General features: G+C 47.3%; 1 protein-coding gene across 8 annotated transcripts; it reads right to left on the bottom strand.

The window, feature by feature from the left end:
* Nucleotides 1-10,426: 10,426 nt before the first annotated feature.
* Nucleotides 10,427-88,946, bottom strand: SERTAD2 (SERTA domain containing 2). Of its 8 annotated transcripts, none has more exons than XM_040059205.2 (3): nucleotides 88,720-88,946; nucleotides 32,666-32,803; nucleotides 10,427-15,907 (listed from the first exon to the last, which is right to left on the bottom strand). In XM_040059205.2, exon 3 carries the CDS (start codon nucleotides 15,901-15,903, stop codon nucleotides 14,959-14,961), a length of 945 nt encoding a protein of 314 aa, XP_039915139.1. In that variant the 5' UTR covers nucleotides 15,904-15,907; nucleotides 32,666-32,803; nucleotides 88,720-88,946; the 3' UTR covers nucleotides 10,427-14,958. The 8 variants fall into 8 exon arrangements, 6 of the variants coding, with proteins under 6 accessions (XP_039915139.1, XP_039915140.1, XP_039915141.1 ...); XM_040059206.2 differs by lacking the exon at nucleotides 88,720-88,946 and adding an exon at nucleotides 39,198-39,222; XR_005699999.2 differs by lacking the exons at nucleotides 10,427-15,907; nucleotides 32,666-32,803; nucleotides 88,720-88,946 and adding exons at nucleotides 21,711-24,798; nucleotides 24,950-25,189; nucleotides 31,859-32,232.
* Between the last annotated feature and the right edge of the window lie 13,563 nt (nucleotides 88,947-102,509).

Below are 102,509 nucleotides of genomic sequence, written 5' to 3' on the forward strand. Positions count from 1 at the left end.
TGCTCCTACAGGAAGATTTTCTCCCTTTTTCCATTTCGAAGGGGTGTCCTCTCCCTTTCCCTCTATCCTTGGCCACCTAGATGAAGTCTCTTCTGGCAACTTTCCCCCTCCTTTGGCTGGGGAGGAGGAAGCAGCCGTCCTTTAGGTTTCCCATCAATGCAGCTCCTCAAGCAGGGCTGGCAGTGTGGGCTCAGTCCTTAGGAAAGCTGTTCTTTCAGTCAGGAGACGGCCTGATTCTGGTGCTTGAGAGGTTTCCCTTTTTGATGGGTACAGAAAATGCTGTCTGCAGCTGGGATTCCAAAGGTAGATGTGCCTGTCATAAGGCATCAGGCCTCATTTAGCCGCAGAAAGGTTGATCGGCGCAAAAAGTACTTTTCTCTGGTGCCCTCTGGTTTTCCTCATGAATTTGGGTGTCTGAATATCTGTCACCTGAGTCACACTGCTGAGTCCCCAAAATCAGCAATGGTCCTCAAATCTGACAGCTTGCAGGGGCAGAACACTGCCACTAGCAGCAGATAAAAAAAATGAAAAAAAATTCAGTAATGCAACGAATGGTGTGCTGTACTGCCCCAAATTAAATGTTTCCATCTTCAAAAGCAGAGCCCTGCTCTCCAAATTTTAAAGAAACCTTGCAAAATGCAGCTGAGCTGCAGGCAAGGGACAGATTTGCAGGAAGGGGAGCTGCACAGTTGTGGCATTGCTTCAACTTGGATGTGGGCATGGGATTTTCTGGCCTCGCAGGCCTCCTGGTCCTCTACCCTTGCAAAAGGTCAGCAGCTCTCCACAAACTATTGAAAAAGAGAAAAGAGAAAGGGGTGGGTGGGGGAAGCCTGTGTTTTTTTTTTTCCCTGTAAGGGCTGAGTTGGTTCTGCAGTGATGACTGTGACAGAATCCAGCAAAGGTGCACTGAGGGTGTCTCTCAGTGGAGCAGGAGCATTTGGGCAAAGCTAAAGTATCAAGAGGTGGGGAAAGGCTTTGATTTGTGCTTTAGCAGGGTCTCGTCAATCCTTGCTTTGCCTCCTTTTCCTGTTTTCCGTCTGCATTGCTTGTTTTTTGCCTCCCTGCGTGCTTCTCCCAGGACTTCTCAGCTCGTTCACGTTTAATCTCCGTGATTCGTCTACAGCCCCGCTGGCTCTAATCTCTGCAGGTCACCGTGCAGGTTCTCTTCGGCTGTTTGCTGCCATCAGCACATCTGATCGGGGCTGAACTGACATCAAAGGAGCACCTGACAAAGCAGCCGGCCTGATAATGGGCTCTGGTTTCTTCCCAGCAACCCAAACAGGTGGAGGCACGCTGGCAGGACCACAAGGGAGATCCGTGCTCCACTTTCCACAGGGCTTGCTTTTCTCTCCTGCCTGACAGAGCACTGCAGACCCCACTGCTGCTGTAAGCTCCCCAAAAACAGAAAGAGGAAAAGCCAGACCAGAGGTAGGCCCCAGAGTTAGAGGTGTCTTTGTCCTGCAGAGGGTCGGGAAGGATTCTGGAGTCACAGTGTGGTTGTTTACTGCCTGTTTGGAGCTGGTCACAGGAGGGGCTGAGGAACTCAAGGTTGCACTCTCTAGCCAAACACTTCAACTTAAATGTCAAATAATAGGGATTTGCATTTGCTTTTTTTGGTGTCATTTATGCTGCCCAGACCATTTTCCCTGCTCGTCCTGAGTGCTGCAGGGTGCCCGGGGTGTTTACAGAACCCCAGCTCCTTGTTCTCTGCTGGAAGGAGAACCAGTGGCACCACGTCCCGTCTCCTGTAGGTTTCACCTGGTGGTATTGGGTCCCTGGTAACTCTGAGAGCCAGGAACTCTTGGAAAACTCCAAGGAGTAAGTGAGTCTGTGGGCTCTGATTTATCCCTATCCATTTATCCTGCTGTGCTCACCTTGGGCTGGAGAGCTCTGACAAGGGAAAAGCTCTGCTCCCAAAAGGCTGTGAGGGGACGTTTGGAGCAGATCTGGTTCATGCCTCTGTTCATCTAGGGCACCACAGGAGATGTGAAACCCAGGAGTAAGTGCAAGGGACAGGAACGTGTGTGCTGGGAGCTCCCTCCCAGCTTGTCTCTTCCAGAGGTGCTGGGTGCAGGAACTCCGGCTCTCCATGCTCTTCTGCACAGAACCAAGCTTATTCTTTAAGTCAGGCTGGGGAGCCCCTCTGCAAAGCACCCCATGTTCTGGGGGGTGCTCTAACCTGAGGGGGCAGGGAGGAGAAGCTGCTGCCTTTGGCTGAAGGACACAAGCAGTGACTGGAGCTCCCTGGGCTCCTACTCCCAGTGTGCAGGGCTAAAAGCCACATCCACCTGGGAGGGTTTTCAGCTCCTATTCGCTCTGAGCACGGTTGGAGACGTCTGGTTCCTCCCAAGTGCTGTTCCCTGGGAGAGCTGAGGCTGGAAAAGCAGGACAGCCCTTCACAGCTCACCTGCTGGAAGCCCCGAGGGGGCAGAGGTGCTGTGCTGCCCAGCTGCTCTCCCCCAGCCCTGCTGTGCCGCTAGCCAGCTGTGTGGGGGTTACAGGAGCTGTGCAAACAGAGCACTGATAATAATATCACTGCAGGCACGTTGGATTCAGTGTGTGGGGACTCTGCTATTCAAATGAGCTCATGATAAATGGAAGTATTGGCTCATTAAATACTGCTTTGGAGTTTGCCCTCGGGAAGGCTACGGTTTCATAGCGTAGCGGAGATTTGAGATGGTCCAAATTTTTCTTTGGGTTTTGTTGTGTTTTTTTACCTTCTGAGGATTTCTGTGAGTTTAAAGCCACTTTCAGTTGAGATCTGTTGAAACAATTTCCAGCAAACTGTCGCTGCTTGTCTTTGTCTCTTTATGACAAATAAAAAACAGGGGTTTTTTTGGTTTGGGGTTTTTTTGGTTTGGGGTTTTTTTGGTTTTTTTTTTTCCCCCTACTGTTTAAAACCCAGGCTTGGGTGAGACGTTTGGAATATCTGCTCTTTGCCTTCTTTCCACTGAGGAGTGTGGTGGGATGTCTGGAAGCTGTGAATTACGAAGGCACACTGTGCTACAGCCTGGCTTAATTTAAAAGTACAGCAGTTACAAAAGCAAGGTGCCTCGCTCCCACTTCTTCCGTGGCGTGTGAAGCACTTGAGTTCTGAATGAAAGGATGAATAAATCCGGATAAATCCCATCTCTGCCTCTGGTCCCATAGTGCAGGGCAGTGTTCCTGTCCCAGCCTCTGTCCCCCAAGGCATCAGAGCCATCCAGCAGCCAGCAAACTCCAATATTAAACTCCCAACAAAAAAGGCAAAACCAGGAGAGCAGGGGTGACGCCGTCCCACCGGTGCTCTCTGGAAGTCCAAATGGATTTGAGTGCCTTTTCTCCCCTATCCCAAGGGCTCAACTCCTGATCTGCCTGGCTCTTAAAACATCTACAGCCAGGGGGTAAGATGCACCTACAGAGCACAGGCAAGCAGAGGCTTGGAATGAACCAAGGCAGGGAGTGAAGTGAGAATCTCACCGTGGCGTGGCGTTAAATCCCAGATTTGCATTAGGCTGAGTGGGGAGTTGGGGACCTGCATCCCGAGATTAAAAACACGGCGGAGCGCCGCCGGGTGCGGGTTTACAGGAGAAAGGCAGAAACACGCTGGAAAGTTGGCTCACGGTGCCACTTGCTGCATCCTAATCTCCTGGTTCCTTTCTTGCCTTGTTAATAATAAGTAAGACTAATTTAATTTTCACAACATCCCAAATCTGTGGCTCTATGATTCAGAGACTTAATAAGATTCTCTGGCCGAGCCAAGAAAAGCTTAGTGGTTTTGAGCTTACTTTCTGTTGGGTTTCAGTTTCAGGACATTTGTGCAGTGTTGTTGTTTGGTTTGTTTTGTTGTTTTTTAAACAAAACAAACTTGTGTTCCATCAGGATTACTAGTGTCTCTTTAAATTAGTGTATGTGTAAATTGGTTGTGCTGGTGCCGGGCAAAACCTTGAGCAAAAAAGGCAAATTTTGGCAAAATGAAAATGAGTTGTTTTGATTTGTCACACTTTTTTTTTTTTTTTTCTTTTCTCCTAGCTAGAAAAGAAACAAACCTATTTTGTTTCAGCCTTTTCTGAATAAAAGGCTTCGAGATTTTCCTCTCTGGAGCAACTTTTCATTTGGAATGATCTTCGGAGCAACTTTTGTTAAAGGGGCTGAAAAGTCAAAGCGAAACATTTGTTTCAGTCGACCCCAAATGAATTTTTTTTTTTTTTTTTTTTTTTCTTTTGAAACTGTTTTCAGGGCTGCCAGTGAACCGAAAAATCAGTTATTCACCCAGCTTTATATCCCATATCCTGACAGAAACTTCAGAGCCCCACCGTGACTGTTTATGTGGTGCAGCTGCCCCTAAGCCCTCCGTTCATACGTTGGTAAATTATTCTGCTGCTCGGGGCGGTGTGAGACACTAAACCAGGAGTGAGTGCCTGGGTTTTCTCCCAAGGGTTTTACAAAGTGTTTTTAACTCTTCTCCTCCGTGGCAGGTGATGCCTTTGCTGGCCCAGGTACTGTTGCAGGACCTGTTTCTGCTAAAGGCTGAGTGAGGAGCTGGGTTTAAAGCAGCAGGGTTGAGCTCGGCTTTAGGGGTAGCTGTGCTTCAAAAACAAGGAGTGCAGTAATCAAGAAAAGGAAAGTCCCTAATTTCAGGGTTAACCACAGTCAAACCCCACATTTGAAATGTGCTTTTCTTATGGTTACTCTGGGTGATAAATTATATATTACACGAAGCTATTGGGTTGTTTAACTCTTTTTGTCAGGGCACATTCTCTCTGTGTAGAGAATTATCTGCAGGTGGCACAGGGCGCTCTGGAACAACAGAGCCAAATTTGCCTGTTTCACTGAAGCTGGTGGAAAAAAGTTTGGATCAGTTGCTTTAGGGACAGACACCCTAACCAGAAATGGTTGGGCCCTGCTCGCCTGGTACGGATTGCAAGTCTGCTGGAGAGGAAGGAGCTGGGCCAAATGGGTTTGTTCCTGCTGTTTTATCTTAAATCTTAATTCAGGCTTAAATCTTGATGCCTCTCCCTCGAAGCATTGAGGCATTTAGAGCAGCACAGGAGAACAGGCTCAGTGTGTGTGTGTGTGTGTGTTCCTGAGGCTGCAGCTTTCCCTTGGTGCCACTGTCCCAAGGAGCCCTTCCCAGCCAGCTGGGCACGTTCTGGCACCCAGAGCTGCTGCCAAAGCCGGTTTTGCTGGGCAGGCTGGAGCCACCGTGCCTGCTCTGAGCCTGGCGAGCACCAGCCAGGCTGGGATGTCCTGGAGAGCACTGCCCTTTGTTTTTTAAATCACATCTTCTTCATCCTCAGCTTCGGAGAGGACTTACCCTGCCCCAGGTCCAGGTGGGAAATGAAGTTAGTCAGAGCCACGTGGATTTGCTGTCCCCCAGGAACAGCCCAGGGAAGGTTGGTTTTCCTCCATCCCTTCTAAGGGATGCTTCTGTTTGGCAAGTCCCAAGCCCTTGGAGCCCTTTTCCTTCCCCAGTCTCCTTCACGTCATCCCCTGCACCTCTGCTCCCCACAGGAACGTGCCTGGGAGCAGCTGTGAGGCGGCTGAGCTGGGGGAAGGTCACATCAGGAGCACAGGGCGTGGGAGGAGAGGCAGGAATGGGAGTTTCTGGCAGGAGGGAGCAAGCTGGGACTTGCCACCTTTCCAAGCTCATCCCCAGGGCCACATCGAAGAGTCGTCCCTCCTGCCCAGCACGTTTCTCTCCCTTTTCCCCCCACTCCTTTGCCTGGGATGACACAGTCCTGGCTTGTCCTTGCTTTCTGTGGGACTCCAGACTGGTTGAACCAATTCCTCGTGGGTGATTCACTGGGCACGTTTCTGGTGCAGTGTCTGGTTTTGGGGCCGTGCTGTGGCTGCCATTCTGCATCTCTGCCGTCCCCAGAGCCCTGACACACCACAGGTGTCCAAACCATCGTTGTGCTCCTCTCTGCAAGTAATTCTGGGTGTGCTGGTGATCCCTAACCCACTAAGTCGAGGCTTTTTGATAACCCAAACTGAGTGGCAGAGGTGATGAGGTGATTTAATTTTTCTTTTGGTTGCATCGGAGCTCTTCGCTCGGGCTGAACAAAGGAAACCATCCAGAATTCAGTTTGTAGTAAGTAATAAGCTGTGAGACCAGTGAGGCCACACCATGTCTGGGGAGCCTGAGAGGGATGGAGGGGAACTCTGCTTAGAAATTCTGCTCTGTTTGTTGCTGTTCTCTGTGTGTCTTCGGGCTGTCACCCAAATGGGGGTGGCCTTGCTGCCACCATCACCTCTGCCAGAGCTGCATCTGAGAGGGCAAAGAGAGCAAACTGTGAGCTCAGCTCTTCCCCAGCTCCCTTCCCCTACTGTTTCCCTGAATCCTTCTCCTTTCCAAGGTGGGAGCAGCCCAGAGCTCCCTCCCTGGTGAGTCTCAGTGCTCCGAGGAATGTGACAGTGACGCCGCTGGAGCGGAGCCAGCTCAGGGCTGTGCCCGTGCTGTCCCTGTGTCACAGTTTCCAAGGGCTGGAGACAGAGCAGCTGCTGCCTGCAGAGACCACGTGGATCCACAGGTAACCCCGAAAGGCTTTTCCTGTCCTGGGGCTGAGCTGCTCCTCTCCTGACCCCCAAGCCCTTCCTTGGATGAAAGCTCCACAGCTGGGACCAAGTCTTGCTGCTGGAGCTGGGTTCCTCTGGGCTGCACTGGCCAGCCCCTGTGTGGGTTTTGAGCATCACTGCTGCTTCAAGTATTTCCTCCTGGGGAATATGATCTGGGTCCAGACCCTGCTCGTGCTTTCATCCTCTGAAGGCCAAATTCTGGCAGCTCAGCTCACCAGACCCTCCTCAAACCCTGGAGTAGCCTAAAGCTGTGTCCCCACAACCACCACTGTGCTTTAAAAATGGAATTACATTCAGGACAGATGTTCTCCAAACTGAGAATAGGTGCTCCTCATCCCTGGAACCGGAGCATTAACCTGAGGCTAGAGAAGACAGTGGCTGAGGTGACCCTCAGTCCCATTCAGGGTGGCAGAAGCAGCTTCTTTGTGCTTCTGGTTGGAGAAAGAGGTGCAGGAGCAGAGGGCTGGGCTTTAAACTGGCTGGAAACGGAGCCCCCCTTCCGTTCGTGTCCCGAGCCAGCTGCCAGGCCTCCCATGAAAATGCTGCTACTGAACCAGTCGGGACTCAAAGCCCCCCTCATCCACAGCCCCTGGCTTTGTGGCCCCTCTGGATTTTCCTAGTGGGATCTCCTCCCACTTTCCCCCTCACATCCCTTAATTAAGGCTGTATGAGGCAGATCTGCTTCACCAGGTCTTCCCTCCAAACAGAAGGCAGAAATGCAGACCCCTTCATGTGACAGTCCTGAAGGATTTAGGTGAAAACCTTTGGTTGGAGTAAGGCGCCACTTTGGCTGCCACGGTGTTAACCCCTGGCAGGCAGGAAAAGCGTGGTGATAGCTGCCTTTTTCTGCCACCAGGGCAGGGGGAAAGGGGTTTTATCCCTCTGTGCCTCCCACCCAGGAAGGAGCAGGCTGGCCAAATCAGCTCTGCCAAAGCGTTGCAAGCCAGGCAGCGTGCAAGGAAAGCAAGGGCCATGTTACCCTGCCTGAGTATTGTCTTCTAGCAGGCTTCCAGGGATTTGAGTTGGTGTTTTTTTTTCTCTTTTTTCCTCCCTCTCTCTAATAAACGCAGAGCTTGGCACAAGCACGGAATCCATGCCATCCCTGCTCACACCAGGGAAGGGGCGAGGGCTGAAGGCTGTAGGCCAAACTGTGTGGAGGAGAGAAAGCAAGGGGAGGAACAGGGTGAGGATGAGGAAGCCCAATGAACAGGGGGGAAAAGGAGAGGAAATAGTCCAGGGAGAGTAGCATAAGGTGGGGAAGGCAGGGCCAAAAGGATGGAAGGAGATCCTTGCAGAAATGGGCTCTATAAAAGCTGTTCCTTCTGTGCCTCCCCCAGCAGACGCTCTAGATCCGGAGATGTTTGGGGAGGAATCGGCTGATTTTTGGGGACGCGGTGGTTGAAAAAGGGAGAGGGACAAAGAACTAAAAGGAGAACCCTCCCTGCTCCTGACCCCAGAGCACCTGGCACAGCTGGAGTGCCCGAGGATGAGAGGTGGAAGTCAGGAGGTGCTCCCAGCCCACTGCTGCACGCAGAATCCCTGTGGCTGCTGCACACGAGGCTCCTTCCCCCTCCCTGGCCACCTTGTTCTTTGGAGAAGAAGGAAGGGTGGGAGGGAAAACCCATGATCTTGCTGGCCTGCTGCCAGTTGCTAAGGCAGTTTCTTCAAAAGGGAGGGGAGCTGTGGAAGGAGGCAGCTGCCTGGAGAGGAGGCAGATGATGTACGCAGGGACAAGGTGGAGAGAGGAGCCTGCAGCCACCAGCGATGGAGACAAATGGGACCCGGGGCTGAGTGGGAGCAGGGGGCAAGGAGCCCAGAGGAGAGGGGGGAGACAGAAAGGGGCAGGGAGAGCCAGGAGAAGCAGCTCCTTGCACAGCTCAGCCATGGAGCCAACATCCCAGCAGACTGCCTCAGCTGATGGGTTTGCTGTAGTTCACAGCAGCTCTATGAAGCACTGCCTGTGGCAGGAGGGGATTTCATTCTCCAACGATTTTTCCCTGCTGTGTTTCCTCCGGTGAGTACGAGATGAGTGTGGTCCAGGGAAGCTGGCTGTGCTGTGGGAACAGGGCTGGCTCCTAATGCCAGTGCTGGAGGAACACGTGGAAGTGTCCCACATGGATGTGCAGCTTGGAGGCAGGGAGCGTTACCCCTCCTGGGTGAGGCCAACACCAGCGTGGTGCACAAGGGAGCTTTTTGCCATCCCCCTCCCTGCCCCAGTGCCGTGTTTGGGTGTGATTCTGCCCACACGGCGTTTACTTGAGCGAGGTCCTTGTAAGCTGGTGGCTGCCTGGCCTCAGCTCCCTGATCTTCCAGTCACTGGGGCCCGGAGAGGAGCTTGGTGTGGCTCTTGACAGCCGTGGAGTGGCTGCTCTGACCGCTGGTACCGAGCATCAGCAGAGCAGGATGCAGACCTGCCGCTGGAAACGAGCCACTGCCCGGTGCCGTGGTGCCACTCCCGGGCCACGCTGGCACCACCCGAGGGAAGGAGGGAGGGAGGGAGGGACTGTCCTTCGGTCCCCAGGGTACCCCAGGGCCCTGCGCCTCCAGAAACGAGGTAAGTGCCTCACTGCTCCAGTGCGGTGCTGCTGTGAGACACCCGGGAGCTGAACCTCATCCAGCCTGTGCCGAACTCCAGCCTGCTTCCCCCTTCCTCCTCGCTGACAGCAAGGGCTGCCAGTGGACAAACGCCCGCAGCTGCCCTCCGGTCCGGGCAGACACCGCGGGGAGCTGCAGCTCAAAAGCCCAGAGCCGTGGTTTGCCCTCGCTGAGGTGGAAAGTTGGAGGGTTGGAGTGGGTGGAAGCCGCTCACGTCAGGAGGGGGAAGAAGGGCTCTAGAGTGCAGAGCCTCTGTTCTGCGCTGGAGGCAGCTCCCGCTGACAAGCGAGGAAATAAAGCTCTTAAAAGGTGGGTGGCAACAAAACCGGGGCAGCTTCGGGAGCGCAACAGCGGCGTCTCGGCCGGCCCTGCCTGGGAGCAGCAGCACCCGGCCGTGCCCGTGCGGAGCTGATCCCGCCGGGGCCGTGTGGGAGCCGAGCCCCCGGGAAGGGCAGCCCCGGCTGCGCTTCACCCCTGCTTGCTGAGCAGACAGAAATTCAATCCCGGGGCCGCCTTTAATTCTCGCACTTCTCCTTTCTTCGCGTTTGTCGCGCCCCGCGTCCCCGCAGCCATTTGTCCCCGGGCGGCAGCTGGTGCGGGGCCCTGCGGGCGCTGCGCCGTAACGCGAGCCGGCACCTCGGGACGGGGAGCAACCCCGCTGCTTTTCCCGCTGGCTCCGGGCTCTCTGGAAATCCAAAATGGAGCAGCTGGTGCTCCCGTGGGTGTGGGAGGCCGGGCGAGGCGTGCGCAGGGGGTGACTCATGAGCCGAGCGCCGCGGCCGGGGCCGGCCCGGGGCGCTCCGGGGCCGCGCAGGCCGCCAAAGGCCGGAGCCAAAGGCAGGGGCGAGATCTCCCTCCTGGCTGCGCCTGGAAGCGAACACCAGGCACCGCGAGGAGGGCGCTGATAAATGCAGCGGTGGATTAAGGTATCAGATGTTTCCTGCTGGGATTTAATAGCCTGAAGGACAGTGCGTTCCGTGGGCAGGTCCCGCTCCGGCTCCGCTCCCACCTCGGCGGAGCCGAGCATCCCTCGGCACAGGGGAAGGGCCACCACGGGCACCTCTCTGTGCCGGGGAGCACAGAAGCCTCAGGGCAGGAAGAGGCCTCTCACAAAGCGATGTTTCTCTTGTTCTGTCAGGTGGAGCGGGGTCACACCGGGCTGTCCCTCCCCTGCCCCTTGCCTCCTCCCACCCCTCCTCCTGCAGCCCTCACACCGGGGTCTCGTCTTCCCCCTGGCCGCCCTCTTTCGTGGAGGGAAAGAACGAAGCCAGAATTTATTTTAATTGTTTATTGTATAATATAAAACTACAAAAGTAAGACTGCTCATTTCCATGTACATTTGTCCAATTGTATTTTTGATTACAGCCCATACCTACATGTGAATACAGTAATCTGGTTTCAGATGTCTGTAATATTGCATAGAAAAGGCACAGCTCTAAGGTCTGTGGGAGGGGAAGGGGAAATACAGCCTTTTTTTCTTTTTTTTTTCCATTTTTTTTCTTTTTTTTTCCTTTTTTTTTAATTTTTATTTATTTTTTTTTTTACAATAACAAGCCCTGTTCAAACAACCATGCACTGAACATGTCACACTATTTACACCTTTTCCAGAATCTTGGCCTTTGTAGGCAATAGTATGGAATACGCTCAGAACTAGATAGGAGTTGAGGTTGGGATTTTTTTTATCTGCAATTTGTGTTTTTAAAGAGGTTCCAGAACTTGCATTAGGCTTATTTTCAGAAAAAAGAAAAAAAAAAAGTGCTTAAAAAAAGAAGGAATTTATTTTAAAATGTTCAGTCTCATTAATTAATAGAATATTCAAAGCAACTTGCACAGAAGCAGGATACTGAAGCCTGACTGGGGGGGTTGAGGGGAGGAAAAAAAACCCAAAACAACAAAACCAAACCAAAAGAAACCCTGTAACAAGAACAAAAAGTTCAAAACACGCCAGAATGAATGAAACCATTTGTCAGACGAGGACCCATTGCGATTTACTCAATTTAACGGTCATAAAGTGTAAACTTCGGATTCAAAACCATCAGTTTAAAACGACCCAGGCTCTTACCACACACGCGGCGTCGAGGAAAAACCCAATTACCTTGCACAAGGTCCGAAATTTCTCCCGACAGTGATTGCTTCAGACGGCGGCGTTGCTCTCCCCAAGAGGGATCTTCCACTTCCTTGGCTCCCAGGTCCCGCCGGGCTCCGGAGAAGCTGCTCAGACACGGAGCCTGAGGGTCCCGCCCGCCTCCGAGCAAGGACGCGGCCCTGGGGCTGGAGGGAACATCCTGCCCCCTTCTGTGGGCGTCCAGGGGTTTCTGCTGGGCCTCGCATGCGCGGTTAAAAAAAATAAGTAAAAAAAAAAAAAAAAAGAAATCATCTTTTCTAAACCTTTCCCAGGCCTGCGCGATGGAGATGATTGCATTCGCTCCTGCCTTCAGTGGCAGATTCCAGTAGCGTGCCAAGGGAGGCCCCTCTCAAGAAGCCAGTGGGGGTAGGAGCCTGATTAGGACTAATTTTGAACGCAAACCTGTCCCTCCTCCATGCCTTTTTTTGCATATTTCAAACAACCAGACCCATGTTAGAAAAAGAGTGTAGGGAAGGAAAAAAATAATCCTGTGATCCATGCATATCGCGGCTGGAACTCAATTAATTCTCTCTGAATCTGGCTCCCATACCCTTTTTCATACAGATTTACATTCCTACAAGAGGATACATTCCTACCATACATTCTGTACATGTTACAATCCAGATGTTGTTAGCTTCACAATAAAATAAATATATTTACAGAAGAAGGAAAAAAAAAAAAAAGAATAAATAATTTAAGAAAAAAAAAAAATCACTTCAAATCCAAAGCTCTCTTATTCTGCTCCCATCTTGTCACTTCATTGCACGTTAATGTCAATCTCCATCCCTGGTGTAGGTCTCAGAGAAATTCCATGCGTGACTGCAGGGGGGAAAGCCACAGCTCAGCCCTTCCCACCCAGGCCCGCACCAGCCTTCCCAACCTTCTGCCGAGTCCCACAAATCAAGTAGGTTTTTGTCCTGTGGGATTCCTGTAGGGATTCAGCCACGGGACACGCGCTTCAGCACCGAGGAGCCACGGACACTGCCCAAAGTGGCAAAGTGGATTCAGAGCTCGGCTCCCGCTCTCCGGTACAAAAACCCCAGCTGACTCCCCTGAACAGCACGGGTCTCTGAGAGGGGCACCGATGGGAGCTTTTGCCTCGCAGGTGGTGCTCACGCAGGTGTAAACACTTAAAAAGCAGGCGGCTCCAGCGTCCTGCAAATCAATTTTTAACCCCGGTGAGGCAAGTGCCTACCAAGTTGCCGTGTGAGCCTGGTGCTGCTCCAGGTTTGTGCAGGATTGTGTTCCCTACTCGAGGCGTAGGGACAGAAAGGCTGTGGGTTCTCCTGCTGTGGAACAAGCTGGAGCTGCCCCCTTCCTCCCCACCCTCCCCTGGTCCCTAAAGCTACACTTGGTCAACGGTTCTCCCTTTGAAGCAGTAACTTCCTTTCTCTTTAGCCCGTGTAAATGACTGCAAATCCACCGGCGCCCCAGGGCTCCACGGAGTTCAGCTTGGGAAAAAGCCAGTGCCCCCCTCCTCTCCCAGCCCTGTCTCTCCCTGGAGGATGAAGTGGGAGCCAGAAGCGCCTTTCGCAGCTGTACGTGATGCATTTCATTCCCATTAGGAGTTCCTTCATTGCAAAAATGGATTTTGCTCTCATCCTGTGTCTGTGTGCATATCTGTGTTACTATCTATCTATATACTAATAAATATATATGGCCTGTTTTAAAGTGCCAATTTATAAAAAAAAAGCCGCCTCCTTCAAAGGCAGGCAAGACCCAATTTCGTCCATGACAAGAAGGGAGCAGAACTGACTGAATATTGCCAAATGACGTAAAACATAATTTAAAATTTCTTAAATAAATATAAAAGTTATTCCTAAAGAAGCCATAGGCATGTCGACAATACAGGTTGTAACCGGCACTCAACAACTAAAGTACCATTGGAAAACTAAAATGCCATAGCAACTTCAGCAATAGGCATGATACATTGCAAACAGTTTGTTGTTGTTGTTTTTTTTTTTCTTTTTTTTTTTTTTTCTTTTTAAATTAAATGTACACCACAACGAACTTAGGGAAAAAAAAAACAACAAAAAAAACAAAACCAAAAACGAAACCAGCTATTGGTGCAGTAAGAAGACTTCTCAGGTGTTCCGGGGGAAGGGACCATGCATAGAAAGCTGTGTCTGTATACTCCTTGTAAAACGGGTCTATAAAGTGTAAAGCAGGTAACACGGTTGATACAAGATCCCGACTCTGTACGAGATGCCAAGTGGTGTCGCACGACCGGCTCCAGTTTCGACGGCAACGGATATTGAAGCGAGTCCATCCAGTGCAGGTAGGAGATGAGCTTCACTGCGGGTAATACTGAAGCTGCCTTTTTTCAGCACTTAGCACAGTGAGGTGGGAGAGGGAAGGAGAAATGCTCCAAGAAAGGGCGAGCGGACGCTTCCAGCCCCGCTCTCTGCCCGCGCCCGTCGGTCGGGGCGACGCCGGGGGAGGCTCCGGGCGCCTCGCTGCCCCTGACGGCATTCCCGGGAGCTCCGGGTGAGGAGGTGCCGATCTCGGCCGGGTTAAGGCTCCGCGGGCGGGCGGGATGGGGGCCCGGCAAGGCTGGCGGGAGCTGCGGCCGGGGCAGCGCTCAGGGACCTCTCCGCCCGTCAAGTTCCACAACTGTTTCCTGCCAACTGCTTCACGTACGTGTTGGAAAAAAGGACATGGCTCTGAGTTTCGGGAATCACAGTAGTGCGCAGTGGGTACAGCAGGGAGCAAACACTTGTGAAACTCCGACAGAAGCAGCTCCCGGCCCTTTCTTAAAGCACTTTTTTTTGTTTGTTTGTTTGTTTGTTTGCATTCAGGGAAATCGACTGCAGGCTTATTTGATCCAATTTTCTCTTTGCACCATACACATATAAAACATTACAACTCTGTATAAAAGTACAAGTGGTTCTTGTACATCTGAATTATGCAGGAACTATGTGAGCAAATCCTATCAAAATAGCTATTTTTTTTTTTGTGTGTATAAACAGCATTTGTTTTTAGAAAAAACAATACCATAAACTGCAGAATCTGTACAAAAATATAAAATAAATTTGGGCAGCAGTTTCTAAACAGCCATGTAAATGCAACACTTAAAGAGGAGCAGGTTAATGCCTCCAAAAGGCTGAATTGCTAAAGTCAACCTATACAGGGCTAAAATGGTATTGAGATTACCTAAATAATAAAATTTTTTACCTCTTGCAATAAAACTTATAGAAAAAATAGACAAGTATGCACATGCAATTTACAGCTTTCCCCAACATAATCCTTGTGCTTAGCTTTTACCTTTTTTTTTTTCCTTTTTTTTTCTTTTTTTTTTTTTTTTTTTTTTCCTTTTTTTGTAATAACATAACATTGTCTACAATACATATTCTTTCCTATACCAGGATATTCGGTCTTCCTTGAGGAACCACTTTAAAAAAAATACATTAGAAGTGGTCATACATGGATGAAGGCACTCCAACTCTGCTCGAAGCAAAAACTAGTGTGATCCTTTTCTTTTCAAAAAAGGCAAGCAAGGATGCATGCACAGTGCTGTGAATCGGGGCTGGGAGGGACTATGGAAATACTACCAAGTGTATATACTGGTACTTAAAATTAAATTAAAAAAAAAAAAAAAAAAAAAACAAAAAAAAAAAACAAAAAACAAAACCAACCAACCAAAAAAAAAAAAAAAAAGTTGCTATATTTTCTTAATATTTTTAAGACCCAACAAGCACCTCCATGATGTGATCCAGTTCTGTGAGATCCATTTTGAAAGGCTGATTTGGAGTTACTGGTTGACTGCTGTACGGAGCGAGAGTTTTTAGGAGCTCGTCCGCCGAGACGGGAGCCATTTTTGAGGCGGCCCCCGTGGCGGACGTGCAGGGGTCAAAATCATACATGGACGTGTCAATGTCAGCGAACAGAATGTCATCCAGGGTCAAGTCTGTGAGGAAACCTGTGGAAGCCGTTATCTCAAAGTTGCCGGGCAGGGGGTCCATGAGTTTGGATTCGGCCGTTCTGCTCTCCGGGAGCCCCTCGGGCTTGTGAATGTCGGACTCGCTGGGCTGGGCTTTAGAGTCGTCGGCTGCCGACTCGGCTGCTACTGCCTCTGCGGAGGTAGGTGCTGGACAAAGCTCCTCGATTTCGTCCAAGGCTGAGGAGAAGCTGTCCTTTACTGGTTGGAGAGCAGGAGGTGGTGGCTTCGCGGGACCATCGTGCTGGACAGCCGGGGAAGTGCAAAAAGTGTCGTCCTCGAGCAAAGAGGCCGGGGTGAGGCAGGACTCCAGGGGCATAGTGCTTACCAGGTCGGCGGGGAGCAGGGGCGGCGAGGCCAGGTGGCTGAACGCCGGCTGCGCCTCGCGGAAGTTGTCGCTGAGAGGGTCGGCAGGCTGCGAAGCGGCCACAAACATGGGCCTCAAGCTGCCTTCTTGTTTGAGTTCTTCCTGGATTCGCCTCAACATGTTGTTAATTAAAACTGTCTTTTGCAAGCTTGGCTCGGTTAATGGCCTGTGGTTATAAAGTTTCATAAGGGAAATGTTGAAGATAGTCTGACGCTGTAAGGTGTAAGACACCTTAGAGGGACCGTCAGTGGGAGACACCACTTTGCCTTCCAACCCATCTTCATGCTCGTCAAACTTCCGCTTTCCTCCTTTCCCCAACATATATCTGCAAGGGAAGAGAGGAGACCGATGAAGGCAGCAAAGCAAGTGCACATCTGTCCCCATCAATAACTCGGCCTTGGCCCGCAGCAGCGTGACACCCTGACGCAGGGCTCTGGTCCATCCACGTTTAGGCATGGCCCTGCTGGTAAATCCCAAGGAGGAATTCAGACAGCACCTACAATACCCAAGATCTGGCATGCCTGGCAGCAAATTTCCCCTTCCTTACACTAAGCAAATACCTGTCCATGGGAGCACAAGCCACAGGCACCATACTGAACGTTCCCTTGCATTCCCTGACCCAGGCAGTGCTATGCCTGGGAATACAAATGTAAAGCACCGAGGTTCTCACAATGAATTTCCTCTTTTTATTCAAAAGTGTGTTCGCGGGGGAAGGGAAGTGAGGCTCAAGCAATTGTGTGTTTGAGAGAAACTTCCCCAGTGAAGTTGGGAGATGCAGCGCTCTGGTACACCAGGATATACACACATGGGTTTATTTAGCTGATCGCCTAAGGACTAAACTACCAGAGCAGGAAATGCAGTTATTATACTCAGAATTAGATAAATTACAGATGAAGAAGAAAATCTGTCAAGTCTTTTAGTCTAATCCCCAAGACCACTCTCTGCACTACGCTCTGCTGCCGGTCGGATGGCAGATTTTGAAGGAAATAAAGGGGATTTTACCAAAGTTGCCCCGCATTATAAATAATTCCTGAGCTAAGATTAAGTAGGGCAGTTTAGTCCCCAGTGCCACCTCTTCCAGGATGTTTCAGAGCACTTGGAAATGCTCCTCTACGCAGCACAGTCCCAACCTCATTTTGTCACCATTATTTTTGTGACACAAGGATTCCCCCCGCCCCAAACACAGAGGAACGAAGGAGTTGCTGTGCTGTGACAGCAGCACGACCTCATGTTATGCTCTCTCATTTTCCCAGGTAGAGTGGTGAGGTGCTGGAGCTCTAACCCACTCACTCTTTTAATATGCCCACAAGCAGCTCCCTCTTCATTCCTGCCTCCCTCCCTCTGTTTAACAAACTCTTCTGGCATGAAGAATTCTTCCTTGTTTAAAGAGAAAAGAAAAAGTGGAAGAGGCTTTCTAGCCACAGGTAACAGAAAGAAGTTACAACAGCCATGTAGATTTTTTCCCCAGACCTGACCCTTCTCACATTATGCAGCTATCATCTGGGAGGCAAAATTTCCCTTCCTTATTTGAGTACAATTCCCAATCCTCCCAGTGGGATTAGTGCCCGTAGAGCAACTGCAGAGTTTGATGGTCGCACACCGGTTCAGCAGACGGACAACGTCACCAAAAATGACTGACCAACATTTAGGAGCAAGGAGACCCTTGGGAAGCAGGAGAGGGGGCAAAAGAAGCCAGGATTTCAGCGCTACAAGAGCTTCAGAAAGCATTTGCTTGGGTGGCAAAACCGAAACCAGATCGGGTGAAGCGAGCCTCTTCTGTTTAAAAATAAATCCCAAATCCAGATAATTTTCTAGCATATTATGCAATTAAAAAAAAGAAAGGCGGGGCGAGGGAGAAGGCTGAGCAGAGCTGAGGAACAGGTAGGCTGCCATCCAAGCTCCTTGGCCAGCTACCAGCAATTCCTGCGCCTGGAATCTCGGGTGAACAAAAACCTCTGAAATTTAGCACTTCTGCCCAAGTCTGGTTTTTCTCTGCTCCCTAGTGTCGCTTCCATGGACTGCTCTGGAGCTGTGCACGTGGGTTTGGGGTGCGAGCGGGGGGCTTTGCTATTCCGGTGTTCACAGTAGACACATTTCCTTTCACTTCAGACAGACAAGAAAAGGGAGGATGGGGCTAGCAAGAATTAAAAACCCTGCCCAATTCCAGCACGTTTTTGAAGCAGCAAGGGGTCAGGAGGAGAGTTAGGAGTTTTTCATCCCTTCCTGCTATCTCCTCCCCCTGAAAAAAGACAGACTCTGTCCTAAAGACATACCAGTGCTCCTTCCACAATGCTCTATTTAAAGAAGACATTTTTAAATGGCTTGGGGACTAGAAGAGGTTGAAGTTTGTCAGCCTCTGCCAGGAATGTATAAAAACATTCACTGCACAAAGCAAACCTTTTCCCCCATGATAAAGAAAACAGCCCAGGCTCCGTTCCCTGTGCTCAGTTATCCATCATTGCCAGGTGACGCTGCCAAGCATTTCCAACAAACCCAACCGGAGCCCATTTCCACCCAAGACTGAGGCGCTGGTAGCAAGCACATTTTTAAAGCTGATCAGTGAGAACTATGGGATCATCACCGAGTAAATACTACGATAACCGCACTACGTCATTTTCCAGGAAGCTCGGAGACGATTCAAGATTTCCTGTACGTGTGACTGTCAAGCTTTCGCATCTCACTCGATCTTCTTCACGTAGCTTGATTCAGAGCTTGCCCTTTTAAAAGATAAAATAGATCTGGCAAGTCCGAATCTCACCTACTAGCTTTTCAGCACAACTTTCAGTTTTCTTTTTCCCCACTAATACTCTCTGAAGAGGGTTTAACCCCTAAAGTACCAAAGCAGGACGTCAGCCTAAGCGTGGGGGTTTTATTCCACCAAGGAGAGGGCTCAAACAAGCACTGCTAGACTCTTGGCTTTATAAAGTTTTATTTTATCCCCTTCTCCTGTGGCGTGCCAGTGGGGATTGTAAAGAATGTTTTCCTCCAGTTTCCATAAATCACTTCATTCATGCCAAGCGAAGCAAGGAGGTGGTATCTTTTTAGACCAACTGATAGAGTAGGTAAAACCAGACGTGCTTGGGGGCTTGCAAGCCTTCCTCTGGCTCTTCATAAAGGAATTTCATAGTTTCTGACCACCGAAGCTTAAGACAAGGTTGCCTGCTTGTTCTTTACAGTTCAAGCCACCTCTTCCCTCCTTCAACCAACCTGTCTCACGCCTGCATTAAAGGGATCTGTGCTGTATGTCTTAAGATACTGAATGACATAAAAAAATAATAAAAGGATGCTGTACAATACTGCTTACAATCTGAATCAGTTCTGTTCATCTCAAAAACTTTACTCCTAGCCTTCCCAGCCTTCCCCTCCTACTGGGAAAACAAAAACGCCAGACTTGAAAGATCAGCTTGACCAAAGATCGGTACAAGGTGAGACAAACCTGCACCATCCCGCGTGTCGAAAGAGAGTTGTCCAGCCAAGTCACACAGCTGTGACAAGGGCAGCCAGACAACCCCAACCCACCCAAATGCAGCAAAGGGTAACGTTCATGGAAGGTCTTTCACGCATCTATTTTGGCTGAGCAGCAGCCAGATGCATTTCTGCTGCATTTTCACCCGTTTGCTAAACATTATTTTGAGGCCGGGTGTTAAGAGTTGAGACTGGTCGTCACTTTGTTGTTGTTGTAATAAAGGATGTTGCAGGGTTTTGGTCTGCCAGTGAGTTTTCAATGTTTCTTGGGTACGTGGAACCAGAAAGCTGAAGAGAGAAAATGGAAAACCTGCCTCTTTCTGGGGAACGGGACGGGGGAAGTTACTTGGAGATCTTCCCCAATATTATCTACCAGTTGGCTCCAGCTCTGGAAGATCCAGAACCAAAAGCTAAACCATTGTTGCTGAGAAAGATTCTACTTGCTTTTTTGCCCATTTAGGGCGATTGCATGCGCCTCAGCGCCAGAGAAACCCTAGCATTTTTTGGGAGTTGTCTTTTCTTAATTGAAAAACAAAAGTAGTATATTTTTTTCCTCTCATTTGCGTGTCATTTAGCTTCCTTTTATTGGCTCTGCATGCTCTTCAGACAGAGCTGGAGAAAAAAAAAAAAAAATGCAGTTGGGGCTCAGTAGAAGAGATAATCAGCCTGGAGCGGATGGTTCTCTGGAGTCAACCCTCATCGATTAAACACAGAAGAGCTTGTGCAATGCCTGTGTCTCTGAGCCCACTTAGTGATGAATCCTTTGCTCTCTGGAGGACAGAGGTACGCGGAGATTGTGAGAGGAGCACTGTGGTGTTTATTGATTGTGCTTCGGACACTCCTTTTGGCATAGAAAAGCACCAGATACATAAAAAATGAGAGGAAAAGTGATTTTGCTCACCCAACAATAAAAATAACCTTTACTTTTAATTCCCAGAGACTTTGAACAATTAAGTTTAAAATACCTCTCAAGACTGAGGGCTCATCTTGGAAATCAATTCCACAGTCTACTAGGCCCTCCCTGCTCATCGAGACAGACAGGAAGAGGAAAAAAAGGAGGAACTGAACCCCAAGAGGAACAGCAGAAAAAGGTTTTTAAGAAGTCACATTTCCACGCACAGATTTACGCCACCCCCTCAGTCAGTCTAAAGGACTTATTAGCTTATTAGAGCTGGGGTTACTTTTAGAACAAACACCACGTTGCTCAAAAAGGCAAAAGCATCAAATCCCTGAGTCCACAGGCAACCATTTCCCTCCAGGCAGCCGAACACCGAAACACAGGTGTGAACCACAGGGGCTTGTGCAAGAAGAGGAGTTTAAAGCAGGACCAGCTCCCTTCTGAAATCTTAGGTAATTAAAACCACAGGGGGGGCAAAAAAGGAGACAGGAAGAAAACGGCAACTTGGGGGAATTCAAATAAAATGCTACTTCACACGTGTGCATGAAAAAACCCAACAAAACCCCACGACACAAAAGCTCCCCATGAGAGCCCCCCCCAAAGTGTAGTCAGAGAACTGAATTTGTACCCTTCATTCCCCTAAGTTTCACAAACCTCAGATGTGAGTGACCCCCACCGGGTTTTCTCGGAGAACCTATCCAGTGAATGACAGAAGCGTTCAGCATCACTTCTGGCACGTGAAATATAATTTTCCTCTCCTCCATCCTTCACTCTCCATCCTTGAGGGTTCCCTTGGTTGTGTCCTGGCCCAATGGTAGTCAATGGGTGTTTTGTTACTGACTTCAGCAGAATCAGGATTTGGCACAGATGGCCACAGGACCAAAATAAAAAGGCTTTTTATGCCAACTGCGTTCAACTGGCAATACAAGGGCCAGATCCTCTGGGCTAACAGAGGCGGGTTGAGGTGCTGAGAGCTATTTCAGTGCTGCTGGACCTGGCCTGAGGAACCACCTGAACTTGTAACCAAAGTATCTTTCCCCTAGAGCTAGGGAGGCAAACCAGTAAACCTCTCTCTCCCTGTCTCTGATCCCACATCCCCAAGGGCACAGCAGACAGAAAGAGTGGACACATCTATAGAAGACCCCTTGGGGCAGGACCATGGGCTCAGCCACTACAGAACAACACTCCTTGGCCTGCAGGATCCTGGCAAGGCACAGCAACCCTGCCCCAGCAGGTGGAAGCGCAGACATCTGGGAGCACTGGCACCCTCCTTCCATTCCAAGTTGCAAAGGAAAAGCAGAGGGGAAGGCCAGTATAAACCTGGCAGCCTCTCCCAGCCTCGCTCAAAACAAGGGGGAAAAGCTGAACAGCCCAGGTGTCCAGCTTTAACTCCAGGGCTGCAGCAAATAAGCAACACGGGCTTTCAGAGGCAACAGCCAGAGCTCGATGGAAATCACCCCTCCTTGGGGATTTCATCTGCTGACACCGGAGTGTTTAAAGCCTGGCACGGCAGCATCCCCGCGAGCGGGGACAGCCTGTTCCATGCAGAGCTGCACGGCCACGCTCCCTGTGCTGCAGCTGGCCTGCAGGGTGTGAACCGACCGGGATGGGAGGGGGGGTGTGGAGGGGAGGAGGGCTCTTTTTTTCCTTTTTTTTTTTTTTTTTTTTTTTTTTTTTTTTCCCCCACTAGGCAGCTTTCTCGGGATCTGATGCGCTTTTTACACGTTTACATGGTTTTTTTACATTACATGCTTTTTACAGTGTACTGCATTCATGTTGGCTGCCTGAAGAGGATTCCTGACAACGCTGCCTGGTAAGAATTGTGTCACATGTGACTTAGGAAACAAATCCCACAACCTTCGGAGAGAGGTGGAGGGAATGGAGCTGTGCAGGGGGTTTCTGTCCTCTCCAAAGCCAGCGCTCAAACATTCCGTATTTACAAGGTTTGTTTTCCCTGACACATTTTACATTAATTCTGGCTGCCTTTTTTTTTTTTTTTTTTTTTAAACTAAGTGAGTTTTAATAAGCACTTACAAAACTCTCCTTTAGAGTATATAAAAAAAATTGGCCTCCTGGGCAGCTCTCTGCTTCCAGAGAGTACAGGGGATTGTTTTAATGTTTGCAAGTCTTCACTGCAAGGCTGTCAGTGCCAGCAGTAAGTGGCAGGTATTTCTCACACGTATTTTACAGGGACCTGACTCTTCCCATCTCCTGTGGTGGATGGGCAAACCTCAGCTTTACAGCTGAAAACAGAGAAGCAAGTGAAGCTCCTCAGCACCCCGCTCCTGCATTTAGCAAGAAAGGCAGCTTCTCCTTCTCCAGAAACACAGCCTCAGCCCCTTGCTTTAGGCACTTCACACAGAGTGAAGACTGAGTGAAGAGCAGCTAGCAAGCTGACAGGGGCCTTTTCTCCCCTCCAGTTTAAATCAAAATAAGAAGGAAAACCATAGGGGGTGACTGTTAGAGGCTAATCTAAGCAGAATTTAGTTAGGGACTGTGCAAGGAAACCTCCGGCAAACGGGAGACAACAGAGGAAGCTCCGACTCTCATTTGAGAAGCACCTGAAGTTGTGCAGGTCTCACGGGGTTTGCCTTTGATACTCAGAGCCTGGAGTCCCCAGGTCCCCGAAGGAGTGTCCACGTTAATCAGAAAGTAAGGTGAAGCCTTCCCCAGCAAATAAGCAATGCAATTATAAAGCCAGTCAATAGCGTAACGCCAGCCAACGTGTTCCAGCGATATTTTGAAACTGTAATCTGATCCTACTGTTTCCATCCTCGTGCCTTGCCTGCTCTCCCTTGTTGCATACTGTACTATTTGAGGCCCAGAGGGCAAAGCAAGCTCTTGCTGTTTGTTCGTGATCAGAAACTGCATTTGGAGCGGGAGCTCTGCGCGCGCCGCCCACACCACTTTCTGGAGAGTTTCTTAAAACTTGCAGCCCGCCGAAGCCCTGCTAGAAGGATGTCTGCAAAACAGCCAAAAACACAAACTCCACTTCTGCCTTCGGTTCGCGGCTCCTTTCCACCGCGCTAAAAAAAGGCAAAGCGGCGGTCGAAGGCAATCTCTGACTCTGCAGTGTGTTGAGCCTTGCAGGAAACATATGCTTCTATTAAATTGGAAACAGTTTCTAATGCTGTCAGCTTGCTAAATGTTACATGTTCCCCTGGAAGAAGTGGAGCAGTTTTAATGTTTTTGACTAACTGCACGCATGCAAACGGGGTACGTCCGATAAAGCTGGAACGGGCTCCAATAAATACAGCTTAGAATAAATTACTGCCTCATTAAGTAATTGTTTGGAAAAAGGACAGCAGGTTTTCTAGATTATAGCCATGTTATTAAGGGTGTTTATAATATTAGGAATTCTATCAGGGTAGCAGAAGTTAATGCAAGTTTAAATCAGAGGAGCGCTTGTTAGCTTGTTAAAGCATTAAAGACTGCCCTGGCAGAACCAGAAGGTGGACAAGACCGCACAGGTTCTGAGCATGGAAAGCCAGCAAGGCACACTGCAAACCACTGTGAGGCTGAAGGCAAGAGCAAAAGCCCTGAGCAGCTCTGACAACTCCTCTTCAGTGCAAAGCAAGAGGGAGGGTATACCTGGGTAACACACCAGGGTGCAAAAACATTTAGTCAATATCCACGTACAGGGAGGCGGTTGTCTTTACTGTAGAAAAAAAAACAAAACAAACAAACAAAACCCAGAACAGGTTTGGATTGCTCAGAAGAACTAATTTGTGTTTCAAAGATCTCAAAGCCAAAATGTCAATCCTCACATGTTCTGCTTTGGACAGGACTTCCCATGTGCTTCCTTATAAAACAGTGCCCAGAAGATGCAAACAAGCCCCCAACCTGCCCTTTTTTGGTCTCGTCCTTAACTGGAAGCTTTAGGAATCACACTGCCTGTGATCGCCAACCCTGCCACAGCCCATCCCAGGCCTGGTGCAGACAGGGCTCTCTCTACTGACCACCAGCCACCTGCTTTGAGCCACATCAGGGTGGAGGAGTCCCACTAGCAGGAGATGCTTAGTTAGGGTTACCTTCGGAGGGGAGAGCGATTTTCCAGAAGATGGCAAAGCTGCCCTCGTTTCAGGTCACCTCTCTGCCAAATCTCCTTTACAGCCTTTCCCAGGATGGCTGCACACACAGTCTGCTCACAACAGTGCCCGAGCCACCACCAGGAGCCTCCTCCATGGGGTTCAGCTAGGCTGGGCTCTGTGCTTCAAAAAGCCACCCAAAAGAGCTGGGCTGAGGCTGTTCTGAAATTTGGGTTTCCATGTGGCAGTGTCGGGGAAGCAGCCAGGCCTGCCAAGTGTGAATTGAGTTCTGTCGTGCTGTGAACACATGGGCTCAGCACTCTGCTGAAGGACCAGGAGCTGCTTTGCACACCTGGGCATCAGCAGCAGGAAATCAGAGCTGCAGTAAAGCAAACCAGCCACAGCACCGAGCCAGATCCTCTGACTTTACTACGTGATTAGCTGATTATTCAGCACACTCTGCTCCTTGTCACCCAAAAAATACGCGAGGGCTCCTACACACAAGCCTCCCTGGGGATCAGCCAAGAAGCCCTTCCTGCTCCACACCGCTGTTTCTTCCCACAAGTGCAGCACTCGGGGCCCTCTTGCACAGAAGCAGGAGGTGCCGGTCCCACAGGCAGGACCACGACGCCACCAATTCCCGTGTCAGCTGGCAAGGAGCCACGCTGGAGCCGGAGCACGCAGCTCCACACCGGGAGAGCCAGAGCCATCTCCTCCAGAGGTGGAGAAGCAGCAATTAAGATGGCTGTGCACTGCTCCAGGGCCCAATTCAGCCAAGACTGCCTTCCATTCCTTCCCACTGCAGGCACCGGCGCGGCGCGAGCGCTGTCTGAAAAAAAAAGAGACACCTCGCTTGTAAAGGAAATTCAAAACAATCTGAAAGACCTAGAGCAGCTACCAGAAAGTGACACAGGCTGGGAAAAAACACACACACACACACACACACACACGCTCTCTTTTCACTGCTAAAAATTACATGCCTGTAATGACAAGATGCTACTGGTCAGGCTCCGAGGGAGAATGATGAAATAGCCAGGCCGGCTGCGCATCCCTCCTCCCCTGCACTGGCGCAGGGAACAATGGAATTACGGCAACGTCGTGTTGTATTGTACAAGACATCTCTGTTGGCACGCACGTGTCACGGGCTTGCCTGGTATTTTTAGTGTACGCAGGGACTCAGCGCTGCAGAGCCATCTCCGCCGGACCTGTGCAATTCCTGCAAAGGTTAATGAGAATGGTGCCTGCACCCACGAGAGACGAGACCCCTCCGTGGAGAGTAAGGGAGTTTTTCTCACCGATGCATAATTGGTTTTTTTTGTTCGAATCCTAGCGTAGCGTCTTTTCCCCAAAGATACCTTGTTTTTCCCCCTTGTCATGGACCTTTAATAAACACATGGGGGGGGAGGGAACCCCCACACTACTGAAAGAACTGAATGGTTTGCCAAAAAGTAGGTTATTGCTCTGAAAAGAGTGTTGAATAAATTATCACAGTCAAACCGAAAAGCAGGAGGGAAGAAGATGAGAAAGAGAAGAAAAAAAAAAACCAAACAACAAAATCCTCTGAAGAAATACATACTGCAAATGCACCATACGAATCCCAGCAATGACAAGTCAGTTTCTGGCCTGCAGATTTTATTTGCTAACCAGTTTCGCACGACTGAGAGTTAGGAGAAATGAAAGGTGTTTCCCTGGCATTTTTGAAAGTAGCTTAAACAGCACATGAGTTGTTTCTGACATTTGTGCTTAAATGAAATTAACGCAACCGTGCAAACAAATACATTCTATGGAAAAAAAAAAACCACTCACGCTGCAAGTTTCTCTCAAAGAGGTGAAAAAGTTGTTGGACATTTCTCTACCGCCAGTGAAAACAAAAATTTAAAAAAAAAAAAAAAAAGGTAGTTAAAATTTGACAGGAAAGTTTGCTCAGATGGTGTTAAAATGATGTTGGACAAGATGATAACTGCTGGCCTTTCAGTCCAGTGCACTGAAGCTCTTGCATTTGTTGGAATACAGCACATGTTTCCATGTCCTACAAAGGAGCCTTCTGAAAACTGATTAAAGGGAACTTTGGCCAGCCTTGAACTATTCTCAACCTGCAATAGTGATGAGTTAGAGACAAAAGAGATTCTATTTTTTGTGGAATTCTGCTTGATTTCACAAAAAAACATGCCACACCAAAGCAATGTTCTTCAAAACCCACGTCTCTTCTATGTGGAGTAATTTAAACATTTTCAGGTAAATCATTTAAACTTAGATGGAGACACCCTTTTAACAGCACATTTTGACAACATGCACATTAAGTCTGTATTTTGAAGCCTGTTTAGGACAAGTTAATTAATGCAGAACAAAGAAACTTAACCACAAATGAAGATTTTGGAAATCGGGAGCGGAAAACAGAGAAGGAGAACAACTCGGGAAACGGAACGTCCGAAACTTTATTTCATATTCAGTCGGGCACAACCCATTCACCTCACCCATGATGGTATGACACTGATTTTCCCCCCCAGTTCAAAGAAAAGTCCTCGTCCAAGCGTACACACATCACGTGTGTCCCCCTGCCAGCAAGGGGAAGCGGAGCAGCGACAGGAAGCTTGACACCGTGTGTCACACACGCAGAAAATATTCTCTCCCTTGTATTCATTCACGAGCTATTCGTGGAACGCTTTAGTTAGGGAAGGAAAGCGGAAGGGTTGTTTGGAAGAGTTTTACCCCGCTGTTCCCAAACAGATGGAAAAGGAAAGGGGGTGAGGCGGAGCAGGGTAACCCAAACAGGTTATTGGAGCCCAGCATGGAAGTACCCTGGACAAAATCCCCCGCAGGCTCCTAAAGCCTAAGGCAGTGCACCGACACAGGGCCAGGAGCAGGCACGAGACCCGACACACAGCAAATCGGGCCGTGCCAAAAGTGCTGCAATAAGAGCGGCTCGTCTCGCACGAGGCCCACAGAGCAGCGAGACAGCGAAACGCCACCGCCGCCGTCCAAAGCAAAGACGCTGTGGTTTGCGCACAAACGCTATGCTCTCCTATCTTGATGGAATGCACGCTTGAATTAAACATGCAAATGATATGCACGCACGTGGACGTGGACCTAGGGAAAGGCTTTTTGTTTTTTTTTCCAAGGGAGAAGGAGAGCCCGGCAAAAAAAGACGTGAAAAAGTAAAGTGTGCGGAGGCACCGGAAGATGACGATGATGTATTTCTGAATTAGGATTTAAAACTTCATTTTGCAGCTACCTGAAGTTAAGACAAAGCTGCCTTTAGGCATCTCAAACTAGTCAGACCTGCTGCAGCAGTTGCACAGTCTGCTTCAAATATGCCCTCCACGCTCCTTTCAACCTCCACCCCAACATATATCCGCATAGTTTGCCTCCAATCAAGGGTGGTTCTTGCTCTAGAGCAGTTCACTCAACCTTATTGCCTGCCTGGCATGACAGGAGGGGGTTTTTAAGACTAATGTCACAGGCTACTATAAGAAACTGTATGAAAACAGACAATATTTGTCACGTTTCCATTGAAGGGGGGTGTGTGTGCGTGTGGTCCGAACAGTACAAGGGTTTCTGGGGTGGGGTGGAAAATCTGGGATCAAGAAAACAGTTTTGATTGTTACATCTGAGGAAGTATTAGGGCAAGTTTAGCTCTTTCCACCAGTTCAGGGCTCCTTGAAAAAGGGAACTTCTTTTTTCTGCTACTTCTATATACTGCTTGGTTTTCAAAATAACATTAAAAGAAAACAGCCCACACTTGAACTCTTTCTGTATTCTACTACATTAAGAATTCCATTTTTATTCTAACTTCACTGGAAACAAACTGTCAGTTGAAATGCAACACACCTTACTGGTGTGAAAGCAGAGTAAACAGGTTCTGGCTCCTAATAATTACACAGACTGAGACTCATGTCATCCAATGCCACTTAAAACTCGATTCCAGAGTGATATTAAGGAGAAATTTGTCTTTAAAACCACTGGTACTCAAAACACTGATCACGTTATACAGGTTGGGAACTTCTGACGCTCTGTGGCAACACCTCTGATTTTCTGTACCAAGGCTGAGGAGGGTACCAAGCTTGGCCCCTCATTTGAAGAACAGTGGTCTGACCTCGCCTAATGCCCGGTTTTAATTTCCCTGCAGCAGCCTGAATCCGGTGTCACTCTGATGTGGCAGTGGCTGCTGTCTCACCTGAGCTAGATGAGCCTCCACCCTCAAAGAAGGGACACGTGAAAACCAAAAACTTGCTCTCTGGTGACTTGACAGTTTCTTCAGCCCTCTCAAGCCTTCCCAGCTCCTAGTCACAGCCTAAAGCCCTTTCTGAAGGGCAATGAGGCTGCACCCAATGCCCCTGGAGACTGCCCCAACTTTCCCTTGGAAATGCCCCTCGACTCGGGTCTTCCCCACCCCGAAAATCCCCTTTGTGCCGGAGGAATGTCCCAGGCAGCACTTCACAGCTCCTCCTGGCCGCTTGGCGATGACACCCAGCATCTGACACCATCACCAGGAGCCACGGCTGAGGCAAACACACAGCTCAATACCCGCACAGCCAGGAGACAGGGCAGGGACCCTGCTGGGACACACACCGGCCTGTTTCTCCCACTAAACCTCTGCTGTCCCCCCAGCCACACGTTTGCTTTGGAGCTCAGTTTGGGCTTCACTTCAGCACACCCAAGAGCAAGGTTAGCGCAGCATTTACGGGCCTTGCCTTCCCCACTCGTGCTGGACAGCCAAGCATTGTTATCTTGTTTTTGTTATAGTGTTTGCACTGGTAATGCTGAACAAACCTGAAGCCTCCACTACAGCAAACACAAAAATTGACTCTGTTTATGGAAGAATAGAAGAAGTAACGCGTGCTGAGAGTCTCTCTCAGTTTAGAGAAAAACAGGCACCTCTTCACGACAGCAGTTTCTCTGACTGATGAAAGTTCAGGAATCCAAAGAAGTGGCAGAAAACACGCAATTAGATACCCCTGAAGAAACCGAGCGCCGTGCTCAGATTGGCAAATTTCATCTTCCACAAACCATTAATTAGCAAAAGATTCATCAAGACTAAAGATCTGTGCTTAGTGCCAACCTGCTTACTCTGAAGCTGGACCTTGCTCTCTCCCTTGAAACACTCCTGATCTTTGGACTTGGTAACTGAAAGCTGCTATTTCTGGCACTGATTCGTGTGCGTGTTAAGGAACCACTGCAACTGGAGCCGTCTCCTTGTGAGCCACCAAAGAGCTGAGTTAAAAGAAGGTGTCTCTCTCTTGCTACCTGGCCCTTATAAGAAGTAGATCACCAGAAGACTACTCGCATTTTCAAAGTACTGCATCCTCCTTGTTTGACAGATTACACTTTAAGATGTTACATAAAAGCAAAACCAGTCACAAATGCTTTGGATCACCTGTCTAGTGTTAGCACTGCCAGAGATGAACTGTGCCAGGAGTGCTTTACATCAGTGTGAAAAAAGTCAAGAGTTCCTAAAAAAAAAGTTTTCCCAATGAAATGTTTATTGAAAAACTAAAAGCGGCTTGTGTGAATGATGGCAAAATCTTTCCAATTAGATGTTGCATAAAATCTGGTGTACTTCATGGAAACTAAAAAAAAAAATAAATTTCAAATATGAAGTTTGAGTGTTTCCTTGCTATTAGGACATATCTCAAAGTCCTTGATGCCTCTCAGGCAGACAGTTTGAGCGCTTGGTATATTTATGTTATTATTTCCCCTGCGAAACTCTTCATTTCATCTTTCCCATTAAAAAGAGCAGGTGTATAAAGGAACACAATTACAACTCTTAATAAATCAGCACCTACAGATGTATTCAATGTTCTTTAAGACTGCTTCATCTACAGACAAAACCCGAAGGACCTATGGCTATCAAGTTTCTTTTTGTTTGTTTTCAATCAGCTTCAGAGAAAAAGAAATCAGCTTGACATGAAAATCAAAGTGCTTTAATATGCACAAAGTCTAGCTTCGTTCCTCAGCAGTCCAATCCAGTTCCTGCAGAAAAGGAGTGGGTGGTTGCTGCTTCCAACTTAAATGGAAGCAGGATCGGTCACGAGAGGAGGAATATCTAGAGCTGTTACATTGGATGCTGCAATACTTGCCTGAACAATGGAAGTATTCCGAAGGACAAGCTCTTGGATACCTGTCCAGCAGCACAAACTCCTAATCCTCCTCCTATCTCTACCACCACCACTACTGGTTCAGTATGTTAAATCAGAGCCCAAAGATGCCATCCTATTACGTCAAAATGCCAGAAAGGGCTACTTTCAATTTCCCCTGCTCAATCACTCGGCTAATTTCTACAGCAATCATTTTAAAGAAAGCACAATTCATTTTTACCGTTTGTTTTACCATGTGAAAGCTTCCTGTGCCCTTAGATGCAAACTGAGGCGCCCCTCTCGATTTTGCACCCTGTGACAAGTCCGTAAGACACGGGAACCTTCACTTGTGCAGATGCACGCCTAAAATCAGCAGAATCAAAAGAGGTAGGAAACGTTGCTTGAACTGACACACACAGCAAGTCTTCACTCATTTGAGAGACACAAGCATAATAACAACACCGGTGTTGGGGCGGCCGAGCCCTCTCCCACCGTAGTCCGAGCAATAGTTGCGTTCTGGAGCGGCCAAATCCAGCACCCAGTGATGGCAGCGAGAGTCACCCCGATGACTGCACCAGATGAAAAAAAGCCTGGATTTCCCTGCTCCCGAGAGCCTCGGCTCTGTCTGAGCACACGCCGCCACACGCAACAGCTCTGGCGTGCTGCACTGAAGTTCGGGTAAAGAAGCTGACAGCCTCCCACCCCACCCCCCGGATGGAGATAAAATGGGCAGATTCGCTTTATTTTACACCCGCAGCTGCCCCGCAGCTGGAAACCAGCCACCGAGGGGCCCACTGGACAGCACACCAGCCCCTCCATAGAAGCCGAAGTGGCCCTGGGTTTTCCAGCTGTGCTTCGCAAAACGCGAGAAATGACAGCAGGTAACTGTACTCCTATTTTCACGCTTAGGAAGAACTTATTTTTTTTCCCAGCTCCTGATGTGAGCAAAGCAGCCAACGCTCTAAATCAAAGTGGCACCGCGAAAGCTTTTTTTTTTTTTTTTTCCTTCCCAAGCGCTCATCCACCCCGAAGAAAATCCTAATAAATCCACATTTTTTGCCGCCGCTTCCAAAAGATGAACCGCCTTACTCCCAAAATCCATCCCACCCCCCCCCCGCCTGGCGGTGCTCCCAAGGAAGACCCATGCGCGCTATTGCTCAGGGAAAAATCCTAATCCCCTGCCCTAACACCAACCCCTGAAAAGGGCCAGGCAGCGGGGCCAGCCGGGTCGTGCCCAGCCATATGTCAGCTTCGCTACAGCCCAGTGAAAGTCTCCCCCAGGCCCTTTTAGCTCTCCCGGCACTACGGCGCGCACTTTTCGGGGTTCCCTGAAGGCTCTCTGCCGGGAGAAGGGAGCCAGGCTGCAGCCGCCGGCTCCAGGGGCTCCCCGGAGCACACGCCAACTTACCCCGGTGGCGCGGCTCTCTCTCCTGGCGTCGGAGGGAGCCCGGCTCCGGAGAGCGCTACCGGCGCCGGCAAAGCCAAAAAAATAAAAGTATATCCCGGCTACCCGCAGCACCTGCTTCGGGCTCGGGATCCCCCCCGCATCGGCGGGGGAGGGGGCGTATTTTAAGGTCAACTCCGCCGCTCTCCCTCCTCTGCTCATCTCGGCACGAACCCCGCCCCCCCCCCCCGCCACCGCCGGAGGAGAGGGGGAGGATCCCCGCCTCGGGCTCCTCTGCCCGGGCACCAATTTAAAGGTAGAGATAAAACAAGATGACTCGCAAAGCCAGAGGGGGTGGGGGGCTGTCGCCGCCCTCTGTAGCCCCCCCGCCCCGTCCCGATGCCCGCGGCCCCCCAGCCCCACTCACCACATGCAGCTCCACCTGAGAACTAAAGCATGGAGAGGGGGAGGTCGGAAACTCTCGCCCTAGAGCAGCTCCATATGTCGCTCCTCGCCGCGCCGCTCCGGGGAGGGGCCGGGTGGGATGCGGAGGAGGAGGAAAGGAGGAGGAGGAGGAGGAAGAGAGGAGGAGGAGGAGGAGGCAGGAGCAGGCGGCGTGAGGATTTAAGCCTCCGCTCTGCCCCGGCGGCTGCGATCACGCAGCATTATACAATGGAGGAGGAGGAGAGGAAGGAGGAGAAGGAGGAGGCACCGCCAGCCCCGGCTCCCAGCACTTGCCGCCAGCACTGACGACAGGGGCGGCTCCGGCGAGCTCCTCACCCTCCGGCCCGCGTCAAAGCTCCGCCTCGGCCCCGGCCTTCCTCCCCCGCCCCCCCCAACCCCCGCGGCTGCTGCTGCCGCTCCTGCTCCTCCTCCTCTCCTCTCCTCCTCCTCCTCCTCTCCTCCTCCCCCGCTCCGGCTCCCCGCGCTGCCCACGCGTGCCCCGGCCCCCGCAGCCCCCGCGGCTTCCCCGGGGAAGCCGGGCCGGCACAAAGACGGGTGCCAGAGCGCCCCGACCGCAAATATGACAAGTATCCCTGCTATCCGCTGGCGGGGACCCGGCCGGGGCACGGGGCTCTGAGAGCCCTGCTCCCCGCGCGGATCGTCCCGGTACCACCCCCAAATCCCCGCACCTCCGCTCAGCCCCCGGGCCGGTGAAGCACAGAGGGGACGAGGGGGGTGATGTGGAGAGAGCCCGGAGCGCTGCCGGCCGCTCCCCGGCCCGGCACCTCACCTGGGAGCCGAGGGAGGCGGCGGCCCCCGTCCGTGGAATCCTCGCCGCTAATTCGGGCTGCGCGGGTACCACCGAAGCACAAGAAACGAGGCCAAAGCGGGATGTTCCTGGAGGGAAGCGCTGGGCACCAGGCGCTGTCTGGAAAGAAGATGATTCTTTTTTAAGTCACCTCAATGATTGTGTTTCGGAAGGGGCTGTAATCCCAGCCGGCGCTGTTTAAAGGCGATTCGAACGCCTTACAGTATTGGCCGCAGCCCCAGCAGGCATCTCGGATCGTTCCGGCCTTTCATGTTCCACTAAACCGGTTGTACTTCGGGACAATAAAGCTTTAAGACCCATTATAAAGGCGATTATTAGTCATTAATACCACGACTCGTTTAGGTATTATGCTCAGAACGGTCTGTAACGATTTGTGATCAATCAAGATGATGGTCTTGCTAGAAACTAAGTTTCATTTTCAGTTAGAAAAACCCAAAAGGAAAAGAAGGGTACTTTTAGAAGAAAGGTTTCCTTATCCTGAAAACTGTATCTGACAAAAATCCACAAAGGAAAAACAATTAAAATAGTGAATCTGCCGAAACAAAAGGAGACTGACCGCTGCTTTTACGGATTCTTAAAATTAGTTGAAAAGGTCCCATTTAATTGATGTTTAAACACCAGGACTGGCACTTGAGCACTCTGCTGAACTCACTAAAAAGGAAGGAAAGGGCATCAGATTTAAAAACTCTTTTATTTTGCCTGTTTGGAGGTCTCAGCACACCTTTCCCTTTCCATCCACGCTACCGTCCTCTCTCAGCCCGTATCTGTGGCACAGAGTTAGCCCTAAACCAATCTGCAAAGCAATTCACGAACCCTTTACTGGATTTTGACGAGTGATTTGCGAATTGCCCAGGAGCTGGCAAACATTAAAACCAGAATCTCCCTGGCTGGATCCTTTCCAGCAGCAAGGCGCTGAAATTTGGTCCCTCTGCCCTGGGGAAACACGTCTCTCCCTGAAATTACCAGCGCCACAATAAAATCCCTAAATAAAATGGAAAAGCTGCATTTTCTTTAAAGGCCTGAGCGATACCTGTTCAGCGGGCTTCTCCCTACTCAAAAAGCTGCACAGAACATCTGTAACACTTTGCACACTGTTGGCTGGGTTGTTTTATGTTTTTTGGTTGTTTGGGGTTTTTTTGGGGGGGGGGGGGGGTGGGGTTTTTTTGGGGGGGGGGCCGTGGTTTTTTGGTTTTTTTTTTTTTTTTGCATGCCAGATTCACTGAATTTCGGGGCCCCCATTCCTCCCTCCTTTACACCAGATTTGTAAGGCAGCGGGATCTGGCCTTGCGCAACCACGCCGTGGATGCGCCCGGCTGAGCAGAGCCTGCCTTCCGGAGCTCAAAGTCCGCAGCAGGTTTACAGTCCCCGTGCCTGGGTGCGTGCACGCTATCACCGGCACCAGAGGCAGAACCACAAACATTTGCTAAATAAGCAGCTGGGCTCCGGCCCGATACGCACAGCCCTGATCTTGCCTCGGCAGTAAAAAGCCCGAGCCCGTGTCACTCGGGTTTTTAAACGCTTCTGACTCCGCTCGGTTGCTCCAATTTTACACCAGCGCAAGAAAAGCTCGCCGCCCCTTCTGTTTCCTACTGTAACTCTCCCGAGTCTTTCTTGGCAGCAGTTTATAGTCACGCCGTAACTCGGATTGCGCCTCTGAGCACGGCCGGTACAACCTGCATCCACGCTCAGAAGCGCTCCCAGCTGAGCAGAGGTCACGATCCGAATCGATACGGACCGAGCTCCCTCCTGCGCGGCACCGGCTCCGGCGTGGCGGGACGAGGTTGGGCTACACCGGGAGAATAATCCCGCTGCTGGCTGCTCCTCACGTGGCCTCGCACCTGACTGAGCGAGACCTTTCCGGCCAAGAAACTCCGCTCTGGAGCAGAGGGACCAGAAGGTGTCCGCGAGACCCGAACGCGGTTTTCCCGAACGCGGCAGTCAGCGGGGAGAAGCGGCCTGCAACGGAGCCACAGAACGCTGTGCTAGGGAAGCGTGTCGGCAGAGCTTTCCAGAGCCTGCAGCGGCGCGAAGGGGGGGAAAAGTCTGAGCGTCTGCAGGGAGGAGCCGCCCAAAACGCATCCCGTTTCAGAACCGCGCACGCACGGGCTTCCCAAGGGAGCAGCGGCGCGGGTTTAGCTGTGCAGTCGTAGCCTTGACACGAGCTGCTCGCATGCGGAGATGACACAGTGAAAGAGAAGGAGCTGAGCTGCGTCTTTCTGCAGCAGCACCGACCTGACGTGGGCTACAGGCGTCGCCTGAGTGCAGCCCTGTCTTTGAGCAAGGATGGGCAAAGACACGAAAATCATCCCAAACCCCACCCCTGCGCTGAAGATAAATAAATGGACAAGGTAATAAGTGAGCAAACGGAACTCAAAGATTGGGACGAGGGAAACAGACGCTGGACTTCATGAATCAGTTCATTAGGAACACTACAGACTGCCAGGTAATCTGCCCATCAACACGTGAGCTAATTAGGAAAGAGCGGCAAAGTTTGGTGCGCTGGAACGTTGGCTTCCCTTGCATTTTTAAAAATGGAGGGAGTGAACTGCTTCCTATGCTTCTAATTGCATCCCTGGCCTTTTCCTTTCTGATTGCAGTACATATGAATACTAGGAGATTTCATCAGGTAATTGCTCGACACAACTTCATTTTCTGCCTGGATGTCTTCGCTTTGGTGCATGCAGGAGCTGGCAGGCAAACACCTAATACTGCCCCCCCAGAGCAGACAGCTTTTTGCAAATAAAGACCCCCCCAGCACTGGTAACTTGGGAAAAGCTAAACAAAGGGCCTGCCTACAGCCAGAGCTGCTCGTTCCACTCCAGCAGCGCTCCTCACCGAGCAGCAAGGCTCTCCTGGGTAAGGGGAAAGCACACTGCAAGCAAAGGCACGATTAAACACCGCTCACACCTCGTGCCGTCTCTGCTCAGGCTCAGCACTGACCTCCCAGAGTAGGGCCCTTCTCGTGTGAGGCTCAGCCACAAATAAAAACAAGTTCCTCAGTAAAAAAACCCGGGGTGCTGCATTGCTGCAGTCTGCACCTGTAAACGAGCAGGGAGGGAACTGCACCTGGGAGCTGGGCTGCTTTCCTTGGGATTTCAATGGCTTTTTCTTCTTTTTTTGCTCTCCCACTCTAACAAGGCTGTCCCACGTGTCCCAAAGCATAGGAGTCCGTAAAAACCAAAGGAAGGAATGCTCCACCCATTCTCACTCGTTTTAGCTCTTCCCCCCACCCCCCCCCCCTTAATTTTTCTGCTTTAGTTCATATTTTTCTCCTTTAATGTTTTTGTGGCAGTAGGAGAAACACCGTTCCCTAGAATGCATAATATGCTTAATTATCATTCTCGGTTAGTTCTCTAGGAAAAGGAAAAAAAAAAAAAAAAAGAACCCTACAGGAGAAATCAGTTTAATTAATGAGTATGACCAAACGCAGCCTTAGTTGTAATGCAGCATCATATATTATATGTCCAGTTGGGCAGTTGATCTTCTTTGGGTAAAATGAACAGCAACGCAAAAAACCGAGGGAGCTCATGAATCAATATTCTGAGTGCAACTAACCCCTTTTGTACAGTTAATTCTGAGCTTCCTACAGGTTTTGATGACAACGTCGCTTCCCAAATACTGCTTTTGGCTTTGGTAACGCAGGATCAGGCCTGTTCAGTCTAGCAATAGGAAGCTACCGCTTGGCAGTACCAAGGGTTGTGCCACATGGTAAATTTGTTAAGTAATTAAGGGCAAAAAAGCCAACCCTTAACTCCAGGATAGCTCTCAAATAGCCCTACCAAATAAAAATCCCCGGTGTGTGCCAATGACAGGGGTAGCAAGGTTTTTTCATCTAGATCGGTGATTTAGATGCTTTTCAGAAGGGCTGCTCTTCACATACTAAATTATTAAGGAAATATTATGGAACAGGATTATCAGGAAAGAAAAAAAAAAAAAAAGGGAAAAAAAAAGGCAGCGTGCATTAGCTGGCTTAGTCAGAGGAGGTTTTGCTGCATTCCTCATGCACGGAGATGACTCCCTCCCTCTGTAATTCCCTGTGCACTCCCAGTCCTCTGGAGACTGATGGTGTGCATCATCCTTGCTCCAGCTGAAAGGCTGTCCTCTGCCAGAGGTTTGTTGCTGTACACCTCCTCACATCTTTCTGCCTTTTTTATAAAAACCCGTGTTCCTTTCCAAACCCCATTCATCCCCTGCAAGATGTTCCTCATTGCTGGCCCAGGCCGGAGTGTTCACTCTGGCACTGCTTGTACGGCACACAGGCTCCTAAAACAGCCTCCCCTCTTCCAATCCTGCTTCTTGTGACACAGGGAATTGTGCTCTGCACTGAGCTGAGTTTTAGACAATTTCAGGCTGCTTTTCTTTCCCTTTCAACGCTCACTCTGCAGCATCTCTCAAAAGCACAAGTCATTCTTGTCTGGAATACTTGGTCACTTTTTTGAAGAGAGGCTACGCTGATGTCCTGATACTCCTCTCATACCAGGGCCAGTGGATCAAGAGGTGGGGGAAAAAAAAAAAAAAATTTGCAGAAAAAACCAAAGCCTCTGTTTTCGAGCTGAGGAGAGAATACTTCTAATCAAGAAAAAACCACAGAAACGGTGGGGGAAAATAGAGAGATGGCCATTCTTCAGGCCTAATTAACCACTGGTGTAAACAGATGTCGCTGCAATCAAGCCAGAAGACTTCGGGCCACCCACCGGCCTTGAGCACAAACCCAACACGAGCCTGAAAACCTTAACAACGTGGGGCTGTCAAACATGCAAGCCACACACGCTTCAGCACAGAGGTCACCAGTACGTCCCCTGTGCTGAGGGACCACCTGCTCCCTGCTCACCAGGGGAGAACAGCTCTGCTGCTCTGCCTGCACTGACCACAACCCTTCCCTGAAGCAAAGCTGCTCCTACAAAGCTGCCTTGGAGCCACACGTTTCTGGAGCACAGGTGCCCCCTCTCCTAAGCACTCTTGAAACCTGAAAGAAACCTGGGTGCATAGGCAGGTTGGAATATGCTCAGCTCTGCTCAACCCTGCTCAGATGCCAAAGGCTTGGTAGACCAAACGGGGCCACCAGTGGGGTGAGCAGAGGCTTCCAGAAGTGGGTGTTCCTGCTCAGATTTCTTGCATGAAAGCATTGTACAACAGTTACAAGGAGTCTGAGGCTGGGAGGGCGCAATCGAAGCGGTGGTGTGGCTGCAGTGCGGATGCAGGATGTTACACAGCGTTTCAATCTGTTATGCAGGACTTAAACCATGTCACTGGAGTTAAAGGTGTTTGTGCTCAGATGCACTGCCAGAAGAAAAAACAACAAAAAAACCCTGCCACCAAAAACCAAAACAACAACTAGCTATTTCAATCCTTATTTATATGAAAACATGAGTTAATACATGGATATCCAAATGGATACACTCACCTATAGCTGCTTCTCCTGGCTGGAATACAACCTGTAAAGCACATTAATGCTCCTGCACAGATTTGGGGGCTTGAGCCTATTGTTTAAAACTAGTTTCTGCAGCCTCTTAGAGCCTCTAGATCCAAAGAACACTTAGCAGTTTAGAGGCATTTTCAAAGTAATTCAAACTTGCAATGATAAATCCTTTCTCTGACTGTCCCAGGTGCAAAAATCTTTACAGGCTCCTTTCAGACAAAGGTTTCTGAGGGTCTAATTTTAAGTAAACAGTCAGTGACCTACACCACTTCTTTAAAAAAAAAAAAAAAAAAAAAAAAGGCAAAAAGCCAAACCCAACAAACCCCAATAAAACAGAAGTTGAATCTGTAGGGCCAAATTCAGAAGAGGAAGAAAAAAAAAAAAAAAAAAAAAAAGGGAGCTGGCAGAAAACCTAGCACAAGAACATCAAATGTAGCAGCATTAACTCCCACTGCCATTCTGTTCCTCTTCAAATAATTGAAGATCATATAGAACTGAACTCATTGAGTCAATGCAGTGAATGCACAAATCTTTCTGTTTTAACCCTTCACAAAACGTGTAACTCCTTAGATTATGTGCAAAGAGGTTAAAAAAAGAGAGAAAAAAAGACTGAATGAGTACATCAGATGCTTTTAGTGACTATGCCTGTGGTAATGATTCATTTTGTCTCTCTACATTCCCTAGTGCTAGCACGGCTAAGAGTCAGCAGAAGCTCTTACTGTATATGCAGGTAAGCAGATTGTGGGTGATGCCTGCATTTCTGAACTCTACCCAAAGCCACCCCATAACCGTCAGAAATGCATTTTACCTTTCTGAAGAAAAAGTGAACTGCACAAATTTATTTAGGTTCTCCTCTAACCTTTTTTTTTTAATGTTCTTCCACTTTAAAGGAAGCTGTTTATTTATAGTGACCATTAGCCAAAGGCTAAAAGAGGTTTACACCTAATTAGTATTCCCAAGCAAGGATGAAACACTAAATCACTGCAAACCCACCCAGCATTTAGGTCCTCCCAACAGGACAAAGGAAAAAGCTGAAAATCCACCATTTATCATCAGATTCCCCTTCTTTCACACCTCTTAAATGGTCTCTTTCTTCCTCCCACAGCGGCTCTGGGGTGCTAATGTCCTTGAAATGTGGCAAGGGTCTGGAAGAAGGGAGAGGCAGCTCTTCTCTCTGGTCACACCCATAGGACACAACACGTGTGGGCATTTGCAGGGCTGCAAAAGAAAATAGCAGGGGAAAAAGAAAAAAGAAAAGAGATGTCCTGAGCAGGGATGGGATGAAAGGTAGGGAATAAGGCGCTGCAGGTGGCATAGGGCTCCCTAAAGCCTGTGGTGGTTTTCTGTGACAGCCATAAGCGGGTTGCTCAAACAGTAATGATTGTCCCCTTTTATTTTTGCCTTTGGTGAGGGGGGCAAAACAGAGACATAATTGGAGTACAGAAGGGGACAAGTCAAGGGAAAGGAGCAGACCCAAGAAACGAGGAGGAAGAGCTGCATTCCTGTTGACAGTGCTGCTACCGAGTCCAGGGTCTTCCCTTGTCTGACCACTGGACAGCAGCAGGAGAAGGAAATAACACGAGGTGTATCACTGAGCCTTTCCCTGCTTCTTCTCCCAGCACACGTGGGACGGGCAGAAGGCTCCCAAACCCCTCTTTCTTTCACAGAGACCCACTTCCCTGCAGAGGTTCAACTCCACAAACCACTTTCTATGGGATTGCTTTGTAGGAGGGAAGGTGCCAACGACTGAGCCCTAACTCCTGCCTGCAGAGTGAGGAGTCTGCCCACCCAGAGCAGCCAGCCCCAGGTACTGCAGGGAGGCATCAGCGCTTTGGCAAGAGCTGGGCAGAAAGAGGCACCCACTGCAGCCAAGCCAGGGAGGGACGATTGTCCATCTGCTATCACTCGTGCCCCAGTGCATTTCCTAGTCATCCACACCCAGGGGACATTCACTGAGCAAAAAAGCCACAATAAACCCCAGCTACTCTGCTTGCTTACCTACCACCTACAGTAGAGTTAACCTGCATGTTAAATCTTTTCCTTTTTTCCCTTTTTCCCCGCAGAATCTGCTCTTCTGCTAACTTTACTGTACTCTTGCTGGATGTTCAGCCCCTGCCACAAGAGCGAAAGAAGTTAGGCAGATGTCGAAGTGCGGAGAATTTGACTCCATGCACGTGCCCAAGTGCTATTGCCAAGAAGGTCAGCATACAGAAACTTCTTTTTGCTGGCAGTGCTCTTCAAAGGAAACTTTTCCTTCTCTGAGCAGCTGGGAAGGTGCAAGTGCCTGCTCCTTACTCAAGTTGTGGGGTTCAAAGAAAGAGCCGCCCCCAAGAACATCAGTGCATAACTCCTTGCCAGCAAAAAGGGAAGCCTGGCATTCAATGGGTTTGTTTCTGTTTTAAAACCAGAACAACCTAAACCAAATCACCTCTGTTAGACAAACACTGTCTTCCATGAGATGTTCAGGTGAAAGACCTCAGCCTCCCAAGATCTTTTTGCCAGCTGCCACAGCTGATGTGGGCACAACAATGAGAAGGAAACGCATTTGTTGTTTTGAACTCCGCTTTCTCTCATTTAGCCAAGATTCCCCTTAAATAAATAGAAGTGGGGAGATCTTGGAATAAGCCTTAGCAAGTTTTAATCGCACTTTTTCTTCTTGCAAGCGAGCCGTCATTCAGTAGCTAGGTGGTTCTAAATAAAGAACTCTAGTCAACAACAGGAAATAACTCCCACAGAAAAAAAAAAAAAGGGCAGAATACAAACTCGCAGAGACTCTCGTACATAGCAGACAACGGCCTTTTGTTCCATGCACATTAAGTCCCAAATCTTTACTTTTCAGAACATGTTCTTACTCTCAGTAATTAAAACTTATTTTTTTATTTGTCGCAAGTGCAGGCCCCTTCCTTGCCTTCCTCCCAAAAAAGTCAGTCACGTTAAGAGTCAGAAAATCACAAGATATTCCCATTTTTACTCATTCATTTAGTATGTACGGACATTCTAGGAATGCCACACGATGACCAGGATTTTAAAAAGCTACTGATGTCGGGGGATTTTATCCTTTTTTCTTTTTTTTTTTTTTTTTTTTTTTTTTTTGGCAGAGTGATGTGCAGTGCCATCTTCTCAGCTGCAGTTTACATCCTTTACAATGTTCAGAAACCACTGCACGTTCAGAAAGTACAAAGCACCTGGTCTGTGGGAGGGGGACAGAGGAGAAACCACACATCTCTAGCCACTTATTCAAAACTCAGGCTAGTGTCTAGAATCATCAGCTTTTAAATTATACAGCACATCACACGTAACAGGCCAATGACTGAGCAGAGGCACTGAGCAACACGTTCAAAATGCACAATAAAGAAATCCCTTAAAGAATACACTGGGTGTTTCCATCTGGCTTTGAAAAAGTATGGTTTTAGTGTGCCAGGGGGGGAATTTTAAGATGGCTGCTGCTTGTTGGCTGCTCTGGATAGGTCTCTGCAGGAGATGGGAGAGCTTCTTCAGGGACATTGCTATCACCTGTGGCAAGTGTCCTCTGGAACACGAACACAGATACAGCAGATTTTAGTGGCCAGCTGATTCCAGCATCTCTCCATCAAGTCACCTGATGTGCCTCTGTCACACTGCAACTGAACTGCAAAACCAATTTTCATTCTAGAAATAGAATGTTTGAATTGTTATACGGCTGCAAGAAGCAGGGTTAGAGTTCCAGGCTGGATTTTCGTCTCCGGAATACGTGAACCGGCTCAGTGTGCACGCGTGTGTACCGTGTGCTCGTGTGCACATGCAACCATCAAAAGTTTACACAAAGAACAAATCACATTTGCTTCCTCATGCACAAAGAACACACAGGATGAAAGCAACTCCACATTCAATTCTAGCCCCGAACGGGTGGCTGTATTTTAAAGTCCTCAACAGTGGCTTCAAACCTGAGCTTGCAATTACAGCCTTTTCTTGTTTAGAAAATAGAAGTCGCTGCTGACAAATCCAGACTCCGGAATCTTCAGAAAGGAATAAAAATCAACGAGGTAAAGTATCCTGGAGCAGCTGTCCCACTGTTTCCCAGCTTTCACCCATGAGGTTACATACTACAGTGATTTCAGTGGGACCAGCACACTTTAAAAGATGTAGTCTCCCTGTCTTTTTCTCTCTCTCGCTGAATGATATTTCTGCCCACATGCACTGACACATACCGTGTCTAACAAGGCTGTGATTCATTTTCAGTTCTAGTCATGCTCACAAGTGATGCAGTGCACTAGCTGTGCCTTCAGGATCTGCGTAATTTAGCTTCATTTTCTCTGCCCCCACCCTGCATTAAGTGAAGTTCCAACAAAGCCAAGTCATCACCCACCAACTCCCCCTCCCACCTGCTTGGGGGATGTGTACAGCAGGAATCTGAATAATAATAATAATAATAATAATAAAAATAATAAAATTAAATTAGTTTTTTTAGAAAGAGAGAGGAGGGGATGAGAGCTTGAGAAATATCATGAATTGTTAGAAAGCTTTCTAACAGTGAATAATGTGAGTGAATAATGATAATGGGATGTATACTACCAGATCACTGAGGCAGCTGTATCAGCCCTGAATCATCTCCCCACACACGTTAAAAGCAGTGCCGTGTCTTGCATCGTGAATATCCTGCGAGTTCACGCTAAAAAGTGATTGACATTGAAGCCAAACCCCTGATTTATAGAGGCAAACACCTCCTCAGCCCCTCCCAGGGTAGCCTGGTGGCAACCACTCGCTGGTGCCCTGCCCCTTGCAGCGGCTTTGCCCAGGCGACAATGTCAGCGGGAGCCGTCAGCACGTCCCAACTGCAAACCTCCCGCACCCAGTGGCCACCATCCATCACGAACTGCACACGGTGGTTTTGTGATACAAATTACAAGCTGCTTCTGAGCTAAGCTCCGTGTATTTGAGGCATGAGGCCAAGCTCGAACAAAGTGAAAGACAGGCTTTTTATTTGATAAATCTCATTATCTCGCTGGCATTCAAAATTCATCTCAGACACAGAAATGCATCACAAAGTCGTTCTCTAGTTACTTGGAAGAGGCAAGATACTTTAACACGTAAGTTAAAAGGTGCTTACACACCCACCACACTAATATTTCTAGCTCTCCTCCACCCTCCACCTGGAACCATGTTTTGATGGAACAGAAAACTTGATTTTCTAAAGAAAAACAAGTAAATCACATTTCCTCAGCAAAGATCCCTAGACAAAAGCGAGTCACTGAAGACTCCTTCAAGCAGATCTTAGTGATCTGCATGATTTCCTTAATCCCTAACCAATGACACAGGAGAAAAGGAACTAGCACCAAAAGCTAGAAGGTGCTTCAACATCACAGGTGTAATACTGAGAGGGTCACTGTCACCACAGAGTTACAGTGAACTAAATGAACACACATCACATTTCTGCCTTTACATAAAACATCTACGTGGTGGGAGCTTTGCACAAGTCAGGCACAGCCTCCCAAGCTAAGCAGCCTCTCCTGTCGCTGACCCCCATTCATGACCAACGTGATCATGCCAGAGTAGGGATTAAATTCCCTACTTGCTGTAGAGGTCCATCTCCTTCCCTTCCTCACTCCCCAAGTGCTGACTCAGTTTGACTGTGCACTTGCTGGAACATCCCCACTTCAGGTCCTGTAGAAGAAGACTCCAAGAGGACACCAGAATTTTGGGCTACCCAAGGCTTGTCCAAGCCTAATGGTTGGGTGGAGTTTGTCTCTCCACCTTCCCATCAACATCCTCTTTTCTGCCAGGACAAGCCTGGGCTGATCAGGAGCCGAAGAAATACATTTCCTCGTGGTCATTTCTTCCATATCCATTCTCCCCCCCAGAAGCTCACAGCTGTATCAAAGGAACGAAGGAGTGACCACAGCCAGGGAAGGGCTGATCTGCATTTCTGATGTGTAACACACATGACTGTGAAGGGACCGGATCACCCCATGAGGCCGGGATCACGAAGGGCTCTGGGAGCTCTGAAACTTTTGGAGGAGGATAATTCCCAGGGCTGGATGCTCACTGGGAGTAACGGGTCAGGCAAGGAAAGCAGCGGACTGTCATTTTGGCAGATGGACTACTGCCTCATTTTGCAAATTGAAGAAATGAAGCACGGGGAAACTACGGGCTGGCTTATTGTGGAAATGAAAGTCAAGGCCGCGTGTTTTGATTTCCTGAGCTCTCCACACAAGTCCAGCCTTCTTCATCCACGAAGTCATGCTATAAACATCCTCAGAGCCTACACCTCTCATTTGCTTTATGACTGTGGCTTCCAACCTTCCACAGTTTGCAGGTCCCTTCACACCTTCCAATAGGGCTGTGCATTTAAACCTGCTGACGACGGCCTTGCTTTCCCTGGTTTTCCTGCACACCTTGCACGTAGCTCGTGGATCCTCATGTGTCTGCTGTCTGTGGCCCTCTGCAGATTCCTGGGTGCCCCTCTCTTCCTACCAATCCCTACACACCACAAGAGCCAGCAGCAGGCATTTTCAAAGTGGCCCTAACTCTGTCTAGCTGCCCTAATTCGAGACAAAAGCGCAGAGCTTCCCTGTCATTTCAGCATTTCCCATCTCAAGGTATGGGAGCTGTTGATCTCCCACATGAAAATGCATTATGCTGTCAGCCCAGCCTAAGGGCTGTTATTTAATTTACTTGAGGAGGTAAGTGAAAGCCCCTTCATGCAAATGCTTACAATGTGATCTGGAAAACAGCAGGCATAATTAGATAAAATGGCAGCAAAGCCCACCAGGGAAATAATGTTAATTCATGAGGATTTTCCTCTCCACCTCCCTCTCAGCAAGGTTTGAAGCCAAGGAGGGGAGGAAAAAAAATAAAAGAAAAAAACACAATGCACCTCAATGATCTATCAAGTAGAAAAACAGGACAGCAACCAGTGGGGTCATCTAGAAGATGCCTCTGCACGACACCCCTGGCAGGTCTTGCAGCTCATGCTCCTAAGTGATGCAGCACTGAAAGCAAAAATTGCTCTGTCACTGTCATAAGTTAATCTGAGTAGAGACATAATGAGCCATCACCCCTAAACTTCACATCATCTCCTGACCAAGGCCTAGCCAGGCCATGGAGATTTGTCACAAGGGAGCATCGCTACAGCCGCCTGCCCCCACTAACAATAACAACGCCAGAACTCGCTTTTGCAAGTCTTGAAAGGAGATCTGTCATTTCCAACCCACTCATGAATTCTTTCCCTCAAAAATATCCAGGAAAAAGGGTTCTGACCAAACTGCCACAGCACTGGTGGTAAAGGGGAGCACGAGGACACCCCGATGCCAGCAAATGTGGCAGCGATCCAACAGAGAGAAGCTCTCCTGGTGACCTCAGGAAACCACAGCTCTGTGTTTCTGGTGCTGCTGCCTTCTCCCTCCCACCTAGAAGCCAGCCAGGAAAGCCACCTCCTGATCGCTGACCTGCCACTACCAAAATGGATTCCAATTAGCCAACTCACTCACGGCTATTAGGAAAGAGAGACATTTTTTGTTGTTGAGTAATTACTCCTCATGAAATGGCTTACATCCCTAGTTGATTAGGTCACAACACACTGTGAACAAATTGATGTAACAGAGATATCTTTAACCTGATAAATTAAGGCATACTTTCTCAATATAGAAAGCTTAATTGAAGCCGTGCATGGGGTATTTACCAAAGGCATCTAGAAACAGAATTGTAACACGCACAAACAAACAACGGTTGAGATCCAAAGACAGCAGCCCATACACAACCAACACACATACTTATTGGAGGGCGAAAAAAAAAAAAAAAAGAGGCTAGTTTGTCTGCTTACTGTGAGGATAGCAAATGACTCAAAGTGAACGGAGTAGTTTGACATCAGCAGTTAAATATGTAAAGGCAAAATTCAGGTGGCACGTGTGAAAGAAAAGAGATTTTGTTTCTTTGCTCCCCTACATACTTTCCCCTGTCTATCAGAGGAGAAAAACCTTTTTTTTTTTTCTTTCCCTGGTCAGGGATTTACTTGCTGCAGCAATTAGAGACACACAAAATGTACAGAAAGCCTGAATAACTACACAGTAAAGGTGCCACAGCGAGGAGTCCCAAAATACAGCCCATGAAGTCCCCCTAGAAGAATCTTGAAGTCAGCCTGGGTTGTATTACAAATAAGTTTGATTACATTTTCTCTCCTTTCACCAGGTCCTAATCTTTAGCGCTTCCCCACAAACAAAACTTCATCTGCCTGGAGAACAGCGGCTCCTCCAGCCTTTCTATCAAGTCAGCCGTTGTAGCACACTGGTTTATTTAAAACCAAACCCAATTGACCAAGCCCGTAAATACTGACTGCTTCCTGATTTTGGGACTTGCCCATCTATTAAAAAGGAAGCCGTTCACTTTACAGACCGTGGGCCTGATCTTTCAAACAGTTTCGCCTGCGCTTAGCAGGAGCACGCGAGCACTTCGGTCCAATGTAAGCATTCGCTGAAGTGAGGCCAATGTTTCCTGCTGTAGTTAAAAGCACATTATACAGCGAGGATGGAAAAATATGTCTGCGACACAAAATCAACCCTTCTCTTCCCATTTCGGGATGAGGGGGCCTGGAAAGCACTCTCAGCGCTAAATGTATGTGACGAGGGCCCGGGTAGAGCGAGTGCCACGAACGGCCTTACACCGTGTTGGCTTTCTAAGTCGGGAAACCAACTGGGTGTCATTTAATCTCCCAGATTAAAATCACTTAGCGAATATTGTATTGTTTCAGCGCTCTCGCTGTCAGCGCCGCGCTGGGGGCCTCGCCGGCGCTCTGCTGCTCGCTAACTCACCACTAATGAAACCTCGCGCAGGAGCAGCTGCCGGAATCTGTGTCAAACTGCATCTGGCACCCATCTATCTTCCAGCCATCTAAATTCACCTCTGAAATCATACAAAAGCAGCCGCAGAGCTCCCTGCAGCCACTCCAACACACCAGGCTTTGTCTCATCAAGCCTGTTAAGCAATTTGAAGCAATTTATTTTTTTTAATTTGCCTTGTGTTTTACAGTGGCAGCTTTCACAAAAGCAGTGAAGAAGTTAAGAAAAAAATTGGAGGGGGGGGAAGTGCCCCTTTTTCTTTTTTTTTCTTTCTTTTTTTTTTTTTAAGGAGAAAAAAAAGCCTGTCAAGCTCTCAGTAGACTATCATTAAACCAGTTTTGGCTGAAACTGTATGTTTAGGGGTTTTCCAATGGAGACACTCTGGTGCCTGCAACACTCAGACAGGGAGGGGAGGCTTCTATACAATTGTTGAATTGTTGTCATGGCTATTAAATATGCTGCAGCACTAATACCCAACAGGGCTGAAGGTTTGTCGTGTACCGGCTCTGGAGAGGTATCGAAAATACTGGGATTAACTAGCAGATAACTGAGTTATACAAACACTGAATAAAAGATTCAATCAAAAGTTTTAAAAGGTTGATTAACTTCACTCCAAACCCTTCCCCCCCGCCTTCAAATTGAGGCTTAAAGTAGCCTGTAAATTAAAAATATTTTACATTTACCGTAGCGTTAATTTGACCGAGTCTCCTCTAACGTCTGGGGTAAAACTGTCTCTTTCTCTCTTTGCATTTTCTGCAGAGGACAGGAGTTTTGCTGCACCGTCTCGCTGGACTCACGAGTGGCAGTTTGAGAGAGCGGCGCAGCAAAGCCACGACTTGCTGACTAAAACAGGTCAATGAAAAACAGGCTAGTGACTGAAACTGAAACTTCTCATTTCTCTCAAGAAAAAGGGTGTATCGTCAAGACAGAGCCTAGCATGTCTATTAAGCAACTTTCAGAGCAGCGGCGCTCGGCACAGCAGCACGGCGAGCTCTCCCAAGCCAGGCCCCGCCGGGACAGACGCCGTCCTCCCCAGGCCGGAGCCCAGGCAGCTGCCGGGAAGGAGCATTAAAGAACACGCTGTGCAGAGGGCAGGGGATGTGATGTGCTGGGCTCCCCTCCCAGGATGAAGTCGTCCATCCAGCCAAACAGGTCGTGATCCAGGTGTCGGTGACATCCAGCCGTACGGCACGGAGGACTCGAGGTGAGTGTGCCGGGCCTTCCGTAAGGGCAGTGGTGGGCGAGTTTGGGAGGCGTTTCCTAGACTGAACGCTGCAAACTACGGAAGGAGCAGGAGAAACAGGATCTGTCAACCCATCTAATTAAGGAGCGTTCTCCCCACGCAGATTCATACGCATCTCTCCAGGCTATAGGGCCCTCATTTCTTGCCTCAGCCCAAAACAGACCGACTGTATTTTGTATTTCTATGACGATTTGTTCTCAGCACTTCTCAGGAAGAAGCCCAATGTACATGTCCTATGAAAATGATCACGTGCTCATAGATGCCTCTGTCTCTGCTGCTAATTCCATTGTGCCCATTCGCTGTGCAGCTAGCCTTTTACAGCAACTGAAATAATATGAAAAAAAAAATTTGCAGAAATGCGTGCTCCTTTCCTGTGAGCTTCCCAAAGTAACCACTGCAACAAGAAATCCCATTTTTGAGCAAAGGCCACCAGTTCAACTGCTGGCATTGATTTCTCCTCTATCCACTAACTAAAAAGGAGATTTAGATGTGCCCTGCATAGGGTCACTTTATACAGATGTCCAAAATGAAATCACCATTGCTAAAAGGCTGAGAGAGCATCCTGGGCAGTCCCCTCCAGCCCCTAGTTGAGCTCAACAGCAGGACTGACAACAGCCCCAGGACTGTGGCCACCAGGAAAAGCCACAGAGATCGACAATTCATTTTTTACAGGCCAATGGGCTGACCTCTGGGCAGCAGCGGAACAAGTCAGCATAAAGGCGACAAAGCTCCATATACACCGTTATAAATCATCCAAACCAACCAGCAGAAAATCCGCGCACTGATCGTGTCAGCTTATACCTCCTCTTTATTTTCTCCCTGTGCAAACAGCGTCCTCTCCCCCATCACCTCCCAAGGCCCATCTGGAGGAGTCACGAGGGGCGTTCTCATATCCTGAAGAAGCCGGTCCTGCTCGCCGAGCGCTCACCGACGTCACGCCAAGAGGTGACGCAAGCCGTGAGGTGACTGCTGTCCAGGTGGTGGGGTGTGACCTATTTCTGGGCTACAGGGGTTTGGTTTGGGAGGAACGTGCAGTGTCTAGTGATGGAGGTGGGAAGAGGAGAAAATTGTTGTAAGGAAGTCAGGAACTGATCGCGTTCTACGTATTGGCTCCGTGTTTCTAGAGGGGACTAAGAGGCCAAAACAAAAGCAGTGCCACAGCCTCAGGATCTCAACATCGATCTGGAGTGGAAGTAAGAAGGAGAAAGCATCCCCACTGTAGGAAGCAGAAACTTTTGCTGTTTACAGAACTAACCTGCCCCCAAAATCTGTTTTCCTTAACAGCATATGGCATCAAAAGGAGAAATACCTTAAAGACACAAAGGGATTTCACTCCTCCCTCCCTCCCCTGCCCTCCAACAAGCACGTTCATTCAAAAACAACCTGTCCAGCACCACTACCAGGTGTCTCAGGTTTTATGCATGAATAAGCTGTCCTCTAAGTGGCACAAATGTTCATTTACCAAGTGGAGTATTTCTCCAATCATTCAACTCTGACATGATATATGCAACCAAATAAGCTCTGTAGCAACAGGGTAAATTTTCCCAGCTAATTCTCCCTCTTGCAGGATTATCTTTGGCATTGGGCTGCAGCATGATTGGTTTGCTTGTCACTTGATGGTTTTGCCACATTTTAGAGCAGCTATGCTGACCCAAAAGGAGACCAGCACCGTCCTACACAAACAAACAGTATTTGAACATTTACAGCATTGCCCTCAAGTTGCAGCCCAGGGTGCAACCCACCGAGGTTGTGAAGAAAAGGGAAGCAAATGCACTTGATTCGCACAATGCATAGCACTCCTTTAATTAAAGGAGCCTCTCAGTTGATCTGTACCTACTTTCCTGAAATCTTTGGGGCTTTCCAACCCTCACAACACCTTCATCCATAGGGAATTCTCTGCATATTTCTGTGCTAGCATTTTGTCTGGTATATACAAGCCTGATAGGGCTGTGGTGGGTTTGTATTATGTGGCATGTGCACACTGCCTACCCAGAAAACAAATATAACCTCTCCAAAATACCCCATTCCCTCTATTGATTACAAAAAGCTCCTCAGTTCCAATTTCCAGGGACTCCTAGAAGAGCAGGCAGCCTTGGTGCCTACATCCCTTAAATATAATTTGAGGGGAATTATTGTTTCAATAATAAAGGGAAGCTTTTTTTTTTCATGAGGGAAACCAGAAAACCAAACAGAGCTTCTTTATATCAGGTGCTGTGTTCACATAATGAGTTTTTCTGTGGTGTAATAGTTTTCAAAACAGGGCAGCCAAGAATTGCCTTTTCCAGTTATCTATAAATCAGGGTTGGAGAGGATAGAAACAGTTCCAGAGTATGGTATGCATCAGTCTGAGCAATGACTCCAGAGAGTCATGCAGGTAAACAGCTACACAGCATCAATTAGCAATACAAAAAAAAAAAAAGAAAAAGAAAAAAAAAAAAAAAAAGCCATCAACAAAACAGAGTACAGGGAGAAAAAGCTTACAACTTTGCCAACCGGCCACTTATCTCCTTGAAGACAGGGGAAAGGGAGCTACCTCAGATTGTAGGGGTCACCAGAAGAAGGCACAGAGATCAGAGCATGGAGCAGTATGAGCAAGGAGGGAAGCCTCCTGAATAGAGAGGAAAATAAGAAATTGGGCAGGGGGCTTTGCAGGCAAACGTGAGATAAAACAGTTTATATATATACACACAGCTGCAAATTGGCACAGAAAGAGCTCCAGAGCAAGCAGATGGGGAGGGAAAGGCAATGGCAAGAGAGGGATCTAGACCTGATTACAGCAGAAAACAGTTTGGGCGCTTTTTTTTTTTTTTTAAATTTCCCCACATTCATCTGGATAAAAATAATAAGGACTGAAGTGTGCATCCAAGGGGTCAAGGATGGGAAGATTTACCACACCAGAAGCAAAAGATGACCCAGTTTGGACAAGAGGTTTAAGCAGAAGAAAAATCAAGAGGAGAGAAGGAAGCCTGGAAACTTGTGTGGAGAAGATAGCAGCAGGATTTAGCAACCAAAAGGAATGGGAAGGGGGATGGGTAAGGAGAGGGGAGTTAAAAACAACAGAGTTACAGCTATGTTTCATGGCACTAATTCAGCAAAGAAACAGCCTCAAATGGATGTAAACAATGGACTATTCATTAGGGGTTTCATTCCCTGCAACCCAGCAAACTATTGTCTGCAAGTTTTAAATACTCCCTTCAAACACACACAAACTAAATTACAGAAAACGTGAAACATCAGGTAATCTCAACAACGTGGTCTCAAAATCACTGCCTTCAAGCATGCACTATGCTCGGCAGACTCTTCTTCCAACCATCTGACAGCGCGTGGAGGAAAATAAATAATTAACACACATCTGGGGTCAGACTGTGAGCTACAGCACCCGGCCTGAAACTGAGTAAAGGAGAGGCAGTGACCAACAGAACATGTGGATTGAGCTCTGGGGAGCCTTTCCAAGCTGTCCCACCCCAAGCATCCTGTCCACCTTGCTATGGGAGCCTCCCACACTGGTAGATGATGATGTGTGCTCCTATCCCACACTACCCATCTGACACGGCAGCTGAAGAAGCAATTCAAAGTTTGGGGCAACATTTTCAGTTGCAGAAGGTTCAGAGTTCTCCTGATGCCACTATTACAGTAAAGGACAGCTTGACTAGGTAGAAAATACGTTTGACACCTGGTTTTGCTCACCTGAGCTTCATCTCTTAGAGCTCTCCAGCAATAGCCTTTCTTGAGCACCAAAGTACACAGCAGGACATGCAGGTGTGATCCAAATATCCTTGTCTTGTTCTCAAAGGTGACTTGGCTCTTTGGACTTCCCCAGAGCAAGCCTCCAATCCTTCCCTCCCCCAGAGGGAAGAGGTTTGTGCTTCCCAGGAAAGGGCTAGCAACCATGGGAGGCATTTGTAAGGGCAAGATGGAAGAAGAGGCAGATAACCTGGGCTTTCTTTTTCCTCATCTATTGAAGGCATCTGCATAAGGGACCTTCCACAGGGTGTCCTTCCTGTATTCACAGGAAAAGGCTCAAAGGACCCATCCAGTCTGCAGACCTGCAGAGCACAGGCTGTACATCCTCACCCAGCATCTCTCATGCCTGGTAGGATGTGACCCATCTTTCAGGAATCTGGAGGACTGCAGGGAGCAGCTCCTGACAAGAGGCTGTCTCACAGCTCTTCTTCCTCATGCCCAGGTCCAAAGGTACATTAGCACAGTGACTCTGCTCAGTGTTACATCACGTTGCTCCCACCAGGAATTACACAAACGTACGGAGACCTCGGACTCCCTTCAGGTTTTCACCCAACTTCTTCAAACTCCTGCTTGCACTGAAGGTCTGTGGAGATGAGGGACAGAATCACAGACTCTGCTGAGCTGGAAGGGACCCACAAGGATTGTCAAGTCCATCTCCTGGCCCTGCACAGAACCATCCCCAAGAGTTCCACCATGAGAAGGGACGAGTCTTTTCTTATCCTTATTTTTGGGCATATGGGCAACAACAAAGCACCTCGTTTTGTTTTGTCTGTTATCCAGAAGTGCCATGTGTTTCACTGAGCGGAAGCACGCAAACAACACACGGCCCCACACAGGGAAAAACCGGCCTGGAAAAGTGGCAGGAGGGGAAGAACTTGGCAGTTTTAATTCAGTTTGTGTCATTCACATTGCATGGACTCTCTTTATTCATGCTACACAGTGCACAAGCAGCACACACGACAAATCGCTGTCCACCAAACTGGGAGAAATGAAGACAGAGAAGCTGAAAACACACAGATTCATTTGTGGTTCCCCTCTGATCTCAGAATGCTTCACATTTAGGGTTCATGGAGTATCTCAATATAGCAAACACACACTGACAACTACTACAGTTTAGGGACACCTTCACAACTACCACATGGGCAGCAAGAAGCAAAATCCTTGTGTACAACACTGAAACTCCCCTTTCCAGCTCTCTGAAAGGCCCACAAGGCTGCCCCCAAAGGCAGCCTTTGAGGTTATAGGAGGCAAGTCCCAGAGCTTCTGCAGCTCTGTATGTGTTTTAATTTTAACCTAAACCTTCAGTGGGAAGGAAGACAATTTCTACTTCTTTTCAGTTCAAGGACAGCCAATAAAACGTGAACTGAAGGTTGGGCAGAAAAACTGAGGAAGCGCAGAGAGAGTGGGTGCTGTAAGTCACGTGTGGTCTCCAGCATATGGATAACAGTCATGCTTAAATAAGGAAATCAAATGTCACTCCGCTGCCACCCTGTCGAAAATTAATCTCTCTACTGGTTCCCGAGAATACGCAGCTTCAAAAGCTGAGTGCCTGGTTGCAGGAACAGGCAGACAGTAGAAAACACAGGGAAATAACTGGAGTTTGTTCTGCTCCTCTTTTAACCAAAGTCCTTTTTATCAAGTGCTTTTTCACTGAGCTGTACAAGAAAAGGAAGCAGCAGAGGAAGGCAGCAGAGGGAGGAGGGAAGGGAGAAAATACAGCATTTCCCATCAGCTCTACCAAGGGAAAGGCATGTTGGGGAAACAGAAGAGCTGGCTGCAGATCATTCCCAGACAGACAAGAGCAAATGAGCAACAAAAAGGACTAACACATGGAGATCAGCAAAAGGAGAACCAGCACACAGGGGAAAGACCAAGAGAATGCATAGGAGGGGAAAAGAGGATGTGAGAAGGCTCTTCTGGTGGGACAAACTCCTGAGGAAACAGCCAAACACACACCACCACTAAGAATCAAACAGAAGCGGCTGAACGTGTGAAGAAAGCATCCCAACACAGAGGAGAAGAGGTTCTGTCTGAGAAAAAAAAAACACATGGTCTTGAGAAACCCCAACAAGAAAATAAATGCTAGATAGGAGATGATAACAAGAATGTAAAACAAAAGCCAAAAAACAGCAACAGAAGCCAAAAAGGGGTTTGACTTTCTTTTACACACTTCAATCTTCACTCGAGTCTAACTTGGAGAGCACCAAATCTCAATTTCAGCAAAAAAAGATCCCAGTTTGAATTAGTCAGCCCATAAAGGATATTTAGTCATCACCTCTAATCAGCCTCCTATCATGACCAAGGACATGCCAAATATGTGAAGTAGACTAGGTTTAAAAGCTAAAGCAGTACCAGAAATAGTAACAATTCCTGGCTGAGTCACATTTGAAGCTACACACATTACCCATTCAAAGGATTTAATTTGAACATTGTTATTGTTGAAACTTGTTGGTTTGCCTTATTTTGGTAGCTCAGATGAGTAGGAACAACACTTCCTGTCCTACGGACGAGATGCTTTTTGATCGTTACAGGGTTTTTCCTTCCTCCTGTTCCCAGCCTTCAAACACCTCTACTGATGGGAACTTTCCTTGCAGACAGCATCCTTCCCAAGGACAGACCTAGAGAAAAGAGGACTTTTCCTTAGAGTTTTAACAGAGACATGGGGGCTGATGGAAATGTTCGCTTGGGTGTATGCACTGCGGGAGCCAATGAAGCTGCAACCAAATGTCTTCACTCTTTCTCCTGTAACTTGATACCTGGCTTTAGCGATCCCTCCAGCTCCTGAATTAGGAATGGAAAATATGAGAGCCCTGCTTCACAGCAAAGGTTTAGAGATGGGGGAGGAAGGAAAAAAAAAAAAAAAAATAGGACATATTAGGGCTCCTTGCAAATGGTATTTGCTTTACACAGGACTTAAACACCTGACAACACCACAACTAGGCTCTGTGTAGCTATGGACACCCATGCTACAAAGCCATGTCAGAGCTGGTGGTTTGAAGACTGACCCTGAATCAGGCCTAAAGCCTGATTTCTGAAGCAATTCCCTTTACTTTGTACCTCTATGCTCCAACAGCTCTGGGTGCAAATAATGGCATTTGAAAGCAAACAGCTACCGCTAGTGCTGAGGGAGCAAGATATTAAAAACTCCAGTAGCTGTTTTTGTGCATTACTGCAGTTTGTCGCGAGAGTAAAACAGGATGCTGGGCTGAAAGCTTTATGAAAATGGTGTCCCTAATCGTCACAGTCATTTCCAAGCCCTCTGAAAAATATTTTTAAAGCATCTGTCGAGCTATATCTCTTGTTACGTGCTCTCAGCCCCAAACTGGCAAATTTCAAATCCCGAAACGGAGCACAAGAACCTTTCCCCAAAAGGGGAACACGAGCTCTCTCTCAGCACTTTGTGGTATCCCTGGCCTTCCCAGACTGCTCTCGTGCACCAGGGAAGGCTACGGTGCGCTCGCAGGCTCACCAGGAAAAACCTTTTCCCTGAGCATTGTGGCTCAGCCATTTTCAGTGACACAATTACAGCACTTGCCAAGGAGCTTGCATCACGTAACACGCTGCGAGGCTTTTCACGGCAGCGCGGCTCGCTAGCTTCCCTTCGGGGGCCCAGCCCCGAACGCCCTGCTGCAAAATGCTGCAGCTCCCAGCCCCCTGCCAGCTTCTCCCACCTCCACAGGAGCTGCAGCAGGGATCCTGCACCCCTTTCGCTCCTTCAGCCCTGTGGAGCTCAGTTTAACTCTGCCTTAGAGAGTTCACAGGGAAGGATGACTGTCGCCTTTCAGAATATCACCAGTCGTCTTGGCAAAAAGATTTACATTTTTTGATGTAAATCAGATGGGGAAGCGACAGAGGATCGGCAAAAAACCACTTTGGCTGTGTTCTCAGGACTATGAATTTGTGGTACTGCTGCTTGTTTGACCGAGGTCAGTTTTTCCTAAGGCAGGATTAAATACTGTCCGTGGAACCATATGATGCTAATGGCAGGTAGTGCTGAAGATCCAAGTGGAGGCAAAGCTTAACTTTGCCTTCTTCTTCTGATTTACAGACTGGTGAGAAGATTTCTAAAACAACAGGCCACAGCCACGCCATGTATCCATAAAGCTGGAGCTTTGCTGGGATGGTGAGGAAGGAGCAGTGTGCACTGCAAACTAAGAGTACAAAAACCCAGCAAATTAAGCAGTTTGTTCCTGAGCTGAGGTTTGTTGAGATCTGATGAGCTGCAGGATATTGGCTCTCCATCTTGCTTCCAGCTGCTTCTACAGATGTCCAGGCTCCTCGGTGCCAAGAAGAGCTAGGAGGCTAGTGAAAGCAGCTGGAAGAGAAGGAGGTGGAGGAGGAGTCAGGCTTGCACCCTCTGGGGAGGGCACAAAGAGGAGGAGGAGGGAAGCAGGCACTGCCCACACACGCTCTACAACTCTGGCCGAAGGTGCTGACCACTGGGAAAAGGCGAAATGTCCACGGAGAAGGGAATGAGGAACTTCGGAGTATTCTTTTTTTAAAAAAATTCTTGTTTTCCCTTTTTTTTTTTTTTTTTTAAGGAAGCTAGGGAAGAAAATTAGGTCATTGAGTAGCATCTCTGCAAGAATGTGGGAGCAAGGAGGGCAGAGATTCAAGAAAGAGCCAACAAGGAAAGGGAGGGAGCCAGAGAATCAGAGAGAAATGAAAGTGATCAAATATTCGTGGTGTATGCAAGAGCAAGAGAATCACTGAGCAGATGGGAGGAGGGAAGAAGAAATGATTAATAGGGAGTGTGAGGCCCTTCCCCCTCCCTCAAGCAGGACTAATCACGTGGAAGACAGCTAAAATCTTACTTCCTAATATTGCTTTGCTGTGGTAGCTGCTACGTGATGGAGGAGAGCAAGCCAATCCCCAAGACAAAAATCTCCCTAAGAGATGGGAACAAACCCCTCAGAACGAAACGACCACGATGTTTTGGCTGCTGGCACTAAAGGGACATCTGTCAGGATGGATCTGTCATATCCTGAGAGCTGATACCTGGTGCTTCTGCAGGACCACCAAGTCCTGCAGCGAGTCTGAAGATGCATTCCTGCTTCCATCCCGGTCACCTCTCCTGCCTCCAGCCTTAGAGAGCAAAATCACCGGCCTTTCCATGCAAACCAAACACACGTGTTCAACTTCCCTACACCAGCAGCCAAAAAATCTCATTGCCTGACTTCAGAGCACACCTCTGACCAAGCATTCGTGGGGCTGCACCTGGATCCGAACGTGCTGCCTCCTCAGCACAAAAGCACGGGCTGAGCTTTGCCATCCCAGCATCGACCGGAGGTGCAGGTCAGCTCTGCAGCTGCCCTGCTCTCCTGCGCTCGCTGGGCCAGAGCCAGCTCTCCTGCAATGGGAAGCACAGGCTCCCTTCCCACCACGTGCTTCTCAGGCTTGGCCATCACAAAGCAGGAGAGAGGAAGGGCCATCGCCACAGAAACAGTTCCAGATAAAAACGTTCACTAAAAAGAGGCTCCTGTGGATTTCTGGTGACAGCCTGTCACCGGGACTGCTCTGCACAAAGCTCCCAGAGGACTCGAGCACACAGTCCTCTTCCTGAAATACATGCTGAACAGCTTATTCCTTCCCACATTTTACAGGTGCTAACATGTTCATCCGTCCCCTCACTCTTTTCTTTTCTCTTTCATGAACCCAGCAACCCCAATACCTACACTTTGTCTGTATGGGTCATGTCTGCTAAATCATCCATTCACGCTATTTTTCTCTTTCCTTTTTTTTTTTTTTTTTTTTGACCCACTTTTCAGTTGTTTTGCTGTCTTTAAAGGATGTGAGCAGAAAACTGGTTCAAGACTCCAGCTGAGAGCTCACCAAGCTGAGCTGACTGGAAGGATCACTGTACCCTTTTGGTTATAAACCTCAGCTTGGCCTTTTTCACAACTGTGCGAGGCTGGTGACTCACAGTCAGCCTGGAATCCACCATCAACTCCATCACCCCCTCTGCAGAGCTGCTGCTCAGCCAGCCATCTCCCATTCTGGGTCTGAGCAGCCCATTATTCCCACCTAAGTTAACAACTTTGTGCTTGTCCTTTTCTGAACAACCTCTTATTTTTCCTAAGGGATTTCTCCACTCAGTCAAGATTTTAAATCCTAACCCTGCTCTCAAGAAAACTCAGAGCTCCTCCCACGTCAGTATCATTTGCGAGTGTAATCAGCACCCACAGCAGAAAAATCCCCACTGCATGTGGGGAGGACACACAGGAATTGACCACTGAGGACACAAACTGGTCCTAAAAGGATTTGTGACATTGCACCCCACAACATCCAGTCCCAGGGAGTAACCTGAGAGTCAAGAGAAAGTATGGAAGACAAAGTTATTAAGGATGCTCTGCTCGTGATGGACCACTGTGCTCTGCCACAGGACATAATAAAAATAATTCAGATCAAGTGCCATGCTGCTATTTAACCCAGTGTAAGGGAGATGACCACAGCTGATATAAAAAAAAAAAAAAAAAAAAAAAAAAAAAAAAAAAAAAAGGTGCAAAAGCCTCAGCAAGACAAAAGTAAAAAAAGAGCATTTTCCTGATCATGACGGTGGAGCATCTAGCATCTGTGATGTTCCCTGCAAGAAACAGGCAGGTTCTCCTAAAAACTTTCACCAGCAAGCATCCCTCTTCCTACAGTATCCACCAAAGCTATTTCAGTCCACACCAGACATCATTTCCACCAGACATTGTTTCTCTCCAGGGCTTTGATGCTACACTCTGATGGCAAATATCTTTAGACTGATACAAAGTGAGCAAAAATTCAACTGTGGCTAAAGGCGAAGAGGCAGAGATAGGCAGAAGGGGTGGCTGTGTTTGCCTCTGACAACTGACCTGGAAAAAAGGACCTGAAGATATTTCACACCCAAGTTCTGGTCACCATATATAGCTTATGGGCAATATGGCAGAAGGACATTTTGATTCCAAGCAGCATTTTAGGGCAGCAAATTGCAGCTGTCCTACAGGACACCACTTATTAATCCTACAGCAAAATATACTGGGCTATAAATTCCATCAATTGCCCACTGTTTAAAGAAATTAGCTTTCTTTAGAAAAGGAGCATGCTGTTATAAACACACCTGACTCAAGCCCAGTTTATGAAGGTGGAAAGACTTTTGACTTCACACTGGGAAAGGCAATGCTCAAAATTTGACATGTCCTTTTACACCCAGAGCTGACACAAAAGACAGAAAAGTACAAAACCTAGTCTGTGTTTGCTGTTTAATTTGAATCAGTAGCAAATAGGACAAGCCCAAATGCCAAGAAGGTGAGGAAATCCTGGATCCTAGGGACCTCCATCAGAGAAGTATCTAGTCATAATGCCAGCGGGGGCTCCAACGCTTCCCTTATGAATAAAAAGCTTTCCTTAGTAGGGCTGCCAAGAGATTATTCATCATCACAGCACTGCAGACCTTTGCTTTGGACAGTTTTAGCCCCAGAATGACCAACTCCAACCTCTGAGACCGGATGGTGTAAGCACTGATAAACTAAACAGTACCCATGGTGTTCTGAAAGATAATGATGGCGATGGTCTAGGAAGGCACCCCAAAGAGACCACCGAAAGCAGTGAGAATGTATTTTATTTATTCCTTTATGCCAGATCATTTCAAAAGTGCTGCAGGAAACTGCAGTAGAGATAAATGTAAAGGTTTTTTTTGTTTGTTTGTTTCTATTTAGGGTACAGCAGACTCACCAAATGAAGGCAACACAGTATGGGGGGAGGAGAGAAAGGAGAAAAAAAAAAAAAAAAAATAAAAAATAATAAAAAAATAAAAAAAAAAAAAAAAAAAAGGAGTTCCCCACTCTCCCTCATTTTTTTGAGGATTTCTTTCCTAAGCTTGACAAAGCTTTGTAGCTTTTCATGCCCCACACACCGTCCGACTCTCCCGGCCAGAAGGATTTACTGCATTCGGAAGTCCAGGGTGGAGTGCTCCAGCAGAACTGGACCAGCGCTACAGCCGGATCTAAAGTGATGTCAGGAAATGGGTGGGGGCAGGGAAAGGGAGCACAGCGAATGACACAGCCCACAACCAGGAAACTCAGCTTGGCGAGACTTGTGGAAAACCGGAGGTATACAGGAGTAAAAGCCCCATCAAGCTGTGCTCCGGCTGCTCCCACCGCTCATCTGCTCCCGGTGTGGGAGCTCAAAGCAAAGAGGGCAGTCGCCAGCTCCGGAGAATCGGGAGCGGTGCCAGCTGATGACACGGGTCTGGGTGAGGTCTGCTATCATGTGATGAGGGAAATTTTAGCGAGGGAACGGGAGGAAAGCACCCACTCCACAGAACGCCCACATCTAGCTACCCAATAATGGTAAGAAGGATGCAGGAGGAAGGGAAAAAAAAAAAAAAAAAAAAAAAGGCATCCTGCAGTGGTGAGGCAGCTAGAGCAGACAACTGTCACAGAGGTAGCTCTCCCAGAGATGGCAGGGCCTGGAGAATTCCCAGCAGCACTCTGACAACACCAGCCCAAGCCAGAGGCAGCTGCAGCGCTACAGCACTTTCAGGGGAAAATGTGGCGAGACAGAGGTGAAGCAGAGAAGCCTTTAACACCTGCAGACAGGCCAGCAAATCCCCTAAACCTCACCAGAGAGGGAGAGACAGAGGAACCACCCCAGTGGGTCTGGTTCATGGAGTTTGGGGCTCTCAGGAACCAGCACTACTCCTCCTCAGATGGGTGTGTTTGGAACAGGGGATGAGGTGATCAGGGAGCCTCGGAGAAGGAGAGGGCTGGATGAGGCAGAATGCTGCGAGGATGTGCTGCAGCAGCTTGCAGAGGAGTGCCACTTTCTTGTTCCTGCACCAGGAGTTACCTAGAGACAAGCAGCCTCAAGTACTGGAGCTCCCAAGACGGGAATATAACCACTGCAGCTTCGGGATGGCAACGCTGTCGCTGCTGTCCTCCCCTTGAACCCAGAGATCCAGCTCTGCACACACATCCATGTCTGTGCACCCAGCCCTGTGCCAGGCATCTTACAAGCTGAACAGATATGTCAGAGGGATGGGAAAAGGAAATGACAGTCCTCAGGAATTAAACAGCAAAAGGAACAGCAAATGCAAGAGAGCAAAGGGAACGTTTTAAGGCTGGGCTCTCGACTCAGGCCTCCTGATTTGTCTTTCCCACCCTGCACACCCCCTGCTCTGCTCTCCTGCATTCCAGTCCACTGGAAGACACCTGTTTTAGGGGGATTTATAAACAATTATTCTGCAAAGCACCTATGCTATTGAGTAGGTTAAGGAGTAACCAAAAAGTTTTTCCCTTTGAAGAAACCAGTAAACCTAAAAGCAACACAAGGCAGCTTCAGAAGCCAAAAAACCCTAGTAGCATAGCATAATAATGACAAATTTGGAGCAGCTGAGATAAGATGGATGTTCATATAACATAGACAAGAATTAAAGCAAACACATCCAAAATCAAGCTAATTCAAAGGAATGAAAGCCTCAGAAGTTATAGATATTCTCACAACAGTTTGTGGACACAAAACATTAGATACCAAACAATCAAAATCAGGTCTTCTATTTAAGAGCACCTTGGCCTGGAAAGATACCTCTGTGGGCATCAGCTGGCTTTTGGTGAGCAAACAGGAGTGTGAGGTTCATAAACAGCTCTGCACTACACACAGAGGCTCAAAGGGATAAGTTAGTAGATCTAAGAGCTCAACAAGGTTAGAAGCAAGAGGATCACAAATGGGAATTTTACCTATAGCAGGTCTGACTTTTCACCAAGGTCCATATGTAAAGGAAACAAACAAAAAAAAAGCCTCAAAGACTACACATGCCTTGGAACATCCTACTCAGTATGCAAAAATGTTCTATTTCACATGCACAGCATCCCCAAAACCTGGATGTCTTTCGTTACTGCATTTCACTACCAAGTAGCTGTTCACTGAAAACACAGGGTTGAACCTCCTTATATTATTCAACTGAGCAAAATAAACTTTAAAAATAAAATAATAATTAAGAAGAAGCTTCCTTCCTCCATTATACACACACAGAGAATGGTAAGATTTCTTTCCATGGCTGGTTTTTCTCATACACTCACAGAGATATGCACATCTAAGAAGTGAAGGCCCAATTAACATGTAAGTGCTGATACTTTTTGACAGAGATTTCCCCTTCCAAAGCAGCCATCCAGGACAACCCAGTCCTGCACATTCCTGAGAGATATCACCGATGATTTGGCAATCTAATGTCAGGCAGGCAGATGATTTAAAACCACGTATCTGACTCTCCAAGAGACAGAAAATACTTGGATATGCTTAGTAAAAACACAACTAATGCTGAGATTGTATTCTTTTTTGAGACTGTTTAATTAGGCTATGAGTCACACATGCTACAACCACTCACAATGAAGTTTGGAGAGAACCGAGCTCTATTTACAACTGTGAGATGGTGGGGTATGGTCCCCTCAGCTTGGAGGGGGATCAAATGATCAAAAGAGGCCAAAATTAGAGGCACAAAGTCAATCAATTGTGGCTGTCTGAGTGGTATTTGGAAAGCTACTGCGGGCACTATAACCTAACACTCCCTGTGTACACTGCCTCTGCCATGCAAAACCAGTACAGTCACCACCCGAAACTAGAATCACCAGTTTGGTTTAATTCTGTACGTCTAGTTATTGGAAATTCTCTCCCTCTTTAGGTGTCTGTGCTCCTGCTTAATTACCCCAAGTCTCTGCCTCTGGGCAGCGGCAGCTCCTGCAGTCACACACCCATATCTTCTGTTATGGGAAGGGAAACATATTCTACTCCCTTTACACACCAAGCCTAAACTCTTTTTATTAAAAGGGTCAGCAGGTGACACTGACTCCACTACAGCCAGTAGCAGCTGACTTTCCAGGGCCCAGGTCTCATGCCAACTGTTCAGCTGACATCCCAAAAACATTACCATCTCCACGGAGTAATTAGCATGTTTTAGTAGCTGGTGGCTTCAAAAACTGCACAAACTTCAGCAGCATTAGAAGTACCAGACTCTCTTTTTGCCTTGCTTTGCAGTTTGATTTGTCTTCAAATCTGAAAGTAAATCGCAGTTTTTCCTAGTTTAGATTTGAAATCATGTGCAGATACTGAATTTTGTCACATTTGTGCCTAACTTCTATGTCAGGCTCATTTCAAATCACTGCTGAAATCTGTCCATCAAAAAAAAATTAAAAAGAAAACCTGAAATCAAATAGATCTTTGACCAGTTTCTGGAACAGAAAGAGGAAAACAGAAGAGAAAGTGGTTTTGGTAATATACAACCAACCAAACCCAAAGCTTTGAGAAGAGCATGTGCTTCTAGAAGGAACACATGTCACTAAAAATATTTCCGTGCTCATGTATACCTAAACACAAAGAGTTGCTTTATACCTGGACTTTTACCCCAAAATTATCCCTCCTATACCCATCAACACTGTCTGATCATAAGTAAGGAAAAAAAATTTGACCTGTTAGGTAAAATCAAATCCACTGAAAAAAAGCTGAAATGTGAATTCACTGTCAGAGAGTGGCAGCCCAAAGGACCAGACAAACTGCACACCAAAGCTCAAGCTGAAATAACAAAAATCCAAAGACAACTTCTTCTTCTTGGAACCTCCACGCACACAGCTCTCCTTCAAGTGAATTCATCAGTAATTTTTGCCACTGCAAACCTTTTGGTAGATCACCCACCAGAAGTCTTGCTAACAGTACAAAAATCACCAGCAACCATGGCAAAAAAAGAAATTATTTCAAGGCTTGAGCTCCTTGGATTCCCTCAGAATGAGATCATTTCAATCTACGGCTGAATGACCCAGTCAGAAACCCATAAGGGTATTTCTGCCCATATTTATGTCCACACAGATTAAGAAGAATGCCTTGTTAATGGTTTAGTTAAGGGGTTTGGGCCATTCCTTTTCATCACACAGTTAAAAAAAAAAAAAAAAAAAACCACAACCCGCCAAAAAACTATTAAACATGCTGTACTGATAACAGATGAAAAAAAAGAAATGCACGAATATTTTGGCTTCAGCATTCATGGAGAACACATAGAGCAGCACACAGCTTCCTGCTCATTGATACCATCAGTGCCAGACCTTCCACTTCCATGCCCCCTTTAGCTGTGATCTAGGCAGCTCCTGCAAGGCAAGCAGGGTCAGGTGGGGTTAATACGCAAAGGAGAGGCCCTGGGGGGAAGATCCAAGTGCTGCAGACACTGGCACTGGTAGTGATGTAGCAGCACAGCTCTGCTCTGCTCTCTCACGGATGCCTACCCCCAGGGAAGCTGCTGTGGATCTGCAGCACGGGATCTCAGCTCTGAGCAGATACTGAAGGACAGACGCAACGCCCTTATGCGACGCACGCAGCTCCATCACCCATATGGGAGGGGATAAAGCAGAGCACCTTGTAATTCATACCCCATGCCTTGCCTCATTATCTGCCCCCTAACCAACCCTGGAGTAAGGAAAGTTCAACCAAAGAACGAGCAAGTTTTTGTTACTCAGGAGAGAAAAAAAACAGCCAAGAACCAACAGCAGAGAAACAAAACTTCCCAGCCAGCCAACTGCTAAACCCTCATGTCTTTATCAGCTTCTAGTTTGGGTTAAGGTCTTCACCGTTTCTACAGGGCAGGGTGAAATTCTCCCACTTTTCATCCCATTCCCTTGTGTGCTGCCATGCTGACACAGCTGCCATGTCCCACTCCACACCAGGAACAGCTCCCCTCCACAAGGTGTGTTAGGGTCTCTGCCAGTAAGTCTATTGGAAGCATGCACTCTTGAGTTATTTTTGTTAATGTTATTAATGTCACATGGGGGGAAAGGTGCCTAGAAAGCACCGAAACTCTTCTTCAGCTCCATTTATTTGTGAACAAGCTCCAAAATCCTTTGGGAAAAGTTTATGGCAACGCTTAGTCTCGGTTGATAACGTGATTTGGTTTATACACCTAGTGTACACTGGGTAATTCCTGCCACCCCTGTCAATTTGACTTGACTGGAGATGATACAAACTCTGAGAGGGACATGTTTCACAGAAAACAACTTTGTAATCCTTGCAACAAAAGGGAACTCTAAGAGTAAGATGAGGAAAATCCCCAGAACTCTCAAATATCGCCCCCGCAGAGCCAAGGTGATTTCAGAGTCACGCAGCTTTAATAGTGGGACTTCCTTAGGGACACAGTATTAAACATTTAGAGAAAGCATTTGAAAAGAAACTGTATCACCAACCCGATTTCTAATCTTTTCACTTTCAGCTGCTTAGAAGTACTACAAAGTTACTTCTAAATGATGCCAGAGTGACGATGCTTGGTATTTTGCAGGGGGCTGAGGAGGAGACATACTCAGCTTCTCTCTCACTAGTATTTCCTTTAGATAAAGTTCAGATTTTAATTTTCATCTTTAATTTATCCATCCACTGGGTTGTTTTTAATATTGAGGAACAGCGCCTTTGATAGAACACTATATGAAAACCAAAAGAACAAACAAAACAAGCCCCAAAATCTCACAGTTTCACTTTCCCCTTGCATTGGGTAGTCCATTAGAAACTCAGCCTTCTCAAAAACTTATATGAAAATGGAGGGGACAGGAAGAGAAAGCAAAAGCAAACCACGGAAGTCCTTTTCTGTTGCAGCTGCCTGCAGGCTCCAGGATCATTGCCACACACACCCATTGTGTACTCAGAAGGAAGAAACAACCAGATTACTCTATAAGGTGGATTGGAGTGAAGTATAGGATAGTGTAATTCAGGCTGCCTTTTGATGTTGTTAGAAGAAAATCTCCAGATAAATCATTACAAGAGTCTTTCAAAATTCTCAGATACGGGAAATGGCACGTAAAATAGCCTCAGGAACTCCCCATCCATCCCCCCAAAAAAGAGATCTGAGGCACAGCATCACATTACTGCCAACCTAAGAGCAAGTAGCAAGATCACTACTTGTTAGGAGCTGACAAGTCTGAGGTAAATTTTACTCTTAGATGCACATAATTTTTCCCATTGACTTCACATGTGACATAAAATAGACCAAAATCTCCACATATTCCTTTTTTTTTTTTTTTTTTAATTTGATGAAAAATATTCAAAAGTATTCAATCAACCAGTTTTAGGAAGATAAACCCTTTGTCTTACTTTAAAAAAGAAAAACCAAAATACTTTTTGTCCATTTTATCCAAAGGTAAAGCGTCATGGGTTAGTACAGTTTAGTTTTTTAGTCATAGAGGAATGTGGAGTGAGATGGCAAATTGAGAAAGTTCTTGCTTTCCAACTAGTTGCTAGCCAACTCTGAAGCAAACAATTACAAAATAAAGCAGGGTCTGCATCTGTCTTTATAGATTCTATGACCCTGTGAAATTACATACATATATACTTTCCCTTCAGGTTGCTCTGGAAAACACTCCCATCATCAAGGAAATCTGACAGAATAAAGGGAAAAAAAACCCACTAAAAACCCCACCACTTAGTGAACCACAAAACATCGTGGAAGGACAGAAACAAGTTAAAGAATAAATCGTGAAAGAAAAGCGTTCTCCGTAATCCTAAGCCATAGTAACTTTCCAAATCAAAGCTCATAGAAAAACGTTTTCAGATTCACATGTTGATCCGCTTATCCCCCTTGGCTATTTTGCTTAAAATAACATTCACCATCCACAAGGAGAAGAAGCCAACGAGCCTTGTGAGAGCCGGAGCCCGAACAGACCCTGCCGGGCTATCGCAGGCACAGCTCCGCTGAATTCAGTCCTGGCTCGGCAAAGCCACGCTCCGTGCTTGGCACAGGGTCCTGGCTCCTCTGCACGGCCCTGCCAGAGCCCGGCACAGCAGGAGGAAGCGAGCTGGGGCCAGCAGATGTTGCTAACACTTACGCCTGTCACGAACAGAAAGGACAAGAAAAGTCTTGAAGAGGCAGCGACTTGTTTTCTTTGTCGGGAGTTGGGAGATGGGGCTGGAGGGAGGGAGCGGGCACCTCTCGGGATTGCTGCTCCTTCAAAAGCTGCCTTTGTGGGCACGCCGTCGCTCCGCTATTATTGCTACCGAAAAGGAAAATAAAATCAGGGTTATAATTAAAGCTGCTCAGCCATTTCAAATCAGCGCGTTGTTGTAGTAGTGAGGAAACTGAGTTTTTAGTGGTAGAAGCAAACGTTTCAGTTGCAAGAACTTTTTTAGTGTGTGTCAGGGTGCACTTTTTGTTCGGTTGTTTTGTTGTTGTTGTTGCTGAGTTTTTGTTTGTTTGCTTGTTTTCCCCCCAAGTTATACTATTTTATTATTAACTGGAGGGGGCTCAACAGGGAACAGGAGAACCATGGAGCTGAACAGAGAGATGTGCGTTTTACCTGACTGTCCAAATAGCACACAAATCCCTGCTCTGCTCACTGTAGATCCATAAAAGTCCAATTTCTCCCGCTCTTCACTCTACCCCATCCCTCTGCTCTGGTTTTCCTGATTTTTTTCCTCCATGATGGGCTTTCATGGCATTGCCAACAAGAAGAAATCAGCAAATTTCCTGTGCTTGACACCACCCTTAAAATGACCAAACAAGAAGGAGAACCTTTCCAGTCTGATGAAATGTCTATGGAGAACTTTGGGATCCCTCTGGGTGGGACTCGTCCCCTGTCCGATGAGACATGAGCAAGGGAGGATGCAAAGGCATCACATGCTCCACAGGACTCCCTGCTCACTGGGGAGAAATAATTAAAGAGAATAAAAAAAAGGAAGCAGCAAGCTATGGTGGCTATCTCTAAGCTATGAAACAGGATCACTGAGCCTTCCTCCTTTTATGCTCTTGCTGGTCTCTTCAGCTGGACACCCACGTTTTATACCAGCGAGGACCTGACCAAGGTAGGAAACTAAGCCTGGAAAATGTTCTTGGTTTTTTTGAGTTTAGATAAAGCCAATGCCAGTTGCAAAGTTATTTTGCTCCTTTGCTTCGTAGAAGTGTCTTAAACAAGAAAAACCCAAATCCCCAAAATCTACTGGGGACTGCCCTCTGCCTTGTGAAATTCACTGATTTGTGTGCTGTAGCAGACACAGAACAGGTCTGGGAGCAGCTCTTGCAAGGCTCCAGTGGCAGAGGCTGGTAAGAATCCTCCCTCCCTCAGTCTTGCCCAGAGCTATTTGTGCATTGCATCTCACATTGTGATCAAGCACGGGGAGAAGCCATCCTTATGATGATTCCTTACTATTCAGAAAAGCTGGAACATTTCAGGAGCACAGAAGGGGCAAGGGCAGGAGCATGCAACATTTTCAAGTACTGAAAGCCACTAAAAAAGAACTTCAGCTTTACTACTTTTATTTCATTTTTTTAGCCCTTTATGTTACACAAAAAACCTGAAAATGTCAACCTGCAAGGATCCAAAACCATCTAAGAGCAAAAAGATACCCTCAGCATAATTTCTTTAGAAGCCTTGCAACATTACTTTGAAGGGTCTGACCACAAGATGTTTCTGAATCTTTGGGGATGGATAATTCCTTTCAAGATGCATCACAAAACTGTTCTGAAATTACACCTTGATAGCAAACCAGCCTATTTGGAAGCCTTTTAATGGCTTTTTCCATAAAACCAAAAGCAAATTCAAGATAGTTTTCAATTGATTAAAAATCTGTATTATTGGGTACCTAGCCACTCTAAAGCCAAACATAAATTCTCTTGATACAGAGTGAACCATAACCTCAACAGCCATCCAGGAGACTTTGTAACATGCAGAGACAAGCTGGGCTGAGCAACCCAAAGGCCATTCTGCAGGTTTCCAGCACGAGGAAACATGCTACAACATGTCTCTGGCTTCTGGGTTAGGTCAAGGCTAGCGTGAGCAGCTCTGGCTAGCTCTTACCACCGGCAGCAAATGCAAATGTTACCCACTTGGGGGCAGAGAGAAGTGTACAGACCTTTCCCACCACCCCACCTCCCTATTTAGAGCAGTAGGAGGCTGGTTAAACAAGATGAGAGATAGTAAAGGATGGCAAGGGAAGAAAAAAAAAAACAAAACAAAACCAAAACAACATAAAGGACCTTTCCTACTGCACATCTCCTCCTATTTATGGCCTAACATCATCTTCAGGGAGGTTGCAGCCGAGAGATTAGCTACCCTTGCGAGCTGCTGGCTTGGTTTTTGGAGGGGGAAGTTCTGCTCAGGGTTGTGACAAGTCCTGAAATGACCTAGGATGAGACCTCTGCTCAGCTACAGCCACTGTAAAAATTTCACAGGGCTCCAAGTCCCAGTTTTCCCTCTGCAGGCACAAGCCCAGAAAAGGAGGCAGGCTGTAGGGAAGGCATTGTCTCAGAGCCTACCACCAGGCACAGAGGAGGAAAGAGGTCATAAATGGACCTAAGGTAACCTGTTCCAAAGTTTGTATGCAGGTCATGCTGCCCAACCTGTGTCACACCTGCCTAGGAAGGACAGTTCAAGAGAAGTCTAAGAGTTTTGCTCCAGCCAACTTCTGTTCAACAAATTCCTTACCTGAGCTGTCAACTATTCTGCTACTGCAAGCTCTCATGCACAAGCTTTCTGACAGCCTGGCTTTTGGTCTCTTCTAAAACTGGGCTTTTCTCATAAATCAAGTGCAGTCAGGCCCTGCCGCATGCCAGCTCCTCCGGGGAGCAGGATGTCAAGCAGCCACACGAGTCTCCAAGGACAGGCAGACTCACAGAAAGCCAGGACTTCCCTGTTTTTTAAAGACCTGTTGCTCACCCTTTCCTTCCCCTCAGCAAGATCAGCAATCCCAGCTGTATCATTACGAGATACACAGAACTATCCATGCTTGATGGCTATGATTTCACCAAGAAGTACAGGCTCAGACAGGTCCTCGCTTTCTTGCCCACTTTCACAGAAGCTGGCAACTTTCAAGACTTCATCGGATTTGATCAAAAGGCTCAAAACCTACTAATAGGACAGACACAGTCCCAGAAAGAGTCCAATTTTTCTTTCCCTCTCGCATTCTTGTCCCTCCCTGCTAAGACAGATTTTATGATTAACCTAGTCTGAATGTACCCTAAAAACAGATGTAAAAATGTGTACATTAGAAAATGTTAATATTGGCAGATATTCACATTCCTTTCCAGGGTTTCACAAAACTCTTAAATCCCTGGTGACAGGACCTAAATGGAACATGAACTTTTTGCTATCTTTGCAGCCATACAAGAAACAAAGCAGAAGTTGATGCGCTATTATTTATATCCTTGAAATCCATGCTTGGAAGTGTCTTTGATTGAGGAACAGCCCATCAGATAGTTATTCTAGTAGGTTTATCACCTTCTTTTACTTTACCATTCTGATCTTCTGTCACACAACATAATGGTTTTCATGTTTGTTTTTCCTGTTACCAGAGCAGAACATTCATTTTTAACTGTTGATTTTGGCATAGGAGGACTCTAAGTTCATAATGGAAATGTGTTTTCAGCGGTAGTACTGAACAATAGAAAAGTCTCTTTCAACTGTTGGGTTATGAGGAGAACCAGCTGTAATTAAATTTAAGTCATACTGGCTCTGTTTCAGAAATGCAACAGTCTTCACTAACTTTGCAGACAAGGAGTTTGTAGTATTTCAGGAAAACAGCTACTTCTCTGAAGGCCTTATCTGAAACCAGCCCCACAAAACAGTCCCTTTATTCTAGCTTAATTTGATAATCATGAAGAACCAAGCATCTTTCAATAAACCTTTTCTGGGTGTTGTGGCCACAATGTGGGGCCTCAATGACTTATATCCTACTAAGAGAAACGGAATATACAGAAACCAGCAAAAATCTTAGCATTGCCAGGCTCAGGTTCTTTGAACTACATCTACAACCGAATAAAGCAAACATCGGGAATTGAAATCATAATGGAAGTGCTTAATTCAACACATTAGAAAAGTCAAATTTCATCATCTGCTTGATTGACTGTTCTACAGCACTCTAATTGCTCTCCAACTTCCAACAGGGCACGGATGTGAATTACACAGAGCAGCCAGGATTTCAGAACCTGGAGAGAACGACTGCAGCTGATGAGCTGGGAATCAAAATACCCTTTGGTGTAAGACCTAAAAATCACCTCTCCACCCTGTATGAAGTTATCAGGAATTGCTCTATTATTTCTGTCGTTAACCAACCGTTCCTCCCCCCACCTTTGCACCGAATCCTCTCAAGTGCAGCCAGAGATTATCAAACGCAGCGATAGCCTTTCAACAGCTCGGCCGGTTGAAAAATCTCTCAAGTTCTGCTGCTATCGCCGCTGCCGTGAGCTGACGTCAGGCTGTTGTTTACTGGAGATGGGATGGTGCCAATTTCCACTGAGCTGAAGACAGCCACGTCCAGCCTCTTTTGGCTGTGCACAAGCAAGAATTCCTTGTGTGTGCTTGCGCGCATGCGGAGAGCGCGCACGCGTGTCCGCTTGCGGGCACACACAAATGTGGGGGGGAAAAAGCGATTGGCTTTTATTCTCCACCGAGATTCCAGAAATAAAAACAACGACAGAAAAAAAAAAAAAAAACCCAAAAAAACCCCACGGCGCTTCGTCTTCTCTGAGAAACAGAAAAGCACAGAGAGGGAAACAGAGCCAGTTTTCTTGTAAGGACTGTCACAGTACGCATGAAAACGTAATTAAAAGCTTAGGATACCCCTAAAATCCTTGCAAAGAAGTTTGCACAGTCAAATAATTTAAAAAACCCTAATGCCTGTCCATCCATAAAAGGATTCAGGTGAAAATTCAAATACTTGACAGAACAGAAGAAATAGAAGTTTTACAAGGGCTACATAAGTTTTCAGGGTAACTTCATTGCTCTTCCCTTGTAAGACTATGAAAGCCCTGGACAAGGTATAAGTACAATTACTTAACTGATTTTTTTTGTATCAAAATATTCTAAATCATTAATAGTCCAAAGGAAAAACAAACAAACCAAAACAAAGCAAAAAAAGAAATCCAACCACGCGTGACCATTTCGTAACTTTTGTTCATTTACATTATCCTCTGTAAAGGAACACATTAAACAATGGCATCAAATCCTGTTTTCAAGCACAACTTTTATATGGTGCAAATATAATTATCTCTACGGCTGTAAGGTTCCATTTCAAGTTTTAAGTATCACACTTATTTCTGCCTGGGAAAACACTCCAGCATACTTGAATTTGAGGAATACTAAAAGCAATTATTGGCACCTCAGGTGAAGTTTCCAGTATTTGCATTGAAGCGTGGCCTGCCCCTGTCATCTGAGTGAAAGAATTAACTGTACTGAAGATTTCTGGTTCCACTTAATGGCTTCTTCCCCTTAGCACCTAAATACACACTCCTCTGCCTTCTTACCTCCCATGACTCTACTATAGAACTACACACCAACTCATCCTCCTGATGATTTTAACTCCATCTAGTCCTCTCTTCCCATGGAACTTTTCTTTCGAGTTTAAATAATTTTTCAAAAGTTTCTATTGAGTCAATTATCCGAAGAGGTTTTACAGACCATTAATACTGCTCTGTAGGTTAACCACAAACAACATAAATAACTGTTTTCCTCTTCGTTTAGGGAAGTACTGAGTCTGAGATCCCCCCTCCCAATATCAGAAGTACAGTGCACGTAAAAAATGCACAAAAGCGGGGAAACTTAATTTGAACTATCAGAAACAGTGAACTTTACTCTGTGGGTCCAATGTTCTATATTTTACTTACATTTATCAAATTATCTATAAAAACACCAAGCTGAGAATCCAGCTAAAACATTAAAGAGACCAAAATATTTAACTTTTAACATAAAAATATATGAAGAAGGCACGCAAGTTAGTCAAGACCTTGCAGACAGCCTCCACAAGAACACTTTCCATCACTGCTGGCCAGTGGTATTAAATTGATACTCTCTCAGACAACAAAATGCATGCTGCCTTTTCTACACTGACAAATTTTGTGGGTTGGTGGCAATTTTCAATATAAAAGTTTAGGAGCTTTTACTCTGAAATGATACATAGCACCTCTTTACATGCCACTGACTGTTTCCTCTCAATTATTTCTCCTCAAAGATACCAGACAGGATATCACCACCTAAAACAAAACTGAGAACTGGCATTTTGAAGTCTAGACACAATTTCCTCTTTTGGAAGCCTCCTCATCTCTGTACCTTCCCCATGTAACCACACTCTCAAGGTGGCCTCCTCTAGACCTTCTGTATACAGACAACAGTTCAAAATAGCTTTTATTTCCATACACCAGAACCAAATGTGAATAACCTGGTTGATAACTACATTGAATTGTCAACCCTTACTTTTAACAGGCTTTCAAAAAGTATGAATGCATGTGTTATCTATGCATGATAATATTCCTTGGGCTGGTTACCTACATTTCATACTGCACTCTGTACATTTTGCATATAGGTTTAGCCTCTGTCTCCATTCAGATTGCAGTTTGACCTTTGTTTAGCTGTGCTCTTCAGCAATTTTACTGCTTTTTCATGAGGGAATATTTTTCACTCGCCTTATACATGCACGCTGCTCTTAGGGAAAAAAAAAAATAAAGCTGTTTCTCACTGTGACAGGCTTTCAGTTTTGTCTGCCTGTTATCAATGCTGGGAATTTTTTTGGTCTGGAGGACTATCACAGATGTGAGCAGCACTGCTTTGAAAAAAGGGAGCTGAACAGTTGTGATTCCATTCTCATGATACAGGATACACTCTGGGGGGACTGCAGCTCCCTTTCCCTCTCCCATGTTATATTCAGCAAAATGTGGATTCAAGAGGACTAAAATCAATTTGAATTCAGTGAATAGCCATAAAGATTGTAGCTTCCCTGAAACCAGAAAACTGTTTTCAATCATTCTTTCACCTAAAGGACTTCAGACAATGCAAAATACTGGGGTTTAGGACTAGCCAAAATCTTAATTTTTCATGTTAGCAAAAGAAAACACTTCATGTTTCAGGTCAAACCAATCCTCAGTTTTGATTCAGCCACAAGATCAAAAGCAACACAGTTAATCACGGCTCTAAGAACTTCTGTTGCTACTCCTCAACTTGCTAACTAGTCAAAAATAAAATTCCCATGAATTATTTTTACACTGCTACGTAAGGCTAGAGAAAATGGTCTCAGCTGACCTCTTGTTGTCTCTAAAGAACCAAGAATACCCCTTTCTCGGGTGGTATTCCTCACAGAGCATTCAAACAACTTTTTTTTAGAGTTTGCAAACTACTTCACTTCTCCCACTGGAGCCCACAGTAAATCTTGGGGTTTGGGATTCACAGGTTTCATTTCTTTTTGTCTGGCAAAACGTACTTGGGAATGGCTTCTAGCAACACATCAAGGGGAAAAAGGAAACACTTCCGGTAGCATTCCAACTGTACCCACTGATACACAGGCAGCACCCCAAAGCATGGAGTGTGAGAATTTGTAAAGAATTTTTATTGGTATTAAAGTAGACCTTAACCTTCCATGGGATCTGGTTGAATTCAGAGGTCTGCAGCTGAGGGCTGCCTTCTGGTCAGGCTCACTTCACCATCTATTTTTATATGGCTCTGCATGGGGCAGTAGTAGAGATTTTGATGTTCTGTATTCTCTCACACTGGAGTTACACAATCAAATTAAATGCTGTACTGAGTATCCAGTCTTCTCCTTACCATTCCCCCTCTCACACACAGTGGGAAAACCTTCTTTAATTGGTCCCAGAGATCCCTCAGTAACCCAGGTTTTGGTTTCCCACTAAAAAAACAAGGGCTTCTTCATGGTAGTCCCTTCTTCAGGGACAAGAGGCTCAAGGTCATTGCAGACCTGAAGGCCTCAAGCCAGAAAAATGGCACAATTTGTTTTCCCAGAGGCCAGCCTGCTTTGTAGAGTGTGGCTGTGCTGGAAGGAGGCACGGGCAGAGCAGATCTGAGCTGAGATGATGTTCAGCACAGATGTGACACTGGCCCCACGCATGGCTTCTGCTGCCTGTGCCTGTAAAGGTGCCAGGGCTGGACACAGTAAAATACCCGAGGGTGAGGGGAAAGCCCCAGGGATTTTCAAGCCACAGCTGCTACACCATTTGTACACTTGAGAAAGGTCTCAACAGGTAAAAGGATGCAGAAGGGGCTGGTGAAGGATTGAAAGTTTTTCCTCGCTGTCCTTTTCTAGGCAGTGCAGGTGATCTTGCTGTCTCAGGTGTCCTGAACAATAGCTATGGAGCCAGGCCCTATTTTGGTGGTAGAAAAGGAACTGGCTTTCTGGGGAGAGCCAGAGACAAGCCAAGCCAGTTTCAGACTGTCATTTTTCCTACTGGCTCATTCTGCTCAAATCACAAGCTAGAAAAACTGGAAAGGTAAGCAGTCCAAATTAATGGGAACACATCAAGTGAGCAGGTTTGTTTACACATTGGTTTAACTGGAATAAGGAGCACAACTCCAGCTTTGCAGACATTCCCTTAACTTACCTTTCTACCAGAAAAAGCCATATGCAGGCCTGAATTATTCCTGGTCTGTCCCCCAAAACACATCATAGTCTCTTGAAGCTTCATGCTTGCATGGCACCCAAGACCACAACTCTTATTATTGGATGGCAACATTCATATCCTACCAGCTCACTCTTCCAACTCCATGTAATTAGGGGGAAAAAAAAAAAAAAATCAGGAACAACACGGAGCAGGAACTTGCCTTTTTCCTCACACTGCTCTTCATGCATTATTGTTGCCACATCTTACCTGTAGTGTTGCATTTGCCCACCGAACGGATATTTTTCCTATGGAAGAAAGAGCAGTTCTTTGGAGCCCTACAGCTGGTAGGAAACAATCAATTTAAGACTAATGATTAAAAAATCCCCAGGTATATATTTATAGTTAATTTCCACCATAGAGCAGACTTCACCAGATGCTCGATTGCATTTTGTCCTTAAGTGCAAACAAGGGCTCCCGCAGATGAGACCTTTCCAGCAGAGCTGCTGCAGATGGGCAGATCGTGGTGTCCTGCTAACTACCCCTGAGACCACGGTGGTACACTGATTCTGCTTGCTAAAAGCAATAACTTAAAATAAGCACCACAAAGGGAAGAAAAGTGACGTGGATCTTGCACATCATTCCTCTTAAAAGATGTTGTTTTGTTGTTTTTTTTTGTTGTTGTTTTTTTTTTGTTTAAGATATTTTATAAACTGCAGGGTGGAGCCACATTCTGCAGACGGGGAAATTCGAGCGTAGTGGCTTTGCTGCAAAAACCCAGTGAAAGAGGGAGTGCCTGATATCCCTGTCCACACCAAGGGCTGGTCATCCTCACCATATTCCATATCATCAGCAATCCCAGAAAGCAGCTGCACAATATAGAAACCTGAACGGGAACACGAATGAGCCAAACTGCCTTGCACACTTTAAAACTACAGCATGACATAACTGCAAGTCATCGTCATTAAAAGTTTAGGGAAAATAAAATCCCCACCTGCCAAATACAGCTCTGTGGTCTACTGCTGAGTTTTAATGACAACTAGTGCACCTTGGGAAGCTGCTCAATAATAAGGTAGTACATTTTCCCTCCAGACCAGAAGCCAGGTACTGTCACTTACCTACACAAAAGGCATACACAGGAAAACACCCCATAGCCATGTGTCTCATGCAGCAATCAAAATCTTGGACACCCTCTGCACACATAAATTTGCTCTTATTACAATATATTTCAGTTGGTCAGCATGCTAAAAATCTCCACTCAAGACTTCTAGCTTTTCCAATTAAGCTTATAGACAAAAAGTCTTTTTTACTTTTAACGACACTGCCACTTATTGCAAAGCTATGATGAGTTCTTATCACATTGTGGTGCCCTGTGGTAACTCATTATTCACTGAACTTCACTTTTTGATGTATGATGAACAGCAACATATACTTAAATAGTTCTATTTAAACTGGCCCTGTAGTTGAAAAAAATCATTCCAAGAACAGCACTGCATTACACTCAGAAGTGCTCAAAAGCTTAGGATATGATATTCTTCAGTATTCACAGAGCTTAATATCTTCAAATAGAAATTACTCAAGCTGATGTGTCTCTCATTAAGTCAAAGTTCTTCCAAACAAGAAGAGGATGACTGATAGTCAGAGATTACCAGGGCCAACACCGTGGGAGATCACCCTCTTTGTGGCCACAAGCAAACCTGAGAGCATCCCTGTCCAAGAGCCCCAAATTCCCCTTTGTTCATCACCAGGTCTCTCTGGTGCTGATGGCTAACAGAGCATTGACTACTCCTTCTAGGCCACAGCTGCAACACAAGCCTTCAGATTTTGTGTAAGATGGAAAAACAAGAGAATGCACAGCAACAAAAGTCCCCAGAGGCACAAAACAACACATGTGTTAGCACAGCTCCAAGCCTCTCCCCACCCCTCTGGTTACTCTCCAGAGGGTGAAGTGAGATGTCAGGACCTTTCCAGTAATAAGCAGCGCTGCTTGGCTCAGATTCTTTGCTCTGCCTCACAGTGAAGGGATTGGCTTGAGAATTCAAATTGGTTAAAGGTGTAAAGTCTAGTTTGGTTTGTTTAGAAATACTTTGGAGAGTGAAATATAGTCACTGGCCTGGCCCGTTCCTAGCAGCTTCCTACATCACATGCTTCTGGCACACTGGTGTTTCAGGAGAAGAGGAGCCAGATTCACATGTCCTAAATTGCACCTAAGTCACTGTTATCTTTTATTTCCTTCCATCTGACTCCTGGCCTTCAACCACAGAGCCTTAGGCACAATTTAGGTCATGGGAACCTGGTCTTCAGCCTCCCAACAAGTGGAAATACCTACAGCTGTCTCGGACTAGGAAATACCCAACACTTCACAGGACAGACTACACCTGCTGAATGTACTCAAACACACACGGCAGAGCAATTCTCCTGCCTCAGGGGTCCCCAGACTGTAAACTCTGACTGTGACACAGAGAAAAGCAAGACTGAATTTATTCCCATGGAGCAGGTTCCAACTGGACACTGCCGGTGAAGTGTGCAATGTGAACGTCCTCCGCCTGCTGACCGTGCTCTGCAGGATCCAGAAGCCAGTTCTCAAGAGACTGAAGGTAACACCCCTCATCATCCCTCTTACCACTGTACTGAAGTCAAGCTACTGAAATGTTTCTGAAAGTATAGGGAGTGTTATTTCCTTTCCAAAGCTGTTACGTATCAGGAAAGATCATCACCAGATAATATCTCAGGCACAGGGAGGAAAGATGGCAGAGTTAACACACTCAATCTTTTACACATGCAAGCACACACCGCGAAATAAGCCAAAAATGCTAATTGTGTTTATTGCACTATAGTATAAACAGCAATTATGAAGCTAAAGAAAGTAAGAAAGCATCCCTGCCTGAAGGGTCTTCTCTGGGCTATCATGTATCAGAAAAAACCACAGAAGCTTGAGACACAGTCAAAGAAAAGCTCTCCCCAGATACAAAGTCCAACATTGTGCCTTAATACGCAAGAGTATTTCACTCTCCAGGGCAGACTGGCTTTCTAGGACAACATTTCACATCCCAGATGCAGAGCAGTCCCCCCAAAACACTTTGAGAGGCAGCATACATGCAGTGTTCAGCTTCAGTGGCACCAGAGGCTTTCACAGTCCCTGCCTGCAGTCACAACAGCCCCAAAGGAAAGGGGCACGGCTGTCCTCACCTCAGAAGAGGAGCCCCACTGCAGAAAGACAACATTTCACATCCCAGATGCAGAGCAGTCCCCCCAAAACACTTTGAGAGGCAGCATACATGCGGTGTTCAGCTTCAGTGGCAGCAGAGGCTTTCACAGTCCCTGCCTGCAGTCACAACAGCTCCAAAGGAAAGGGGCACGGCTGTCCTCACTTCAGAAGAGGAGCCCCATTGCAGAAAGCCTACAGACCCATCTCCCTCCACCCCAAACCCAAAGTATACCAAGGAACAGGACAGTACTTTGAACTCCTGAGGTCAGCATGTGTAGAGATGCCAACAAGAGGGCTGCACCTTGAACCCGCCCTTTGCAAAGAAGCACAAAGGAGGTTCCTCCATCCGTGCACCAAGACCTGTCCTTCAAAAAGCTGAAGTGCTTCATAAACAAGCCATTAAGCAGCCTGCATTCTCCATACTGCAGAGCAGGACTTGGCCCTCTCCAGTAAGCCAGGCTGGGGATTTCCTCCCTGCCATTCCCACTGCGATCCAAGTCAGCTGAGGTCTTGCAGGAGCGGTGCCCTAAACCTCCAGACTATCCAGTGTGAGGAGGAGAGATGACCCTCAGCTCCTGCAGCAGAAATGAGCCTGTCTTGCTGAACAGACCCTGGTTAAAAAGCAGAGCAGGAACGGGGGCAGAGAGGCTCTACCTGTCTGCAGAGGTATTCCCCAGGGAGGAAAGGCCACCGGTCCCAGCTCTGAGAACAACTGGTCCAAAACACAAGCTCATTACTGCACCAAAGACCCTCAGGGCAGGCAATGCATCCTGGACTCTACCTCATCTCCAACCACCCTTGAAAAGAAGGAAGCAGCAAAGACATGAGCATGCATTTGGTGAATTTCAAGAGTGCCCCAAGGAGCTTGGGCAGAAGAACATCCAGTTTCTACATTCAGGTTTGAGCTACATGCAGAGCTGGCCACCGCTTGCAAGACAAGCAGTCACGGTCAGCAAAAGAGAAAAGTAACAAGAGAGCTGTTAAAGCAGAGCACTGAGATTAAGGGGCCCTTCCTGCTACTGCCTATTCTGACACCACATTAAACACTCCTCTACCAAAAAAAAAGCACAATAAAACCATTTCTTGACATCACAGGAACACTTAAGACTAAGTTAACTGATTCAGGGCCTTGGCCTTCTTGCAAACTACACCCAAGACAGTTGACATGAACAACAGATGACATTTTTAAAAATCAGGCCTTATTCCTTGTGCTCTCAATACTACTGTATTTTTCCTTGCTCCGTGTAAAGCATACAAGGTTAGAGGCAAAACAAAGTCTTCTCCCACACTTGATGTCACACTGGCGGTGCCAGATGCCTTGCTGCCCATCTTCCCACCTTCCCACACCTGTGGATGTTCCATGAGTTCCCATCCACTTCTCGTCATGCTTAAATCAAGGAAAACAGTTTATAGGTGTTATTCCCTCTTCCCAGTTTTTGGGCTGCTGAGGAAGTGCCACAAACAAAAGCTAACAACATGCACCAGCTCCTCTTGCATGTCCCAAGGACTGGCTCTGCACACTGGTGCCTGAAGAACAAGCACATTGCAAAAGCATTATGTTTCCAGTGGCAAGATGGATGGGAAAAGTGCCAGCCACTTGCTATAACCCTTTTGTCATGCCAACTGCTGGCTGCTATGAGGATGTACTTTAGATACCTCCTTAGAAAAGAGCTCTGCATCTCATCCTTCCAGATGGAGGAGGAATGATTCATACACACATAAGCATGCTAGAATGATGGCTGAAGAGAAAACATTTTCTTTATGTTTTCTGTTTTGCATTACAGGCATACTCAGGGCCTTAATCACAGCAAAAAAAAAAAAAAAAAAAAAATTGAGCTGAAGTCGATGACACTTCGTGCCCCAAAGAATGATTGTGCAGAGCCCCAGTGCTACTTCTCCCTGGCCATGTCAAGCCTGATACTGCATGCACACACCTCATGTGCCTCATTCCCCTGCTCTACCGTTTTCACAGCCTTTCTCTGCACAGAACATGACAGAAAAAACCCTCCACTTACAAAGCCACCATATCACACAATCACAAAAACAGGGGAAAGGATCCAAGAGCTCTAAACTGACCACAGACTGACTCGCAATGCAGAAGAAAAGCAAAAGGATCTCCTTTCTTCCCAGACACACCAAGTGCCTGCGTCTTTCCTGGAAGGAAAGAAACTGCAGGCATCCTCCTCCGCATCTTACCTGCACTAAGCACCTGGAAAGTACCTGAAATATCCCTGAGTCCCACTGCAAATAAATAAACAAACAGCAGTGCACAGTATTTGTATTAAGCCAACCATATAACAGTCATCCCTGACATCAAAAATTAGGACTGCAGCTTCTTCTTTCTACGGACCAGGAATACCTTCAGATTTGCTTTCTCTGCTACTCACCTCCCTCCTTCCCCCACCATGTTATCCGTTTCTGGAATCCTTGCCTCACTTTTTATTATAAATTATTCTAATCAGGGTTTGTGGCATGGCAGAAATCCAGCATAACCTTCAGAAATATACATGCACACTGGCTATATAGCTTCTTTATATCATAGGAGCCTTTCAGAGAACCTGGTACAGAGTCTGGGAGGATTTGGCATCCTTTTTCAGCAGCATCCCTGTGGTGGTGACCCTTTCCTAAAGGGTGCTAGATGCATTCACCTACGCTATTTCCTCTCTTTGTTAAAAAACTCTCATTAAAGCCGGGAAAAAGTGTTCAAGCAGGAATTTTTCCTCTGCCGCTTTTCAGGTTGAAATAGTTTGACTTAGGGGTGGCAAAGGGGCTAGAGAGAATATCTGAAGTCCAATGCAGACCACCTTTCCCACTCCATCCTCTTCTGAATGTGAAGATGTAAGAGAGGCTGTGTAATTGCTCCAGCTCCTTCAGAATCAGGGTTCAAGTGGGAAAGAAAGGCAAAGGAAAAATAAAACAAAACCCACACAAAAGCCTCAGAAATTAGAAGGATTCCTAACTTTTTTTTGGGCAAGGAGCACAGGCTGCTTTAGTAGCTCTTGAAAAAAACCTACACTTTGTTCCCTCACGCTGCAATAGCTCCAGAAGGAATCTGGATCTGTGGCTTTCCCATAAAAGTAATAAGGAGGTGCTGAACCCCGCATTGGGGAGGGCAGTAAAAAAAAACCAACCCACAACAACAAGCAATTTAAACACAGAGCACTACCATCTTGTTAAATAATATGTTAAGAACTCATCTGCAAGTCTGTCTTGGCCAATGAGGGACATCAATCAGGAAGATACAGTAATACTCTCTAGCATGCAATTAGGCTCTGCTGTAAGCACTTTAACTCTGGATTTCTTGGATTATATTGTTGTTTGTAACAACTATGACTGTTGCTTTGTAGGGGTGATATGATAGCTGTCCAAGCACCACAATCAAATTATGCTACCAGGACATTTGGGCGAGGGATTATCACAGCAAAGGAAATGGATTATCACAGCTTTTATTCTGAACAAGGATGAGAACAAGATGAGATATCATTCTGAACATGGCAGGAGGGACAGAGGGAAACTGTATCTGAGATTCAGTTTTTTACCTCCTCCCTCTCTTGGATTTTTCAAGATAGGCATGCTACAAAAACCTGCCAATCTGAAAAGACAGAAGCTGCAGTTTCTAGAATTTGCACTGAAATATCTGAGAACAGAATAAATTAAAAATATTCCTAATCAAAGGACAGTTAAAACAGCCTCCTTGGATTGTCTGAATTCCTGGGCATTTTCCCACTGCCTATCTGCCACTATTTCCTTCACCTGACATCAGGCAACAACCATCACCACTACCAGGCCTGAAGACTTCAGCTCTGTTTTGAAAATTACTCTCAGATTTGTTCCCTGTCACAGGAAGGAGGACTGCTCACCTTCCCTCAGTTGAGCAGGTTCAGCCAAGAACTCGTGTGTTCCTTTAAAAAAGGTTTAATAGTTGAAAGGTTCTCTGAAAAAGGCTGCACCTTTGCCTATCTCATTTTATGAGATACTGCACCTGAAAACAAGCACCAGCTTTTTTAACTTTACAAATGTTGTTTTATTTTTTTTTTTTAGCAGTATTTTGGTATCTTCAACACATATGTAAACACCCTTTTGGTGCATGGTACTCAAGAGACCCCAATTCTGACCTCAATTTCTCTGGCAACAGCCAAATATTCCTGACAGGATGAAGGAAAACACACTAGCCTTAACACCCCTGCGATGCAGTTTGAGAGGTCATTAATAGCTGTTACATATTACAGAGAGGAAAAGACAAAACCAGAAAAGACAGCCAAATAAAGAGAAGTAGAAAAACCAACAAAAAAAAAAAAAAAAAAAGAGCTCTGCAAAGGGTAGAAGGAGCAAAAAACCTGCTTTGCTACTACACAGGGCACGTGTCTGAAAACTGATGACACCTGGGTATAATTTCTGGCTGTGGCCCTGACTCCTTCTAGATGACTGCACCAATTCAAGTCACACCTCCAACAGGCTCTCCCTTCACATTTTCCACGGGACTACAGGGCAACCTCTTCCTTGCCAAGGACAGAGGACACTAAATATCATTGGCATGACACACTTCAAGGTGGACCTTGTGATCCTATAGGCAAGCAGCAACGCTGGGAGTTGATTAAGGCTAGAAGGTACAATAACAAATTGAAAAAAAAAAATTAATCTGGAAGGAAGTGGAAGGAATCGAAACAACAACAAAAAAGGAATTCAGTAGGACAGAAAGTAGGAAAGCAGGTGATGAAAAGGTTCTTAGAAGGGACAATAACAAGCAAACAAAAAAGATAAAAGAGGAAAAGGCATCCATAGGAATATCTGACTTCATTTGACAGGAGGAAAACAGGGTGCGTTTTTTTTTTTAATAACAATACTGAAATTAGGTAATCCAACAAGCAGTATTTTATTTTGCCCCACAGAAAATACAGGAATATAGACTTGTACGTTTTTAAGAAAAAGACTCCAAGCTCTCAATGCACTTGTTTTCAGAACTAATGCTTTAACCACATTAGCAAGGTTATGACAAGACCACAGAGTAACTACAATTCCTTCTCTTATCTAGAACCTGCTTTTTCAGAGTCACAATCACCACAGCTATTTTTCAGTTGCGAGAGACTTTACCCTCGTTGTTTCTAGGGCTTCCTCCCTATTTCAAATGGCAGGAGCTAAAGAGGTTTTGTTCTGGTTCAGCTAAGATCTCTTCATGCTTTTTTCTTTTTTCCTCCCCCCATAATTCTGTGCTTTTTAACCATCCCTAACTGGACACACATGGCCAGTGCCAGATATAAAGTACAGTGGAACACTACAGCTATGGGCAAACATTTTAGAGAATCAGGAATTTACTTGCAGATCACATTACTCCAACATCTCTGCCCTTCCTGTCACTTCACCTGCTTGTAATCATTAGAAAGCAGAGTGTCATTTCTAAGCTGTAGTTGAGCACTAAAAGCACCACGCTGGCCTTCCCTGGATCTACTTAATTAGAGATTAGCGGAAACAAAGCAAAGGGAGACTATAAACATAATTTTGCCAGTTGATCAGCAAACAGGCTTGGGTTACCAAAGAGACAAGAGTAAGGCTATTTTATCTGTGAGGCCAGACCCCTGAGTCTACCTTCACTGGGACCACACCTCCATCAGAATTCCCGCTGAAACGTCAACATGAACCACAGTGTGGATTTTCCAAGTTGCTGACCTTTAGTGGTGCCTGCATCCTACACCCAGCGTTTTGGAGTGTTTCTCCTCACACAAGAACGTGCTCCACGAGCCTCATGATGCTCGAACTCTATTACACAGCCTGCTCACGTGTCACAGAACAGATGCTCACCGCAGCATCCTTGAAGAAGGTGCAGGGTTGGACCTTCTTAGTTCCAGAATGTCCACCAAATCAGCACCCACCACAAAGGCAGAGAGGGATCCCCCAAAGTGTATAAATCATTTCATCAAGAGTAGTAGCACTCAGCTACATTAAAACAGAATCATCTGATCGTAAATTCAAGTTTAATTTCAATCGGGGAGAAGAGAAGAAAAAACAAAGCCCTTGCATTAGAAGACAGCCGTTCCCATTTACAGCTCCTCCCAATTAAAATGTTTTATATAGATCATCAGAACCTAATGCATCGTACACGTTCCACAGCGTGCAACATAAGGCTGTTGGTCTGTCGTGCCCCTGTAAGAGCTCAGTGTGATGAATGATCTGGATACTTGTCTCTCTGGTATAAAAGCAGGAGAAGCTTTGACACAAAGAAATAAAGGCCAATGCATATTACACATCTTACAGTGCTTAATATCATTCCTCCTTACTCACACCTCTGGAAACAGTTAAGGCCACTATTTCCCTTTTATTCTGAATGTGGATTTCAGCATCAGTATCCTCCAAATCCTTGGGAGAATTTCACTGAAATCCAAAACAGGAAAGTCAAGGAACATAGAGCGTTTGGGCTACAACAAACAATGCCGCACCAGCACGTCATAAGAAAAATACGTGATCTTCCCTTTTGCCTCTGCTGACAAACAGACACACGTGAAGCCGCTGGCATGGCCAGGATGTTAGTGCAGTTTCTGGAAGACAATCTAATAAATAAAGATTTGAGAGAGTTTAAAAAAGCAAACCGAACCTGACTACCGACTGCCGGAACCGAAGAAACCTGCCCTTCCAAATCAACGAACGGCTTGGCAAGCCGAGGTGAAAGGCAGGCAAGCAAATAGCATCTTTTCCTTTTACACATGGAATCTGCCATAAGAAAAAGAAATCAGCTTTTTTTATTGGTTCCCATAATGCCATCTCTACAAGCTTAACAAACTCACTCAGCTGCTAATGCTAATTCACTGATGCTATGGAGCTTTCCCATATAATTATACACCCTCCACCTCGCTGAGCCCCAGGGCGCTGTTTCTAACTTTCCAGAGGACCACTGCACCAAAAGCAGAAACAAAAAGGGAAAAAAAAAAAAAAAAAAAAAAAAAAAAATCTCTTTCATTACCCAAAGCAGACTGCAAACCAAATTTTGCTTATTTAAATGGGAAGTTAGAGAGACTTGATTTTTAATCTGCCAGTCTGCATATATTTTCAGACGTGATATCGTGACAACCAATTCCCACTTAAACTCTCCCCGCCTCTATTACTTTTCTTCCCAAGAGTACACAAGAATACAACGTATCGATATTGCAACAATTTTGACTTTTAGGGAGAAATTCTAAAGTCCTTCTCAGCTCAGAAGGGTTTCAAGAGGGTGATTCGGAATCAGACATGGAGACTTTCGTGAATGTCACTACGATTCACACTGTAAAAAAAACTATAAAATGTTACCATTGCTACAGGGATGTATATTTCAAAGATACTTTTTATTAAGCTTTTCTTTTTAAAAAGGCAACCCTGGAACACCTTCTAACACGAATTTAAGGAAGACATCTTCTCCAAGCCTAAAATAAAAAAACGTCCTGAATAATTAATGAAGCAAACCCTGCGATTTTTTTTCTCCGTTTCTCAAACAAATTCAAGCAGGCAGCTCCAGGGTATTTTAGTGAGAGTTTTGTTCAATTAGGGACGGCAGAATTCGGCCCAATTGATCCAGTACCGTCTACCTGGAAAAAACATAATGGAGCTCTGCAGTGTAAACACCCTCCCCGAATGACTGTACCTAGAGCACCCTTTCCTGCTCCCCCTGTTTGCCCTGCCTTGATCGCTCAGATCCAACCATACCCGGCTCACCACATCCATCAGGATGCGGTGCGCCATTTGAGCTAATAGAACTTTGATTTTCCTATGGTTTCCCATGCACGCCTTAGCTTGGAACAGGTTAATCTGTTTCCTCTGAGAACGGCGAAACGCGTGGATTTTTGTTCAACGAACAGACAAGTATCGATACAGAGCTGGAGAGCCTCTAAAAACAATCCAGTTTGCATAATTAACGTTAATTACAATAACTTCTCAATCAGTGACACAAAGGCTTAGCAATGAACACAGTCATACGAGGAAGTGAGAACATGGAACAAACACGAAGGGATCTTGTCTCGCTCCGAAAGAGTACCGAACAAACTTCCAAGAGAATTATAAACAAGTATAGAAAGGCAGAAGACAACTCTGCTTTTTTTACTCGACGTGTTTTCTTTACAGGCTGCTGCTCAGCGCGGAGCTTTTTCCCGAGGTTGTAGCAGGACAGTGGACCTGAGCTATGGACACAGCAGATAGCATTATCTTCCTACAACATCACATCCAAGTCATTATCAACTGCTTTAAAGAAAACCAGCCGAGGGCCCGATGCTTCTGCCAGCGATTTCAACAGCAAACACTTCAACAATGCGATGTGAATGTTCGGGGGGTGGGGGCGGCTCTAGGGACGGAGGGGAATTAAGAAAACGGCTCCAACTTGAACACCGCGTGTAAGTATGGAATCCCACAGGCGCGGAGGAATTTCAGGACAAGATAATTAATTTTTTCAACAATCCATCCCCTACTTCCCGTAGCAACGAGGGAAAGCTTAACACGCGGAAAACTTACCTGCCCGCTTCACTCGGCAGCACAGAAGCCTTAAACAGGGTTTGGTTTTGGTACGGTCACTTAACAAAACAGAATTACATTTAATCCTCAGGAGTTTTCTTCGCGGCCCAAGGAGGGAAACAAAATAGTTATCCAACAAGTTGTCATTTCAAGGAAAAGGGGATAAAATAGTTATGAGGAAAAAAAAAAAAAACCCTAAAAAAAGCAAACAAGCGCCACTCTACCTCACCCAGCCTGGCACTGTAGTACACAAGGAGTCACACAAGCATCGCAGGGAGCACTTGCGCAGTAAAGTGCCACTGGCAGTGAGTAAGGGTAGTGTAATTGGGTCTGATGAGGGGAGGAATCACAGCTTGTCACGTCATTACTACACGGGGCCTTTCCCAAAACGTGAGCGCCTTGATTACTCCTCGCATTAATGGAAATCCGCTCTGTTAAGGAAGTTGCGCTGGTGCCCAACCAGTTCCAGAGGAGAGACAGGCCCACCTCATACTGATTTACTGATTCAACAGACCCCTCCCCATAAAGGCAAAATTTAGGAAGTTTTCAGGTCATGTCTGGTAAGTTACCCCTTGGGAAAATGACCGATTCTCTGTTTGATGTCAATTTCACAGCTGATGTATTTTTTGTTTCCCTCCCTATATTTATAGATAAAAGCAAGAGAAGATTTAGTAAAGATTGAATTTTCTCTAGAAATTCACTGACCTTCTGCATACACTTGAGTACTCACTGAGTAATGCCATACTTTACTAGGACTTATTTGCAGAAGTGTTTGCCTTTAGAAAGAGAAACTTTATGTGGAGGATTCCCAGAATGATGCTGGCCTTTCCTCTTAACAAAACTTCGGTAGATTTATTCTTCAGATGCCCGAGACAGCTAATTTTGGAGCCCTGTGAGGTTTGGTAAAACCTTCCATTCAGCAATTAATTCCCATATGATATAAATTACAAAGATGAAGCAATTAATATTAATAAATAAACCCAGCAGAGCACTGAGGCTTTGGACGTCCTGTGCATGGAAGCGCTGCTGTATTTGCTGGGGTTTTCCATGCCTCTGTTTTATTTTAGCTGTTCTGTACGTACAGCACACGAGAACATATACCACATTCACGTTCTAAAAATACATTAAGGAGAGGGGGGAGGGAGGGAGGGGGAAAAAAAAAAAAAAGAAAGAAAAAATCAATAGCAGCGAAACAGAGACATAACCATTTCACATCCAGCGCTCCCAACACCAAGCCAAGACACCAAAACTCCGCGCTGCGGACCACGGCTTCCCCCTTCCAAACACGCATGTTCCTTGCCACGGCAAGTGAAGCCCAGGTGATAGCGAAATATCCAGGAATGACAGGGTGGGGAGGAGGATGGAGCACCTAGAAATAACGAAAGGTGTCTTCCCCCGCTCCTCCAGGACGGGCAGTGGCCAGAGCCTGGCACGGAGCGGTTGTTTCAGGATACCCTCACCTCAACCATCACCACAGCCTCAACCAGGGCGGGGGAAAAAAAAAAAAAAAACCACACAACCAAAACCCACCAAAATAAAATCAAAATTACGATCGCCGGCTGCACGACACGCACTAGAAGTTGGCAACGACGCCGGAGGGTTATATCTATGTGTGTGTGTATATATATATATATATATTTTTTTTTTTTTTTCTCCTCCCCCTTTCTCTCGCAGTCCGAGCGGGCAGTGCCAGGCTGCGCCGGGAGGGGAATGCCCCAACTTTGGAACAGTTGCTGCTGCCGGCCGCCCCGCACGGCCCGGCCCCGGCCCGCGCCCCCCGCAGCCCCAGCCCCCTCAGCCGGCCCGGGAGGGCCGTGCCCGGCACTCACCCGCTCCGGGGGCTCCGCGGCGAGGACCGGCGAGGGAGGCGCCCGGGGGAGCGGGGGCTCGGCGGAGAGAGGGGGCGCGGGGGAGCCGAGGAGGCGGCGGCGGGGAAGCGCGGGGGAAGGATTTAAACCGCGGGGAGGTCAACGTGAAACGAGCGGCGGGGGCGGCTGCGCCCGGCTCTATCCCATGCCGCCGCGGCGGCCCCGGGCGGCGGCCGAGATGGGGAGGGTGAGCCGGGTCGGCGGGCGGAGGGGAGGAGGATGTGACACGGTGACAAGTGCGGCCCGCCAGCCCTGTGCCGGGGGAGGGGGGCCGGGGCAGCCCAGGCAGCGCCGCCCGCCCGCACACGGCATTGACGGCGCTGCCGTGACTCACACACGGGAGTTGGTCACAGGGCGGCACCGCGCGGGCGGGGGGAGCGGTGGGGAGAGGGGGGGGGGGGAGAGGGAGCGCCCCGCCTCCCCGCCCGCCCGGCAGCCAACGGCGCGCCGCGGCCGGGCTGATTGGCAGGGCGCTCGGCCAATGGGAGCGCGGGCCGGCCGGCGGCGGCGGAGCGGCCCCTCCGGCCCAGCGAGTCTTCTGAGGACACTCCGCCGCCAAGTGCCGGGGAGGGCCGGGGAGGGGGGAGCCCCGCGGGGCGGGACCCGCGCGCCGGCCCGGGCGCCGGCCAATCAGCGGCGAGGACCGGGTTGATGGGCGGCGCGGGCGGCCAATGGGAAGCGCGGCGGGGAGGCGGTGGCGCGGGGAGCGGGGGCGGCGGAACCTCGGCGGGCGAGGCGGGGCCGGCGCCTCCGAGACCCCGGGGAGGGGAAGGGCTCGCCCCGGAGCCGCCTAGGCCCAGCGGGAGGAGACCGAGGGCGGAGCGGGGCTGGACCCGGCGCCGCCAAGGTCGTTTCCCGCGGGAGGAAGGAGAGCGGAGCCGGGGCCTGGTGCGGGGGAAGCCGGGGAGGCCCCGCTTGGCGGCGGAGAAAAGCTTGGGGAGGGGACTGCCGGAGCCTCGGCTTCCCTCGGGACACCGAGGCGTGGGGGAGTGGGGAGCTGGGGGTTGCCTGTCTTTGACAGGTGTCAGGGCTCAAGGCCTTGGTTGTTTCCTAATTCTGAGAGGTTTTTAGAGAACAAAGCGCATCCCGGGATCCGGCACGCTGTCGGAATTTGACCAGGTGAATGGGAAAAAAAAAAATGAAATAAAATAAAATGAGAGCAATAGCAGCGGCAGCGCAATTCCTCCCTCCTGCCGCTGAGGAGGGGCGGGAATTGACAGGTAGGAGCGGCGTCGGTGGTGTAAAAGAGCGACGCTGTTATCGCAAATGATTAACATCGGAGGAATTTATTTTGGGCGCGAGGAGGAAGCAATGCCCGGCAGGAGTTTCCAGCATATACGGGAACCTTTCCAGCCTTTTAATCCCCGTGAAGGAAACGGGGTGCTCGAATTGTGCGTTTCGCCTCTTCATCTCTACGTACGAACTCTTAGGCTAAGACCTGATTTTTTTGCAGTAAAAGCATGAGACGGCTGATAGACTTTTGTGAGATAATGAGATAACAGAATAAAGGACCGCATTGGTGTTTTCACAGGCTGAAAAATACAATTTTGTTTGCTTTAAAAACTTGTTCCGTCGACAGACTGCTGTAAATACAGATTTTTTTTTTTCCTCATTTTCACACCCACAGTAATAAAAGAGCTGAAAAATGATGACCTGCAATATTTTGTCCATGTTTTTCACTTCAGAAACGATGGGACTTATTACAGGGGTTTTTTTTCCTGTTTGCTTTTATTGAAATCCAAGGGAGTCGGAGGGAAGATTTCACAGTTCCTCATTTGAAGCAGGAATTGTTAAATCGTACACCAAAAAAAAAAAATAAAACAACAACAAAAAAAACCCACTCAGATTTGTGTCTTAGCATCTAAGGCCCCATTCTGCCATAGTGTCTTGCAAGAAATCCGGGATGGACAGTACACAAATTGCTCTAATGTGAAAGGGGAAGAGAATGAGACTATTAAAGCCATCCTGTCAGAATTAAAAAAAAAAAGAAAGGGAAGAAAAGAAGATGGGGGGAGTAAGGTTTTCTTTTCCACCAATCACTGGGAACAATGAAGGATGTTTATAAGTAGCTCCAATCCTTGAGTTGATGGCAAAAGCAGAGAATTTAGGATCTGTGGTCTTTTTTTCCCCCCCTTGCCATCAGCAAGAGGTTAAAATACTTGCAGGGCTCTGCAGCCTTCAGCAGTGCTCAGACTGACTCATGCTTGGAGACCTCTGAGCACCACACTAAAGAGAGCTTTGCATCAGGTCCTGTAAAATTTGGCAAACAGAATGAACACAGCGTTCAATTCAGTGATAGATTAAAAATAATAATAATAATAGTAAATATAAATATATACACAAATAAGCGAAAAGAGTGGGAATCTCAGGGCAGACAATTGTGGCTTTTTTTTTTTTTTTTTTTTTTTTTTTTTTGTAGCTGTGCCTTCTTTTAGCAGCAATAACCTGACAGAATTTGAGGCGGGAATTGAAGCTCGTGAGTTTGGGCACGGTCGTTTCTGGCCGCTGAAAGCCTAGAAGCGACCATCCCGTGCCGCTCCACGGCTTTCCACGGCGCCTTTGCACGCAATTCCAGGGACAGCAGCTGAGGGAATATTTCATATCACCACGGCGCTGCAGCTCTCCCAATATGCAGCAGGGATATATATATTTTTTTTTTTTAATTCGGGGCTGGCAATGGCGGGGGGTAGCGGTTGCATGAAAGCTTTGACTTTGAAAGCCTCGATTTCGCAGCTACAGAGAAAAATTGGAAAAACGTGATTTCTCTCGGAGGTGGCTTGGGTTGGGTTTTGCACGTTTGGGTGTTTAGGATTTGCGCTGGCTTCGGCTGAACGGAGCTAAGCTACTCCTCTAGTTAGGCTGGGCTTAGAAGTACCAGCGTTTCTACCAGACTCTTTGAGGAGCGCTCACAGGTAAACCAAGGCCTCTTAGACAAGGATCAGCTCTGCAGGGATAATTGTCCCAGCTCTGAGATCCAGCAGCTCTCCCGCTGTAATCTGTGCGGGGGATGAAACTGCAGGAAGCGTGTCGTGGGTTTGGCTTCACCCGAGAGACCCAAACCGCAAAATTCAGAGAAAGAGGAGCTCGGGCAGGCAGGTCTGCTCGAGGTGAGCAGTGTGCCTGGAGCTGGGGTAGGTCCCAGGGGCTTGATGCTGCTCTTCCACCACTGTGAGCAGGGAATAATTCCCCTGAAGCTCACGGGTTTGAAGGTTCAAAGCCTGAATCAGTTCGGGGTCTGGCAAGGGGACCTGATCCCTCCTTGCTCACATCCAGGCACATCCCAAGCAGCCAGGAATCTTTGATTCCCATGCAGGTGCCCTGCTGACATCAACTTCACTTTCAAATACATCTTCTAGGGAGCGTCAGAAAGTGTCTCCCATCTTGAGGGGGACAACTGCTAAAAATATTTGTTCTTCTGAGCGTAACTGCGATTATTTTGTTGATAGTTTCACACAAAGACCTTGGAGCCTGGCTTTTTTACTGCACCACAGCTGTTTACAAAATAAGATAGTTATTGACCTTAGGGAATACCTTTAAAAACCTGCAAATACTCAGTTTTAAGTGAATAAAAGCAGTGAATTTCCTTCATCTACGTTTGCTTTTTGAAAGCATGCCCATCAATTAGATTAGTGGCTAGAAATGTTTATGGAAAGATTTTTAAGCCCATTTTAGAGGGTATTCCTGGAAAGCAAAATTTTATCTCAAAAACACAGTCATCTTTGCCAGGTGCTAATTTATGTTCTGGGAATGCAAACCACTGTTACGTGTCTGACTCGTTCAGGATTTGTAGCTCTGCTGTTTATCCACTCTTGTCTCTTTTTCTGCCATGCCGATTCCTTGTCCTCTCCTGTGCTAGGGATGGAGAGTGGAAGGTTTTATTTGTTCACCTCACACCTTCTGCATTTCCCTCTTGAACAGAGGGCTCCTTTCTTGAGCAACAGCGAAACTAAACCGCTATCACAAAGCAAACTTGGGGCCCTGGAATATAAAACCACTCCCTGCAATATTTAAATTCCTTTGAAAACCATCCTCTGCCATAGGCCTATAAACGTTGCCCAGCTGCAAGGAGTTTATCAGTTCTTGGAAACCATCTGTATTTAGCAAAGAAATAAAAATACAGTGTGCTGAAACAGAGATGATTGCCATTTTATACATTTAATTTAGATACTGGCTACTTCTGATCCTTTCTCTGTGAAGTGGAATGGGGAACAAAGGTGTACCAGTGTAACATTCTTGCTTTTTTTTAAAAAAATGGCATTCATCTTTCTAAATAGTTGTATGAAAAGCACTGGGTTCGTTACAGGACAAACAATTTAATTGTGTAGTTTGACAGATTGAGATTTAAGTTTAATGTCATTACTACCATCACATAATCACGCTCATGCGCATTCTCCAGAAGTTCAGCATCACATTCCCAATCCCTTTGCTTTGCAAATGACCAGGAGAGAAGATGCAGAGCTCTTGATGCAAGAGAGCAGAACCTCCTTTACCTGAAGGCAAAAAACAAAAACAAAAACATATATATATATATATATATATATAAAATCTGTAATATTTTATCCCTAAATCAGGCCATTTATAAACATTTGTAAGCAGCTCCTCACCTTGGACTCTGTTGGTTCTGTTGGCTCCAACATTTTCAGCTGTCCGGTGTCGTTCTCCCCCCACAGCACTGCCAAAACACCGACTTCTCCCAGAGCTTTAAAACTCAAGTTACTTCACTACTATCTTGCAAATGCTTCTGCTCATACAGCTTTATTGCCCGGTTTACAAACATTTCCAACCTAATCCGTGAATGCATGGCATTTGCTATATTAAAACACGGTAGGGAACACTTCACTCTTACGACCAAGGTCTGAAATGCAATTTAAGTATTCCCTCCCCCCCCCATTTGTTGTAGAATTTAGCAGAACTTTTCATGTAGAGCTCTGAAATGCCTAATGGGTGCTTGTGTGCAAACCTCCCCAGCCATGTGAGCCACCTGCAGCACCTCAGCGATTAATTACCAGTTGTCATCTGACTGCAGCCCATCCGAGGCAGAGCCTTGTGGAGTTCTTCCTGCTTAGGGATGGAGTGGCACAACTGCAGCACTGACAAAAATACCATAAATGACAGCAATGAACCAAGCACATTCCTCTGTCAAATGGCAAGGGTCAGCTCCTTGTAGCAGGGATGCTTTTATGTGGTCCGTGAGAACAAGATTTCCTTTTAGGAAACACCTGGTGAGGAAAAAAAAAGCACACTAAAATCGGAGAAAACAAAGCTGCATGTGGACAAGGATGCTGAATTCAGGAGCAACTTTCGTCTCCTGAGTCTTTTGTCCAGCTCAAGTTGCAGGTCCCTCAAAATCGGGATTTTATTGCAGGAGAGCTACCAGACATTTATTGTGAGTCATGACCACCTTACACATCGGTGCTGTCAGAAAATGGGGTGTAAACGAGAGGAACGATTTTAGTCGTATGGCAAAAGTGGTTTTACATTTTAATTGTGCCGCAGAAAGGTCAGGGTTGGGTCTTTGACGGTGGAGCGATGATTTGCTTTAATGGTTTATGAATGTGCCTCTCCAAAACAGAAGAAATAAGAACTGAGGAATAAATCAAAATTTTCCTGTGCAGCCTGTTGCTTCCAAGCTGCTTTTAAAACAGCCTTCCAGAGGCATCCTGAAATTTTACTGGATTAATCCCACACTTCCAGGGTGACCATCCAGTTCTCAAGGCAGGGCTAGAGCATCTCCAAGTTGAGAAGGATGCGATGATGAAGTGCCCCTCGTTTGTGGCAAGGGGAATCCGTAGGTGCTGATTTGCCTCTGAAGAAGATTCTGCGGGCTTTCAGCTCTGCAGAGAGGCAGTGTGAGGAGAGGGGTCAGTGAGGTACATGGCTCTCAGGCTCTCTTCTCCAGGATGAACAGGCACAGCTCCCTCAGCCTTTCCCCAGGGCTGAGGTGCTCCAGTCCCTTGATCAGCTCTGTTTCTGCTGGACCAGGATCTGGACACGGTAAATGCTACAAATAATAATAAATCTGAAAAGCATAATGCATTAACTTTGGGACCAGCTGTTTGCAGCTGGGTGTGCCATTCCTCTCCCTAGAGAAAGACCCTGGCCCTGTTATTTGTCTGCCAACATTCCTGCAAGCCTCTGGGGATGCCTGGAATTGGTGCTGGACATCCTGCCCTGCAGTGAGAAGGAGCCCTGGAGCCTGCAGGTCCACAGAGATAAGCATGGAGCAGGGTGCCATACAAAAACTGAGAGGCAAAGTGATCTACTTAAGCACAAGACACCCCCACCCCTTGATTGCTTTAGCCTTGAAGTGCTGATGGAGCTGCAAGGAACGGAGCCTCTCAGGTGGGGCAATGGTTAATTCGGTGAGAAAGCAGAGGAATAGCTTGCTCCAGATTTAATTCAACCTCTTTTACCTCTGTTGTAAACCTGAGGGCTTGCATGCAGATGGGAGCGTTTCTGACAACAGATATTGTGAAAATCGGCGTTGTTTTGTTAAGAAAAAGGAACGGATGTGCACCTCCGGTGACCTCTATTTTTCACTCCACTGAAGTGATTGGAAATGGCTTTACTTCTCCATCAGTGCCTTTGCTGTGGACACTGGGCATCGTTTTTATCTCACTGCCCATATCCAGGTGTGCTGAACTTTTTTACCGGCGTTTCCAAATGCCGCTGGAGCAGGCTGCGCTTTCGCAACAACAGCGCTCTAAAACTTATTGCCGTGGTTATCCACGCTGGAGGAGCACCCAGGAGCGGATGTGGAGGTCAAATTTGCATCCACAGCCCTCCCTGACTCGCCCACCAGCACGGGAACAGGGCAGGGGCTGGATAGACCTGGGTGACAAAGGTGGGGACCACGAGTCTGTCCTTCAGAGGGTGAACGTGGGAGCTGGAGCCTGGCCCTGCAGTTGGGGAGAGCATCAGATGTCGTGGGGCAAAATAAGGGTCAGGGCTCAGCCTGGGTGTCGGAGAGGGACACACAGGGAAGCTCCTGGCAGGAACTGGGGAAATCTGCCAAGCTCAATAGTGAGGTCTCCCCGTCTCTGGTCTGTGTCCAGCCCTGCTGAGGAGCAGCCAAGACAATGCCAGGAACTGGAAAGTGAAACCGCGCAGAGAGTGGAGAGGAAAAATAAAATAAATTTTAAAAAAACCCCGCAAAACGGGAAAGAAATCCAGGCTGAAAAGGAGGAAAGAGCACCAGAGTGAAAGGCCGGCATGCTGGAAATAATCTGTTCAGACTGAATCCGCCAGCGGAGGGGCAGAAATTTTGCTGCGCTTGGGAATGTCGCGCCCGGACTCGCTGGTTCACTGACGGCATTTCTTCTCCTAAAGCCAGCGGGAGAGACGGAGGGAGGGAAGGAGGGAGGAAAAGCGAGGCCGAGAGCTTTCTGCGGTCGGTGCGGGGCTATAAATAGCCGGTGAAGTCTTCTAATACCGATCGGGTGCGTCAGCAGGGCCCTGCCCGGCCCCGCTCCGCTGCGGGAGCTGCGGCGGCACCCGAGCCCGGCGGCTGCGCTCGGCAGGGATGGAGCCGGGACGCGGAGGCCGGGAGGTGCACGGAGGGCTGGCCGAACGCTCCCTGCCGCCGTCGGGGCTCGGGGAGAAAAGGGGGGGACAGGATCCCCGCGTCCCTGCCTCCCCCCGGTGTTTCGTTCTGCTTGCCGCTCTTGCGACGGCCGGGCTGGCGCTGGCGAACGCTGCGCGCTGGGATAAAATGGGTGTTCAAGGGCTGTGCCTCCTCCTGGCTTGGGGGTCGGGAGGGTTTCTGAAGCCCTGCAGAGCTGTTTGCTCGCCCACCTCACTCCTCTCCCCTCCTCCTTCCGAGGAGCAAAGATGCTGGTTCAGTGCCGCCGCTCAGCGATGCCTCCTCTGCGGGTTTGAACGCTGCCCTCAAAGCTGACTGAAGGAAAAAGGCTGAAGGATGCTAGCGAGAGTTTCTGGCCCAAATTTCTCATCACTCCACTCCAGCGGAGGTAACCCTCCCGTAAAAACAGCTGCTGCTCCTGCCCCGGTCCTTTTAAACTATTCCTAATCCAGATTTCAGGACTGGAGTGATTCCTTGCTTTCCTGAGCTCCTGCTCTCGGCCCCTGTAGCAGCAAGTTATGGTAAAGCACTTCTTCCACAGAACTTGTATCTAAGACAGTAGAAAATGCTTGCATAATCATGGGGATGACTTTTTATACTTGTTAAAATGAGTTATTTTCCTTCTTTTTTTTTTTTTCCCCAACCACACTCTATTTTCTGAACTCCTGACCTGCTTCGTATCAGTCATTTTATCCATCTCTTTTGAATTCCTCCTTGGAAGGTTTGGCAAACTCGAAGGCAATTTGATGTATATTTGGAGGAGCCCATTTAATGGAGTTCTCCTCACCTTTTCCTAACTTCTTACACTTCAGTGACTCACAACGTCACTGATGAAAGGATGAGGATGGACTAGCCAAATCTCACCGCCCTCTCCCCAAAGAAATTTTTAATTATGGGACATTGTTGAAGCTGCTCACGTCAATCCAATGGCAATAAGCAGAATAACCTGCGGACAAATTCTTCTTACATGGATCCATTTGCTAAAAATCAACACGTTAAGCAGAAGATGCCAGGTCACAGATCTTTCTGATCAGCCAATACCTTGAGATGTGCTCCTTTTCGAGGAAGGTAGCAATTTCTCCTGGATTTGGGGCTCTCCGTGAGGTCCACAAATGCCACATCAATGTCCAGTGCAGGAACCATCTCTCCATCACTTCACAGTCCTCATTCCCTAAATTCCCTGCAGATGGTGAGCAGTGTGGAGTTGGCCAAGCGCAGCCTCTGCAAGGAGGAGGTGCAGTTTTCTGTGGAGATTTCGATAGCCAGCAGGTTTACTGGTACAAAGCCCAGCACAAAAAGGGGATGATGAGGTTGTGGTTGATCTTTTTGGTACCGGTGGTAACATAAGGAACGGCCTGTGGTGGGCTTTGCTGTGTCAGGGGACAAGTTTTATTACCTGCAGCGAGTGATAAAATGTCACTGAGAGAGAGCAGGACCATCTCCATGTAGGAACAGCTCACTTGAAGCTGGGTCACTCCAAACATCACTGTTTTGTCAGCATCTGAAAGCTTCCAAACACTTCCTGTTGAGAGCTTTTTAAAAGGATGGATGCAGGAGGAATTAGCAGTCCTGCCTCCCCCTCCAAAAAAAACCCCACCCTAAAATCTTGTGAATAAAATACCTTATATCAAACTTCTGTCTAGCCTGACATCTAAGAGGAGACAGTGGAGTTGGAAACAATCAATAAATTACTGCAATGATATTAGCTCACCTAAAATGTAAATGCAATAAATTGTGCACCGAATGTTCGCCCTCAGATGTGCTCTTCTGCTTCCCTTTCCACCCAAGCCGTGTTCTGTGCAGGTTTCAAGAGCCTGGGGTAGGCACAGTTGTGACCTGCTCTGTTTTCCCCATGCCAGACAAGTCCCACTCCTTGAGGATGTGATGTCTTGGGTGCCCATGTCCTGCTGCTCACTCCATCACGCCAGAAGTGATTCCATCATTCTGCTTTTCCGGCTCTGCCTGCTCTCAGCAAAACACAACCGGAGCAGGAGCAGCCTCCTGTGCCAGCCCACAGGAAACCTCAAACCCTGTTCCCCCATCTGACAACAGCCACCTCCATGTCTTTATTAATCTGAATAAATTTGGGTATTGGGGTTTTTTATTATTTTTTCTTTTTTTTTTTTTTTTTTTTTTTTTTTTTTTTTTTTTTTTTTTTTTTTTTTTTTCCCCACCAGGAAAACTAAAATGTAATCTAAAAGAGGTTTAAAACTTTTTTTTTTTTTTTTCCTCCTAACAGAGAGGTCCGTGCTGACACCAGGATGATACCAGCTGGGATCTACCTTTCTGCTCTGAAATCATGAGGATTACTCACATATCTAAAAATAAGCCCATGCTGAAATTCCCTTGTTGGATTAAGACCTAAACCCTGCAATTGTCACTTTTCCCACCAGTGTCAGTGGCTTAACTAAATATACTGTCCACATTGCTGCCTGCCATTCCTGACATTTTCCCCTTTCGCTGGAACTTCTCCCTGTTTCTGTAAGTTTATTTTACTTTTCTGGTTGCTTGCTCGTTCTTTTCACCAGTTCATCGCCTTTCCTGCTCCATTCCTTTCCCCAGCCATATATGATCCCCCATCCCATCCTTTCCATTCCTTCTCCGAGGTTTGCCACCCACTGCTTCAAACCTGGGAGAAGATATCCAAGCCACAAATTTCTGCAAGTGGTGGGAGAAGTATGTACACATTCACCCTGGATTTGTGTTTGCCGGTAGGGACATTCTGACGTCACTCCGATGTCTAATAAGCGTTGTGCTGACACCAAGTCATTTCCAGGTGACAGGCAATCTTTTGGATCTGATGAAAAAAGTGGACTCATGGTTTAGCCACGTGTGGAGAAGCAGCTAAGAGCAGCCAGGAGGAAAAGGCAAGGATTTCACGGGAGTCCGGTGTTTTATTCTGTTTTATTTCCTTCATTTGAAATGAAGGAGTTCACAGGCAAGCTTTTAAGCTCTCAAAGGTGCGTGGAGTTTGACAGCACCCGTGTGTGAGGAGAATATTAAACGCTCTCAAAGCACAGTCACCTCTACTGCTGCTTTTCCTGGGTGCAAACCCCCCAGCTCTGGCCTTACTTAGGAGAAGTTAAGTCACAAAAGTAATTTCTCTTAATGCAGAGAAAGCTCCCCCCATCCTTGTTTGCAATAAATAACCCTCTCTGTCTGGAAGAAAATAATTTTCCCTCTCTGAGCTGCTTTTTTTTTTTTTTCCTCTTGGCCTTCCTCACCACTGCATTGATCAGTGTCTCAAAGAGGTCTTAATTTGAGAATTTTCCTAATGCACCATGTGTGCAAGATTAAGCTTTCTTCAAGGATTTGCCGGTACAAAAGAAATATATTTCACAATAAGAAGCACAATTGCCATTCTAAATATCAAAGCGTGATGATACACACTTTGTAGTTCTGCTCCAAAGAACACTTTTGTTTCAAATTCCCTCTTTTCAGGAGCTGCCTCTTCTGAAATTTCTCGCTGTGGTTAAGTAGCCCAAAGGGGGATTTTGTGCGTGTGCGAGTGTGCACGGGAAGTTTGGCATAATTCATTCGGGATATGGAGGTAATGGGGTTATTCTAAGCATGAAATGAGCTGATTTTCATGCCTTTTTGGAAGCCCTTCTCCTGTTTGCCTAATTTCAGTTTGTTTCCTTCTTGGAAGGTTATTTCAGCTGACGTTTCTGATGTGAGCAGGGCAGCAGGGACTGGTCCTGACATGTGCACCAGGCTCTTCTCCATCACCTGGGATAAATCCTGTCAGTGTGAGCACAAGCCAAAGGAAACCACAGCCTGCAGTCTCCCCACTCCCTCCCTCCCAGCAATCACCTGGAAGTCTCGTGGTACCCCCCCCAAAACAGATAGGAGCGTCCTTCAAATTTGGGAGGTGCTCGGAGTAATCTTTCCCGGCTCATTGCCTCACTGGGCAGAGTGAACCGTGATTTTTACAGAGTGCACTCAGAAGCTCTTCTCCTTTCCAAAAAGAGGAGGCAAGCAGCAGGCACCTGCTCTTACACATCCTCCAGTCCATCCCACCTCCTTCCTTTAGTCCCATGAAGCACAGGTTAGGTGCTTTGAGTTTGTTTGGAGGGCTGGAAATGAATCAAGAGGGTTGGAAATGAATGAAATCCCACTGACAGCGCAGGGGGTTAGGTGCTGAACTGGTTTGGATGCTTTCAGACCTTCCCATCCCACAGCAAACTTCTGCCAAGCTCCTGCTTGGATCCATAGCGGGGAAATTGGGAGGCTGACCCTCGAGCATGCACACCGTGCCTTTGCTTAAAGCCTTTGGAATCCTTTCCCTCGATTTGATAAGACGACAATTTACAGCTGATTTGTGCCATATCCCAGCCCTTCTCACCGCTACCCCGAAAATCCCATTGCAGCACAATTATGGATAGGTAAAGCACACGTGACAAGAGACGCTCGGCGATTTGGGGAGGCCAGACCCCCCCAAACTGGGAGCTGCGCGTTGTGCCAGGCAGGGGAGGGACGAAGGTTTGCCAAGGGAGCTTTCATTTCACCTCAGAGCCGTCCCCATGCTGCAGCTGGCAGGGGACCAGTGCAGCTCCTGGCATCCTTCCTGGCCATCTCAGGGTGGCTCTGATTTATGCCTGGATCCAGTGGCCCTCCAAGGGCTGTCCCATCCGGCGACATCCCCTATCTCCCGGCCATCTCCCACCATTTCCACCCAAGGCTGCTTTTGGGCAGAGAAGTGAGGATTGCTCTGCTTACCCCTTGGCGTTTCTCGAGGTCCCCGTTGCACAGGAGGCTGTAGGCTTTATGGCAGGCAAAATATTTGCGTGGCATGTGAATTAACGGATGAAGGTAGCAGAGCAGAGCATGCACGAGAAGGCGCCTTCCCAAACCCCCGAAAGCTTACGAAACAGAACAGATTTTTACCGCCGAAAATCGAATTCCGGTCTGTGAAATGACAGCCGAAAGGAAGGCTTTTGTTTTCCCTCTCCTTTTTCTTTTCTTGAACTGAACACTACCTAACTGTTTAACATGCAGGGGAGGATTATTTATGTAGCGCTCTTGTGTAGGTAAAGCGCCACGTCCTTGGCCCTCTGCCCGCGTAGCTCAGCGCGGGGATCTCTCGTTACAAATTGCAGCTGTGTGACATAACAGGAAACGTGAGGCTTTAAGGTATTCCAGTGGAAAGATTAATTATTTGGAAAATAGTTATGCAGCAGCTTTGTGTATTTTTGGAGCAAAGGTGACCGGCACCGTCTTAAATTTTAAAGGAAGAAAGTTGCCGGGGAAAGAAAAAGAGGAGCTTTGGGGAGTGAGAGAGTTTTGGGACAATTAATTTTTTTTTTTTTTATTTCTGGGTTTTTTTTTAATAGTGGTTGAAATAGTCTGCTGCTGTCATGGAAGGAGCAAAGCCGAGCTCCACAAAGGACAGCCCGCGGTAAGACACCATATTCTGGGGACCCTCTTCCCTCCAGGAAAACACTCTCGGAAAGGCAAACACGGTGTCTGGAGGGGAATTTTCTCCATGGGGCAGGGGATGGGGTGACAAGTGATACCTCCTGCTCACCCAAGTAGTGTGGCCAGCAGGACCAGGGCAGTGGTTGTCCCCTTTATGCAGCACAAGTGAGGCTGCACCTCAAAACCTTCAGTCCTGGAGCCCTCACTGTGAGAAAGACACTGAGGTGCTGGAGCATACCCAGAGAAGGTCAATAAAGCTGGGAAAGGGTCTGGAGGAGCTTTTAGGGAAGCACTGGAGTAGGCTGCCTTGGGAAGTGGTGGAGTCACTGTCCCTGGAGGTATTTAAGGGAGGTGTGGATGTGGCGCCTGGGGACACGGTTTAGTGGTGGTCTTGGCTGTGCTGCGTTAATGGTTGGACTCGATGGACCTTAGAGTCCAGCTCCATCCTAAAGGAGCCCACGGTTCTGTCCCTCAGCTTCCCCTGTGAGCTTCTCTACACAGCCAAGCTCCCAGGATTTTTAATTTGCTCCTCTGCATGTGAGCCATCACCCCAATTAGAGGAGATCCACGCAGAGAGCCAACTCGCTGCTGCAGTGCTTAGGCATGGGTGACAGCCAAGTCCTCCCAGAACCTCTGCAGATGCTTCCCAGTGACTTCAGAGAGGTCTGCAGCCAGATCTCCCTGATTAGGATTCCTCTTAGATCCAAATGTGCTTAAATACTGGAGCCCTCTGGAGGGATGTGGTTTGGAC

This window comes from Hirundo rustica, chromosome 3 (assembly GCF_015227805.2).
Source record: "Hirundo rustica isolate bHirRus1 chromosome 3, bHirRus1.pri.v3, whole genome shotgun sequence".
NCBI classification, from domain to species: domain Eukaryota; kingdom Metazoa; phylum Chordata; class Aves; order Passeriformes; family Hirundinidae; genus Hirundo; species Hirundo rustica.

Excerpts from the sequence above, each read along its gene's own strand:
- SERTAD2 (XM_040059207.2), bottom strand. The coding sequence starts at position 15,903 with ATGTTGGGGAAAGGAGGAAAGCGGAAGTTTGACGAGCATGAAGATGGG.